The 144,179-nt window shown below is 44.3% G+C and overlaps 1 protein-coding gene across 3 annotated transcripts; it reads right to left on the reverse strand.

Moving 5' to 3' along the window:
• Positions 1–245: 245 nt before the first annotated feature.
• DAB2 (DAB adaptor protein 2) lies at positions 246–110,834 on the reverse strand. 3 transcript variants are annotated; one of them, XM_073681976.1, is made up of 16 exons: positions 110,541–110,834; positions 107,625–107,721; positions 57,890–58,086; positions 55,108–55,247; positions 53,714–53,812; positions 45,732–45,863; positions 45,366–45,449; positions 43,638–43,664; positions 38,911–38,964; positions 35,078–35,140; positions 27,470–28,147; positions 15,287–15,458; positions 13,448–14,080; positions 8,863–8,975; positions 6,941–7,031; positions 246–2,230 (listed from the first exon to the last, which is right to left on the reverse strand). In XM_073681976.1, the coding sequence occupies exons 3-15, from the start codon at positions 57,981–57,983 to the stop codon at positions 6,963–6,965; spliced, it is 2,358 nt and encodes a 785-aa protein (XP_073538077.1). In that variant the 5' UTR covers positions 57,984–58,086; positions 107,625–107,721; positions 110,541–110,834; the 3' UTR covers positions 246–2,230; positions 6,941–6,962. The 3 variants fall into 3 exon arrangements, with proteins under 3 accessions (XP_073538077.1, XP_073538067.1, XP_073538084.1); XM_073681966.1 differs by lacking the exon at positions 107,625–107,721 and having other exon boundaries at positions 110,541–110,833; XM_073681983.1 differs by lacking the exons at positions 27,470–28,147; positions 107,625–107,721 and having other exon boundaries at positions 110,541–110,826.
• Positions 110,835–144,179: the final 33,345 nt, after the last annotated feature.

A 144,179-nucleotide genomic window follows, 5' to 3' on the forward strand; every position in this document is an offset into this window, starting at 1 on the left:
CATTTGGCAAATATTAAAAATGATGGTAATTGACCTAAAACGGGAAAGGTTTATTCTGATTTCATGTCAGATACTGAGAAAAACATGGATATGTGACTTATATATATATATATATATATATATAGTGTATGGAAACTTCTGGTTTCACCTGTGTCATGCCGTGTGCAATATTTGTTTTTCCGAAAATTGAGCTATTTGCTCACAATGTTTTTGGATTCACAATGGATCACAATGCAGAACCAAAATAAATATATATCTCTCTTTTAATACATTATATAAGGCGCAACAATTTGAGTTTATACAGACAGGGAAAAGATTAAAGAAAGATTCAAAAAGTCTATAACATATCCAGAAATCATCGATCATTTTCTTTTGCAAAAAAAAAAAAGTGCATTGATAGGAAGAATATATGCGGAGGGTCACGAGACCCGGCTGGAAAAATCAACTCCTGCGATTCAATTCCAGTTTACAAAGTGTATAATGTATTTATTTATATCGAAATATTTGAGATTTATTGGTAATTTATCATTTCCAGTTCATCATGAAAGAGTTCAGGTGACGAAATTTTTCAAAAAGTTCTCCTCGGTTGTATCCCCGAGCTGATACCAGATCAACTACAAGACGAGAATAAAAATATTCCCTATGTGGAGTTTGGTTGTAGGAGAAGCCGAAGTCACTGCGGAAGAAGCCGAAGTCACTGCGGAAGAAATCCGGAACATTCCGCGCTTTTACAGTTAAACCCGTAGAATTTTTTTGTATCAAATATTTATTCCGCCGGATTACAAAAATTCCTTCCGCTGTTACAAAAAGAACGTCTGGAGGGATTTCAGACTAGTCCACGTTTCCAAAATCCAGACTTGTTGTCGGGTGGTGAGCAAAGGACTTCTTGGTGAAGATGCACCGGGTTGGAAAGCGAAATGAAACATTTGTTACGATGTGAATACAAAAAAAAAAAAATGGTAACAAAATGACCACAGAATTGTTTCGAAAACACCTTAAAAGTTATTTTCCACTTCGGACTATCCATTTTGTGAGAAGGCTGTCCAGTGATAAGTTGATGACAGAATGAACCACCAGCGATCAGCTGTTATCGATGACAGAATCTATGGTACATGTGATTCATTTCCCTGCAGTGCCTCCGGAGGACAAATGAAGTATTACATCATTCTCATTAAAATTAATGTTCTGTCTGTGCAATGTACATACGGGGGGGGTTCTCCAGCTCTTTGTAGAAGATTTTCACTTTGGCTTGATGACGGGTCTGAACAATGGAACCCCCTGTAATGTGCTATTTGGCAAAGGGATGGTCTATCAGGTACATGACTATATCTTACCCTGCTTTGGCACATTTTACTAACTTATAGAACTCCCCCGAGGGTTTTATTGGAATTAGACGAAAAGGTCAGGTTATTAAAAAAAAAACAACAACAGCGCCACCTTTTTTTTTTATGGCTATTCTTAGTATTGCAGCTCAGCATATTTCAGTATAGAATGCGAAGCTGCAATACCAGACACAACCATGAATTAAGGAGGCGCTGTTTCTGGAGTAAAAAGCAGAACTTTTTTTTTCCTAATTATTTTTTTCTAATCTCATTCTGACCCCGATGATGCTATTATTTTGGGTCCTTAGACTCCTCATTGGGTCAGAACCCGAGGCCGAATTATGGATATTAAAAAGTGTCCATCTGAATGAGCAGTAATGGTCATTTTGGGACTGGAGCAGTGCTAATGAAGGCTAAAATATCTATACGTATACGTGAAAGGCAGGAGCGTGATGTACCCATAGTCGCCAACAGAGTACATTAGAAATTTCAAAAAGGGAGAGGTTTATGTAAACTCTGCCTGAAATTTGGAGATCCAGGATAGATGCTGGGGTGGGGGAGGGGGACAGAGGACAGGAATGATATAGGGATTAATGCCCCTAGAAATGTCGGCTACTATAGAAAGGGGGTGAGTGCAAAAAGTAGAAAAAAAAAAGATGGATTCCGCAGAGATGTGTGATATGTTGGGACGGAAACCAAGAATTGGGGGTGCAAATCACTGCAAGCAATGAGGAGGAGGCTCTGACGTCGGCAGCACCGGGGATTTCATTTGGTTTCCAGTTCTTCTCTTTGTAAATAAAAAAAATAATAATAACAATCAGCTGTGGAGTGAGTGTGCCGATATCAGCTCGTGCCAGCGACAACGATGAGATGATCCCCCGCTCCTGTGCCGTCCGCTCTTTCCATAGCTGCAAAGTAAAGAGAGGGATAAAATATTACATCACCACGGTCCTCATCATAGTACGGGGGAAACTACAGTCATCGTCTGACACTTGGATTCTACTATATTGTCCTCCCTCGTTAACTGTTTTTGTAAATGCTAAAATTCTGATTCGACAGGTTAGGAGTGGACCTGATGCGCGTTCGGGCTTGATGAAGCTTGGGGCGAAACACGTCATAACGTCGTGATGTCCGAACGAAGAGGAAAGAGAAGACTGGTGTCGGAACAGAGCGGGAGAACAAAGAAATGACGAGGAGCTGTGGCAGTATGGACAGGCGAGAGGCTAGGCAGGTATTCATTTTCATTGTGTTTTTAATCCCTTCCTAAAACATATGATTTCAGCTAATGGCCTCATTGCCATTTTGCTGGATTTTTTGCAAATCAAATCCCTCCCATCCCGGCCAAAAAAAAAATTCAGATTTCCCTGAAACCGCAAATCTCGGGAACCTTCTGAACTAATTTGATGAGTTTACAATGGATTCCCTTTTTCAGAACACTTTTGCAACAGCTCTGAAAGCAGCAGCCCCCCAAAAAAATAATTGACATAGTGCCCTCTAGTGGTGGCTGGATATAGACAGAATTACATTGTTTTATTCTATTTATTGCAAAAAGTGGATTTATAAAACTCTAGTCGTTATAAAGTTGGATCACATAGTGAACCAGAAGCATAGAATGCATTTACAGCTGTCAACTAAATGGGTTTTCCACCTTTAACTTCCATCCAAAAAAGTGTTTGGTAGCTTAGAATTCTTCTCCATTGCCTTTTTGCTTTTACTTGTTGCATAATTTTGCTGCATTCTCAGAAAAATCCTGCGGTCACGTTTGCGCCCCTGTTTGTTGGCATGTGGCACTTCCAGTCACTGCAGTTTCCGGTTCCTAAAGCTTCATCTAGTGGCTCATGCACCATTGAAGCCAAGTTTCTCACTGATTGATTGCGGTTTGCCTCTCAGTGGACGTGACGCCACATATGATGTCCCGCACATTGCCCACGCTGGACGAGAAGGCTGAGAAAAGCAGTGCTATTTATATTTACTTTATAGCAGCATTATTCATGTGTACTACAGTGGGGGAAAAAAAGTATTTAGTCAGCCCCCAATTGTGCAAGTTCTCCCACTTAAAAAGATGAGCGAGGCCTGTAATTGACATCATAGGTCGACCTCAACTATGAGAGACAAAATGAGAAAACAAATCCTGAAAATCACATTGTCTGATTTGGAAAGAATTTTTTTCAAATTTTGGTGGGAAATAAGTATTTGGTCAATTACAAAAGTTCATCTCAATACTTTGTTATATATCCTTTGTTGGCAATGACAGAGGTCAAACGTTTTCTGTAAGTCTTCACAAGGTTGGCACACACTGTTGCTGGTATGTTGGCCCATTCCTCCATGCAGATCTCCTCTAGAGCAGTGATGTTTTGGGAATGTCGTTGGGAAACACGGACTTTCAACTCCCTCCAAAGGTTTTCTATAGGGTTTAGATCTGGAGACTGGCTAGGCCACTCCAGGACCTTAAAATGCTTCTTATGAAGCCACTCCTTCGTTGCCCTGGCGGTGTGCTTGTGATCATTGTCATGCTGAAAGACCCAGCCACGTTTCATCTTCAATGCCCTTGCTGATGGAAGGAGGTTTAACTCAAAATCTCACGATACATGGCCCCATTCATTCTTTCATGTACGCGGATCAGTCGTTCAGGTCCCTTGGCAGAGAAACAGCCCCAACGCATAATGTTGCCACCCCCATGCTTCACGGTAGGTATGGTGTTCTTTGGATGCAACTCAGCATTCTTTCTCCTCCAAACACGCCGAGTTGTGTTTCTACCAAACAGTTCTACTTTGGTTTCATCTGACCATATGACATTCTCCCAATACTCTTCTGGATCATCCAAATGCTTTCTAGCAAACTTCAGATGGGCCCGGATAAGTAATGGCTTAAGCAGGGGAACACATCTGGCACTTCAGGATCTGAGTCCCTGACGGCGTAGTGTGTTACTGATGGTAGCCTTTGTGACGTTGGTCCCAACTCTCTGCAGGTCATTTACTAGGTCCCCCCGTGTGGTTCTGGGATTTTTGCTCACCGTTCTTGAGATCATTTTGACCCCACGGGGTGAGATCTTGTGTGGAGCCCCAGATCGAGGGAGATTATCAGTAGTCTTGTATGTCTTCCATTTTCTAATTATTGCTCCCACAGTTGATTTCTTCACACCAAGCTGCTTGCCTATTGCAGATTCAGTCTTCCCAGCCTGGTGCAGGGCTACAATTTTGTTTCTGGTGTCCTTCGACAGCTCTTTGGTCTTCACCATAGTGGAGTTTGGAGTGTGACTGTTTGAGGTTTTGGACAGGTGTCTTTTATACTGATAACAAGTTCAGACAGGTGCCAGTACTACAGGTAATGAGTGGAGGACAGAGGAGCCAGCACTACAGGTAATGAGTGGAGGACAGAGGTGCCAGTACTACAGGTAATGAGTGGAGGACAGAGGTGCCAGTACTACAGGTAATGAGTGGAGGACAGAGGAGCCAGTACTACAGGTAATGAGTGGAGGACAGAGGTGCCAGTACTACAGGTAATGAGTGGAGGACAGAGGAGCCAGTACTACAGGTAATGAGTGGAGGACAGAGGAGCCAGCACTACAGGTAATGAGTGGAGGACAGAGGAGCCAGTACTACAGGTAATGAGTGGAGGACAGAGGTGCCAGTACTACAGGTAATGAGTGGAGGACAGAGGAGCCTCTTAAAGAAGAAGTTACAGGTCTGTGAGAGACAGAAATCTTGCTTGCTTGTAATTGACCAAATACTTATTTTCCACCAAAATTTGAAAAAAATTTCTTTCCAAATCAGACAATGTGATTTTCAGGATTTGTTTTCTTATTTTGTCTCTCATAGTTGAGGTCGACCTATGATGTCAATTACAGGCCGACCTCATCTTTTTAAGTGGGAGAACTTGCACAATTGGTGGCCGACTAAATACTTTTTTTCCCCACTGTATATGGCAGTGTTATTTATGGTATTTGTCAGGTGACATTATTTATGTGTACTTCATAATAGCATTATTTATAAGTACTGTGTTGGTATTTAAGAGTACTATAGGTAAGCATTATTTATATGTATTTTATTGCAGCATTATCTATGTTTATTGTATGGCAGCATTTTATATGTACTACATGACAGCATTATTTGTACAGTATTGCAGCAGTATTTATAAATTCTGCTTGGAAGCACTGTTCATGTGTACTTCATGGTTTTCTTATATGTGTATATAGTATGGCAATGTTATTTGTGTGTACTATATGATTTTATCTGATATATGTATATAGTATGGCAATGTTAAATAATGCTGCAATAAGAACACATAAACAATGTCACCACAAAATTCCCGTAAATAACAGTGCTATTATATTACACATAACTAATGCTGCTATAAGGTACACATAAATAATACCGCTATGTAGTACACATGAATCTTTCATCAAATTAATAGCCCTTTCAGAGCTACCAGTGAGTGAATAGGTGTACTGTATTGCAACATTATTTATGTGAATGGTATGTATTCAGTATGACAGTGTTATTTATTTGTACTGTATGGTCATATTATTTATGTATACAGTAAGAGTGTTCATTTGTGCTGTATGGTCATATTATTTATGTATACAGTATGACAGTATCATTTATTTGTACTGTATGACGGTGTTATTTATTTATACTGTATGGCCATATACAGTATGATAGTGCTATTTATTTGTAGTGTATGGTGATATTATTTATGTATACAGTATAAGTGTTATACTGTATATGGCTATACAGTACAAATAAATAACACTATTATTTATGTATACAGTATAACAGTGTTATTTATTTGTACTGTATGGTAATATTATTTATGTATACAGTATATTACCATACCATACAAATAAATAACACTGCTATACTGTATACATAAATAATATCACCATACACTACAAATAAATAGCACTATCATACTGTATATGACCATACAGTACAAATAAATAACACTGTTATACTGTATACATAAATATTACCATACACTACAAATAAATAACACTGTTATACTGTATACATAAATAATATTACCATACACTACAAATAAATAACACTGCTATACTGTATACATAAATAATATCACCATACACTACAAATAAACAGCACCATCATACTGTATATGGCCATACAGTACAAATAAACGATAGTGCTATTTATTTGTAGTGTATGGTCATATTATTTATGTATAGAGTATAGCAGTGTTATTTATTTGTAGTGTATGGTAATATTATTTATGTATACAGTATAACAGTGTTATTTATTTGTAGTGTGTGGCAGCATTCCAAATGTATACACCATGGCAGTATAATCTACATACATTGCATACATAATGTATTCGCTTTGCAAAGTCTCTGGCTTTGTCTGCTGATACGTGACAAATTCCAGCCTATGTGCAGAACGTCTGCTGATATCCCGTTTGGACATCTCGGTCACTGGGAATCCCTGACACAGTGAAGTCTCAGTGCAGCACTCCGTGGGGGCTCCAGTGCTCTGTCTGTAAATTGCCGTGACCCCTATCGAGCAGGTAGGTGGGGTCAGAGGATGACATTAGGAGGATTTCGCTCCATTTTGGGGATATTCTAATTTATATTGTAAGAATAAAAAGTAGATGAATGGATTACTTACAACAGACATTAGATATATATTCCTAAGCAAATGGATTTCCAAATGGGTCCCCAAATGGATCAGAAGCCTTTATCGGATGTGCTGTGAAGGTCTGTGGGAGAAAAGATCTCGCATGAAGCATAACTTAGAGACTCAGGAGAAGTCCAGTCACAATGGTCTCGATACTGACAGTAAAACTACGCAAGTGCGAAACGCACAGAAAACGCATGAAAACTTACAGAGTAAATTGACACGCTGTAAAGCATCCACTTGCTGACTGACGAACCGTGCACATGTTTTCTTGCACCGGAGAGTATATTTTTAATATTTCCAGCCCATCACTCTGTTCTAATAGGCTCTTACTTCTGCTGCACAGGAAAAGCTGTTCACATTGGTGCAAATTACTAATGAACAATCCTGTTGCTGTATTGGCAAGTACAGCCAGAATAGTGTAATATTGCAAAACCAGCAAAGTATTGTATTATACAGACAAATATATATATATATAAAAAAAAAAGTGCTCTAAAAGGCTTTAACAATGTGTCGCAGGCTCTGCGTTTCACCCTGTTGGCTTCTTCAGGAGCATGTATGTCACACGGAAATTTATACACGGTTTTCAGAGAAGAAAACATAGTTCTATGAGTACAACACTGTTCCTCTACCCTCGGTTTCTCCCGATCACATGGTCTAGCTGATTGGTGAAAACTGACCACGTGATCAAGAGAAACTGAGGACAAAGGAATGGTGCCTCCGCAATCACATAAATACTGTCTTTTTCCTAATTACTTGTATAAATTATTTAATACCAGGTTAGAATAGCAAAGTGTGAACTTTCAATTAGAAATGATTACGGGACATACAGTATCTTAATGCGATCTCTATAGTGATTCATAACGTTCTAGAATCTTATAAAGCGTTTTTTTATGGATTATAGTTTTGTTGATGTACCATTTTTCATTTTCTTACAGATGCCGGTGTTGTGCGATAAAAAAGAAGAACAATTGCTGCCATTTTTGGAGTGCATGCCTAGATGCCCCAGAAGAAGTTTGAAGGGCGAAACCCTGGGTTGGACAGGATGCAGGACACACATCACTTTAACTCCATGCTGTTTGGATTGCTATTTTTTTTAATACATTTGTGAGTATAATAAAATACTTTCCTGCACTGAGTTGCCTAGATGCCCCAGAAGAATCCAAAAGGGCGAAACTCTGGGTTGTGCAGGATGCAGGACACACATCACTTAAACTCCATGCTGTTTAGATTGCTATTTTTTATACATTTCTGAATATAATAAAATACTTTCCTGCACTGAGTTGCCTAGATGCCCCAGAAGAATCCAAAAGGGCGAAACTCTGGGTTGTGCAGGATGCAGGACACACATCACTTAAACTCCATGCTGTTTAGATTGCTATTTTTTATACATTTCTGAATATAATAAAATACTTTCCTGCATTCACTTGCTGGTATTCTTACAGAGAAGAAATTGTTAATTAATTTTGCATGGAGCCATAGTGGAGAATAGAGAATAGTGTGACGGGATGCCAATATTAAATATCTATTCCAGGTGGGAGAAAACACCATGATGTGCACAGTTCATCGGTCCGTAAGTGGATTGAAGTGGATGGCATTCAAGTTTAATCAATACTGAGCCATTTGGATTTTACTCTTGATATTGATTTGTCTTTGCCGGGGGACCTGAGGAAGACGTCCTGCTCTAAACCTCTAATCAGCTCCAGGAAATTAGATAGTTTTCCAATTTATTTCCTTATTATGGAATATCCCCATACTAGGGATAGCAGCTCATGGTAAAAAAAAGTGGACAACCCCTTTAAGGATGTCAGCAAAGGCTATTCTGCTATTCTTAGAGGGTTTGCCGTCTACAACTCATTAACTCCGCAGTGGAATAATTATTTTGTAGCGGTAGAACAAAGAAAGTTACTTACGGAGTTTTGCAGAGGAGCGCCAAATGAGCCCGATCCAAAAGGGGCTTCAAACAGCCCATCCGTGGGCTTGGATACCGGCGGAGAATGCATTCGCGGGGCTGGGTTTGGCGGCTCTAATAAGCAAGAACATTCAGCAATAAAATAATATCAATAACACAGAAAGGAAGAACAACAGAAATCATTACACAGACATAAGTCATTGTATCTTCAGAGTACAGGCAGCATCTGCAGAATACAGGCTACAATTATAGCAGAAATAGCAGCATTGAGGGTATGATAGCAGCGCAGAATACTGTAGTATCAGTTTAGTACACTGGGTGTACGGCAACATCAGCAGAATACAGTCTACACATACAGCAACAGAACACAGACAGTGTGCAAGGGAGAATCGGCAGAAGACAGGCTGCATGTATAACATGCAGCTATAAATGGTTGACATCAGCAGAATACAGGCTGCATGTATAGCATGCAGCTATAAATGGTTGACATCAGCAGAATACAGGCTGTGTCTACAGCAGCATTTAGCCGAATAACATTTGTGCATTTAATAGCATCAGCAAAATACAGACTAAAAAATATATATTGTAGCAGCAGAATACAGGCTGTGTGATCAGCAGCGTTAGCAGAAAACAGGTTGTACGTATGATGATATCAACAGAATGCAGTCTCCACATATACAGTGATGGCCGAAAAGTGTTAGCACCCTTGAAATTGTTCAAGAAAATGAAGTATTTCTCCCAGAAAATGATTGCAATTCCACATGTTTTGTTATACACAGGTTTATTTCCTTTGTGTGTATTGGAACAACACAAAAAAAGAGACAAAAGGCAAATTGGACAAAATTTCACACAAAATCCCCAAAATGGGCTGGGCAAAACTGTTGCACCCTCAAAGTAATATTTGGTTGCATAACCTTTGGAATAAATAACTGCAATCAGTCTCTTCCATCAGCTTCTTCCTCCTCTCAGCTGGAATCTTGGACTCTTCTTACAATCTGCTCCAGGTCTCTCATATCTGAAGACGTCTTCTCCTAACAGCAATTGTAAGATCTCTCCACAGGTGATCAATGGTATTTAGATCCGGACTCATTGCTGCCACTTCAGAACTCTCTAGCGCTTTGTTTCCATCCATTTCTGGGGGCTTCTTGAAGTTTGGGGTCACTGTCCTGCTGGAAGACCCATGACTTAGGATGCAAACCCAGCTTTCTGACACTGGACACTACACTGCCACCCAAAATTGTTTAGTAATCTTTAGATTTTTATTATGCCTTGTAAACACTCAGAGCATCCAGTGCCAGAGGCAGCAAAACAACCCCAAAACGTCTTTGATCCTCCACCATATTTGACTGTAGGTACTGTGCTCTTTTCTTTGTAGACCTCATTCCATTTTCGGTAAACAGCAGAATGATGTGCTTTACCTAAAAGCTCTGTCTTGGTCTCATCTGTCCACAAGACGCTTTACCAGAAGGATTTTGGCTTACTCACATTCATTTTGGCAAACTGTAGTCTAGCTTTTTTATGTCTGTGTCAGCAGTGGGGTCCTCCTGGGTCTCCTGCTGAAGCGTTTCATTTCATTCAAATGTCGACGGATAGTTCACGCTGACACTGATGCACCCTGAGCCTGCAGGACAGCTTGAATTTCGTTGGAACTTGATTGGAGCAGCTCCACCATCTGGACTATCCTGCGTTGCAATCTTTCATCAATTTTTCTCTGCCGTCCAGGTATAGGGAGATTAGCCACAGTGCCATGGGTTGTAAACTTCTTGATTATGTTGCGCACCCTGGACAAAGGAACATCAAGATCTCTGGAGATGGCTTTGTAACCTTGAGATTGTTGATATTGTTCAACAATTTTAGTTCTCAAGTCCTCAGACAGTTCTCTTCTCCTCTTTCTGTTCTCCATGCTTAGTGTGGCACACACAGACACACAATGCAAAGATTAAGTCACCTTCTCCCCTTTTATCTGGTTTCAGGTGTGATTTTCATATTGCCCACACCTGTTACTTGCCACACGTGAGTTTGAACGAGCATCACGTGTTTCAAACAAAGTTGTTTACCCACAATTTTGGAAAGGTGCCAACAATTGTGTTCCAGCCTATTTTTGAGGTTTTGTATGAAGTGATGTCCGATCTGCCTTTTTTTTCTCTGTTTTTTTGTGCTTTTCCGATACAGACAAAGGAAATAAACCCGTGTATAACAAAACATGTGGAATTGCAATAATTATCTGGGAGAAACATTTCAATTACTGGAACAATTTCAAGGGTGACAACATTTTCGGTCATGACTGTAGCAACAGAATACAAGCTGTGTGTATGGTGGAATCAACAGAATATAGATTGTACATTATAGCAACATAAGCAGAATACAGGCTACAATATAGCAGCAAAAGAAATGCTGAAAGTAAGAAAACAGAAAATACAGGCATCAGTAGAATACAGGTTGTGTGTATGACACATCAGCAGAATATAGGTTACTTGTAGAGCAGCAGAATACAGGCTGTATGTGTGCGACAGGTTACACATATACTGTAGCAGCAGAATACAGACTGTGTATAAAGCAGCAACAACAGAAAATAGGTTGTGTGCACAGCAGTATACAGGTAGCACATGCAGTATAGCAGCATCAGGAGGATGTAGCCTACAAATATAGCAGCAAAATACAGATTGTGTGTGCAGCAACATCAGTGGAACTCATATGAACGTTACAAATTGGGGAAAGCTACTGTTAGAAGAATCGACCAATCATTAGGAAATTTCAGTGTCCAAACGTCAGGCACTCTAGGTATTTAGAAAATTGCAAAAAAATGGCAGACGATTGCATCAGACACAGAAAGCTCACGTGACTTCATGCGAGGCTGTGCGGGCTTCCTTATAATACCTTGTAGCTATCTTATCACATGGTATAGAGCAGCCAATCAGGAGGGACTATCAGAGTCTGTATAAAAGCCAAGTCAGGGAATGTAGCAGCCATTTAGGGTGAATCAGGATAGTGAGAGCAAGTAAGACATCAGAGCTCAGCAATAGAGAAAGGAAGTGTAAGCCCTAAAACACTGGACAAATACTTCAGACAGTGCAACTGCAGCAATGAATAAGATGAGTGTAATAGTCTGTGAATAATACAGAGATTCAATTGGTTGGGAAAGACATAGGAGAGGTGCCAGCAGCAGCGAGACAAATCAGTGATATGGTGGAGCTGGCATTTCTCATGTTACATTTTAATTTACAGGTTTTATTTTCTTCATATTTAATGCACTAGAAAGGAGAAGCAAGACAGCGCATTATTTGCTACAGAAAAATCGGAAATTAAAGTCAGAGACAATGTGTTTGCATGTCTCAAGCGACAAGTTTTTGCATTGCTTGTGCAGTAATTTTTGTGATGGGGGAATAATTGTTTTTGTATATATGCAAAAGAAAATTCCCGAAAATCCAGACCTCTAACTGTGACTGTCTACTTCATAAAGTATGCACGTTGGAAGAATTTTTTTTTTTGTACATCTGTTGTAAAAGTCCAATTTGATAACTGTACACGCCACACTTATACTCTGGCCTTCTGCTGCATTTTTCTTTCTGGATGTGTACCTACCTACTTAGCATTTCATTTTTCAGTTATATCCTTTTTGGGGAAAGAGGGTGAAATTTGTTAAATCAAAATAGGAGAAAAAAGAAAAAAAATGTAGATATTTAACTGTGCATTAGGTTTTTCCACACCTGTTTCACTAGACCAATTTGACAACCATATACGCCACACCTATACTGTGGTCTGCTGCCACTTTTCGCCTTCTGTACCCAATATTTCTTGTTACATCCTTTTTGGCAAGGGTGGGGTTGAAAAGATTGTGAAATGTTAATTATAGTGTTGTAAAAAATGTATGGTACAAGTAAAAACGGCAATGGACGGGGGAGCTGTAAAAGAAAAAATATATATATATACGACTAAGAATTTGGAGCTGCTAACAGTAGCAGAAACACCACAACCACCACGACCACCGGCCACCCAGACAGTAGCACTCTTACAGACCACAACTGGCCTCTATTGCCTCTGGCAAGAGTACTAGTGAGGAGTAAGCAGAGAGTATCATGGAATATATGGCACATGATTCATCTCAGTAACAGCAGGATGATGTTACCTCTGACAACGACACTATCAGATTAATTAAGTGTTCTGCTCGGATCAGTTTGCCTGATCACAAATGACTAAGAGGGATAATTTTTGGACTGTTTTGTAAATTTAAAAAAAAAAAAAAAAGTAGAAAATTCTGGTCAGGTTACTATAACATTACTAAGACTGTAATTGTATTAAAGAGTTTGAAAGGGTTGTATACAGTCATAGGAGACCTCAGAGTGTTAGACACAGCAGGGCTATTGGAAGCTTTGCACTATTGTGATTCGCTGTAAATAAGTTAAACGCTAACCGAATAATTTTGGAAAAAAAATGTTGAACATGGAGAATTTGAATTTTAAAAGATCTGACCATCTCTTGTAATTCAAGCCAGAGGCTAGCTAAGAGACTGCAAGTGACACAGTGAGCTGCAGGGTAAGGGTAAAGTTCTAAGGTGCGTATAGCCTCAAAACAAAATATCAAGTTACCATTAACTTTAGAAGATAGTTGACCAATGTCAAAGTCATCATGGTCCGCACTTTCTTGGGGAATTCCAACTTTACTGTTAAAATAATTGGAAAAAGCTCCAGAGGTGCTTATAGAGTTATTCTGCTGTTCCCCGCGCCTCGCCGGCACGGCAGGTGGCTTAGCCAACTGGTAGTCTTTGAACATATCTTTTACATTCTTCCTTTCCTTCTCTCCCAATGGATCCAGAGCAGTAAAAGCATCACTTTCCTTCTTTGGCGACTCATTTATCGGTGCTGGTCTTGGTGGTAGTTGTGGAGGTAAACCAGGACCTGACTGGATTAGTCCCGGGGTTGAGTTGAGTAAGGTTGGCGGTCTAGTTGGAAACATGCTCATTTGGAAGGGGTTGGTCGTCTGTTGGTTCCATGTTGGTACTGGCTGATTCCACAATGGGGGATTTTGTACTGGTGGAGGAACTATAAATTGTGACGGCTGGCTCCAGGACGCCATCCCTGATGGAGCTGAGAAAACATTTGATTGGTTGTAACCATTTTGTGGCGCCAAAGCAGGGTTGGGAATTGTAACTGGGGTTTGGCCATAAATCAAAGGCTGCGGAATCCACTGCTGAGTCTGGGGTGAAGTCATGGGCAGAGAGCCTGAGAGAGAGAGAAAAAATCTAAATTAAAACCTTTTTTTTTAGATATCCTCATGGGCGGCCTCCTTTTGTCTGCCCTCCAGAACCCAAAAGATATAAAGAGTGTCTCTCACTCTATACACTACACAGACATTCCCTTCATTTAAATGAGAAAGGTGCAATACTTCATTTCTCCTGCGGTGGCACTGCAGGGAAATCCAACAGTTGCTTTCGGATTCGATCACAGTTGATCACTGGGTGCAGTAACAGATATCCTGGGATAAAATTATTTTTAAGGGGTCATTTCTAGAACTTAGGGTTGATATTGAAATATTAAGGATCGGTATGTTCTAAACTAAGATGCCAACTTCCTGAAAGCTTTTTTAAAAAAATTTAGTTGAATTGATCTACGTAGGTTAAGGGGACTAATGGCAAGTAGAGGTCCAACTTAGAGCTGTCAAAGTAGGTTTTTGTCCAACTAACTATAAAAATTCCTGTTCATTCTGGGCTTCAGTCCATTGGGTGGTCCTAATGTTCGACAGCTCTTTGTATGAATGTGCATATGGATCCAGCTGTCAATCATTGAAGAGGATCGCCCCACTGGATTCCTAAGTCCAGAATGAGCAGGAAGTTTTGAAAATGACTGGTCCTTCGTTAAGATCTTTGAAGAGTGATGTCAGCTGCTTGATGGTGTGACCTCACATGTCAATGACAGCCGATCATGTCATGGAATGGCAATGTCATATTGGGTCAAGCCAAGACTGGCTACTACCGTGCATTAGTGGACTATCATGATCATTGGTCATGTTATGTCCCTGTAGGTCCCCGGAAAATGAAAACAGAGGCGACAGGATGGTAGCCGCCTTGTTCATTTTTCTACACTGGCCAAAACAACAAAGTTTTCCAACACTCTTGAATCTTGGAAAATCCCCCCAATACTAAAATTGTAAAGTTTAGGCATATAAGAAAAAAATCAGATGGATACATCATACTAAAAAGTTTTTCCAAAAAGGCCATAAATGCAAGGTCTACCAGGTGTCCATGATAAGACCACACCCAGATCCTGCCACAAAGACCAGATCCAGCCACGACATGGACCACCAGGTCAAGTAGACCTCCTTAAGTGCATTGTATCAACTGGATTACATAAGGTTTTTTTAAGGTTCTCTCATATTTAACCTGACCCCCATCACAGATGATATCTGACCACCCAACGTTACCTACTCACCAGGACCTCCAATGGTCGGAACAGTGGACAGACCGGTTTTATTGAAAAGATCCAGAGGATTGGGCTGTACTGCGCTCGGAGGGGCTGGAATAGCTACCGATGAGGCCACTTCAGGATTTGCCCCTGAATTTGAAGAGAAAATGTCCGACCCAAATAGGTCATCAGAAGTTGGCTGTATAAAAGAAAAAATATATACAAGAGTTACTATAATAATAAAAAAGATATAATATTGCGATATATGAATTAGCCAATGTGGAAAAATTAACTAAAAAAAGGGGGGTGTTCAAGATTAGAAAAAACATGAGTGCTGTTTTTTTTTTCCAAAAACAGCACCATCCCTGCTCACAGGTTGTGTCTGGTATTGCAGCTTAATCCCATGCACTTCAGTTGAGCTGAGTTTTAATACCAGATTGTGGACAAGGTTCTAGGCAGGGGACACCAACAGAAGTATGGAGGGGTGACAGGAGACCAGTAGGAAAGTGTTTTTTTTATTAATTTTTTCCATTATGCGCCAATTTGTAAAATAATTCTAAGAAGTGGACAAACCCTTTAATGGATAAATTAACTTTTTAAAACTTTTTTTGATAAGTTGTAGCTACTGTTTTAATTGATGGGAGCTTAGATCATGACATTTCCCCTTTGAGATCAAATGAAGGGGAAGAAGTACATGTTGCCGTGTAGAGGCTCAATACAGGGGGAATACAGTGCTCTGCTGAGCTGCAATACCAGGCACAGCCACTACACAATGCAGGCGCTGTTACCAGTGAAGGGTAAGTGCTGCTTGATCGCCTCAATCAGTTGACAAGGAGACTTAAGCTAGAAACCAAAATGACAACCATATTTACTAATGAAGAGTTTACTTCTAATTAATGAAATCTTTTTACATTCTGCAATGATACAAGGAGTAAAATGCGGTACTTACCCGTGCTACATGGACGGGGCGGCACAAAGCAACAGATGGAACATAGTTTAGTATCAAATAATGGTTAGTGAAAAATCAGCAAAAATTGTTCTAAAATAAAAGTAAAAAACCTAAACTACTTGTCAAAACCCTGGTGGATCTGACGGGGGTCACTGGAGCGCAGGAGAATATTGGCTCTTTTAGAACAATTTCTGCTTTTGGAAAACTTTTTAAAATAGATTTCAAAAAATCTTAACAGGTCCACGGAGTTTAGAGTCGCGTATTACATCAAGAAAAATTCCCCATGAGTAAAAAAGAAAAAAAAATTAGCTGAAAATGTCATCATTTTATGTCATAATGCTGATAAAGTTTAGTGCAAAAAAAAAAAAAAAACAACAACAAAAAAACTGATTTAACTTCTTCACGTTCTGGCACGAAAAATGCAGCAAAACCTGATACCTGCGTTTTTTTCAGTGTTTTTTCAGCGTTTTTTTCCACTATCCATTGCTTTCAATGGGTAAAAAACGCTGCAAAAACGCTGAAAAAATGTTGAAAGAAGTGACATGTTGCATTTTGCAAAAACCAAGGTATTTCACAAACCAATGTGATTGCATGAGATTTCTGAAATCTCATAGACTTTCCTGGTACTGTAAAACGCAGGTGAACATTTGCATAAAAAAAAAACGCAACGTGTGAATATGCCCTTACAAGACCCAACAGATTTCTTGAGTAATGGCAATGTATCCATAAAAATCGGATTCTGCATGGTTGATAGGATTTTTTTTTGCGCACCCATAGACTTGGATAGTTGAGTCTCATCCAAAATATTGGAAGAGACTGCTGCACGCTGAGATTTTTTTAAGAGATTACTTGGTCCCTGAACTTCACTAACATCGTCAGCACTCGGACTAAAAATAAGGTGGTGTGAACATAGTGTAAGAAAAAGTTTTAAAGGTCTCACAACCGCACGTGCGACTTTTTTTTAAGTCACTTTTTCATTGCTGTTTTTGTGCCAAATTCTTCAAAAATGGAGGCATGCGGATCCGTGAATTTGGCTCAAAAATAAAAAAAATGCTCTTTATAGCAAAAACAAAAAAGAAAAAAAAAATTGCATGATTCATTAAAATGTCACACCCAGCTCTAACATCATCACAAAAAAAATTAGAGCAAACAAAAATAAAAAGGAAAGTGGGGACCGGAGAACAATGGCAAAAAATGACGAATCGGTTGTAAACATCTAAAAGGTAAAAAAACAAACACATTGTAGAACAAGGAAAAAAATGAGAGACGAGCAAGTAGAAAATGGACTTCAAATAAGAACAACTTTACAAAAAGAAACCCAGAAAAAAATAGAGAAAAAAGGGAATGTTGAATCCTTAAAGCATTTGCACCTTTTGTCTTGTTTTTGCCGTTTTTTTTCCTGTTTTTATCATTTGTGCCTTTTCATTGTTTTGTTTTTTTTGTGCCTTTTTATAAAGTCTATTGTACATGTTCTCACCTGTTTATTTATTTTTTGATGTTGGTCATTGTGGATTTGGGGTTTCCAGAGGTTTATGGTTGATTCGTCAATTGAAAAAAGTTGCAAAGTTTTTGCGACATATATTATAGGAGCAGGTGACTTTTTTTTTTTATGCTAAAAAGTTGCGAAAAAAAGTTTAAAGAAAAGAATAAAGATTTTGCATAAAATTCTTGAACCACGTGTCATCATTTTGAAAAATCATTTGAATTCCACGATACAAAAAAACAAATGAAAAAAAACAAAAAGGGACTTTAAAAAAAAAATGCAAATGTTAAATTGGATCAGAAGGCACAAAAGAAAAACAACCAAAACCAAAAAACACACACAAAAAAAAGGGGCAAATGCAATTATGTTCGGGCGCCATAGAGTGAGATATTTTTATCCATTGCTATGTATCCGGCTCTACTATTTGGCGCCCCCTTTAGGACTCTGTCGGCAGGATAGTCACTTTCCAGGACGAGCAAAGAGTAATAGGCTTTCAATGAGACAGAAACCTTGCGGACCCCATTATAACTGAATAGGGCCCGTCGGGGGTGATTAGGATCCAGCTTCCATCTTATTCTATCAGCCATGGTGATTATCAGTGTATTTGGGTAGTACATCCCCAAGTAGCAGACCTTACTGTCAAGCAGCAAACTCCTGCCGGTGTTACATGTGGATTTGCTGCAGATTTCACCCGGTTACCCTGAAAAGTGAAAATCTGCAACAAAAATGCAAATGCTGATTGCAGCTCAATATCTGTATGTAAAAAAACCCCAAAGCACGTGGATTAGGATTAGATTGGTAAAACGTCCTCCACATGCCCGCTAAGGTAATGTGCTGAAGATTTTACGTGCACAAATAAGTAGGCAAAAAAAACAAATCCATAGGATTAAGGTAATCAACATCAGATTGGAGGCATCTGAAACCCCCACCGATCAGCTGGTATCAGCTCCTGTGCAGAACCGAAACAGCACAGCGCCATACTCTGTGTAGTGGCAGTTCTCGGTACTGCAGGTCAGATCACTTTTACTTCATTAACAGCCAAACTGCACTACTGAGAACGGCCACTACATAGTGTATGGCGCTGTGCCATCCCCGCTGTGCCATCCCCGCTGTGTACAGTGTATACATCTGAGCACTGTGAACCCCTCCCCCCCGGTACCCACATATCAGATATTGATGAGCTATCATAAGGACGATGTTGCAGTACTGGTCGGGTCAGAAAACTCCTTTATGTTGGACCATTACCAGGTAATTTCTGCTTTGTATGATCTCCAGTTTTCTATAAAGTAAAAAAGTTTGATCATTAAATAAAAGGTTCTACAACTTTTTTCGGTTTTTCACCATCTCTTTTTGCTGTTAGTGAATGAGAACAGTCTATAGAGACAGTAACTCTGTACATAGCGGGTCCTGCTCTCAGCTGATACAATGTATCCAGTGCAGACAATTCTCTGTGAGCGAAACATCCTGGACTCCAGACAGATACATTGTAACAAACCAGCAGAGATCTGTGCATCTGCTGCTGATGTGTTTCGCTCACAGAGCATTGTCTACACTGGATACATTGTAATAATCCAGCAGAGATCTGTGCAGCTGCCGCTGATGTGTTTATTTCACAGAGCATTGTCTGCACTGGATACATTGTAGCAATCCAGCAGAGATCTGTGCAGCTGCTGCGTTTGGCTCACAGAGCATTGTCTACACTGGATACATTGTAACAATCCAGCAGAAATCTGTGCAGCTGCTGCTGATGTGTTTAGCTCACAGAGCATTGTCTGCACTGGATACATTGTAGCAATCCAGCAGAGATCTGTGCAGCTGCTGCTGATGTGTTTAGCTCACAGAGCATTGTCTGCACTGGATACATTGTAACAATCCAGCAGAGATCTGTGCAGCTGCTGCTGATGTGTTTAGCTCACAGAGCATTGTCTGCACTGGATACATTGTAACAATCCAGCAGAGATCTTTACAGCTGCTGCTGATGTGTTTCGCTCACAGAGCATTGTCTACACTGATACATTGTAACAATCCAGCAGAGATCTGTGCAGCTGCTGCTAATGTGTTTCGCTCACAGAGCATTGTCTACACTGATACATTGTAACAATCCAGCAGAGATCTGTACAGCTGCCGCTGATGTGTTTAGCTCACAGAGCATTGTCTGCACTGGATACATTGTAGCAATCCAGCAGAGATCTGTGCAGCTGCTGTGTTTGGCTCACAGAGCATTGTCTACACTGGATACATTGTAACAATCCAGCAGAAATCTGTGCAGCTGCTGCTGATGTGTTTAGCTCACAGAGCATTGTCTGCACTGGATACATTGTAACAATCCAGCAGAGATCTGTGCAGCTGCTGCTGATGTTTAGCTCATAGAGCATTGTCTGCACGGATACATTGTAACAATCCAGCAGAGATCTGTGCAGTTACTGCTGATGTGTTTGGCTCACAGAGCATTGTCTGCACTGGATAAATTGAAACAATCCAGCAGAGATCTGTGCGGCAGCTGCTGATGTGTTTAGCTCACAGAGCATTGTCTGCACTGGATACATTGTTACAATCCAGCAGAGATCTGTGCAGCTGCTGCGTTTGGCTCACAGAGCATTGTCTACACTGGATACATTGTAACAATCCAGCAGAAATCTGTGCAGCTGCTGCTGATGTGTTTAGCTCACAGAGCATTGTCTGCACTGGATACATTGTAACAATCCAGCAGAGATCTGTACAGCTGCTGCTGATGTGTTTCGCTCACAGAGCATTGTCTACACTGATACATTGTAACAATCCAGCAGAGATCTGTGCAGCTGCTGCTGATGTGTTTAGCTCACAGAGCATTGTCTGCACTGGATACATTGTAGCAATCCAGCAGAGATCTGTGCAGCTGCTGTGTTTGGCTCACAGAGCATTGTCTACACTGGATACATTGTAACAATCCAGCAGAAATCTGTGCAGCTGCTGCTGATGTGTTTAGCTCACAGAGCATTGTCTGCACTGGATACATTGTAACAATCCAGCAGAGATCTGTGCAGCTGCTGCTGATGTTTAGCTCATAGAGCATTGTCTGCACGGATACATTGTAACAATCCAGCAGAGATCTGTGCAGTTACTGCTGATGTGTTTGGCTCACAGAGCATTGTCTGCACTGGATAAATTGAAACAATCCAGCAGAGATCTGTGCGGCTGCTGCTGATGTGTTTCGCTCACAGAGCATTGTCTACACTGGATACATTGTAACAATCCAGCAGAGATCTGTGCAGCTGATGCTGATGTGTTTGGCTCACAGAGCATTGTCTGCACTGGATACATTGTAACAATCCAGCAGAGATCTATGCGGCTGCTGCTGATGTGTTTCGCTCACAGAGCATTGTCTGCACTGAATACATTGTAACAATCCAGCAGAGATCTATGCGGCTGCTGCTGATGTGTTTGGCTCACAGAGCATTGTCTGCACTGAATACATTGTAACAATCCAGCAGAGATCTATGCGGCTGCTGCTGATGTGTTTGGCTCACAGAGCATTGTCTGCACTGGATACATTGTAACAATCCAGCAGAGATCTGTGCAGCTGCTGCTGATGTTTAGCTCATAGAGCATTGTCTGCACGGATACATTGTAACAATCCAGCAGAGATCTGTGCAGCTGCTGCTGATGTGTTTGGCTCACAGAGCATTGTCTACACTGGATACATTGTAACAATCCAGCAGAGATCTGTGCGGCTGCTGCTGATGTGTTTGGCTCACAGAGCATTGTCTGCACTGGATACATTGTAACAATCCAGCAGAGATCTGTGCAGCTGCTGCTGATGTGTTTCGCTCACAGAGCATTGTCTGCACTGGATACATTGTAACAATCCAGCAGAGATCTGTGCAGCTACTGCTGATGTGTTTAGCTCACAGAGCATTGTCTGCACCGGACACATTGTAACAATCCAGCAGAGATCTGTGCAGCTACTGCTGATGTGTTTAGCTCACAGAGCATTGTCTGCACCGGATACATTGTAACAATCCAGCAGAGATCTGTGCAGCTGCCGCTGATGTGTTTATTTCACAGAGCATTGTCTGCACTGGATACATTGTAATAATCCAGCAGAGATCTGTGCAGCTGCCGCTGATGTGTTTATTTCACAGAGCATTGTCTGCACTAGATACATTGTAATAATCCAGCAGAGATCTGTGCAGCTGCTGCCGGTGTTTAGCACACAGAGCATTGTCTGCACTAGATACATTGTAATAATCCAGCAGAGATCTGTGCAGCTGCTGCTGATGTGTTTAGCACACAGAGCATTGTCTGCACCGGATACATTGTAATAATCCAGCAGAGATCTGTGCAGCTGCTGCTGATGTGTTTCGCTCACAGAGCATTGTCTGCACCGGATACATTGTAATAATCCAGCAGAGATCTGTGCAGCTGCCGCTGATGTGTTTAGCTCACAGAGCATTGTCTGCACTGGATATATTGTAACAATGCTGCAGAGATCTGTGCAGCTGCCGCTGAAGTGTTTAGCTGACAGAGCATTGTCTACACTGGATACATTGTAACAATCCAGCAGAGATCTGTGCAGCTGCTGCTGATGTGTTTGGCTCACAGAGCATTGTCTACACTGGATACATTGTAACAATCCAGCAGAGATCTGTGCAGTTGCTGCTGATGTGTTTGGCTCACAGAGCATTGTCTGCACTGGATACATTGTAACAATCCAGCAGAGATCTGTGCAGCTGCTGCTGATGTGTTTGGCTCACAGAGCATTGTCTGCACTGGATACATTGTAACAATCCAGCAGAGATCTGTGCAGCTGCTGCTGATGTGTTTGGCTCACAGAGCATTGCCTGCACTGGATACATTGTAACAATCCAGCAGAGATCTGTGCAGCTGCTGCTGATGTGTTTCGCTCACAGAGCATTGTCTGCACTGGATACATTGTAACAATCCAGCAGAGATCTGTGCAGCTGCTGCTGATGTGTTTAGCTCACAGAGCATTGTCTACACTGGATACATTGTAACAATCCAGCAGAGATCTGTGCGGTTGCTGCTGATGTGTTTGGCTCACAGAGCATTGTCTGCACTGGATACATTGTAACAATGCAGCAGAGATCTGTGCGGCTGCTGCTGATGTGTTTGGCTCACAGAGCATTGTCTACACTGGATACATTGTAACAATCCAGCAGAGATCTGTGCGGCTGCTGCTGATGTGTTTCGCTCACAGAGCATTGTCTGCACTGGATACATTGTAACAATCCAGCAGAGATCTGTGCGGCTGCTGCTGATGTGTTTCGCTCACAGAGCATTGTCTGCACTGGATACATTGTAACAATCCAGCAGAGATCTGTGCAGCTGCTGCTGATGTGTTTGGCTCACAGAGCATTGCCTGCACTGGATACATTGTAACAATCCAGCAGAGATCTGTGCAGCTGCTGCTGATGTGTTTCGCTCACAGAGCATTGTCTGCACTGGATACATTGTAACAATCCAGCAGAGATCTGTGCAGCTGCTGCTGATGTGTTTAGCTCACAGAGCATTGTCTACACTGGATACATTGTAACAATCCAGCAGAGATCTGTGCGGTTGCTGCTGATGTGTTTGGCTCACAGAGCATTGTCTGCACTGGATACATTGTAACAATGCAGCAGAGATCTGTGCGGCTGCTGCTGATGTGTTTGGCTCACAGAGCATTGTCTACACTGGATACATTGTAACAATCCAGCAGAGATCTGTGCGGCTGCTGCTGATGTGTTTCGCTCACAGAGCATTGTCTGCACTGGATACATTGTAACAATCCAGCAGAGATCTGTGCGGCTGCTGCTGATGTGTTTCGCTCACAGATCATTGTCTGCACTGGATACATTGTAACAATCCAGCAGAGATCTGTGCAGCTGCTGCTGATGTGTTTCGCTCACAGAGCATTGTCTGCACTGGATACATTGTAACAATCCAGCAGAGATCTCTGCGGCTGCTGCTGATGTGTTTCGCTCACAGAGCATAGTCTGCACTGGATACATTGTAACGATCCAGCAGAGATCTGTGCGGCTGCTGCTGATGTGTTTCGCTCACAGAGCATTGTCTGCACTGGATACATTGTAACAATCCAGCAGAGATCTGTGCGGCTGCTGCTGATGTGTTTCGCTCACAGAGCATTGTCTGCACTGGATACATTGTAACAATCCAGCAGAGATCTGTGCGGCTGCTGCTGATGTGTTTCGCTCACAGATCATTGTCTGCACTGGATACATTGTAACAATCCAGCAGAGATCTGTGCAGCTGCTGCTGATGTGTTTAGCTCACAGAGCATTGTCTGCACTGGATACATTGTAACAATCCAGCAGAGATCTGTGCAGCTGCTGCTGATGTGTTTAGCTCACAGAGCATTGTCTGCACTGGATACATTGCAACAATCCAGCAGAGATCTGTGCAGCTACCGCTGATGTGTTTAGCTCACAGAGCATTGTCTGCACTGGATACATTGTAACAATCCAGCAGAGGTCTGTGCAGCTGCCGCTGATGTGTTTATTTCACAGAGCATTGTCTGCACTGGATACATTGTAACAATCCAGCAGAGGTCTGTGCAGCTGCCGCTGATGTGTTTATTTCACAGAGCATTGTCTGCACTGGATACATTGTAACAATCCAGCAGAGATCTGTGCAGCTGCTGCTGATGTGTTTAGCTCACAGAGCATTGTCTGCACTGGATACATTGTAACAATCCAGCAGAGGTCTGTGCAGCTGCCGCTGATGTGTTTATTTCACAGAGCATTGTCTGCACTGGATACATTGTAACAATCCAGCAGAGGTCTGTGCAGCTGCCGCTGATGTGTTTATTTCACAGAGCATTGTCTGCACTGAATACATTGTAACAATCCAGCAGAGATCTGTGCAGCTGCTGCTGATGTGTTTAGCTCACAGAGCATTGTCTGCACTGGATACATTGTAACAATCCAGCAGAGATCTGTGCAGCTGCCGCTGATGGGTTTAGCTCACAGAGCATTGTCTACACTGGATACATTGTAACAATCCAGCAGAGATCTGTGCAGCTGCCGCTGATGTGTTTAGCTCACAGAGCATTGTCAACACTGGATACATTGTAACAATCCAGCAGAGATCTGTGCGGCTGCCGCTGATGTGTTTAGCTCACAGAGCATTGTCTACACTGGATACATTGTAACAATCCAGCAGAGATCTGTGCAGCTGCCGCTGATGTGTTTCGCTGACAGAGCATTGTCTACACTGGATACATTGTAACAATCCAGCAGAGATCTGTGCAGCTGCCGCTGATGTGTTTCGCTCACAGAGCATTGTCTGCACTGGATACATTGTAACAATCCAGCAGAGATCTGTGCAGCTGCCGCTGATGTGTTTCGCTCACAGAGCATTGTCTACACTGGATACATTGTAACAATCCAGCAGAGATCTGTGCAGCTGCCGCTGATGGGTTTAGCTCACAGAGCATTGTCTACACTGGATACATTGTAACAATCCAGCAGAGATCTGTGCAGCTGCCGCTGATGTGTTTCGCTCACAGAGCATTGTCTACACTGGATACATTGTAACAATCCAGCAGAGATCTGTGCAGCTGCCGCTGATGGGTTTAGCTCACAGAGCATTGTCTACACTGGATACATTGTAACAATCCAGCAGAGATCTGTGCAGCTGCCGCTGATGTGTTTAGCTCACAGAGCATTGTCAACACTGGATACATTGTAACAATCCAGCAGAGATCTGTGCGGCTGCCGCTGATGTGTTTAGCTCACAGAGCATTGTCTACACTGGATACATTGTAACAATCCAGCAGAGATCTGTGCAGCTGCCGCTGATGTGTTTCGCTGACAGAGCATTGTCTACACTGGATACATTGTAACAATCCAGCAGAGATCTGTGCAGCTGCCGCTGATGTGTTTCGCTCACAGAGCATTGTCTGCACTGGATACATTGTAACAATCCAGCAGAGATCTGTGCAGCTGCTGCTGATGTGTTTCGCTCACAGAGCATTGTCTACACTGGATACATTGTAACTATCCAGCAGAGATCTGTGCAGCTGCTGATGTGTTTAGCTCACAGAGCATTGTTTGCTCTGGATACATTGTAACAATCCAGCAGAGATCTGTGCAGCTGCTGCTGATGTGTTTCGCTCACAGAGCATTGTCTACACTGGATACATTGTAACAATCCAGCAGAGATCTGTGCAGCTGCCGCTGATGTGTTTCGCTCACAGAGCATTGTCTACACTGGATACATTGTAACTATCCAGCAGAGATCTGTGCAGCTGCTGCTGATGTGTTTAGCTCACAGAGCATTGTTTGCTCTGGATACATTGTAACAATCCAGCAGAGATCTGTGCAGCTGCTGCTGATGTGTTTCGCTCACAGAGCATTGTCTACACTGGATACATTGTAACAATCCAGCAGAGATCTGTGCAGCTGCCCCTGATGTGTTTCGCTCACAGAGCATTGTCTACACTGGATACATTGTAACTATCCAGCAGAGATCTGTGCAGCTGCTGCTGATGTGTTTCGCTCACAGAGCATTGTTTGCTCTGGATACATTGTAACAATCCAGCAGAGATCTGTGCATCTGCTGCTGATGTGTTTCGCTCACAGAGCATTGTCGGCACTGGATACATTATAACAATCCAGCAGAGATCTCTGCGGCTGCTGCTGATGTGTTTCGCTCACAGAGCATTGTCTGCACTGGATACATTGTAACAATCCAGCAGAGATCTGTGCAGCTGCTGCTGATGTGTTTAGCTCACAGAGCATTGTCTGCACTGGATACATTGCAACAATCCAGCAGAGATCTGTGCAGCTACCGCTGATGTGTTTAGCTCACAGAGCATTGTCTGCACTGGATACATTGTAACAATCCAGCAGAGGTCTGTGCAGCTGCCGCTGATGTGTTTATTTCACAGAGCATTGTCTGCACTGGATACATTGTAACTATCCAGCAGAGATCTGTGCAGCTGCTGCTGATGTGTTTAGCTCACAGAGCATTGTTTGCTCTGGATACATTGTAACAATCCAGCAGAGATCTGTGCAGCTGCTGCTGATGTGTTTCGCTCACAGAGCATTGTCTACACTGGATACATTGTAACAATCCAGCAGAGATCTGTGCAGCTGCCGCTGATGTGTTTCGCTCACAGAGCATTGTCTACACTGGATACATTGTAACTATCCAGCAGAGATCTGTGCAGCTGCTGCTGATGTGTTTAGCTCACAGAGCATTGTTTGCTCTGGATACATTGTAACAATCCAGCAGAGATCTGTGCATCTGCTGCTGATGTGTTTCGCTCACAGAGCATTGTCGGCACTGGATACATTGTAACAATCCAGCAGAGATCTGTGCATCTGCTGCTGATGTGTTTAGCTCACAGAGCATTGTCTACACTGGATACATTGTAACAATCCAGCAGAGATCTGTGCAGCTGCCGCTGATGTGTTTCGCTCACAGAGCATTGTCTACACTGGATACATTGTAACAATCCAGCAGAGATCTGTGCAGCTGCTGCTGATGTGTTTCGCTCACAGAGCATTGTCTGCACTGGATACATTGTATCAGCTGAGAGCAGGAACGGCTATATACAGGATTACTGCCTCTGTAGATTGTTCTCATTCACCGACAGCAAACAGAGATCTTGAATAAATGGTGAGAAATTGCAAAGTTAATTTGAAATTTGCAGAATTTTATACTGAGACTAGACTTCAAAACTGTAAACCTCCATTACATAACCTGCTCAGCTCTGCTACATTTGTCCATTATTCTTGCATTTCATAGTCTGGATGGACATTATTATAATCACCTTGACGCTTCTCCTTCCTCGTCCGGGCTTGGCGCTTTGTGGTGGGGGGCTAATAGTTATAGGGTCCGCAGGATGCGGACTGCCATTGTCCTTCTTGTGGCCGCTGCTCCCCTCCGAGTTCCTTCGTGATCCGTTTTGCACGTCCCCTCCTTGGGACGGGGATTCGGTGAAGGGGTCAGGCTGGGACCTGCCCGCAGAACTACATTGTCCTACCGCACCGTTGTGAGTCCTCGTCACCGGCCCTGACTGGCTAGCTTTAAAGGGCCACTGCTCTGACTTGGCTTCTTGTTTACCAGATTGGCCCGAAATTTGGTCAAACTGCTGTCCAAACTCAATGTCGTCAGCGAGGGCGCCGTTAGCGCCGGGGCCGTTCATGATACTTTCCGCCTTATGATTGACAGATTTGGAAGAATCAACTGAAGAAGAGACAGAGACTGATTGATTTTTAGCGGCAAATGGGTCATCGCAGAATGGATCTGGATTAGGCGCGGGGAAGAAGCTGAGGTTGGAAGCGAATGGGTTGTCAGGCGAGAAAGGTGATTGCGCTTTGGGATGAGGAATAGAAGAAGAGGAGGAGGAGTGGAGAATGCCATTGGAGGTGAAAGGATTTCCTTTGACACAGTTCTGATTGGTGTCGATTTCAGTGTTTAAATCCACTAACAGGATGTCATTACTTTCCTGGTGACACGAAGAGAAATGAGAGGTTAGGAAATCAAGCGTGCAAATCACAGAAATCATCACAATGGCGGCATGAAAGCGAAAAAGTGAGCGCAGCAGAGGCGGACGCCAACAATCCAAGCTTGCAAAAATTCTTACCATGTGAACAAGCCCTAAAGAAAGAAAAGCCTCTGGAAAGTTTATAGTTTAATCCTTGGAAATGTTTGTTTTTCAATTTTTGAATCTTCACCTGTCCATATTCAAAGTCAGAACTTTTTTATTTTTACGTAAACTTTTTTTTTTTTTTAATCATATTATATTAGACACCATTTACCCACACACAAAGCGTTAGTCACATTTGTATTCATTTTCATTAAGGGTTAAATGCAGAATTAAAAAAAAAAAAACAATTGCACTAATTATTATTTTTTTTTTTATTCGCAGCCGAAAATAACGGATTGGTTGTATTGTACGGACTGTCACGGTTGCTCAGACGACCAATATGTGAGAGTTGTTTACTGGTTTGTGAGGTTTGTTTACAAATATGTATTATCTTTAGTAACTTTAAAGAAAAAAAGAAACTTTCCGGAAAGTTAAAGGGGTCGTCCGACCTTGTAATAAAAGTCGCAAAGAGCGACTGCAGGTTTCTGAATCCTTGTACTGCGCACACCGCACACTGTCTGGATTCTCCAGTGATGGTGGCAAGAGAGAGAGAGTGGATACTTGACCGCAAGTATGAGGTTTGCAAACTTCTGGCACAATCGGACTAGATGGAGGTGAGTTGAGCGAAGCCAAGCACGTCTAGTCGGCAAGTGACCGAATGTGCGCAAATCACCGCCTGCTCTAGCCGACACCGGAGAATCCGGACAGCGTGTGGTGGACTCATTGTAAGGATTCAGAAGTGTGACTGCAGACTTTTAGCAGAAGACAGGACAACCCCTTTCATTTTACTTTTTTAGTGCTTTTTTATATATATGGATCTGTTTGTCTACATCATTACATTATAAAATAGAAATAAAATGTTTTTGACAAGACAAGGCAGCCTGTGGCTCAATGTTAGGGTATGTGCACACAATGAGTAGCACCATTTCGGCATCTCTTGGCAAGAAAACGCAGCAGCAAAAACGCGCTTTTTGCTGCATTTTTTATGCATTTTTGCATACGATTTTCACTTGCAATGACTGCAATAGAAATAGATAATAGAGACAGATAATAGATATGAAATAGACAGACAGGGAAAGTGTCAGGGAGTGTTTTTTTTTTTCAAATAAAGTATTTTTCTGTGTGTGGTTTTTAATTTTTCTTACCGGGTTAGTAATGGGGGTGTCTGATAGACGCCTCTCCATTACCAACTCCAGGGCTTGATGTCAGCTGTCATTTTTGACAATTCACAGACATAAACCCCAACTATCATTAGCGTTATTGCCACCGCACCAGGGCAATTAGGAAGAGCAGGGCAAAGCACCAGACTTGGCACATCTAATGGGATGCCCCACTTCTGGGACAGCTGAAAGCTGGTACTTTTAGGCTGGAAAGAGCCCAATAACTATGGACCTTCCCAACCTGATAAAATCAGCCCCCGGCTGTCTGCTTTACCTTTGCTGGTTATCAAAAATAGATGTTTTTCATTTATTTATTTAATCATAAAAATCTGTCCAATCTGTGCAATTTTATAAGATGTTGGGGGGGGGGGTTGTACAATTATATGTCTATCTATATATCTTTCTGTCTGTCTATATCATATCCATTATCGATCTGTATAGCGTTCATTGCTGTCCAAAAATGGTAGAAAACGCAGATGAAAAACACGACAAAAATGCATTGAACGCTGCAATGCGTTTTTCCTGCCATGAGATGCAGAAATGGTTCAGAAATTTCTGCATCCAAATACTCGTGTGCACATAGCCTAACTGAAAGGGGACAACCCCTTTAATCCTCGGGAAAGATAAAGATGGCATATGTTACTCAATGGCATCCCATGTGTTACTTCACACAGGCATGCAGAGAAGAAGTTGCTACAAAGTATCAGTTCTGGAGTCCGGGATGTCTGGCTCACAGAGCATTGTTTGCACTGGATACATTGTAACAATCCAGCAGAGATCTGTGCAGCTGCTGCTGATGTGTTTAGCTCACAGAGCATTGTCTACACTGGATACATTGTAACAATCCAGCAGAGATCTGTGCAGCTGCTGCTGATGTGTTTAGCTCACAGAGCATTGTCTGCACTGGATACATTGTAACAATCCAGCAGAGATCTGTGCAGCTGCTGCTGATGTGTTTAGCTCACAGAGCATTGTCTGCACTGGATACATTGTAACAATCCAGCAGAGATCTGTGCAGCTGCTGCTGATGTGTTTCGCTCACAGAGCATTGTCTACACTGGATACATTGTAACAATCCAGCAGAGATCTGTGCAGCTGCTGCTGATGTGTTTAGCTCACAGAGCATTGTCTGCACTGGATACATTGTAACAATCCAGCAGAGATCTGTGCAGCTGCTGCTGATGTGTTTAGCTCACAGAGCATTGTCTGCACTGGATACATTGTAACAATCCAGCAGAGATCTGTGCAGCTGCTGCTGATGTGTTTCGCTCACAGAGCATTGTCCGCACTGGATACATTGTAACAATCCAGCAGAGATCTGTGCAGCTGCAGCTGATGTGTTTCGCTCACAGAGCATTGTCTGCACTGGATACATTGTAACAATCCAGCAGAGATCTGTGCAGCTGCTGCTGATGTGTTTAGCTCACAGAGCATTGTCTACACTGGATACATTGTAACAATCCAGCAGAGATCTGTGCGGCTGCTGCTGATGTGTTTCGCTCACAGAGCATTGTCTCCACTGGATACATTGTAACAATCCAGCAGAGATCTGTGCAGCTGCAGCTGATGTGTTTCGCTCACAGAGCATTGTCTGCACTGGATACATTGTAACAATCCAGCAGAGATCTGTGCAGCTGCAGCTGATGTGCTTCGCTCACAGAGCATTGTCTTCACTGGATACATTGTAATAATCCAGCAGAGATCTGTGCAGCTGCTGCTGATGTGTTTAGCTCACAGAGCATTGTCTGCAGTGGATACATTGTAACAATCCAGCAGAGATCTGTGCAGCTGCTGCTGATGTGTTTAGCTCACAGAGCATCGTCTACACTGGATACATTGTAACAATCCAGCAGAGATCTGTGCAGCTGCTGCTGATGTGTTTAGCTCACAGAGCATCGTCTGCACTGGATACATTGTAACAATCCAGCAGAGATCTGTGCAGCTGCAGCTGATGTGTTTCGCTCACAGAGCATTGTCTTCACTGGATACATTGTAATAATCCAGCAGAGATCTGTGCAGCTGCTGCTGATGTGTTTAGCTCACAGAGCATTGTCTACACTGGATACATTGTAACAATCCAGCAGTGATCTGTGCGGCTGCTGCTGATGTGTTTCGCTCACAGAGCATTGTCTTCACTGGATACATTGTAATAATCCAGCAGAGATCTGTGCAGCTGCTGCTGATGTGTTTAGCTCACAGAGCATTGTCTGCACTGGATACATTGTAACAATCCAGCAGAGATCTGTGCAGCTGCTGCTGATGTGTTTAGCTCACAGAGCATTGTCTACACTGGATACATTGTAACAATCCAGCAGTGATCTGTGCGGCTGCTGCTGATGTGTTTCGCTCACAGAGCATTGTCTTCACTGGATACATTGTAATAATCCAGCAGAGATCTGTGCAGGTGCTGCTGATGTGTTTAGCTCACAGAGCATTGTCTGCACTGGATACATTGTAACAATCCAGCAGAGATCTGTGCAGCTGCTGCTGATGTGTTTAGCTCACAAAGCATTGTCTACACTGGATACATTGTAACAATCCAGCAGTGATCTGTGCGGCTGCTGCTGATGTGTTTCGCTCACAGAGCATTGTCTTCACTGGATACATTGTAATAATCCAGCAGAGATCTGTGCAGCTGCTGCTGATGTGTTTAGCTCACAGAGCATTGTCTGCACTGGATACATTGTAACAATCCAGCAGAGATCTGTGCAGCTGCTGCTGATGTGTTTAGCTCACAGAGCATTGTCTACACTGGATACATTGTAACAATCCAGCAGTGATCTGTGCAGCTGCTGCTGATGTGTTTCGCTCACAGAGCATTGTCTTCACTGGATACATTGTAATAATCCAGCAGAGATCTGTGCAGCTGCTGCTGATGTGTTTAGCTCACAGAGCATTGTCTGCACTGGATACATTGTAACAATCCAGCAGAGATCTGTGCAGTTGCTGCTGATGTGTTTAGCTCACAGAGCATTGTCTGCACTGGATACATTGTAACAATCCAGCAGAGATCTGTGCAGCTGCTGCTGATGTGTTTAGCTCACAGAGCATTGTCTACACTGGATACATTGTAACAATCCAGCAGTGATCTGTGCGGCTGCTGCTGATGTGTTTCGCTCACAGAGCATTGTCTTCACTGGATACATTGTAATAATCCAGCAGAGATCTGTGCAGCTGCTGCTGATGTGTTTAGCTCACAGAGCATTGTCTGCACTGGATACATTGTAACAATCCAGCAGAGATCTGTGCAGCTGCTGCTGATGTGTTTGGCTCACAGAGCATTGTCTGCACTGGATACATTGTAACAATCCAGCAGAGATCTGTGCAGCTGCTGCTGATGTGTTTAGCTCACAGAGCATTGTCTGCACTGGATACATTGTAACAATCCAGCAGAGATCTGTGCAGCTGCTGCTGATGTGTTTCGCTCACAGAGCATTGTCTGCACTGGATACATTGTAACAATCCAGCAGAGATCTGTGCAGCTGCTGCTGATGTGTTTCGCTCACAGAGCATTCTCTGCACTGGATACATTGTAACAATCCAGCAGAGATCTGTGCAGCTGCTGCTGATGTGTTTCGCTCACAGAGCATTCTCTGCACTGGATACATTGTAACAATCCAGCAGAGATCCAGCATTGTCTGCACTGGATAGAATGTATCCACCTCTCATCAGCTATGTGCAGGGTCACTGCCCCTGAATGGTAACAGGGGGGTCCTCATTCGCTGACAGCAAGCAGAGATATAATTGAAATACAAAGTCTATTAGTTGTAACGTTTCATCTATAGAACTGTTAACCTTTATTAACAATATGTCCACTGATCTCTGGACACGGGGATATGTGCTCGCTCCCTGCTCGCTTGTGCAATAAGTGGACTTTGGTTATTATTGCTGACTTTCCCATAAATGACACAGACAGCGGTTAATCAATAAAAACTCCTGGTTACATTTTAAAAGATAATTTGTGAACACTTTGGAGTAAACGTCTACCTCCGGGCTAAATCCGGCTAAAGATGAACCAGACAAGTCTTAGATTAACAAATGTGTGTGCAGGTCACCGGCCAAAGTACTACAAGAAAGGTTTACAAGTCACATCACCATTTTATCAATAGCCATGTATGAAGGTCTGCATTTCAGTGAATCCCCAACACTTTCCACCATTAGGTCCAAGATTCTGTGCCGATTAAATTCCTAATATATCTTTTTAGCAGTCGGTGCTCCGTTCTCCAGATATAAAGCTCCAATTTCCCTGCATAGACACAGATATTACAAAATACAGTTCTGCCCATCTGCAGCCACCACTAGGGGGAGCTCCCTGTATACAGAGATACATGATAATATTCTGTCTGCAGCCACCACTAGGGGGAGCTCACTGTATACAGAGATGCATGATAATATTCTGTCTGCAGCCACCACTAGGGGGAGCTCCCTGTATACAGAGATATATGATAAGATTCTGCCTGCAGCCACCACTAGGGGGAGCTCCGTGTATACAGAGATACATGATAAGAGTCTGTCTGCAGCTACCACTAGGGGGAGCTCCCTGTATACAGAGATACATAAGATTCTGTCTGCAGCCACCACTAGGGGGCTCTCCATGTATACAGATATACATGATATTCTGCCTGCAGCCACTACTAGGGGGAGCTCCCTGTATACAGAGATACATGATAAGATTCTGTCTACAGCCACCACTAGGGGGAGCTCCATGTATACAGATATACATGATATTCTGTCTGCAGCCACCACTAGGGGGCTCTCCATGTATACAGATATACATGATATTCTGTCTGCAGCCACCACTAGGGGGAGCTCCCTGTATACAGAGATACATGATAAGATTCTGTCTACAGCCACCACTAGGGGGAGCTCCCTGTAAACAGAGATACATGATAAGATCCTGTCTGAAGCCACCAGTAGGGGGAGCTCCCTGTATACAGAGATACAGGATAAGATTCTGTCTGCAGCCACCACTAGGGGGAGCTCCCTGTATTCAGAGATACATGATAAGGTCCTGTCTGCAGCCACCACTAGGGGGAGCTCCCTGTATACAGAGATACATGATAAGATCCTGTCTGCAGCCACCACTAGGGGGAGCTCCCTGTATACAGAGATACATGATAATATTCTATCTGCAGCCACCACTAGGGGGAGCTCTCTGTATACAGAGATACATGATAAGATTCTGCCAGCAGCCACCACCAGGGAGAGCTCCCTGTATACAGAGATACATGATAAGGTCCTGTCTGAAGCCACCACTAGGGGGAGCTCCCTGTATACAGAGATACATGATAAGGTCCTGTCTGAAGCGACCACTAGGGGGAGCTCCCTGTATACAGAGATACATGATAAGGTCCTGTCTGAAGCCACCACTAGGGGGAGATGTGTGAATGGATATGAGGTAAACACAGTCACCACTTCATTCTTAATCTCCGCATCGGTGGAGCCCGAGTAATCAGTAATTACCATCTTTTTTGTAGATTGCTGATCACTTGCTGTGATGACTATGGACTTTATATATATAACTATGTGACAATTTTTCACGGCTTTCTTGACCATTAGGTGGCAGAGTAAAAGAAATAAAGTTGCAGGCAATCATCTTCTACTTGTGTTAATGGCGCCCGGTACTCACTGTTGGATTGTTGAGATCTGGCGGCGTGGACATATCACCAAATAAATTCATCTGGTCAACACCCTTGAAAAAAGCAAGAGATTAAATCACTGACCACAAAAGACCAGTCGCTAATAAAATATGTGAGTGCTCTAGACCCACTGAGGAGCAGGAGTGCACGCAGCCTTATTCCAAAAACAGCGCCCCCCCTTGTCCACAGGTCGTGTGTGGTATTGCCATTCACTTGAATAGCGCTAAACTGTAATACCGCACATAACCTGTAGACAGGAGTGGCGCTATATTTGGAAGAAGGCAGCCATATTTTTCTAATCCTGGACAACCCTTTTAAGAAGAGTAGAAAAACACTTTAGGAAATTGCCTAAAATGAGGCAGGAAGGCCGTTGAGTCGTCCTACGAGTGTCGTTCAGGCCGGTGTGGTCCGTGGACGCAGCGTGAGCATGCACTGGATAAAGAAAAAGTGATGTGAACCACAAAACTGCAACGTTCCTGATGTAGCTGGAGCTGTATACCCATCGCCTACACACAAGGGGGCGGCCATGATTGGTATTCATGAGAACACAGCCTAAAAATCTCATATCAGTCACAATACAGGAAAGGTCCTCTGGACCTCACAGTCCCGCCCATGCTGAACCAATCACCTAATCTGCATAAAAATTTGAATATTTGCATTTACATGTAGACCAGGAATGGAATGTGCAATGGGTTAAATGGCTAAAGAAACAGCGCCACTCCTGAGAAAAAAGGTTGTGTCTAGTATTGCAACTTAACTCCTTGGAAATGAACTGAACCACACACAACCGGTGGCCAGATGGGGTGTTGTTGTTTGGAAGAAATCAGTCATGTTTTTCTAAAACTGGACAATCCCTTGAATTTTTGGCGATTTTTCGAGATGGTCGGGAAAAAAAAAAAAAATCGAATACATTTTTTTTCCCAATCGGATCAGCGGGAAAGTTAAAGGAACTCTCGATATTTTCATCAAATCCGAGTCTAAGTGAAGGTGGGATCCCCTTCTTTAAGCCGCCCAAAGTGTCGCCAATAATTCCACCTGGATTAATAAGCTCTATTCTAAAAAAAAAATAAAAAATAATACCAACTTAATAAATGGTTCCATCCCTTGTGTCGAGGCAAAGGGTTGACTTGGAATTAGGCCAGGGCTAGTCACACGACCAAAAACTGTAGAAAAGTAGCCAAGGACGCAAGCGACTCACACTCCATGATGGTAGAGTTCCAAGTGAAAAGTCCATCAGGCTTGGATTCTTTGTGATCGTGACCCCACTGACAGTCACTAGAAGTGACGTCGCTGTCTAGACCTGGCCTTAGACCCACTTGTCTTAAGGCTCTAAATGATGTCTGCGATGTAAGGCACCAAACAGATGAAGAAAACACTAAACATCCAAAAAAAGCCATCCATCCTCAATGAAGCAGAAAAACCATAAAAAATGGGAAATAAAATGGGAAACAAAGCTAGAAACGTGATCAGATCCATGATCCACTACAGTGTTGAGTGCAATAGTGACACAATATAGAGGAGAAGAGAAGCAGAACAATTTAGAGGAGAGATCTTTATATTGGAGGAACCGCACCACCGATATGAAGAAACAACGTAGTTGTCGGAATGTTGTCCTTCTATAGTTTGAATCCCACTCTTTACCACTTTGTGTTCTGCAATTGCCCTTTACTAAGATGGCAGTTTCTGAACCTGTGGGATCCATCTTGTTTCCTGTTAGGGCCTATTTAAAGCCGCATGGATCTCTCAGTCATTGCTTGAGTATTGTGTCTAGCTGTTAGCCTAGTTCCAGTCTCCAGCTCCTGAACATTCTTACCCAGTCTGTTCTCACCTGTCTATAGATTGTTTCCTACAACTCCTTTTGCTAACTCCAAGAACTTCTACTACCGCTTGCTGTTCCTGCTCGTGCTCTTTCGGCCATAGGTTTCCAGCAGTACTATGCCAGTATCGTAACAGTAGTCCTCAAAAGTGGTGGAAGATTCCACTCACCTACATTTCACTCTAGGTTGAAGTGGCCATAAATACTGGTCTCTAATTGAAATCGTATGCCCCATCTCTAAAAGGACTTGGACCATCTATGGTCAGATTTGTTTTTCCACTATTATGCCTTATCTCATTTGTGTAACGAATATTATGACATGGTCTCCTTCTTTGCTCTATGGGGATTTCCCACCTTCTTTACGGCTTCCATACTTTTTGGGATATCCATTGTCCGCTTTTGCAAACACCTCCAAGGTTCAGACTTAGAAGCTGGGGCATTTTCCTTTTTCTCTAAATCAATCACCTTCCATGATGTTGAGGTCTCGGCACTGGGGAGGGTTGTTAACCATCCACCAGCAGCATATTTGTATGATACTTCCTCCTCGATCTTCACTGTTCCTTGGAAAAATCGACAGTATTTGTTTCCCCAATTTCACAGGATGTTGCATCATGGACTAACACTTGAGGTGCTGCCATTCATCCCCAATCTTGCATTGATCCTCCACCATGCCAGACTGATGCTTGTAGAAATGGTTTGGTTTTTTCATGGCTTCGGGGATATATGTAATGTCTTCTGTCACTCCCAAAAACCTTCACAAATTACTACCAGAAAAGTAACTTCGGTTTTCTCCACCAGGGGCTAAGACAATGCTTGCAACAAGTTTTTTTAAGACATTCAAATACATTTGGGAAATGGTCCTTTTTTAGGAATTTTTGAAGATATTTTTCTTTTTTTCTGATGAGATTTTGAAAGTGTTTCTGCAGCCTTTTGATTGGACAATGCCTAGTTTGGAGCAGATTCCATCAGAATCCACTTCAAAGTACTGATATGCACTTTTTTCTCCAGTATTTTCAGAACCTTTTAGGCTGCTTTCCCATGATGAGCTTTTGATGAGTTTTTTTGATGCGGCAGATTTTCTGCACCTATTTTTTTTTAAAATATGCAGCGTAAAAAATCACCAAAAACTCATAGTGAGAAGTGCATTTCCCATAGAAATCAGTTTTTTTCCAGCATTTTAAATTTTGCTTTAATGCAGGATTCTAGTGCTGATCCTCTAAAAAAAAACTCATTAAAAATCTCTGTGTGAATATAGAATAAGATTTATTTTAGGGCCCTGGACGTGTAGCAAAATGCTCTTTTCAATGGAAATTTTTCATAGGGAGAATTTCCCTGCTTGTCACCCCCCCTCTATAAAAAACAGAGAAAAGTCGCACAGCATGAGGCTGAGCAACCTCTTGTATGGTGGACCCAGCCCCTACATTGTATTGCCAGCATGTAATACTACATTTCCCCACTAGCGGCCGCTGCAGGGAAATGCCTGATGTGGTGAAGCGGATTGTTGGGGGGTTTCGCGAGCCAAACACTAGATGATTGGCCGATTTTAACGAAGGGGTTACCTCAACCTTTAAACACATAGTGGCTTGGCTGTTTTAAAGTGGAGCCTATAAAACCCCAGGTCATTGATGTTATATTCCGTATTATGTACGCTCCTATCATGTCACTATTGCACTGTGTACTATTACACTTACCGACACATATTCAGCCTTAACAAGCTTTGTTTTTGGTCTGACAAGGGAAGGAGAGATTGAGATTTAGTGAAGAGGTGGAGGACACGGGCGCGCTCATATATATCAGACACGCCATGCACCTACAGCAATCCCTTATACGAGAGGAAGGCGGCTCCGACTAACAAACTCCATAGACGGAGTACAGGCTACTGCAGCCATGAATCTGATGATTCCTCTTATAGGAGCTGCTGTAAATGCATTTTCCTCATATATAAAGCCATCCAAGTTTACTATACTACATACAGGCGGAGGAAACAGTCAGCGGGGTGCAACTTACTAATTTGATTTTGTCAACGTCATTGTTAATGCTGAGCAGAGCATCGCTTCCATTCTATGGGAAAAAACGTAAAATGTTCAGTGGCAAAATCTACAAGATAGAAACATGTACATAGGTGATCAATAATGTTACCTACATGTTATACAAGATGTGCGGAGCCTCAGTATAGGCGGCAAACCTCCCCTCTCCTCCTCACTTACTACCAGGCGGCAAACCTCCCCTCTCCTCCTCACTTACTACCAGGCGACAAACCTCCCCTCTCCTCCTCACTTACTACCAGGCGACAAACCTCCCCACTCCTCCTCACTTACTACCAGGCGGCAAACCTCCCCTCTCCTCCTCACTTACTACCAGGCGACAAACCTCCCCTCTCCTCACTTACTACCAGGCGGCAAGCCTCCCCTCTCCTCACTTACTACCAGGCGACAAACCTCCCCTCTCCTCCTCACTTACTACCAGGTGACAAACCTCCCCTCTCCTCCTCACTTACTACCAGACTGCAAACCTCCCCTCTCTTCCTCACTTACTACCAGACTGCAAACCTCCCCTCTCCTCCTCACTTACTACCAGGTGGCAAACCTCCCCTCTCCTCCTCACTTACTTCCAGGCGACAAACCTCCCCACTCCTCCTCACTTACTACCAGGCGGCAAACCTCCCCTCTCTTCCTCACTTACTACCAGGCGACAAACCTCCCCACTCCTCCTCACTTACTACCAGGCGGCAAACCTCCCCTCTCCTCCTCACTTACTACCAGGCGGCAAACCTCCCCTCTCCTCCTCACTTACCACCAGGCGACAAACCTCCCCACTCCTCCTCACTTACTACCAGGCGGCAAACCTCCCCTCTCCTCCTCACTTACTACCAGGCGGCAATCCTCCCCTCTCCTCCTCACTTACTACCAGGCGACAAACCTCCCCTCTCCTCCTCACTTACTACCAGGTGACAAACCTCCGCTCTCCTCCTCACTTACTACCAGGCGACAAACCTCCCCTCTCCTCCTCACTTACTACCAGGCGACAAACCTCCCCTCTCCTCCTCACTTACTACCAGGCGACAAACCTCCCCTCTCCTCATTTACTACCAGGCGACAAACCTCCCCTCTCCTCCTCACTTACTACCAGGCGGCAAACCTCCTCTCTCCTCCTCACTTACTACCAGGCGACAAACCTCCCCTCTCCTCCTCACTTACTACCAGGCGACAAACCTCCCCTCTCCGCCTCACTTACTACCAGGTGGCAAACCTTCCCTCTCCGCCTCACTTTCTACCAGGTGACAAACCTCCCCTCTCGTCCCCACTTACTACCAGACTGCAAACTCCCCTCTCGTCCTCACTTACTACCAGACTGCAAACCTGCCCTCTCGTTCTCACTTACTACCAGACAGCAAACCTCTCCTCTCCTCCTCACTTACTACCAGGTGGCAATCCTCCCCTATCCTACTCACTTACTACTAGGCGGCAAACCTCCCCTATCCTCCTCACTTACTACTAGGCGGCAAACCTCCCCTCTCCTCCTCACTTACTATTAGGAGGCAAACCTCCCCTATGCTCCTCACTTGCTACCAGGCGAAAAACCTCCCCTATCCTCCTCACTTACTACCAGGCGGAAAACCTCCCCTCTCCTCCTCACTTACTACCAGGCGACAAACCTCTCCTCTCCTCCACACTTACTACCAGGTGGCAAATCTCCCCTCTCTTCCTCAGTTACTACCAGGCTGCAAACCTCCACTCTCCTCCTCACTTACCACCAGGTGGAAAAACCTCTCCTCTCCTCCACACTTACTACCAGGTGGCAAATCTCCCCTCTCCTCCTCAGTTACTTCCAGGCGGCAAACCTCCCCTCTCCTCCTCACTTACTACCAGACTGCAAACCTCCCCTCTCGTCCTCACTTACTTCCAGGCTGCAAACCTCCCCTCTCCTCCTCACTTACTACCAGGTGACAAACCTCCCCTCTCGTCCTCACTTACTACCAGGTGACAAACCTCCCCTCTCCTCCCCACTTACTACCACACGGCAAACCTCCCCTATCCTCCTCACTTACTACCAGGCGGCAATCCTCCCCTATCCTCCTCACTTACTACAAGGCGGCAATCCTCCCCTATCCTCCTCACTTACTACCAAGCAGCAAACCTCCCCTCTCCTCCTCACTTACTACCAGGCGGCAAACCTCTCCACTCCTCCTCACTTACTACCAGACTGCAAACCTCCCCTCTCCTCCTCACTTACTACCAGGCGGCAAACCTCCCCTCTCCTCCTCACTTACTACCAGGCGACAAACCTCCCCTCTCCTCCTCACATACTACCAGGCGACAAACCTCCCCTCTCCTCCTCACTTACTACCAGGCGACAAACCTCCCCTCTCCTCCTCACTTACTACCAGGCGACAAACCTCCCCTCTCCTCACTTACTACCAGGCGGAAAACCTCCCCTATCCTCCTCACTTACTACCAGGCGGAAAACCTCCCCTATCCTCCTCACTATCTTCCAGGCGGAAAACCTCCCCTATCCTCCTCACTTACTACCAGGCGGAAAACCTCCCCTATCCTCCTCACTATCTACCAGGCGGAAAACCTCCCCTATCCTCCTCACTTACTACCAGGCGGAAAACCTCCCCTATCCTCCTCACTTACTACCAGGCGGAAAATCTCCCCTATCCTCCTCACTTACTACCAGGCGGAAAACCTCTCCTCTCCTCCACACTTACTACCAGGCGACAAACCTCCCCTCTCCTCCTCACTTACTACCAGACTGTAAACCTCCCCTGTCCTCCTCACTTACTACTAGGCGGCAAACCTCCCCTCTCCTCCTCACTTACTACCAGACTGTAAACCTCCCCTGTCCTCCTCACTTACTACTAGGCGGCAAACCTCCCCTATCCTCCTCACTTACTACTAGGCGGCAAACCTCCCCTATCCTCCTCACTTACTACTAGGCGGCAAACCTCCCCTCTCCTCCTCACTTACTATTAGGAGGCAAACCTCCCCTATGCTCCTCACTTGCTACCAGGCGAAAAACCTCCCCTATCCTCCTCACTTACTACCAGGCGGAAAACCTCCCCTCTCCTCCTCACTTACTACCAGGCGACAAACCTCTCCTCTCCTCCACACTTACTACCAGGTGGCAAATCTCCCCTCTCTTCCTCAGTTACTACCAGGCTGCAAACCTCCACTCTCCTCCTCACTTACTACCAGGTGGAAAAACCTCTCCTCTCCTCCACACTTACTACCAGGTGGCAAATCTCCCCTCTCCTCCTCAGTTACTTCCAGGCGGCAAACCTCCCCTCTCCTCCTCACTTACTACCAGACTGCAAACCTCCCCTCTCGTCCTCACTTACTTCCAGGCTGCAAACCTCCCCTCTCCTCCTCACTTACTACCAGGTGACAAACCTCCCCTCTCGTCCTCACTTACTACCAGGTGACAAACCTCCCCTCTCCTCCTCACTTACTTCCAGGCTGCAAACCTCCCCTCTCCTCCTCACTTACTACCAGGTGACAAACCTCCCCTCTCGTCCTCACTTACTACCAGGTGACAAACCTCCCCTCTCCTCCCCACTTACTACCACACGGCAAACCTCCCCTATCCTCCTCACTTACTACCAGGCGGCAATCCTCCCCTATCCTCCTCACTTACTACAAGGCGGCAATCCTCCCCTATCCTCCTCACTTACTACCAAGCAGCAAACCTCCCCTCTCCTCCTCACTTACTACCAGGCGGCAAACCTCTCCACTCCTCCTCACTTACTACCAGACTGCAAACCTCCCCTCTCCTCCTCACTTACTACCAGGCGGCAAACCTCCCCTCTCCTCCTCACTTACTACCAGGCGACAAACCTCCCCTCTCCTCCTCACATACTACCAGGCGACAAACCTCCCCTCTCCTCCTCACTTACTACCAGGCGACAAACCTCCCCTCTCCTCCTCACTTACTACCAGGCGACAAACCTCCCCTCTCCTCACTTACTACCAGGCGGAAAACCTCCCCTATCCTCCTCACTTACTACCAGGCGGAAAACCTCCCCTATCCTCCTCACTATCTTCCAGGCGGAAAACCTCCCCTATCCTCCTCACTTACTACCAGGCGGAAAACCTCCCCTATCCTCCTCACTATCTTCCAGGCGGAAAACCTCCCCTATCCTCCTCACTTACTACCAGGCGGAAAACCTCCCCTATCCTCCTCACTTACTACCAGGCGGAAAATCTCCCCTATCCTCCTCACTTACTACCAGGCGGAAAACCTCCCCTCTCCTCCTCACTTACTACCAGGCGACAAACCTCCCCTCTCCTCCTCACTTACTACCAGACTGTAAACCTCCCCTCTCCTCCTCACTTACTACCAGACTGTAAACCTCCCCTGTCCTCCTCACTTACTACTAGGCGGCAAACCTCCCCTCTCCTCATCCGTTTTTGGTCTGTGTGAAAGATTTTACCAACTCATATGAAAAAAATAAATTAACTGAGGTTTTCCGTCAGTAAAAAATGGACAATACTCGGATACAATTCGCTGTTTTGTTTTTTTTTACAACTATTCACTTAGATGGTGAGTTAGATATCTGCAAATCAACCCAAAATCACAAAAAAAATAATAAAAAAATAAAATGAGCATGTAAAACGGCTCATGGAGTATAAAAGGGCATGTGTTTTATCCGGGAAAAAAATGGACGTGTGAATGGGGTCTGATAATGATATTCTAGTCGTTGCACCATACACGTGTTCTGGTCGGCCGCTTACCTCCACCGGCTCGTTGCCTTCTTCGTTCTAAAAAATAAAAAGCAGGAGAAAAAAAAAAAACACAATTTATGCACAAGATAATCTATAATAATATAATAAATCTATATAATTTCTGTAAATATGTAGAAATATTTCTATCATTACATCACTCAGAAATCCGGTAACACAGATTCCACCGGAACCTTCTAACAATGAGCGGCTACTTTACTATGTAACAAGACAATAAGTATCAACATAAATAACTGCTATTCCACCTGTGTCCATTAGGGGGAGCCAAGCTTCTATGGAAATAAAGAGAAAAAGGAGAACACAGGGGAAACCGTCTTCTATTCTATCACCCATAGAACATTTGTTTTCTAAATGGCTTTTAAGATGCTTAAATTAGAAAACAATGGCCTGGAATATTCCACATACACCAGATATCTGTAAAGTGCAGGAACTTCTAGCCGTGTAACCTGAATGTGTTGAGCTGTAATACCAGGTTCTGCCACACTCCTGGGTATGGCGCTGTGCATTGATAAACAATGAGGGGGTAACTATCTTTACTGACCCCATACACTGATTGCTATACCTCAGTGATCATCTATAATGTGTGGACGCTGAACGCTCAGTTTTCAGCAGGCGGATACATCCAGGGCAGTCCTGGAGCAAAAGGGGTGAGTGACCACTAGAACAACTAAGCGTGAAAAATTAACCACTTTCACCACCAAAGATGCTGAAATTAACCCTTTTAAGTGCTCTAGCCCACCAGGGATCCAAAATGTAACACCTTCCCTGCCTCCAAGCCCATCAGATTTCCTAAAATTTAACTACTTCATGTTCTAGCCCGCTAGTTCATGCCGATCTACATCTCCAAAGGTCCTGACGTTAGCCCCATCACTAACCTCAACCATTACTAGACATTAACTAATAGATCACTAGACCACCAAGTTTACTGACAAGAGATTCCGAGACTATCTCTCTCACAGCCCTAGCCCACCAGGGATCCTAGAAATTAACCCCTTAATGTCCAAGCCAACCAGAGATCCTAAAAATGAACCCCTTCATACCTTAGCCCACCAGGGATCCTAAAAATCAATCTCTTAATGCCCAAGCCAACCAAAGATCCTAAAAATGAACCCCCTTCATACCTTAGCCCACCAGGGATCCTAAAAATCAATCTCTTAATGCCCAAGCCAACAAGGGATCCTAAAAATGAACCCCTTCAAACCTTAGCCCAGCAAGGATCCTACAAATGAATCTCTTAATTCCCAAGCCAACCAGTGACATTACAAATGAACTTCTTCATACCTAGGCTCACCAGGGATCTTGGAATTTTCCTCTTCACACCCTAGCACACCAGGGATCCTATAAGAAAATCCCTTGAAGCCTAAGCCTACTATGGATCCCAAAAATTAACATCTTTATGTCCTAGCATTCCAGGGAACCCAAATCTTTTCCCTTCACTGTCCTAGCCCACAAGGGATCTTAAAAATGAACTCATTCGTGCCCTAAACCTCCATAGACCAATAGACCACCAGGGATAGTGACATTATCCGCTGTATACGGTAATATTATCTTGCTATAAGGTCCTGCATGTCCGGCCAGGATGTTATGCCCAAGTTCATAGCTGCCCCCTGGTACCTTCCAAGGCGGAGAGGGGAGATCGGTCAGCGGTTGATCACTTGGGGTAGGTATTTCTTACATACAGTCATATATATTTCTGGGGGGATTATGGGGGCACCGTACCTTCTTCTTGTCTTCATCCTCCTTTTTCTTTGTGTTATAGATAACTTGGAATAAATCCTTTAGATCCACAACGAGAGGTTCAGCCTGAGGAGACAGAGGAAAACCTATAAAACCCATGAAGATTAGCAACAACTTGGACACGAATTCAGATGTAGCAGAACGGAGTCAGTCATAAAGCTCCGCTATAAAGCAGTATTTCACTTTACAATTCAGGACAGGCTCCGGGCTGCCTTGGCATCCAGCAGCAGAAGTCCCAAGTCATTTCACCAATGGGAAAAAAAAAGTAACTTTTCCCAACTTTTAGTAACTTTCTCCAAAGTCCCTGCACATGGCACGGCTCCTAATATTACCGTCACGGCCCTGTACCTGCTGTGATGTCTTTATGGCGAAGAACTGATGCTGTCCTTCAGCTCCGCACACGTATCCGAACGCTCGGTTGTCAGTCACATCTCGTGCAATGAAAGAAATCTTATTAACGGGATGTTCGTGTTCGATTACCTGAAAAGCAATTAAAGAGAAGACGTCCCGATCATTAATCCTGCAAAAGGTACACAACAGCTGGAGTGATGGACGGCAGCGCCATGATGGATGGCACACAGGTAGCAGCCATTTCTGCAAGACTGGGCCAATGGTAAACTTTAAAGCGTTTCTCATGATGGTCTAGTTATGGGGGGGTGCAAAGCAATAATGATCCCCCCGGGGCCCTGGCACCAAATAATACAACAGTATTACAGAGAACATACAGTAATGTCCAATGTGCTGCAAGAACAAATCCATTGTGCCACGAAAATACAAATCATCTGATTGCCACCACTCCATCATCTGTCAGGTATTACAGCGGAATGGCATATGCCTGGCAGAACTGTGAATGTGCTGCCCCCTGCAGTAAGGGAAGGGCACTGCCTCATCTCACAGATGGGGACACCCAAGCCAGATTGCAAAGTAGAATAGCCAAGAGGTCAGACTGCCAAATTGCTCCTTTGTATATATGGCTTTATAACTGTGCATAAAGGTATATAGGTGGCTAAATTCTGGAAATCACAGGATGGAGACGATACTGATCTGCAAATTATGGAAATATGGAAACAAAATGTCAAATCATCTACAGTATGAGCTCCACCACGTCCAGTCTCGGCTGCTATCACTGACGTTATTAATGGTCGCCTGAGGAAGGTTCTGCTTCAAATCATCAAGATCCGCTGCTGCCAGCTCCTGCGGAGGCCAGTTTTCAACACAACACCAGGCAACATGTTGCTTGTGCTACTGTGAGTTGCCTGCGTGGCCTAAACCTGCCCTCATGGCTGCAGTGTCTCTGGTCTTGCCTCCCATCGAGCACATCTGGGACGTCATTGGTCGGTGATTACACAGGAGCTGCCAGCAGCGGATCTTGATGAACATTCCTCAGACAACAATTAATAACCTCAGCGATAGCAGCCGAGGCTGGAGGTGCCGGGATTTCTGCACGTGGAGCTTAGACTTGCAGACTGATTGATTTGAAATGTCTCACTCCTGTGATATCTCTTTCTGGGAAAGCCAAAAAAGTGGGAAAGACCCTTTAAAATGTAGCCTCTCCACCCTTGGGCCCCCGAGCACCTCCAAAGGCTTTAAAATATAGAACTAACACATGTAGAATAGATGTTTACTACTTGTCCACATACTTCAATTACAGGTTCTATATACTTTTGGTTTTGGTGTCTGGCTATGTCTCCATGGTAACAGACTACAAACAAACCCTGTGTAGTCAGATGCAGTGTTACTTTCTTCCCTCTGCCCTTCTTCTGTTTCTAGATTATGAAGAAAAGGCGGCAGATGGAGTGAAGTAACATATGACACTCAGTGATTGATTGTGTTCTGTTACCATGGAAACACAACGTTCTACATAGGTGCTGTGTACACACTATGATAAAATGCTTGAAATCAAGACTTTTTTTTGCCAAATTGCTTCATTTAAAATACAAAAGGAGCAATAGAAGAAAAGCCAGATACAAGGACGGCTGCTCTTCTTTCCTCAGAGACTTCTCCCGCGCTTCACCCCTCCTCTGGAATTCACTACTACAGGTCCCTGAGTGCAAGGTTTAAGGTTTTGTTTTTTTTACATGAAGCTGGAGGGATGTGACCGCTGCGAAGCTGATGGAAATGTTGTTATTTCTGTGTCCCGGGAAGAATATGAGGCTGTGACTGAATCAGAAATATCCAACGCTGGAGAGCGACGCCTCCTCACACCATCAATATTTAAACAGCTGGGGGTCATAAAACCTCGTCACCTTCCAGCAGCCAAAGCGTCCAGCGAAATTTACCGGAACGTCATGTTCCAGATGACCGAGGATCTGGTTGCGCAAGTGTTAGAATAGTTATGTTCAATTCTCACTTCATTTTTTTTTTTTTTTTTTTTTTGCAAATATCTGTGAAAAATATTCAGGGTGGAATTTTTTGGACGTCGTTCTGCAGGAATCTGAGCAGCTACGAATGGCCCTGGAACCCCCACAAGTCACAGTGTACATCTACATATATAGTGTATATCCAGCCGTCTTCACCGATACATATGGATCATGTACAGGAGCGTACTGCACAGTTCATAGACGTATACTGTACTGTGATATTACAAGGAGGCAGATAGACGTATACTGTGCTGTGATATTACAAGGAGGCACACAGACGTATACTGTACTGTGATATTACAAGGAGGCAGATAGACGTATACTGTGCTGTGATATTACAAGGAGGCACACAGACGTATACTGTACTGTGATATTACAAGGAGGCAGATAGACGTATACTGTGCTGTGATATTACAAGGAGGCACACAGACGTATACTGTACTGTGATATTACAAGGAGGCAGATAGACGTATACTGTGCTGTGATATTACAAGGAGGCACACAGACGTATACTGTACTGTGATATTACAAGGAGGCACACAGACGTATACTGTACTGTGATATTACAAGGAGGCACACAGACGTATACTGTACTGTGATATTACAAGGAGGCACACAGACGTATACTGTACTGTGATATTACAAGGAGGCACACAGACGTATACTGTACTGTGATATTACAAGGAGGCACACAGACGTATACTGTACTGTGATATTACAAGGAGGCACACAAACATACTGTCCTGTGATATTACAAGGAGGCACACAAACATACTGTCCTGTGATATTACAAGGAGGCACACAGACGTATACTGTACTGTGATATTACAAGGAGGCATACAGACGTATACTGTACTGTGATATTACAAGGAGGCACACAAACATATACTGTACTGTGATATTACAAGGAGGCACACAGACGTATACTGTACTGTGATACTACAAGGAGGCATACAGACGTATACTGTACTGTGATACTACAAGGAGGCACACAGACGTATACTGTACTGTGATATTACAAGGAGGCACACAAACATATACTGTACTGTGATATTACAAGGAGGCACACAGACGTATACTGTACTGTGATATTACAAGGAGGCATACAGACGTATACTGTACTGTGATATTACAAGGAGGCACACAGACGTATACTGTACTGTTATATTCCAAGGAGGCACACAGACATATACTTTACTGTGATATTACAAGGAGGCACACAGACGTATACTGTACTGTGATATTACAAGGAGGCATACAGACATATACTGTACTGTGATATTACAAGGAGGCACACAGACGTATGCTGTACTGTGATATTACAAGGAGGCATACAGACATATACTGTACTGTGATATTACAAGGAGGCACACAGACGTATACTGTACTGTTATATTACAAGGAGGCACACAGACATATACTGTACTGTGATATTACAAGGAGGCACACAGACATATACTGTACTGTGATATTACAAGGAGGCACACAGACGTATGCTGTACTGTGATATTACAAGGAGGCACACAGACGTATACTGTACTGTTATATTCCAAGGAGGCACACAGACATATACTGTACTGTGATATTACAAGGAGGCACACAGACGTATACTGTACTGTGATATTACAAGGAGGCATACAGACATATACTGTACTGTGATATTACAAGAAGGCACACAGACGTATACTGTACTGTGATATTACAAGGAGGCAGATAGACGTATACTGTGCTGTGATATTACAAGGAGGCACACAGACGTATACTGTACTGTGATATTACAAGGAGGCACACAGACGTATACTGTACTGTGATATTACAAGGAGGCACACAGACGTATACTGTACTGTGATATTACAAGGAGGCACACAAACATACTGTCCTGTGATATTACAAGGAGGCACACAGACGTATACTGTACTGTGATATTACAAGGAGGCATACAGACGTATACTGTACTGTGATATTACAAGGAGGCACACAAACATATACTGTACTGTGATATTACAAGGAGGCACACAGACGTATACTGTACTGTGATAATACAAGGAGGCATACAGACGTATACTGTACTGTGATACTACAAGGAGGCACACAGACGTATACTGTACTGTGATATTACAAGGAGGCACACAAACATATACTGTACTGTGATATTACAAGGAGGCACACAGACGTATACTGTACTGTGATATTACAAGGAGGCATACAGACGTATACTGTACTGTGATATTACAAGGAGGCACACAGACGTATACTGTACTGTTATATTCCAAGGAGGCACACAGACATATACTTTACTGTGATATTACAAGGAGGCACACAGACGTATACTGTACTGTGATATTACAAGGAGGCATACAGACATATACTGTACTGTGATATTACAAGGAGGCACACAGACGTATGCTGTACTGTGATATTACAAGGAGGCATACAGACATATACTGTACTGTGATATTACAAGGAGGCACACAGACGTATACTGTACTGTTATATTACAAGGAGGCACACAGACATATACTGTACTGTGATATTACAAGGAGGCACACAGACATATACTGTACTGTGATATTACAAGGAGGCACACAGACGTATGCTGTACTGTGATATTACAAGGAGGCACACAGACGTATACTGTACTGTTATATTCCAAGGAGGCACACAGACATATACTGTACTGTGATATTACAAGGAGGCACACAGACGTATACTGTACTGTGATATTACAAGGAGGCATACAGACATATACTGTACTGTGATATTACAAGAAGGCACACAGACGTATACTGTACTGTGATATTACAAGGAGGCAGATAGACGTATACTGTGCTGTGATATTACAAGGAGGCACACAGACGTATACTGTACTGTGATATTACAAGGAGGCACACAGACGTATACTGTACTGTGATATTACAAGGAGGCACACAGACGTATACTGTACTGTGATATTACAAGGAGGCACACAAACATACTGTCCTGTGATATTACAAGGAGGCACACAGACGTATACTGTACTGTGATATTACAAGGAGGCACACAGACGTATACTGTACTGTGATATTACAAGGAGGCACACAGACATATACTGTACTGTGATATTACAAGGAGGCACACAGACATATACTGTACTGTGATATTACAAGGAGGCACACAGACGTATACTGTACTGTGATATTACAAGGAGGCACACAAACATATACTGTACTGTGATATTACAAGGAGGCACACAGACGTATACTGTACTGTGATATTACAAGGAGGCATACAGACGTATACTGTACTGTGATACTACAAGGAGGCACACAGACGTATACTGTACTGTGATATTACAAGGAGGCACACAGACGTATACTGTACTGTGATATTACAAGGAGGCACACAGACGTATACTGTACTGTGATATTACAAGGAGGCACACAAACATACTGTACTGTGATATTACAAGGAGGCACACAGACGTATACTGTACTGTGATATTACAAGGAGGCACACAGACGTATACTGTACTGTGATATTACAAGGAGGCACACAGACATATACTGTACTGTGATATTACAAGGAGGCACACAGACATATACTGTACTGTGATATTACAAGGAGGCACACAGACGTATACTGTACTGTGATATTACAAGGAGGCACACAAACATATACTGTACTGTGATATTACAAGGAGGCACACAGACGTATACTGTACTGTGATATTACAAGGAGGCATACAGACGTATACTGTACTGTGATACTACAAGGAGGCACACAGACGTATACTGTACTGTGATATTACAAGGAGGCACACAGACGTATACTGTACTGTGATATTACAAGGAGGCACACAAACATATACTGTACTGTGATATTACAAGGAGGCACACAGACGTATACTGTACTGTGATATTACAAGGAGGCATACAGACGTATACTGTACTGTGATATTACAAGGAGGCACACAGACGTATACTGTACTGTTATATTCCAAGGAGGCACACAGACATATACTTTACTGTGATATTACAAGGAGGCACACAGACGTATACTGTACTGTGATATTACAAGGAGGCATACAGACATATACTGTACTGTGATATTACAAGGAGGCACACAGACGTATGCTGTACTGTGATATTACAAGGAGGCATACAGACATATACTGTACTGTGATATTACAAGGAGGCACACAGACGTATACTGTACTGTTATATTACAAGGAGGCACACAGACATATACTGTACTGTGATATTACAAGGAGGCACACAGACATATACTTTACTGTGATATTACAAGGAGGCACACGGACGTATGCTGTACTGTGATATTACAAGGAGGCACACAGACGTATACTGTACTGTTATATTCCAAGGAGGCACACAGACATATACTGTACTGTGATATTACAAGGAGGCACACAGACGTATACTGTACTGTGATATTACAAGGAGGCATACAGACATATACTGTACTGTGATATTACAAGGAGGCACACAGACGTATACTGTACTGTGATATTACAAGGAGGCATACAGACATATACTGTACTGTGATATTACAAGGAGGCATACAGACATATACTGTACTGTGATATTACAAGGAGGCACACAGACATATGCTGTACTGTGATATTACAAGGAGGCATACAGACATATACTGTACTGTGATATTACAAGGAGGCACACAGACGTATACTGTACTGTTATATTACAAGGAGGCACACAGACATATACTGTCCTGTGATATTACAAGGAGGCACACAGACGTATACTGTACTGTGATATTACAAGGAGGCATACAGACGTATACTGTACTGTTATATTCCAAGGAGGCACACAGACATATACTGTACTGTGATATTACAAGGAGGCACACAGACGTATACTGTACTGTGATATTACAAGGAGGCATACAGACATATACTGTACTGTGATATTACAAGGAGGCACACAGACGTATACTGTACTGTGATATTACAAGGAGGCATACAGACATATACTGTACTGTTATATTACAAGGAGGCACACAGACATATACTGTACTGTGATATTACAAGGAGGCACACAGACGTATACTGTACTGTGATATTACAAGGAGGCATACAGACGTATACTGTACTGTGATATTACAAGGAGGCACACAGACGTATACTGTACTGTTATATTCCAAGGAGGCACACAGACATATACTTTACTGTGATATTACAAGGAGGCACACAGACGTATACTGTACTGTGATATTACAAGGAGGCATACAGACATATACTGTACTGTGATATTACAAGGAGGCACACAGACGTATGCTGTACTGTGATATTACAAGGAGGCATACAGACATATACTGTACTGTGATATTACAAGGAGGCACACAGACGTATACTGTACTGTTATATTACAAGGAGGCACACAGACATATACTGTACTGTGATATTACAAGGAGGCACACAGACATATACTTTACTGTGATATTACAAGGAGGCACACGGACGTATGCTGTACTGTGATATTACAAGGAGGCACACAGACGTATACTGTACTGTTATATTCCAAGGAGGCACACAGACATATACTGTACTGTGATATTACAAGGAGGCACACAGACGTATACTGTACTGTGATATTACAAGGAGGCATACAGACATATAGTGTACTGTGATATTACAAGGAGGCACACAGACATATACTGTACTGTGATATTACAAGGAGGCACACAGACGTATCTCTCAGGAGTAGCGTTCACAGTGGCATCATATGGAAGCACATGTGGTGTCTTTGGCACTGTAGTAGGGAGGGTCACTCTGCCACATCCATGAGAATTGCCATTTACAACCCCCTATTATAGTGTCCAGAGGAAATAGTCAATCTCAAACCAATCAGAAAAAAATTTGACCCTTGAGATGAAAAAGCAATAAAACGATTTTTTTTTCACTTTATCCTTTGTCATATGTATTCACATAAAGGTAAAAAATGGACAAAACCTTACCCCAGTTTTCTCGTCAATTATTTTTATACCAGAAAGGGAAATGTTCACCCAGATTCGTTGCTTGTGTTGTCCCTGAGCCCGACCTGCAGCCGCCATACCCTATAAAAGACAACATGTAACGCAACATTAATATATAAAGCAGCTGAATACAGGGAGCTCCCCCTAGTGGTGGCTGCAGACAGAATCTTATCATGTATCTCAGTATACAGGGAGCTCCCCCTAGTGGTGGCTGCAGACAGATTCTTATTATGTATCTCTGTATACAGGGAGCTCCCCCTAGTGGTGACTGTAGACAGAATCTTATCCTGTATCTCTGTATTTAGGGAGCTTCCCCTAGTGGTGGCTGCAGAGAGATTCTTATCATGTATCTCTGTATACAGGGAGCTCCCCCTAGTGGTGGCTGCAAACAGAATCTTATCATGTATCTCTGTATACAGGGAGCTCCCCCTAGTGGCGGCTGCAGACAGATTCTTATCATGTATCTCTGTATACAGGGAGCTCCCCCTAGTGGTGGCTGCAGACAGAATCTTATCATGTATCTCTGTATACAGGGAGCTCCCCCTAGTGGTGGCTGCAGACAGAATCTTATCATGTATCTCTGTATACAGGGAGCTCCCCCTAGTGGTGGCTGCAGACAGAATCTTATCATGTATCTCATTATACAGGGAGCTCCCCCTAGTGGTGGCTGCAGACAGATTCTTATCATGTATCTCTATATACAGGGAGCTCCCCCTAGTGGTGGCTGCAGATAGATTCTTATCATGTATCTCTATATACAGGGAGCTCCCCCTAGTGGTGGCTGCAGACAGATTCTTATCATGTATCTCTATATACAGGGAGCTCCCCCTAGTGGTGGCTGCAGACAGAATCTTATCATGTATCTCTGTATACAGGGAGCTCCCCTAGTGGTGGCTGCAGACATGATCTTATCATATATCTCTGTATACAGGGAGCTCCCCCTAGTGGTGGCTGTAGACAGATTCTTATCATGTATCTCTGTATACAGGGAGCTCCCCCTAGTGGTGGCTGAAGACAGGATCTTATCATGTATCTCTGTATACAGGGAGCTCCCCCTAGTGGTGGCTGCAGACAGATTCTTATCATGTATCTCTGTATACAGGGAGCTCCCCCTAGTGGTGACTGCAGACAGGATCTTATCATGTATCTCTGTATACAGGGAGCTCCCCCTAGTGGTGGCTGCAGATAGATTCTTATCATGTATAGATAATGATTTATATCTGTGTCTAGACAAATCTCTAAGTACTCTAAAGATATGTTAAGAAATTAAAAAAAAATGTAAAGTTGGATTCCTTTTTCCTCTAAAAATAGAAACACAAACTACGTTACAGTATATGTCTTTTAATACATCGTGTATTACTGCACTGAGCGCTCACCTTCAGCTTCATCATGGAGTCCTGACTCATTTTATCTCCACGTGCTTCCGGTACGTCATCGATTCCAATTAATTTGGCTTTATATCGTACTCCATCCCCTTTAAATCTGGCCAAGAGGAATTCATCTGTTTTCTCCGGACCTGAAAGGAATCAGAGACAACTCGGTCCATAAGCAAAGCTCATCTTTCTTTTAATGTCTAAAGAACTACAATCCCCATCATGGCTGATCAGGAATCTCCGGAATCGTCAGCTCCTGCAATAACGACATTAATAATTGGGAAATCAGCAATGTTCCCCGCCGTGCGCCGAGGGGTAACACAATATTCTGCAGCGCTGTGTAATGACCCTCCGCTGACAGCACGGGGGGCCGTAAACCTGCCCAGAACAGCATGGCGATCACATTTCAGCGGTCTCGGCGGGTCCTTCATTCAGCACTTTACATGAAAGCCAGATGTTTGCGGCTCGGGGACACATGGCTCGGATTAGCCCTCCAGTCTCTTCCCTATGATGAAGATGCTGGAGGTCGGGAGGATCTTCACCTGTCAAAACATTGTCCACCGGCCTCCATATTTCTGCCAGATTCACAACCGCAAATATTTGCTATATTTTCCGATGTGAAAAAAAAAAAAGATTGAGACTCTGCTGCTAACATATTTATCACTCACTAGGGGGCGCCACATCAAAACCCCTACATTCTCAACCTATGGTATATGTAAACCACAGGGTACTCACCATGTGTCAAGAGGGTACTCATTGTGCTTTAAGGGAGATCTGTCACCAGATTTCACAATATAAACTGTATACATTGATAAATAGATCTCTTAAACCTGTTGAGGCTGGTGTACTTACCTGGAAATCCATATAATAATGAGTGTATGATTATGATATTAAAATGAGAACTTTATGAGTCCAGCTGAAGTGTGAGAGAGCTCATGTGTCCAATGTGTTTAGTCTCTGCCCACCCAGCCTGACTGACAGCTGCAGCTTATACTAAGGAGTGTGAGACTTTAGCAGTAGCAGAGAGAAGGGATTGTGAGGAGCGGTCAATCAGGTTAGGTGGGCAGAGAATCAGAAACAGCAGGGAGGAGGGACATTGAGAATTTATCAAAGAGAGAGGCGAAGATGTAGCAGCAGGGAAGAGGGACCCTGAGGAGCTGTGAATAAGGCTAGGTGGTTATGATTCAGCAGGAGGGAGGAAGAGTGCTGATGAGCTGTCAATCTGACTAGATGGGCACAGATTCAGCAGCAGGAACAGCAGGACACTGAGAAGCTGTTAATCAGGCTAGGTGGCTGAAATTCAGCAACAGGGAGGAAGGACGCTGGAGAGCTGTCAGCTAGGTTATGAGAGCGGAAATTCAACAGCAGCAGGGAGGAGAGACACTGAGGAGATGTAAATCAGGTTAGGTAGGTGAGATTCAACAGCAGGGAGGAGGGACACTGAGAAGCTGTCAGGCTATGTAGGCGGAAATTCAACAACAGGGAGGAGGAACACTGAGGAGCTCTAGATCAGGTTAGGTGGATAAGATCTAGCAGCAGGAAAGAGGGACACTGAGGAGCTGTCAGTCAGGCTATGTGGCTAAGATTCAGCAGCAGAGAGGAAGGACACTGAAGAGCTGTCAGTCAGGCTATGTAGGCGGAAATTCAACAGCAGAGAGGAGGGACACTGAGGAGCTGTAAATCAAATTAGATTGGCATAGATTCAGTGTCAAGAACAGCAGGAAAGAGGGACACTGAGGAGCTGTAAATCAGGTTAGGTGGGTAAGATTCAGCAGCAGAGAGGAGGGACACTGATAAACTGTCAATAAGGTTATGTGGCTAAGATTCAGATGAAGGAAGGAGGGACACTGAGGAGCTGTATATCAAATTAGATCTACATTCAGTGGTAGGAACAGCTGGGAGGAAGGACACTGAGGAGTTGTCAGTCAGGCTAGGTAGGCAGATATCAAGTTAAAACTTTCATAAAGGATTATACAGTCATTCTCACATGAATTTTCACAGTAAGTACAACAATTTCATCAGGTCTAAAAAAATCTATGTAATAATGTATGCAGTTTGTATTGTAAAATCTGGTTACAGATCTGCGTTATGTATGCAACACTGTGTATAGCTATAGTCTTGAGGAGGATATTGTCATGCAAGGAGTGGGAAAGACTTAGTGCAACACAAAGGGAAGAGGGAAAGGGAGCCCAGACTGTAGGGAAAGGGGGAGTGGAGACCTCCTAGGCTGATCTACTATCAACCTGTCTCCACTAACGACCCTATATTGGCTCTTCCCCAATAGCCGCACAGGAACCTCGCCCTATCTTTCCCTGGCGTTTGGCCCTAGCTAGGGAAGGGAGGGGAATGAGTGCTAGTCGATCCTCACTGACAACTATAGACAACTAGGGGGAATAAACAAGGGAAGCTAGCTTAGCTTTTAGTCAACTTCAGAGAGATGAACACCCATCCTCATAGCTCCAGAGAGGATGAAGTAATGCACTTGCTCTGAGCCTTCACAAAGGGTAATGTGAGTATCGCCGGCACCTTCCTCTAGCAAACAGCAGGTATTTATACACCCAGGCCAGGGTGTTAATTAGCCAGAGGAAGGAAGCCGCTGGGTCCTAGAGAGACAGCCTCTAAGAAGGTGTCTGTAATGCCAAACATAGAGATCTCCTGCAACAAACTGCAGGGCAACTGTCTGTCACTTCTGACACACCCGTGACAGATATTTAACTCATATGTAGTAGGAGGACCTTGTCTTGGGATCAAAATAATAGATGTATATTTTCAGACAGAATTTTACCTTTTTTCTTTTCCCTCCTCGTCACTGGTTTGGCGGCTGGAGCTGGAGTTACGTCAGTGGAAGTGCTTGTGCAGGATTCTACATCGGTCGACATGTTCGGAGGCCTGCCTCGCAACGTCAGTATCAGTAAAAACACAACGGACCAATTACAGGAGAACGTTCCAAAATCAGCTCCTAAAGCAAAGTCATAATTACACCTGAAAGACAAAAAATAGGACACAATCTAGTCCGTTTCGAGTATTTCCATTCCCTTCTTTTCACAATAGGTGCTAGAAAAGGAAGGAAAGAGAGTGGAGTAACACCTGACTACAGGGTCAGACTACACAGGGTTTGTTTGTAGTCTGTTACCATAGCGACACCTAGGTCTGTATAGGAGCTGTGTACAAAAAAAAAAAACTAGATTTTTTTAGCGAACACTTTGGGAAAATATGTGCTTTTCTTTGCAGACAGAATAGGCGGCATATCACTGTAGTATCTTAATATAACCTCTGCTTATTTTAGATTTATGACCGCCATTATAATTAAACGCTGTGTTATGGCGAGTGACATGATGTAATAAAACTGGGGCGCCAGTATTAAGTGTAATCACAGGCTGACATAGACTAAGCATTTGGGGAATGACTGGATTTATGTTTCTTGGTGGAATCCTATCTGGTTTGTATCAGTGCAATGCGGGGCATCATGATCCCATAGGAAGGGGCCATATTTCTTGTTATATAGATTAAGAAAGTCAAATTGAAATAGCTGCTATAAAATATGGATGATAGTGAACACACAGAATATAATCAATGCCCATAGGCTGCACATAGAGGGGGACCTAAAAAAAAGATCAAACCTGGCCCTTATTATAGCACCTGGGAATTTTTCATTTTTTGCTTTATCGTTTTTTTCCTCCCTTTCTTCCAAGAGCCAGAACTTTTTTTATTTTTATGTCCATATAGACATATGGGGCTTAGTTTTTTTTGCAAGACGAGTTGTAGTTTTTTTTTACCATAGAATGTACTGAAAAACGTGGAAAAAATTCCAAGTGCGGTGAAATTATGAAAAACATGTAATTTTATCATTGTATTTTGTTTTTATGGCGTTCATTGTGCGGTAAAAACGACTTATTTTTTGACAGATTGGGCTTGGCTTTTTTTTTGCGTGATGAGCTGTAATTTTGCTCAGTATCATTTTGGGATACATACAGTATGAGGTTTTGATTGCATTTCTATTGCATTTTTTAGTGGGAGAAAAAACGCTATTTTTGTGTTTCAATTTATACTTTAAGGCGTTTAAAGTACGGTTTAAATACAGTAATTTAGATAGATGAGGCTTTTGTCTGATTCGGACGCTTTTTTCAGTTTTGCGCTGTGTCGCTCCAGTGCAGAGATATTCACATTTGTTTCTTCTGAAGCGCAGCATATGAAATCTCTTCTTGCAGACCAACAGGATGTATATTCAGAGTTTTCTCTAGGGACATGTGCTATCATCCTTCCCTCCTAGTCTCAAACACTACCAAGATGTGATTAGCAGAGTTTCGGAGGGAGAGGTGAAAGCACACATCCCTAGAGAAGACTCTGAAAAAACATCCAGTTGGTCTGAAAGCAGAGATTTCACATGCTGCGATCCAGAAGAAACAAACGTGAATATCTCTGCACTGGAGCGACACAGCGCAAAAATGAAATAAGCGTCAGAATCAGGCAAAAGCCTGATCTATCTAAATTACTGTATTTAAACCATACCTTCGACACCTTAAAGTATAAATTGAAATATATCTTCAATAGAGCAACGCAGCTCAAAACGGCAAAAAGTAGCAGAATCAGGGAAGCTTGGGGATTTTTACATTTATTTTTTGAGGCTGTGACAGATTCTCCTTAAAACAAATCCTCTAATTTTTTTTCCAAGTCCCCCTTCCCCCTTGGTCCACTTAGGAAATATATACACTCTATATATAGCAGTATATAGGGAATTTAATAATTTCCTATAAAGCCTAGTCAGAGGTTGGGCTTCTTGGAAAGATGGCAACCTATTGGCACCCTGAAATCACTAAGCAGGGTGAGGGGTGCGATAGGTACCAGAATCGATGCTCAAGGGGAATTGCAACACTTAAATGCCGATATCAGTGATTGACAGTGGCAACTAAAGGGGTCACTGCTGTTAGACGAAGATGTTGCCTGTATAACACAGATGGGACCGAGAACGGACATGTGACGTACATGTACGGCAGATGTCAGGAAGGGGTTCCGTTAATATGACTAAGCAGCAGTACCAGGGAAATCCACTACCAAATGTGTGGCGCTGTGCATGGTAAACAGTGAAGAGGACATGGAAACCACAACATTCAGTCACTTGATTTGACCAATTAGTATGGGACCTGGAACTCCGATGACTAGCGATCAAATATAAAGATTTCCCAAATGTGGAATTTGGGAAAACAGTTGCCAAAACATGGCTGTTTTTGTCTTGTTGTTTATGAAAAGTGAGTAAATGACAAATATTTCTATTTTTTTAATGTTGTCGGGAAATGAGCCGGAAATTTCCTGGAGTAGAGCTTTACATGATGCCAGCACACGGCATCGGGGCTGTAAACAATCCTCAGTCCAAACCGAATTCCAGGAAGATGAACCCCGAGGACAGAACCTTCAGAGCAGCTGTCAGCCTTACGTAACATCTCCTCCGAAACGTGCTGTGCCCCCCTCCGGCAATACAAAACAGGTCCCATCTGTGAAACGCCGCAAGTTCCCAGCAAATAGAAAGGATAACTACAATCAACCTTCAGGAAAAGCAGAAAGTGAAGACGACAATGACTCCGAGGGTCCGGGAAATGACTCTGATGCCACTTTCCAACTCAGTACTTAATGGGATTGTCTATACGATAGGTGAAAATTTCCAATTCAGTGAAGTCCAACAAAAAAAGGATTCTTTTTTCTCCCCCATGTTGTACTCCGGCCATCTCCGAAAGTGCCATAGAGAATGAGCAGAGCGGTGGAGGTCTTTGGACTAAAGTGGGTGATTCTGGTGATTATTGGTGTTCTTAGCGGTCATACCCTTTTCTCAAACGTACGACACATCATACGAAGAGGGCAATCACTGGAGAAGGACATCATGGTCGGAAAAATAGAAGGAACAAGGCGAAGAGGAAGACCAGCAACCCGATGGCGGAGAAGACCCTGGTGGACCTATCTACAGTAGATTTGTACAAGTTCAATCATCCATCAAGTCTCCATGGCTCGAGATCGAGCTGAAGGCCGTTAAAACAAAAAAGGGTTACAGCTTCCCTTAATGTTGTCTGGGTCATACAGGTTACTAGGACTAGGGTTAGGGTTATTATTACCTGTCCAATGTCTACAGATTCGTTGCTAGGATCATATTTCTGATGTTCAAAGCATTTTTGCTAGGGTTACATGTCTAATACCTAAAACCTGGATGCTACAGTTACATGTCTAATGTGCGCAACCTTGTTGCTAGACTTCCATGTCAATTATATTCAGCCTCGTTGCTGGGTTTACTTGTCAAATATACACAGACTGGTAACTAGGATTTCATGATGTCTAATATCTGCAGTCTGGTTGGTAGGGTTACATGACTAATGTCCACAGTCTTGCTACTAGGGTTATGTCTAACAGCCACAGCTTAGTTGCTAGGGACACAAGAGTAATATCTACAGCTTGGTTGCTAGGGACACAAGTAATATCTACAGCCTGGTAACTAGGGACACGAGTAATATCTACAGCCTGGTTGCTAGGTATCTAAGTAATATCTACAGCCTGGTTGCTAGGGACACGAGTAATATCTACAGGCTGGTTGCTAGAGACACAAAAGTAATACCTACAGCCTGGTTACTAGGGACACAAGTAATATCTACAGCCTGGTAACTAGGGACACGAGTAATATCTACAGCCTGGTTGCTAGGTATCCAAGTAATATCTACAGCCTGGTTGCTAGGGACACAAGTAATATCTACAGGCTGGTTGCTAGGTACCCAAGTAATATCTACAGCCTGGTTGCTAGGGACACGAGTAATATTTACAGCCTGGTTGCTAGGTACCCAAGTAATATCTACAGCCTGGTTGCTAGGGACACGAGTAATATTTGCAGCCTGGTTACAAGGGACACAAGGATGATAGCTACAGCTTGGTTGCTAGGGTTACATGCCTAATGTCAATAGTTTGGTTGCTGGGGTAAATAGTTGCCAGTTGCTAAGGTCATATGTGTAATACCTACTCCCCGGTTACAGTCCGTTTGAAAGGATTACATTGGAGGAGAACCGACATGGCTCCATCTCTACTCGTCCCCCCTCTCACCCGCCTACTACTCTTGTTTTTTTTCCATGGCTTCCTCACTGAGGACCATCAGGGATATTAATGATAAACCTCTCTAGACCACCAGGGACACTACAAGAATACTGACCCCTATAGACCCGCACTGAAAGATCTAAAACCAGCCTGCCACCTGCCAGGTTGGGACCCCCCAATGGTTTCCCATGTTTCTCTTCGCAGTCCCTGGCATTGTAATTAGCATGGAGAGGACAGAAGAGGCCATTGTTCTTGGTTTATGGCCATTTTTTGATGTTTGCGCTGGCAGTGACGGACAATCTGCTGCTTTCCTATGTGACATTTTGCTTACATCCCGCTTTATATTGGCTGCAGGGCGACTTTTTATTATGGCTTTTAATTCAGGTTTTACTGCCAAAATCCCAAAATGATTCAAAGTGAATTTACACATTTTATGCTGCTTTTTGATTCAAAATCTTGGGGTGGTTAATTTCTTACTGTCTCCTTACGTAGCTCCGCATCCCGCACATAAGCATGAAAAGTTATCAGGTTTATTCTCACTGGGTTATTTAAATAATTTGAGGGATTTTATTTTTATGGTTTTTCCTTTTTTTTTTGTGCCATCAGACAAAATAAATAAATAAACAGTAAGTAAGTGTCTGTTTTTCACTTTTTTTTTCCAATTTTATTTTAATAGCGAGTCAAAAACTTTTGAATTACGTTCCTTTCCCCTTTACTATTCTTTTATATAAGGGATGTATAGCTTCTGTTCATCAAAGGGAAGTGTAGAAGCGATGGTTTGAGATATTGGTGGCTTTTTTTTTTATACTTTATTTTACTATTTCGTTTTTTCTTTATTTATATTTTTTTTAAATTATTGATATTTATTTATTTTTTTTTAGAATATTTTTCATTTTTACCCATTGTGATTCCACAAAAGATCATAAAAGTCATTGAGACTTTTGAAGTCACTTTAACATTACAATATTTTAATATTGCAGATTATTTTTTCCTGTTCCCCTATATTCTGAGATACATTGTATGGGTCTGTTATGCAAATGCTGCTGCTTCCTGGCATTAGGCAGTTTCGCCAAAAACATTCAGGATCATCTATTCATAATCATATGTGGTTGGACCTAGAGAGGTAAAAGTCCTTCAGCCTGGGCCACCACTAGAAGGAGCTCAAGAGTTTTCTGTAGACTGTGTTGTTCAATATATAAATAACAGCAGTGAGCTCCCTCTAGTGGTCATTTTTTTTTTAAATTCCCATAGAGTTTAATGGAGACATGGAGCAACAGGAGTAAAGGGACCCTCATTTTTCTGATAGGCGAGTGTCCTACAGAAAGAAGCCCACTGATTAGACATTTGTGGTATATCCTGTGCAGTCATAGGGGAATAAAGGTGACGCACACAATAAATAACAGGTATTTCTTCTATAAAAAGGTTACAACTCCGTTTGGAACTTGGTTGAGTCACTTTTCCCGTCCTCCATTAAAACTTTTGGGTGACAGGAGGCAGCACAATGTTTTTGTTGCACAGAAGTTGCTCCAACTGCGCAGACAAAGGTCTTTGTAACAGAGGAGAAAAAAGCAACAACGCGGACTAAAAGAGTGGCAAAAACTTGGAGATTAAAAGGTGGGAATAATAATGTATCTTGTTCCCAATGGCGAAAAACTGTTTTATTAGATTCCTGCAGCGCGTTTCAAAATCGAACTGCTTTCTTCCTCAGGCCATACAAAACATAGCGGTAAGCAAACATTTAAAGGGAAACTTTAACTCACTGAAAATCATATATATGACTGTGCAACCCTTTAAAAGACAAGCCAATTCCTTTATTAAAGCATTGCTCCAGGAATGAGAAATCACATGCACTTACAGCTTCTCATGATGCACTTACAGCTTCTCAGCCTTCGCTGTACTCCTTATCTAGCAGCACACTCCCATGGCAGATTGACAGGTCAGTGGCTGTGTACCAGAGCAAACAACCTGTCAATGAGCCAGTGGAGGGCGTTTCTAGGTAGGAAGAACAGCGAAGGCTAAGAAGCTGTAAGTGCATCGTCACTCCTCAATGCATATCTAGACACAATTTCAAAATGCGATTTCTTGCTTCTAAAGCAATTCTTAGCAGTCAGACACAGAAAGACTCCCCACAGAGAAGGCACACATGATTTATTACTATTTTTATCTTCTTGATCACTTTATACACAAGCTGAACCTACACCTGCAGAAAACAGATTATGAAACGCTGACAGTGCTTCCATCTCCGGACCCAGTAAACATGCGATTGCTGAGTGTATGGAGGGAACAGGAGCTTCTGGGTCCTAGGAGATCCAGCCAGCTCTACAATACAGGCAGGCAGCTGAATTTCCACTGTAACTGGGGCTAATATACCAGCCACAGAATTTGGAACCTAAAACAAACAGATTTTATATTAAGGCATTAAACCTGGTAATGCACAAACATCATTTATTCCAGTCCCTGATTGATATACTGTATATACATAGTTATTACAAAAATCTGCCTCTATCGCCACGAGATGTGCAGAATGACCAACTCAGCTCTGCTACATCCCTAAAATATAATGAAGTCAGCAATCTAGACTGGCAGGTGAAGGAATGTCCTTGTGCTTATGGCTGAGAATAGGCCATGATAAGTTTACGGGGGTCAGGCCGAGGTCCATGTCCGCTCCATCCCGGACACACATTTCCTGCAGTTATTTCCTCTCGAGAAAAAGGAAAAGCTTTCAGCACCGGAGGAAAACATGTTTCCTAAGTGAATGGAAAATGCCGGGAGTCCTGGGCCATTGTAATCAGTCGCAGGAATGAAAGATGTGATTCGCTATTGATGTGATGAAATGTGGGTCATTTATAACAATCTGTTTACAATGGGACATAAGATAAAAGAGCCGGTGATGACGTCCAGATTCTGCAGAAGACTAAAATATTATAAATTCAGCCGTATCTAAGACACTAGAGCGGATCCGGTCCATGCAATGAAAATGTCCAGAATCAGCGCCCAAATAACTCCAGGAACAGGCTGAAAAGACAACAGAACTTTTTTTTTTTGCTTTTTTGTTTGGGCTGTGTTATCATTCAGTTCATTAAAAAAAACAAATGGAGCAGACCTCAGTGTAATAGGTAACTCACTTCAGTCACTAGAGGAGCTGTACAGATGCCAGGATCTGGGGACGACTGCCACCTCTGCACCCCAGACGTCTAGCTTTGCACCAAATAGATAGATTGACACACCCCTGACTGCTACCTCTTCACCCCCTATACCTGCACCCCTGACTGCTACCTCTGCACTCCCTATACCTACACCTCTGACTGCTACCTCTGCACCCCCTATACCTGCACCCCTGACTGCTACCTCTGCACTCCCTATACCTACACCTCTGACTGCTACCTCTGCACCCCCTATACCTGCACCCCTGACTGCTACCTCTGCACTCCCTATACCTACACCTCTGACTGCTAACTCTGCACCCTTATACCTGCACCCCTAACTGCTACTTCTGCATCCCCTATACCTGCACCCCTGACTGCTACCTCTGCATCCCCTATACCTACACCTCTGACTGCTACCTCTGCTCCCCTATACAGTTATATGAAAAAGTTTGGGCACCCCTTTTAATCTTAAGCTTAATGTTTTATAAAAATTGGTGTTTTTGCAACAGCTGTTTCAGTTTGATATATGTAATAACTGTTGGACACAGTAATGTTTCTGCCTTGAAATGAGGTTTATTGTACTAACAGAAAATGTGCAATCTGCAGTCAAACAAAATTTGACAGGTGCATAAGTATGGGCACCTCACCAGAAAAGTGACATTAATATTTAGAAGATCCTCCTATTGCAAAAATAACAGCCTCTAGTCGCTTCCTGTAGCTTTTAATGATTTCCTGGATCCTGGATGAAGGTATTTTTGACCATTCCTCTTTACAAAACAATTCCAGTTCAGTTAAGTTTGATGGTCGCCGAGCATGGACAGCCCTCTTCAAATGATCCCACAGATGTTCAATGATATTCAGGTCTGGGGACTGGGATGGCCATTCCAGAACATTGTAATTGTTCCTCTGCATGAATGCCTGAGTAGATTTGGAGCGGTGTCTTGCTGAAAGATCCATCCCCTGCGTAACTTCAACTTTGTCTCTGATTCTTGAACATTATTGTCAAGAATCTGCTGATACTGAGTGGAATCCATGCGTCCCTCAACTTTAACAAGATTCCCGGTGCCGGCATTGGCCACACAGCCCCAAAGCATGATGGAACCTCCACCAAATTTTACTGTGGGTAGCATGTGTTTTTCTTGGAATGCTGTGTTTTTTTGCCGCCATGCATAACGCCATTTTGTATGACCAAACAACTCAATCTTGGTTTCATCAGTCCACAGGACCTTCTTCCAAAAAGAAATTGGCTTCTCCAAATGTGCTTTTGCATACCTCAGCCGACTCTGTTTGTGGCGTGCTTGCAGAAACGGCTTCTTTCGCATCACTCTCCCATACAGCTTCTCCTTGTGCAAAGTGCGTTGTATAGTTGACCGATGCACAGTGACACCATCTGCAGCAAGTTGATGCTGCAGCTCTCTGGGGATGGTCTGAGGATTGTCCTTGATTGATCTCACCATTCTTCTTCTCTGCCTTTCTGATGTTTTTCTTGGCCTGCCACTTCTGGCCTTAACAAGAACTGTCCCTGTGTTCTTCCATTTCCTTACTATGTTCCTCACAGTGGAAACTGACAGGTTAAATCTCTGAGACAGCTTTTTGTATCCTTCCCCTGAACAACTATGTTGAATAATCTTTGTTTTCATGTCATTTGACAGTTGTTTTGAGGAGCCCATGATGCCACTCTTCAGAGGAGATTCAAACAGGAGAACAACTTGCAAGTGGCCACTTTAAGTAGCTTTTCTCATGATTGCATACACCTGGCTCTGAAGTTCAAAGCTCAATGAGGTGACAAAACCAAAAAAAGTGCTTTAGTAAGTCAGTAAAAAGTAGGTAGGCGTATTTAAAACAAGAAAATGATAAGGGTGCCCATACTTATGCACCTGTCAAATTTTGTTTGAATGCAGATTGCACATTTTCTGTTAGTACAATAAACCTCATTTCAAGGCAGAAACATTACTGTGTCCAACAGTTATTACATATATCAAACTGAAATAGCTGTTGCAAAAACACCAATTTTTATAAAACATTAAGCTTAAGATTAATAGGGGTGCCCAAACTTTTTCATATAACTGTACCTGCACCCCTAACTGTTACCTCTGCACATCCTATACCTGCACCCCAGACTGCTACCTCTGCACCCCCTATACCTGCACCCCAGACTGCTAACTCTGTCCCGCCAAACCTGCACCCCAGACTGCTACCTCTGTCCCCCTATATCTTCACCCCTGACTGCTACCTCTGCACCCCCTATACCTGCAGCCCTGACTGCTACCTCTGTCCCTCCATACCTGCACCCCTGACTGCTACCTCTGCACCCCTATACCTGCACCCCTAACTGCTACCTCTGCACCGCCTATGGCTGCACCCCTGCTTTCCCTATACTTTCACCCCTGTTACCTCAGCACATCCTATAGCTGCACTCCTTACTGCTACCTCTGCACCCCTATATCTTCACTCCTGACTGCTACCTCTGTCCCCCTATACCTGCACCCTTGACTGCTACCTCTGCACCACCTATACCTGCAGCCCTGACTGTTACCTGTACACCCCTATACCTGCACCCCTAACTGTTACCTTTGTCCCCTTATACCTGCACCCGTTACCTCTGTCCCCCTATACCTACACCCCTGACTGCTACTTCTGCACCACCTATACCTGCAGCCCTGACTGCTACCTCTGTCAACCTATACCTGCACCCCTGACTGCTACCTCTGTCCCCCTATACCTGCACCCCTGACTGCTACCTCTGCACCACCTATACCTGCACCCCTGACTGCTACCTCTGTACCCCTTATACCTGCACCCGACTGTTACCTCTGCACCCCTATACCTGCACCCCAGACTGCTACCCCTGCACGCTCTATACCTGCACCTGACTGTTACCTCTGCACCCCTATACCTGCACCCCAGACTGCTACCCCTGCACACTCTATACCTGCACCCGACTGCTAGCTCTGTCCCTCTATACCTACACCCCTGACTGCTACCTCTGCACCCCTATACCTGCACCTGACTGTTACCTCTGCACCCCTATACCTGCACCCCAGACTGCTACCCCTGCACGCTCTATACCTGCACCTGACTGTTACCTCTGCACCCCCTATACCTGCACCCGACTGCTACCTCTGTCCCTCTATACCTGCACCCCAGACTGCTATTTCTGCACCGTCCTATACCTGCAACCCTGACTGCTACCTCTGCACTCCCTATACCTACACCTCTGACTGCTACCTCTGCACCCTTATACCTGCACCCCTAACTGCTACCCCTGCATCTCCTATACCTACACCTCTGACTGCTACCTCTGCTCCCCTATACCTGCACCCCTAACTGTTACCTCTGCACATCCTATACCTGCACCCCAGACTGCTACCTCTGCACCCCCTATACCTGCACCCCTGACTGCTAACTCTATCCCGCCAAACCTGCACCCCAGACTGCTACCTCTGTCCCCCTATATCTTCACCCCTGACTGCTACCTCTGCACCCCCTATACCTGCAGCCCTGACTGCTACCTTTGTCCCTCCATACCTGCACCCCTGACTGCTACCTCTGCACCCCTATACCTGCACCCCTAACTGCTACCTCTGCACCCCCTATGGCTGCACCCCTGCTTTCCCTATACTTTCACCCCTGTTACCTCTGCACATCCTATAGCTGCACTCCTGACTGCTACCTCTGTCCCCCTATACCTGCACCCTTAACTGCTACCTCTGCACCCCTATACCTGCACCCCTGACTGTTACCTCTGTCCCCTTATACCTACACACCTGACTGCTACCTCTGCACCACCTATACCTGCAGCCCTGACTGCTACCTCTGCACCCCCTATACCTGCACCCCTGACTGCTACCTCTGTCCCCCTATACCTGCACCCCTGACTGCTACCTCTGTCCCCCTATACCTACACCCCTGACTGCTACCTCTGTCCCCCTATACCTACACCCCTGACTGCTACCTCTGTCCCCCTATACCTACACCCCTGACTGCTACCTCTGTCCCCCTATACCTACACCCCTGACTGCTACCTCTGCACCCCTATACCTGCACCCCTAACTGCTACCTCTGCATCCCCTATACCTACACCTCTGACTGCTACCTCTGCTCCCCTATACCTGCACCCCAGACTGCTACCTCTGTCCCCCTATACCTGCACCCCAGACTGCTACCTCTGTCCCCCTATATCTTCACCCTTGACTGCTACCTCTGCACCCCTATACCTGCAGCCCTGACTGTTACCTCTGTCCCCCTATACCTGCACCCCTGACTGTTACCTCTGTCCCCCTATACCTGCAGCCCTGACTGCTACCTCTGTCCCCCTATACCTGCACCCCAGACTGCTACCTCTGTCCCCCTATATCTTCACCCTTGACTGCTACCTCTGCACCCCTATACCTGCAGCCCTGACTGTTACCTCTGTCCCCCTATACCTGCACCCCTGACTGTTACCTCTGTCCCCCTATACCTGCACCCCAGACTGCTACCTCTGTCCCCCTATACCTGCAGCCCTGACTGCTACCTCTGTCCCTCCATACCTGCACCCCTGACTGCTACCTCTGCACCCCTATACCTGCACCCCTAACTGCTACCTCTGCACCCCCTATGGCTGCACCCCTGCTTTCCCTATACTTTCACCCCTGTTACCTCTGCACATCCTATAGCTGCACTCCTGACTGCTACCTCTGTCCCCCTATACCTGCACCCTTAACTGCTACCTCTACACCACCTATACCTGCAGCCCTGACTGTTACCTGTACACCCCTATACCTGCACCCCTGACTTTTACCTCTGTCCCCTTATACCTGCACCCCTGTTACCTCTGTCCCCCTATACCTACACACCTGACTGCTACCTCTGCACCACCTATACCTGCAGCCCTGACTGCTACCTCTGTCCCTCCATACCTGCAGCCCTGACTGCTACCTCTGTCCCTCCATACCTACACCCCTGACTGCTACCTCTGCACCCCTATACCTGCACCCCTGACTGCTACCTCTGTCCCCCTATACCTGCACCCCTGACTGTTACCTCTGTCCCCCTATACCTGCACCCCTGACTGCTACCTCTGCACCCCTATACCTGCACCCCTGACTGTTACCTCTGTCCCCCTATACCTGCACCCCTGACTGTTACCTCTGTCCCCCTATACCTGCACCCCTGACTGCTACCTCTGCACCCCTATACCTGCACCCCTGACTGCTACCTCTGCACCACCTATACCTGCAGCCCTGACTGCTACCTCTGCACCCCTATACCTGCACCCCTGACTGCTACCTCTGCACCACCTATACCTGCAGCCCTAACTGCTACCTCTGCAACCCGGACTGCTACCTCTGCACCCCTGACTGCTACCTCTGCACCACTATAGTTGCACCCCTGACTGGTTGCTTCAATACCAGTTGTCGCTGGCAGACCACAGTACACACTGCGCACTGAGCGATCTATACTAGATCTATACTCCATCGCTCGGTGCAGATAGGCTGCCATGGGTGTCGGCAGCACAAGTCCTGTTTACACTGGACGATGCACCGCAGATCATTTCACCTTCGCCTGTTTACACAGTAGATAGTGGTGAAAAGAGCATTTTTAGCGCGGCTTGTCCACGATTCTCTGGCAGTGTACTGCAGCTTCCTTTCCATGTTGCACGGTGAGGGAACACGTTTCATCCATGATTCACATCTGCTTCCCCCATCACCGACCCGGATTGGAGAAAACTTTGCAATTCAGAATATAGAACGTCTTCTCCGCCGTATGAATTCCCAAGAGGAAGGTGAAAGTTTTTGGCATTAGATAGATCCACTGGGATCTATTGCAAGGATCCATGACTGGATCCTATCCCGGTGTCCGGGAGAGAACAGTCCCGGTCTGGCGGCCGCTCACTGCACACTACTAACAGGAGGAGAGGAGGGATGAGATTATTGGCACTGTTCGGAGCCAGGAGCCGGCAGTGCTGATGACCACAGAATCCGCTCCGGCCTCGATGGCCGATAACATCAGCATTTCCCACATTTGCGCAGAATATCTGTCATTTCTAACCCTCCGTTATCAGTGGTGGAAGATCCAGAACATTCGGACTTCCTTCTGCAAACACGGCTAGGAAAGCAGCGAGGAGACGGCAGCCGGGGAGATAGCGGCGCCCTCCTGACTCTGTGCTGACGAGATCCAGGAACCAGCAGAGTCTTCTCCATGTCCTCGATCCCCTCGCCGTCAGCAGAAATGTCACGTATTAACCCAAGGAGTCAATCAATGGCCAAGACCAAGTCACAAACATCTCCAGGAGGTGAATGTGGGATTTAGAGGGCACCACCATAGCTGGGAGCTCTGCAAGGTCACTCATGGGTGCAGTCACGTAGGGGGTCCTTGGCCGTAAACCCGTAATATGGCATCCATAACTCATGGTAGGCCGAATTAGGCAGTGAGCTCATTTGCATACTTTTCCCATGAAGCATTGCCTGTAGGTCTTCATTTAAATCGCCTAAAAGGGGTTTTCAACCCAAATCATAATTCTTCCAGAGCAGAGCCGGACGGTAGAAGAAGAAAACAAGACAAACTCACCCTCGGATGGCGCTCTGCGCTACAGCATCGATGCACCAGCTCCCAAAACTATGATTTGAGCAGAGAACCCCTTTAATGATAATCAATACCTGCCAGAGATAGGAAATTACAGAGGTATCAAACACCCGGCTTCCGTGGTGCCATTGTACGGGGCCATATACTGTGCCAATGGGTCCATATACGCACAGCAGCGTCCCTGCACTCGCGTCAGGGCTCAGGTCAGATACTCGTCCAGGCTGATTAGTAAGTGCAGTCCTCACTATTGTGGGATAGAAGCCTTAAAGGGGTTGTCCAGGATTTGAGCCGGTCCATACACATTAAATAATTGTCAGCTGAAAAAGTGTTCAGCTAATAGCTGGGGGATATAGCCCCACTCACCCACACACAAGAACACTTAACTCAGCCGAGCACTTCTATGCTCTCTAAGAGAGTGCTGCTGCAGGACCCCTCTGTCCTCCTCCCTCCAGACCCCTTTGTCCCCTTCTCTCCAGACTCCTCTGTCCCCTTCCCTCCAGACTCCTCAGTCCCCTTCCCTCCAGACTCCTCAGTCCCCTTCCCTCCAGACTCCTCAGTCCTCCTCCCTCCAGACTCCTCAGTCCTCCTCCCTCCAGACTCCTCTGTCCACTTCCCTCCAGACTCCTCTGTCCAGTTCCCTCCAGACCCCTCTGTCCCCTTCCCTCCAGACCCCTCTGTCCCCTTCCCTCCAGACCCTTCTATTCTCCGCCTTTCATGCCCCTCTGTCCACCGCCCTCCAGACCCTTCTATCCTCCGCCCTCCAGACCCCTCTGTCCCCTTCCCTCCAGACCCCTCTGTCCCCTTCCCTCCAGACCCTTCTATTCTCCGCCTTTCATGCCCCTCTGTCCTCCTCCCTCCAGACTCCTGTCCTCCTCCCTCCAGACTCCTCTGTCCTCCTCCCTCCAGACTCCTCTGTCCTCCTCCCTCCAGACCCCTCTGTGCTCCTCCCTCCAGACCCTTCTGTCCCCTTCCCTCCATACCCCTCTGCCCCATTCCCTCCAGACCCTTCTATTCTCCGCCTTTCAGACCCCCTGTCCTCCTCTCTCCAGACCCCTCTGGCCTCCTCCCTCCAGACCCCTCTGGCCTCCTCCCTCCAGGCCCCTCTGGCCTCCTCCCTCCAGAACCCTCTGGCCTCCTTCCCCAGAACCCTCTGGCCTCCTCCCTCCAGCCTCCTCCCTTGAGACTCATCCGGCCTCCTCTCTCCAGACTCCTCTATCCTCCGCCCTCCAGACCCCTCTGTCCCCTTCCCTCCAGACCCTTCTATTCTCCGCCTTTCATGCCCCTCTGTCCACCGCCCTCCAGACCCTTCTATCCTCCGCCTTCCAGACCCCTCTGTCCTCCTCCCTCCAGACTCCTCTGTCCTCCTCCCTCCAGATCTCTCTGTCCTCTCTCCAGACCCCTCTGTCCTCCTCTCTAGAGACCTCTCTGTCCTCCTCCCTCCAGACTCCTGTCCTCCTCCCTCCAGACTCCTGTCCTCCTCCCTCCAGACTCCTCTGTCCTCCTCCCTCCAGACCCCTCTGTCCTCCTCCCTCCAGACCCCTCTGTGCTCCTCCCTCCAGACCCCTCTGTGCTCCTCCCTCCAGACCCCTCTGTCCCCTTCCCTCCAGACCCCTCTGCCCCATTCCCTCCAGACCCTTCTATTCTCCGCCTTTCAGATCCCCTGTCCTCCTCTCTCCAGACCCCTCTGGCCTCCTCCCTCCAGAACCCTCTGGCCTCCTCCCTCCAGACCCCTCTGGCCTCCTCCCTCCAGAACCCTCTGGCCTCCTCTCTCCAGAACCCTCTGGCCTCCTCTCTCCAGAACCCTCTGGCCTCCTCTCTCCAGAACCCTCTGGCCTCCTCTCTCCAGACTCCTCTGGTCTCCTCTCTCCAGACTCCTCTGGCCTCCTCTCTCCAGATTCCTCTGGCCTCCTCCCTCCAGAAACCTCTGGCCTCCTCCCTCCAGAACCCTCTGGCCTCCTCCCTCCAGACTCCTCTATTCTCCGCCCTCCAGACTCCTCTATCTTCCGCCCTCCAGACTCCTCTATCCTCCGCCCTCCAGACTCCTCTATCCTCCGCCCTCCAGACTCCTCTATCCTCCGCCCTCCAGACTCCTCTATCCTCCGCCCTCCAGACTCCTCTATCCTCCGCCCTCCAGACTCCTCTATCCTCCGCCCTCCAGACTCCTCTATCCTCCGCCCTCCAGACTCCTCTATCCTCCGCCCTCCAGACTCCTCTGTCCCCTTCCTCCAGAGTCCGCTGCCACAGTTTATCTCCAAGAAAACAAAAAGCATTGGGAGATTGAATTCTAACCGCTAAATCCTTATGTCCTCTGACATGATTTGTTGGGGGAGAGTCGGGAAGCCCCCATAACATTAGGTGGTGGGCTGATCTCACTGAAATCAGTGGGTTCAGACGGCTTTTATTTGGGGTGTATGGGGACCTGAGAACAGCGGCCGGGGAGAATATGATCACTGTCTGTATCCTCCGTCTATTCTCTACATTCCCAGTGTTGAATTTTCCTTCTCTTAAAAAAAAAAAGCCGAAACAGCAAAAACTAAGGAAGGTTCAATGAGAAAGGAAACGTGAGATGAGCCGACGTCAGCACCAGGGGCCAAAAAAAGAACAAATCAAGATGTTTATACATTTTTTTCAGTTCTTGGTGCATTTTTAACGTTAGAAGTCATGAGATTCACCGTCTGATCGTGTGATTGCAAGATTCCTCCTAGAATTTTACATAGGACTGCTGATAAACCCTCACAATGTGGCAGTAACGACAATCTCAGCTCTGCTACATCTGTAAGTGATCCCCCATGAATCATTAGATATAATCATTGGGATCCAGCAGAGGGTAATGACCCATATCCGCCATGTTTCACCAGCCCAGAGGTGAGGGGCGCGGGGGAGGGGACATATTTGGGATTGTTCAATGCTATGACTTACACTGTAATACAATGCTCCGCGAAGTATGCAGCCGTCCTGTATAAACGGGGGCTCTGTCCGTGAGACGAGCAAGTGGAAAGTAAGGTGCAGCCTAACACCTACACGACTGTGCGCAGCCTGACACCTACACGACTGTGAGCAGCCTGTCACATACACGACTGTGCGCAGCCTAACACCTACACGACTGTGCGCAGCCTGACACCTACACGACTGTGCGCAGCCTGACACCTACACGACTGTGAGCAGCCTGTCACCTACACGACTGAGAGCAGCCTGACACATATACGACTGTGCGCAGCCTGACACCTACACGACTGTGCGCAGCCTGACACCTACACGACTGTAAGCAGCCTGACACATACACGACTGTGCGCAGCCTGACACCTACACGACTGTGAGCAGCCTGTCACATACACGACTGTGCGCAGCCTAACACCTACACGACTGTGCGCAGCCTGACACCTACACGACTGTGCGCAGCCTGACACCTACACGACTGTGCGCAGCCTGACACCTACACGACTGTGCGCAGCCTGACACCTACACGACTGTGCGCAGCCTGACACCTACACGACTGTGCGCAGCCTGACACCTACACGACTGTGCGCAGCCTGACACCTACACGACTGTGCGCAGCCTGACACCTACACGACTGTGAGCAGCCTGACACATACACGACTGTGCGCAGCCTGACACCTACACGACTGTGCGCAGCCTGACACCTACACGACTGTGCGCAGCCTGACACCTACACGACTGTGCGCAGCCTGACACCTACACGACTGTGCGCAGCCTAACACCTACACGACTGTGCGCAGCCTGACACCTACACGACTGTGCGCAGCCTGACACCTACACGACTGTGCGCAGCCTGACACCTACACGACTGTGCGCAGCCTGACACCTACACGACTGTGCGCAGCCTGACACCTACACGACTGTGAGCAGCCTGTCACCTACACGACTGTGCGCAGCCTGACACCTACACGACTGTGCGCAGCTTGACACCTACACGACTGTGCGCAGCCTGACACCTACACGACTGTGTGCAGCCTGACACCTACACGACTGTGAGCAGCCTGTCACATACACGACTGTGCGCAGCCTGACACCTACACGACTGTGAGCAGCCTGACACCTACACGACTGTGCGCAGCCTGACACCTACACGACTGTGCGCAGCCTGACACCTACACAACTGTGCGCAGCCTGACACCTACACGACTGTGAGCAGCCTGTCACATACACGACTGTGCGCAGCCTGACACCTACACGACTGTGCGCAGCCTGACACCTACACGACTGTGCGCAGCCTGACACCTACACGACTGTGAGCAGCCTGACACATACACGACTGTGCGCAGCCTGACACCTACACGACTGTGCGCAGCCTGACACCTACACGACTGTGCGCAGCCTGACACCTACACGACTGTGAGCAGCCTGACACATACACGACTGTGCGCAGCCTGACACCTACACGACTGTGCGCAGCCTGACACCTACACGACTGTGTGCAGCCTGACACCTACACGACTGTGAGCAGCCTGTCACATACACGACTGTGAGCAGCCTGACACCTACACGACTGTGCGCAGCCTGACACCTACACGACTGTGCGCAGCCTGACACCTACACGACTGTGAGCAGCCTGACACCTACACGACTGTGAGCAGCCTGACAGATACACGACTGTGAGCAGCCTGACACATACACGACTGTGAGCAGCCTGACACATACACGACTGTGAGCAGCCTGACACATACACGACTGTGAGCAGCCTGTCACCTACATGACTGTGTGCAGCCTGACACATATACGACTGTGTGCAGCCTGACATATACACGACTGTGAGCAGCCTGACACCTACACGACTGTGCGCAGCCTGTCACCTACATGACTGTGTGCAGCCTGATACATATACGACTGTGCGCAGCCTGACACCTACACGACTGTGAGCAGCCTGACATATATACGACTGTGAGCAGCCTGACACCTACACGACTGTAAGCAGCCTGACACATACACGACTGTGTGCAGCCTGACATATACATGACTGTGCGCAGCCTGACACATACACGACTGTGTGCAGCCTGACATATACACGACTGTGAGCAGCCTGACACCTACACGACTGTGTGCAGCCTGACACCTACACGACTGTGAGCAGCCTGACACATACACGACTGTGAGCAGCCTGACACATACACGACTGTGAGCAGCCTGACACATACACGACTGTGCGCAGCTTGACATATACACGACTGTGAGCAGCCTGTCGCATACACGACTGTGCGCAGCCTGACACCTACACGACTGTGCGCAGCCTGACACCTACACGACTGTGCGCAGCCTGACACCTACACGACTGTGCGCAGCCTGACATATACACGACTGTGAGCAGCCTGTCGCATAGACGACTGTGTGCAGCCTGACACATACACGACTGTGCGCAGCCTGACACCTACACGACTGTGCGCAGCCTGACACCTACACGACTGTGAGCAGCCTGTCGCATACACGACTGTGCGCAGCCTGACACCTACACGACTGTGCGCAGCCTGACACCTACACGACTGTGCGCAGCCTGACATCTACACGACTGTGAGTAGCCTGACACATACACGACTGTGAGCAGCCTGACACATACACGTACACGACTGTGTGCAGCCTGACACCTACACGACTGTGAGCAGCCTGACACCTACACGACTGTGAGCAGCCTGACACCTACACGACTGTGAGCAGCCTGACACCTACACGACTGTGAGCAGCCTGACACATACACGACTGTGAGCAGCCTGACACATACACGTACACGACTGTGTGCAGCCTGACACATACACGTACACGACTGTGTGCAGCCTGACACCTACACGACTGTGAGCAGCCTGACACATACACGTACACGACTGTGTGCAGCCTAACACCTACACGACTGTGAGCAGCCTGACACCTACACGACTGTGAGCAGCCTGACACATACACGACTGTGAGCAGCCTGACACATACACGACTGTGAGCAGCCTGACACATACACGTACACGACTGTGTGCAGCCTGACACATACACGTACACGACTGTGTGCAGCCTGACACATACACGACTGTGTGCAGCCTGACACCTACACGACTGTGAGCCGCCTGACACATACACGATTGTGCGCAGCCTGACACATACACGACTGTGTGCAGCCTGACACATACACGTACACGACTGTGTGCAGCCTGACACCTACACGACTGTGAGCAGCCTGACACCTACATGACTGAGCGCAGCCTGACACATATACGACTGTGTGCAGCCTGACACATACACGACTGTGCGCAGCCTGACATATACGTGACTGTGCGCAGCCTGACATGTACACGACTATGCGCAGCCTGACACATATACACGACAGTGTGCAGCCTGACATATACACATACACAACTGTGCGCAGCCTGACACATACACGACTGTGTGCAGCCTGACACATATACGACTGAGCGCAGCCTGACACATATACGACTGTGCGCAGCCTGACACATACACGACTGTGCGCAGCCTGACACATACACAACTGTGCGCAGCCTGACACCTACACGACTGAGAGCAGCCTGACACATATACGACTGTGCGCAGCCTGACACATACACGACTGTGCGCAGCCTGACATAGGAAATAGCGGCGTATAGACATCATTATTATTATATCAGGAGAGGTCGCATTGGATTATAGGAAAACGGGGCTGCTCACATGGATCATTGTAAAAAGACCCCTGTACAGTGTAACACCAGGACTATAGTATTATTTGGATCATTACATTATCGGGATTATCATATTATCGAGACTATTATATCTGAGTGACGTTATTACATTGTTCCCTGCCTGTCCATCTGTGTGACATCATTACATCGCTCCCTGCCTGTCCATCTGACTGACATCATTACATCGCTCCCTGACTGTCCTGAGTGACGTGATTACATTGCTCCCTGCCTGTCCTTTTGAGTGACGTCATTACATCGCTCCCTGCCTGTCCATCTGTGTGACATCATTACATCGCTCCCTGCCTGTCCATCTGTGTGACATCATTACATCGCTCCCTGACTGTCCTGAGTGACATGATTACATTGCTCCCTGCCTGTCCTTCTGAGTGACATCATTACATCGCTCCCTGCCTGTCCTTCTGAGTGACATCATTACATCGCTCCTTGCCTGTCCATCTGTGTGACATCATTACATCGCTCCCTGACTGTCCTTCTGAGTGACGTCATTACATCGCTCCCTGACTGTCCTGAGTGACGTCATTACATCACTTCCTGACTGTCCTGAGTGACATCATTACATCGCTCCCTGACTGTCCAGAGTGACGTCATTATATCGCGCTCCACCTGTCTTTTTGAGTTACGTCATTACATCGCTCCCTGCCTTTCCTTCTGAGTGACGTCATTACATCACGCCTTGCCTGTCCTTCTGAGTGACGTCATTACATCGCTCCCTGCCTGTCCTTCTGAGTGACGTAATTACATCGCTCCCTGTTTGTCCTTCTGAGTGACGTCATTAAGTCGCTCCCTGCCTGTCCTTCTGAGTGATGTCATTACATCGCTCCCTGTCTGTCCTTCTGAGTGACGTCATTACATCGCTCCCTGCCTGTCCTTCTGAGTGACGTCATTACATCGCTCCCTGCCTGTCCTTCTGAGTGACGTCATTACATCGCTCCCTAACTATTCTGAGTGACGTCATTATATTGCGCTCTGCCTGTCTTTTTGAGTTACGTCATTACATCGCGCCCTGCCTGTCCTTTTGAGTGACGTCATTATATTACGCCTCCTGTGCAGATGGAGCCTCAGGTGGCACAGTGCTCCCTGCCTGTCCTTCTGAGTGACATCATTACATCGCTCCCTGCCTGTCCTTCTGAGTGACGTCATTACGTCGCTCCCTGCCTGTCCTTCTGAGTGACGTCATTACATCGCACCCTGCCTGTCCTTCTGAGTGACGTCATTACATCGCTCCCTGACTATTCTGAGTGACGTCATTATATCGCGCTCCGCCTGTCTTTTTGAGTTACGTCATTACATCGCGCCCTGCCTATCCTTCTGAGTGACGTCATTATATCACGCCTCCTGTGCAGACGGAGCCTCAGGTGGCACAGTGCAATGACTGGAGCAGATATTGGGGGAACAGCTGAAGGTGAGTAGTTTGTATTTTGTTATTGTCAATACTTGTGGAGGACATGATACCTTGTGCGGGCATCATAATGTATGTGTGTGGGGGGCTGTAGGGCTATAAAAATGTGTGTGGGCCCTTATACCGAGTGGCGGGCTGCATGGGCCTTCATGTTGTATGTGAGGGTCCTCAAACTGCATGTTGGGGCTGTGGAGATCACATCAGATTGTGTGGGGCAGTGGAAGCTCTCATACTCTGTGGGGGCTGTGGGTTACATTATAGTGTGTGGGGGCCCTAACCCTGACTGTGGGTTCTGTGGGGAACATCATATTGTGTGTAGGGGCCCTCACACTTTGTGGTGGGATGTGGGTGACATTATACTGTGTGGGGGCCCTCACACTGACAGTGCGATCTATGGGGACAGAATATTGTGTGTGAGGGCCTTCATACTGTGTGTGAGGGGCTGTGCACACCATCATACACCCTATATATATAGGGAGCTGTGGGCCCTCCATGCTATATATAGGGGAGTTGAGGGGCCATCATACTGTGAGAGGAATTATACTGTGCTGGAGATACTGTGGGGGCAGAATACTTTGCAGGAGGCACTGGGGTGCCATCATAATGTGTGTGAGGGGGGACTGTGAAGAGAATTCATTGTGGGGGAATCATGCAGTAATGGGGGCATTTTTAGGGCACTAAACTCTATAAGGGCCATGAAAGTGGTATAGTAGTGGGTGAGAACACTAAGGGGCTTAATTACATAATTTCTGTGTCCCTGCCATAATATGTGTCCCTCTCCCAGATTTTAAAAGTTTGGAGGTAAGACCCAACAAATCCGGCAAATTTTTGGGGGGAGGGAGTGTAGAGGTACATTTTCTATGTACGCCACTGCTCAGACCCCAAAAATTCAAATCCCTCACAAGACCTCAATATACTGTCCCAGATAAGATGTCATAAATCAGAGCCCAGACGAGACCCCATAATCTAGACCCTAAAGTTCAATCACCAGACCCCGTACTTCAGAACGAAGACGAGAATTCAAAAATTTAGAACCCAAAATAGACCAAAAACTGAGATAATTCATAATTCAGATCCTAAATTTCAAACCCAAGACCAGAACCCAAAATTCAGATCTCAGATAAAACCCTATTATCCAGACCCCTCTAATTTCTCACCATTCCTGACTTTGGGTGGGGTTGTGATGTCGGCCAGGGTCACCTCTTTACAATACTTAACATTAACCCTTCATATCCATAAGTCATTGCTTTGACTTTTTTTTTTTTTTCATTCCATATGGAGCCTCTTCCAGCAAAACAGATCCTCATTGAAGCCGGAGGAACATCTAGAAAGAAATGTCTGTTTTGGAAAGGAAATGCAGTAATGGGTGTGGAATCTGTAAAATCTCCGCACCTCAATCCGCTCATTCATGGAAAGCAGCAATGACTGCTCCTAGGCAATGGCCGGACTACACGTAACGGGGTCTCCAGTCTCCTGTATAAATAGCTGATCTGCCGGACCAGGAAATCTTCTGTAAGGTTCAGATTAAACACATGGCTGAAAACCTCTTGAAGGCCATGGCTCTGGCAGCTAAGAAGTGGATACAATTGTATCCAGTGTAGACAATGCTCTGTGAGCGAAACACATCAGAAGCAGCTGCACAGATCTTTGCTGGATTGTTACAATGTATCCAGTGCAGACAATGCTCTGTGAGCGAAACACATCAGCAGCAGCTGCACAGATCTCTGCTGGATTGTTACAATGTATCCAGTGCAGACAATGCTCTGTGAGCGAAACACATCAGAAGCAGCTGCACAGATCTTTGCTGGATTGTTACAATGTATCCAGTGCAGACAATGCTCTGTGAGCTAAACACATCAGCGGCAGCTGCACAGATCTCTGCTGGATTGTTACAATGTATCCAGTGCAGACAATGCTCTGTGAGCGAAACACATCAGCAGCAGCTGCACAGATCTCTGCTGGATTGTTACAATGTATCCAGTGTAGACAATGCTCTGTGAGCGAAACACATCAGCGGCAGCTGCACAGATCTCTGCTGGATTGTTACAATGTATCCAGTGTAGACAATGCTCTGTGAACCAAACACATCAGCAGCAGCTGCACAGATCTCTGCTGGATGGTTACAATGTATCCAGTGCAGACAATGCTCTGTGAGCGAAACACATCAGCAGCAGCTGCACAGATCTCTGCTGGATTGTTACAATGTATCCAGTGTAGACAATGCTCTGTGAGCGAAACACATCAGCGGCAGCTGCACAGATCTCTGCTGGATTGTTACAATGTATCCAGTGTAGACAATGCTCTGTGAGCGAAACACATCAGCGGCAGCTGCACAGATCTCTGCTGGATTGTTACAATGTATCCAGTGTAGACAATGCTCTGTGAACCAAACACATCAGCAGCAGCTGCACAGATCTCTGCTGGATTGTTACAATGTATCCAGCGCAGACAATGCTCTGTGAGCTAAACACATCAGCAGCAGCTGCACAGATCTCTGCTGGATTGTTACAATGTATCCAGTGTAGACAATGCTCTGTGAGCTAAACACATCAGCAGCAGCTGCACAGATCTCTGCTGGATTGTTACAATGTATCCAGCGCAGACAATGCTCTGTGAGCTAAACACATCATCAGCAGCTGCACAGATCTCTGCTGGATTGTTACAATGTATCCAGCGCAGACAATGCTCTGTGAGCGAAACACATCAGCAGCAGCTGCACAGATCTCTGCTGGATTGTTACAATGTATCCAGCGTAGACAATGCTCTGTGAGCTAAACACATCAGCAGCAGCTGCACAGATCTCTGCTGGATTGTTACAATGTATCCAGCGCAGACAATGCTCTGTGAGCGAAACACATCAGCAGCAGCTGCACAGATCTCTGCTGGATTGTTACAATATATCCAGCGTAGACAATGCTCTGTGAGCTAAACACATCAGCAGCAGCTGCACAGATCTCTGCTGGATTGTTACAATGTATCCAGCGCAGACAATGCTCTGTGAGCTAAACACATCAGCAGCAGCTGCACAGATCTCTGCTGGATTGTTACAATGTATCCAGTGTAGACAATGCTCCGTGAGCGAAAGACATCAGCAGCAGCTGCACAGATCTCTGCTGGATTGTTACAATGTATCCAGTGCAGACAACGCTCTGTGAGCTAAACACATCAGCAGCAGCTGCACAGATCTCTGCTGGATTGTTACAATGTATCCAGCGCAGACAATGCTCTGTGAGCGAAACACATCAGCAGCAGCTGCACAGATCTCTGCTGGATTGTTACAATGTATCCAGCGTAGACAATGCTCTGTGAGCTAAACACATCAGCAGCAGCTGCACAGATCTCTGCTGGATTGTTACAATGTATCCAGCGCAGACAATGCTCTGTGACCTAAACACAGCAGCAGCAGCTGCACAGATCTCTGCTGGATTGTTACAATGTATCCAGTGTAGACAATGCTCTGTGAGCGAAACACATCAGCAGCAGCTGCACAGATCTCTGCTGGATTGTTACAATGTATCCAGTGTAGACAATGCTCTGTGAACCAAACACATCAGCAGCAGCTGCACAGAGCTCTGCTGGATTGTTACTATGTATCCAGCGCAGACAATGCTCTGTGAGCCAAAACACATCATCAGCAGCTGCACAGATCTCTGCTGGATTGTTACAATGTATCCAGCGCAGACAATGCTCTGTGAGCGAAACACATCAGCAGCAGCTGCACAGATCTCTGCTGGATTGTTACAATGTATCCAGCGTAGACAATGCTCTGTGAGCTAAACACATCAGCAGCAGCTGCACAGATCTCTGCTGGATTGTTACAATGTATCCAGTGCAGACAATGCTCTGTGAGCTAAACACATCAGCAGCAGCTGCACAGATCTCTGCTGGATTGTTACAATGTATCCAGTGTAGACAATGCTCTGTGAGCGAAACACATCAGCAGCAGCTGCACAGATCTCTGCTGGATTGTTACAATGTATCCAGTGCAGACAATGCTCTGTGAGCGAAACACATCAGCAGCAGCTGCACAGATTTCTGCTGGATTGTTACAATGTATCCAGTGCAGACAATGCTCTGTCAGACAAACACATCAGCAGCAGCTGCACAGATCTCTGCTGGATTGTTACAATGTATCCAGTGCAGACAATGCTCTGTGAGCGAAACACATCAGCAGCAGCTGCACAGATCTCTGCTGGATTGTTACAATGTATCCAGCGTAGACAATGCTCTGTGAGCTAAACACATCAGGAGCAGCTGCACAGATCTCTGCTGGATTGTTACAATGTATCCAGTGCAGACAATGCTCTGTGACCTAAACACAGCAGCAGCAGCTGCACAGATCTCTGCTGGATTGTTACAATGTATCCAGTGTAGACAATGCTCTGTGAGCGAAACACATCAGCAGCAGCTGCACAGATCTCTGCTGGATTGTTACAATGTATCCAGTGTAGACAATGCTCTGTGAACCAAACACATCAGCAGCAGCTGCACAGATCTCTGCTGGATTGTTACAATGTATCCAGCGTAGACAATGCTCTGTGAGCTAAACACATCAGCAGCAGCTGCACAGATCTCTGCTGGATTGTTACAATGTATCCAGCGCAGACAATGCTCTGTGAGCTAAACACATCAGCAGCAGCTGCACAGATCTCTGCTGGATTGTTACAATGTATCCAGTGTAGACAATGCTCTGTGAGCGAAACACATCAGCAGCAGCTGCACAGATCTCTGCTGGATTGTTACAATGTATCCAGTGCAGACAACGCTCTGTGAGCTAAAGACATCAGCAGCAGCTGCACGGATCTCTGCTGGATTGTTACAATGTATCCAGTGCAGACAATGCTCTGTGAGCTAAACACATCAGCAGCAGCTGCACGGATCTCTGCTGGATTGTTACAATGTATCCAGTGCAGACAATGCTCTGTGAGCGAAACACATCAGCAGCAGCTGCACAGATCTCTACTGGATTGTTACAATGTATCCAGTGCAGACAATGCTCTGTGAGCGAAACACATCAGCAGCAGCTGCACGGATCTCTGCTGGATTGTTACAATGTATCCAGTGCAGACAATGCTCTGTGAGCGAAACACATCAGCAGCAGCTGCACGGATCTCTGCTGGATTGTTACAATGTATCCAGTGCAGACAATGCTCTGTGAGCGAAACACAGCAGCAGCTGCATAGATCTCTGCTGGATTGTTACAATGTATCCAGCGCAGACAATGCTCTGTGAGCGAAACACATCAGCAGCAGCTGCACAGATCTCTGCTGGATTGTTACAATGTATCCAGCGTAGACAATGCTCTGTGAGCTAAACACATCAGCAGCAGCTGCACAGATCTCTGCTGGATTGTTACAATGTATCCAGCGCAGACAATGCTCTGTGAGCTAAACACATCAGCAGCAGCTGCACAGATCTCTGCTGGATTGTTACAATGTATCCAGTGTAGACAATGCTCTGTGAGCGAAACACATCAGCAGCAGCTGCACAGATCTCTGCTGGATTGTTACAATGTATCCAGTGCAGACAACGCTCTGTGAGCTAAAGACATCAGCAGCAGCTGCACGGATCTCTGCTGGATTGTTACAATGTATCCAGTGCAGACAATGCTCTGTGAGCTAAACACATCAGCAGCAGCTGCACGGATCTCTGCTGGATTGTTACAATGTATCCAGTGCAGACAATGCTCTGTGAGCGAAACACATCAGCAGAAGCTGCACGGATCTCTACTGGATTGTTACAATGTATCCAGTGCAGACAATGCTCTGTGAGCGAAACACATCAGCAGCAGCTGCACGGATCTCTGCTGGATTGTTACAATGTATCCAGTGCAGACAATGCTCTGTGAGCGAAACACATCAGCAGCAGCTGCACGGATCTCTGCTGGATTGTTACAATGTATCCAGTGCAGACAATGCTCTGTGAGCGAAACACATCAGCAGCAGCTGCATAGATCTCTGCTGGATTGTTACAATGTATCCAGTGCAGACAATGCTCTGTGAGCGAAACACATCAGCAGCTGCTGCACGGATCTCTGCTGGATTGTTACAATGTATCCAGTGCAGACAATGCTCTGTGAGCGAAACACATCAGCAGCAGCTGCACAGATCTCTGCTGGATTGTTACAATGTATCCAGTGCAGACAATGCTCTGTGAGTGAAACACATCAGCAGCTGCTGCACAGATCTCTGCTGGATTGTTACAATGTATCCAGTGTAGACAATGCTCTGTGAGCTAAACACATCAGCAGCAGCTGCACGGATCTCTGCTGGATTGTTACAATGTATCCAGTGCAGACAATTCTCTGTGAGTCAAACACATCAGCAGTAGCTGCACGGATCTCTGCTGGATTGTTACAATGTATCCAGTGAAGACAATGCTCTGTGAGCGAAACACATCAGCAGCAGCTGCACGGATCTCTGCTGGATTGTTACAATGTATCCAGTGCAGACAATGCTCTGTGAGCGAAACACATCAGCAGCAGCTGCACAGATCTCTGCTGGATTGTTACAATGTATCCAGTGCAGACAATGCTCTGTGAGCGAAACACATCAGCAGCAGCTGCACAGATCTCTGCTGGATTGTTACAATGTATCCAGTGCAGACAATGCTCTGTGAGCGAAACACATCAGCAGCTGCTGCACAGATCTCTGCTGGATTGTTACAATGTATCCAGTGCAGACAATGCTCTGTGAGCAAAACACATCAACAGCTGCTGCACGGATCTCTGCTGGATTGTTACAATGTATCCAGTGCAGACAATGCTCTGTGAGCAAAACACATCAGCAGCTGCTGCACAGATCTCTGCTGGATTGTTACAATGTATCCAGTGCAGACAATGCTCTGTGAGCGAAACACATCAGCAGCAGCTGCACAGATCTCTGCTGGATTGTTACAATGTATCCAGTGCAGACTATGCTCTGTGAGCGAAACACATCAGCAGCAGCTGCACAGATCTCTGCTGGATTGTTACAATGTATCCAGTGTAGACAATGCTCTGTGAGCGAAACACATCAGCAGCTGCTGCACTGATCTCTGCTGGATTGTTACAATGTATCCAGTGCAGACAATGCTCTGTGAGCGAAACACATCAGCAGCAGCTGCACAGATCTCTGCTGCATTGTTACAATGTATCCAGTGTAGACAATGCTCTGTGAGCGAAACACATCAGCAGCTGCTGCACTGATCTCTGCTGGATTGTTACAATGTATCCAGTGCAGACAATGCTCTGTGAGCGAAACACATCAGCAGCTGCTGCACGGATCTCTGCTGGATTGTTACAATGTATCCAGTGTAGACAATGCTCTGTGAGCGAAACACATCAGCAGCAGCTGCACAGATCTCTGCTGGATTGTTACAATGTATCCAGTGCAGACAATGCTCTGTGAGCTAAACACATTAGCAGCTGCTGCACGGATCTCTGCATGATTGTTATAATGTATCCAGTGCAGACAATGCTCTGTGAGCGAAACACATCAGCAGCAGCGCGCAGATCTCTGCTGGATTGTTACAATGTATCCAGTGCAGACAATGCTCTGTGAGCGAAACACATCAGCAGCAGCTGCACGGATCTCTGCTGGATTGTTACAATGTATCCAGTGCGGACGATGCTCTGTGAGCCAAACACATCAGCAGCAGCTGCACAGATCTCTCTGCTGGATTGTTACAATGTATCCAGTGTAGACAATGCTCTGTGAGCTAAACACATCAGCAGCAGCTGCACAGATCTCTGCTGGATTGTTACAATGTATCCAGTGCAGACAATGCTCTGTGAGCGAAACACATCAGCAGCAGCTGCACAGATCTCTGCTGGATTGTTACAATGTATCCAGTGCAGACAATGCTCTGTGAGCGAAACACATCAGCAGCTGCTGCACAGATCTCTGCTGGATTGTTACAATGTATCCAGTGCAGACAATGCTCTGTGAGCAAAACACATCAACAGCTGCTGCACGGATCTCTGCTGGATTGTTACAATGTATCCAGTGCAGACAATGCTCTGTGAGCAAAACACATCAGCAGCTGCTGCACAGATCTCTGCTGGATTGTTACAATGTATCCAGTGCAGACAATGCTCTGTGAGCGAAACACATCAGCAGCAGCTGCACAGATCTCTGCTGGATTGTTACAATGTATCCAGTGCAGACTATGCTCTGTGAGCGAAACACATCAGCAGCAGCTGCACAGATCTCTGCTGGATTGTTACAATGTATCCAGTGTAGACAATGCTCTGTGAGCGAAACACATCAGCAGCAGCTGCACAGATCTCTGCTGGATTGTTACAATGTATCCAGTGCAGTCAATGCTCTGTGAGCTAAACACATTAGCAGCTGCTGCACGGATCTCTGCATGATTGTTATAATGTATCCAGTGCAGACAATGCTCTGTGAGCGAAACACATCAGCAGCAGCGCGCAGATCTCTGCTGGATTGTTACAATGTATCCAGTGCAGACAATGCTCTGTGAGCGAAACACATCAGCAGCAGCTGCACGGATCTCTGCTGGATTGTTACAATGTATCCAGTGCGGACGATGCTCTGTGAGCCAAACACATCAGCAGCAGCTGCACAGATCTCTCTGCTGGATTGTTACAATGTATCCAGTGTAGACAATGCTCTGTGAGCTAAACACATCAGCAGCAGCTGCACAGATCTCTGCTGGATTGTTACAATGTATCCAGTGCAGACAATGCTCTGTGAGCTAAACACACGATCCGTCCTGATGATTTGTTACAATGTATCAGTACAATTAAAGGGGTCGTCCAAGAAGGTGAAAAAAATATTTAAAAAATATAAATTCATGTACTGCTTCTCCGTGCTCAGCGCTGTGTCCTCCATCACTCTCCTTGCAACAACGTCCATCGCAGACGTCACGTAAGCACTGCAGCCAATCAGTGACAGCTAATTCACTGCAGCATTCTTATTTTGTCCAAGTCAATAGAAACAGTGTTTGCTCGCAGGTTCAAGTGTTTTTAGGATGTAGGGGTGTGGGGTGGGCTAAAACTATGTGGAAAAAAAAAGTTAAAAGTTTTTTAAAAAATGACTTAAAAATGTAATAGATTGAAGCATCCCCATTTCCTTTTTCCCATTCCAAAATTGTAAATAAAAAAATATATATTTGGTATCTCCTCCCTGTTTCTAAAAGTCTAATTTTCTGAAATATAAAGCTATTCAGCAGTTGTGAGAAAATAAAAACTTCAGAACTTATTTCTTCCCGGTCATCCCGCCTCTCCCAAATAATAAAATTAAAAACAAAAAAAACTCCAATGAACCCTAAAATGGTACCAATAAAAGCTACATCTCAGCACGCATCTAACAAGCCCCTGCACAGCTCCATCGACGGAAAAATCAAAAAGTTATGAGTTTCAGAAAAAGTTCTCAAACTTTTGTTTTTACTAACTTTTGAAATTTCTATTAGCAGCAAAATATAAAAAATATACATGTTTGATATCGCTGCAATCGTACTGACCCTGAGAATCATGTTTCCAGCTCATTTGTACAACTCAATGAACGATGTAAAAATAAAACCCAAGAAATGATGATTTTAATGATAATTAATCTTCACCATTTTGCTGCACTTGGAATTTTTTTTGTTTTTCTCCATTTTCTAGTAGTATATATGAGTGAATGGAGTCATTCAAAATTACAACTCGCCCTGCAAAAAACGAGGCATCGTACAACCGTGGGGAAGGAGAAATAGAATAGTTATGGCTCTTGGAAGAAGGGGAGGAAAAAACAAAAAGGTCACAAAGGGGTTAACTTAACATAAAACGTATGGGCTTCTCTGCTTTCTACAATGCCTTTTTATTAATATTACCCTTCAAAAATAATCTATGGTTTAGGTTTCTTGCTTTTGGAACCCCAGTGATCAGCTGTAATCTGTAGAAGAACCTGGCAGAAAGTATTCAATTTATCCACAGCGCCCCCACTGGACAAAAGGAGTATTACATGGTGCTCATGGAAATCAATAGGTTGACTGTGTAATATAAAAATGTGTCCATTCTCAGCACCCTGAGCAGCGGAGCACCCTATAAGTTGTCTGTACGCCCTAATAAGACATATGGACAAGTGGTTGGAAAAACATGATTTCTTTCTACCAAACACAGCTCCACTCCCCCCTACAGGTTGTGTACGGTATTGCAATTCAACCCTATTCACGTCAATGGAGCCAATCTGCAATACCAAATATAACCCGTAAATAGGTGTGGCGCTGTTTGGACATCATAAGCCATGTTTTTCTTATCCCCCCTCGAAAAAAAATAATTGAAATGCAGATTTTTGCAATGTGGCAAATATCTCTGCTGACTACATCAGCTCCAAGTTCTGTTATATCAGTAATTAAAAGGATCTTGGAAGAAAACAGACGGATGTGACAAAGGTTTCGCTGTCTCATTAATGGGCTAATTGCTGCAGTTCTGCGCCCGTTTCCAGTCCTGCCGTCGCCCACAGCGGGTTGGAATGAAGGTTTATTTGGCTCTTGGTTTTGGCCAAGCACAGACTTTCCTCCCCCGCCACCATGTAAAGGAGCGCAGCGCGGGGCTGGGGGCGATGCACACACCCGGTTCTGCTACGCTTATCCCATCCCGGCTGGCAGCCGCTCGCTCTTATTATGTCCCAGCGTAAAGGTGATTGTGCAAATGTTCTGCAAAGAAAAAGGAACGATTCCTCTCCGGGATCCCATGAGATAAAAAATATCATCCAAAACATGTGCAGAAAATACAAAAGAAAAGCTTCTGCTTCTTCTGTGTATTACAGGGCGAGTTGATGGTCAGATACCGGCCGAATCTCTTAAAGGGGAAGTCTCACTAATGTCACTATCAAATCCTTGTCTATCCGCTATTAGGAAAAATGAATGTAATAGAGGAGAGAATCTTCCTACTTCTTTTTGAATGGCCACAATGTAATACCACGTATCTCCTGTAGTGGACGCTGTACTGGAAAGTCATGGTTGGTTGCATCCTATCCCAGTTATGACTTGAGAATGGAGCGGCTGTCATACGATGACATCACTGAGAATGGAGCGGCTGTCATACGATGACACCACTGAGAATGGAGCGGGTGTCATATGATGACATCACTGAGAATGGAGCGGCTGTCATACGATGACACCACTGAGAATGGAGCGGCTGTCAGATAATGACATCACTGAGAATGGAGCGGGTGTCATATGATGACATCACTGAGAATGGAGCGGCTGTCATACGATGACATCACTGAGAATGGAGCGGCTGTCATACGATGACACCACTGAGAATGGAGCGGCTGTCAGATAATGACATCACTGAGAATGGAGCGGGTGTCATATGATGACATCACTGAGAATGGAGCAGCTGTCAGATAATGACATCACTGAGAATGGAGCAGGTGTCAGATGATGACATCACTGAGAATGGAGCGGCTGTCAGATGATGACATCACTGAGAATGGAGCAGCTGTCATATGATGACATCACTGAGAATGGAGCGGCTGTCAGATGATGACATCACTGAGAATGGAGCGGGCATCAGATGATGATGACATCACTGAGAATGGAGCGGCTGTCAAATGATGACATCACTGAGAATGGAGCGGGTGTCAGATGATGACACCACTGAGAATGGAGCGGCTGTCAGATGATGACATCACTGAGAATGGAGCGGGTGTCAGATGATGACATCACTGAGAATGGAGCAGCTGTCATATGATGACATCACTGAGAATGGAGCGGGCGTCAGATGATAATGACATCACTGAGAATGGAGCGGCTGTCAAATGATGACATCACTGAGAATGGAGCGGGTGTCACATGATGACATCGCTGAGAATGGAGCAGCTGTCACATGATGACATCACTGAGAATGGAGCGGCTGTCACATGATAACATCACTGAGAATGGAGCAGCTGTCACATGATGACATCGCTGAGAATGGAGCAGCTGTCACATAATGACATCACTGAGAATGGAGCGGCTGTCACATGATGACATCACTGAGAATGGAGCGGCTGTCATACGATGACATCACTGAGAATGGAGCGGCTGTCATACGATGACATCACTGAGAATGGAGCGGCTGTCATACGATGACATCACTGAGAATGGAGCAGCTGTCACATGATGACATCACTGAGAATGGAGCAGCTGTCACATGATGACATCACTGAGAATGGAGCGGCTGTCATACGATGACATCACTGAGAATGGAGCGGCTGTCATACGATGACATCACTGAAAATGGAGCAGGTGCCAGATGATGATGACATCACTGAGAATGGAGCGGCTGTCAGATGATGTTGACATCACTGAGAATGGAGCAGCTGTCAGATGATGGCATCACTGAGAATGGAGCGGGCATCAGATGATGACATCACTGAGAATGGAGCGGGTGTCAGATGATGATGACATCACTGAGAATGGAGCGGGCAATCAGATGATGACATCACTGAGAATGGAGCGGGTGTCAGATGATGATGACATCACTGAGAATGGAGCGGCTTTCAGATGATGGCATCACTGAGAATGGAGCGGGCATCAGATGATGACATCACTGGGAATGGAGCGGCTGTCAGATGATGACATCACTGAGAATGGAGCGGCTGTCATACGATGACATCACTGAGAATGGAGCGGCTGTCATACGATGACATCACTGAAAATGGAGCAGGTGCCAGATGATGATGACATCACTGAGAATGGAGCGGCTGTCAGATGATGTTGACATCACTGAGAATGGAGCAGCTGTCAGATGATGGCATCACTGAGAATGGAGCGGGCATCAGATGATGACATCACTGAGAATGGAGCGGGTGTCAGATGATGATGACGTCACTGAGAATGGAGCGGGCAATCAGATGATGACATCACTGAGAATGGAGCGGGTGTCAGATGATGATGACATCACTGAGAATGGAGCGGCTGTCAAATACTGACATCACTGAGAAAGGAGCGGCTGTCAAATGATGACATCACTGAGAATGGAGCAGGTGTCAGATGATGATGACATCACTGAGAATGGAGCGGCTGTCATACGATGACATCACTGAGAATGGAGCGGCTGTTATACGATGACATCACTGAGAATGGAGCAGCTGTTATACGATGACATCACTGAGAATGGAGCAGCTGTTATACGATGACATCACTGAGAATGGAGCGGCTGTCAGATGATGACATCACTGAGAATGGAGCGGCTGTTATACGATGACATCACTGAGAATGGAGCAGCTGTTATACGATGACATCACTGAGAATGGAGCAGCTGTCAGATGATGACATCACTGAGAATGGAGCAGCTGTCAGATGATGACATCACTGAGAATGGAGCAGCTGTCAGATGATGACATCACTGAGAATGGAGCGGCTGTCATACGATGACATCACTGAGAATGGAGCAGCTGTCAGATGATGACATCACTGAGAATGGAGCGGCTGTCAGATGATGACATCACTGAGAATGGAGCGGCTGTCATATGATGACATCACTGAGAATGGAGCAGCTGTCAGATGATGACATCACTGAGAATGGAGCGGCTGTCATACGATGACATCACTGAGAATGGAGGTGATGTCACATGATGACATCACTGAGAATGGAGCTGATGTCACATGATGACATCACTGTGAATGGAGCGGCTGTCAGATGATGACATCACTGAGAATGGAGCGGCTGTCAGATGATGACATCACTGAGAATGGAGCGGCTGTCAGATGATGACATCACTGAGAATGGAGCGGCTGTCAGCTGATGACATCACTGGGAATGGAGCGGCTGTCAAATGATGACATCACTGAGAATGGAGCGGCTGTCAGCTGATGACATCACTGGGAATGGAGCGGCTGTCAGATGATGACATCACTGAGAATGGAGCGGCTGTCAGCTGATGACATCACTGAGAATGGAGCGGCTGTCAGATGATGACATCACTGAGAATGGAGCGGCTGTCAGCTGATGACATCACTGGGAATGGAGCGGCTGTCAGATGATGACATCACTGAGAATGGAGCGGCTGTCAGATGATGACATCACTGAGAATGGAGCGGCTGTCAGATGATGACATCACTGGGAATGGAGCGGCTGTCAGATGATGACATCACTGAGAATGGAGCGGCTGTCAGATGATGACATCACTGAGAATGGAGCGGCTGTCAGATGATGACATCACTGGGAATGGAGCGGCTGTCAGCTGATGACATCACTGAGAATGGAGCGGCTGTCAGCTGATGACATCACTGAGAATGGAGCGGCTGTCAGCTGATGACATCACTGGGAATGGAGCGGCTGTCAGCTGATGACATCACTGGGAATGGAGCGGCTGTCAAATGATGACATCACTGAGAATGGAGCGGCTGTCAGCTGATGACATCACTGGGAATGGAGCGGCTGTCAGATGATGACATCACTGAGAATGGAGCGGCTGTCAGCTGATGACATCACTGAGAATGGAGCGGCTGTCAGATGATGACATCACTGAGAATGGAGCGGCTGTCAGCTGATGACATCACTGGGAATGGAGCGGCTGTCAGATGATGACATCACTGAGAATGGAGCGGCTGTCAGATGATGACATCACTGAGAATGGAGCGGCTGTCAGATGATGACATCACTGGGAATGGAGCGGCTGTCAGATGATGACATCACTGAGAATGGAGCGGCTGTCAGATGATGACATCACTGAGAATGGAGCGGCTGTCAGATGATGACATCACTGGGAATGGAGCGGCTGTCAGCTGATGACATCACTGAGAATGGAGCGGCTGTCAGCTGATGACATCACTGAGAATGGAGCGGCTGTCAGCTGATGACATCACTGAGAATGGAGCGGCTGTCAGCTGACAATCAGGCTGTTGTTTCTTCTGAATCTAATGGCTGACACATTGATCCTCGGATTTCCGCCGTGTTTCTTCTGCTGCTTCTGTTCCTTTGTGATTTCTTTCTAAGTTTCCTATAAAATATGTCGCAATAAACACAATCTTCTCACAGACGATCATTTCGCAGGAATCTGTCCTTTCATCAGGAGGTGAGAATAAATATGTCACAAAAAATTTCTTCCCACTGCAATTTCTTGTAGACAAACTTACACTGCGCCTTTAATCAGCTGCTTAACCCCTTCCTAGCCAGTCATATTCCTTATTGTAAGGTTTCATAGGAAAATAAATTGGAGCTGAATTGCAGTACCAGACACAACCATTAGCTGGGGTGGCACTGCTTCTACAAACATGCAGAAAGTGTTTTCTGTGCACCGTCTATCCCTTCCCTATAAAGGACAGAAAACTACAATTCAGGCTCTCGTTTATTAAAAATGGTGTAAGCTGCTAATACCGCCATATACTGCAGGAATAATATACTATACAGTGCTAATACCGCCATATACTGCAGGAATAATATACTATACAGTGCTAATACCGCCATATACTGCAGGAATAATATACTATACAGTGCTAATACCACCATATACTGCAGGAATAATATACTATACAGTGCTAATACCGCCATATACTGCAGGAATAATATACTATACAGTGCTAATACCGCCATATACTGCAGGAGTAATATACTATACAGTGCTAATACCGCCATATACTGCAGGAATAATATACTATACAGTGTTAATACCGCCATATACTGCAGGAATATTATACTATACAGTGCTAATACTGCCATATACTGCAGGAATAATATACTATACAGTGCTAATACCGCCATATACTGCAGGAATAATATACTATACAGTGCTAATAACGCCATATACTGCAGGAATAATATACTATACAGTGCTAATAACGCCATATACTGCAGGAATAATATACTATACAGTGCTAATACCGCCATATACTGCAGGAATAATATACTATACAGTGCTAATACCGCCATATACTGCAGGAATAATATACTATACAGTGCTAATACCGCCATATACTGCAGGAATAATATACTATACAGTGCTAATACCGCCATATACTGCAGGAATAATATACTATACAGTGCTAATAACGCCATATACTGCAGGAATAATATACTATACAGTGCTAATACCGCCATATACTGCAGAAATAGTATACTATACAGTGCTAATACCGCCATATACTGCAGGAATAATATACTATACAGTGCTAATAGAGCCATATACTGCAGGAATAATATACTATACAGTGCTAATACCGCCATATACTGCAGGAATAATATACTATACAGTGCTAATACCGCCATATACTGCAGGAATAATATACTATACAGTGCTAATACCGCCATATACTGCAGGAATAATATACAGTCATGGCCAAAAGTATTGAGAATGAGACAAATAGTAATTTTTCCAAAGTTTACTGCTTCATTTTTTGTAATGGCAATTTGCATATACTCCTGAATGTCAAAGAGTGATCAGCTTAACAGCAATTACTGTACTTGCAAAGTCAATATTTGCCCAGAAAATGAACTTTAACCCCCAAAACACATTTCAACATCATTGCAGTCCTGCCTTAAAAGGAGCAGCTAACATCGTTTTAGTGATTGATCCATTAACACAGGTGTGGGTGTTGATGAGGACAGGGCTGGCGATCAATCAGTCATGATTAAGTAAGAATGACATCACTGGACACTTTAAAAGGAGGCTGGTTCTTGGTATCATTGTTTCTCTTCAGTTAACCATGGTTATCTCTAAAGAAACACGTGCAGCCATCATTGCACTGCACAAAAATGGCCTAACAGGGAAGAGTATCGCAGCTACAAAGATTGCACCTCAGTCAACAATCTATCGCATCATCAAGAACTTCAAGGAGAGAGCTTCCATTGTTGTCAAAAAGGCTCCAGGGCGCCCAAGAAAGACCAGCAAGCGCCAGGACCGTATCTTAAAACTGTTTCAGCTGCGGAATCGGACTACCAGCAGTGCCGAGCTTGCTCAGGAATGGCAGCAGGCTGGTGTGAGTGCTTCTGCACGCACTGTGAGGCGGAGACTCTTTGAGCAAGGGCTGGTTTCAAGGAGGGCAGCAAAGAAGCCACTTCTCTCCAGAAAAAACATCAGGGACCGACTGATATTCTGCAAAAGGTACAGGGAGTGGACTGCTGAGGACTGGGGCAAAGTCATTTTCTCTGATGAATCCCCTTTTCGATTGTTTGGGACATCTGGAAAACAGCTTATTCGGAGAAAAAGAGGTGAGCGCTACCACCAGTCTTGTCTCATGCCAACTGTAAAGCATCCTGAAACCATTCATGTGTGGGGTTGCTTCTCAGCCAAGGGAATCGGCTCACTCACAGTCTTGCCTAAAAACACAGCCATGAATAAAGAATGGTACCAGAATGTCATAGAATCATAGAATCATAGAATGGTAGAGTTGGAAGGGACCTCCTGGGTCATCTGGTCCAACCCCCTGCTCAAAGCAGGATTCACTAGATCATCTCAGACAGATGTCTGTCCAGCCTCTGTTTGAAGACATCCATTGAAGGAGAACTCACCACCTCTCGTGGCAGCCTGTTCCACTCATTAATCACCCTAACTGTCAAAAAGTTTTTTCTAATATCTAATCTGTGTCTCCTCCCATTCAGTTTCATCCCATTGCTTCTAGTCTTTCCTTGCTTCTAGTCTTTCCCTGTGCAAATGAGAATAAAGATGATCCTTCTACAATGTGACAGCCCTTGACATATTTGTAGACAGCTATTAAGTCTCCTCTCAGTCTTCTTTTTTGCAAGCTAAACATTCCCAAATCCTGCAACCGTTCCTCATAGGACATGGTTTGCAGACCAGTCACCATTCTGGTCGCTCTTCTCTGAACTTGCTCCAGTTTGTCTATGTCTTTTTTAAAATGTGGTGCCCAAAACTGTACACAGTATTCCAGATGAGGTCTGACCAAAGAGGAGTAAAGACCGATAATGACTTCACGTGATCTAGACTGTATGCTTCTGTTAATACATCCCAGAATTGTATTTGCCTTTATTGCTGCTGCATCACACTGTTGACTCATGTTCAGTCTTTGATCTATTAGTATACCTAAGTCTTTTTCACATGTACTGTTGCTTAGCTCTATTCCTCCCATTCTGTATATGCTTTTTTCATTTTTATTGCCCAGATGTAGTACTTTGCATTTTTCCCTGTTAAAAACCATTCTGTTGGTTGCTGCCCACTGCTCCAGTTTATTTAGGTCTTTTTGAATCCTCTCTCTCTCTTCTCTAGTATTAGCTATCCCTCCTAGCTTTGTGTCATCAGCAAATTTAATCAGTTTACCCTCAATTCCTTCATCTAAATCATTGATGAAGATGTTGAACAATACAGGTCCCAGGACAGAGCCCTGTGGTATCCCACTTGAGACATTCATCCAGCTGGATGTGAAGCCATTTACAACCACCCTTTGAGTCCGATCACTAAGCCAGTTATGAATCCACCTAACAGTTGCCTGGTCCATTGCATACTTGGTCATTTTTTCAATAAGGATGGTGTGAGATACTTTGTCAAATGCTTTGCTGAAGTCAAGATATACTATATCTACAGCATTTCCCTGATCCACCCAGTCAGTGATTCTGTCATAGAAGGAAATTAAGTTAGTCTGACATGACTTGTTAGTTACAAACCCATGCTGACTCTGGTTAATCACTTCATTCTTATCCAGGTACTTACATACATGATGTTTAATAATTTGTTCAAAGATCTTTCCTGGTATAGAAGTCAGACTCACCGGCCTATAGTTCCCTGGGTCCACCTTCTTCCCCTTTTTGAAGATAGGAACAACATTTGCTCTTCTCCAGTCTTCTGGGACTTCTCCTGTTCTCCAAGAATTTTCAAAGATTATGGAGAGTGGTTCTAAAATTTCTTCTACGATCTCCTTCAGTACTCTGGGGTGTAATTCATCTGGACCTGGAGACTTGAACTCATTTATGTTAGCTAAATATTCCCTCACAATCTTTCTGTTTACAGATAACTTGGATTCTTCTATTCCTTTAAAAGGACAGTGAAAATCAGTTGATGTTACATTTTCTTTCTGAGAGAAAACAGATGCAAAATAGGAATTAAAAAGTTCGGCCTTCTCAACATCCTTTCTTACCATTTCTCCATTTTCATCCTGTAAAAATCCTATAGCATCTTTGGCTTTTCTTTTACTTTTGACATACCCCCAAAATCCTTTTTTATTGCTTTTGACATCTCTTGCAAGCCTTAATTCATTGTCAGCTTTAGCTAACCTGATACGTGCCCTACAGGATCTGCAGACTGCATTATAATCTTCTTTAGATATGCCTCCCTCTTTCCATTTAATAAACATTTCTTTCTTTCTTTTTAGCATGTGTTTAAGTTCTGTGTTCATCCATCCTGGTTTCCTTAAATACTTCCCATTCTTCCTACTTTTCGGGATTGTTAACGATTGTGCTTTGAGAATCTCATTTTTAAAAATTTCCCATCCTTCCTGGACATTTTTGTCCTTAAGGACATCCAGCCATTGGATCCCTCCTATTCTCTTTCTGAGTCTCTTAAAATCTGCCTTTCTAAAATCTAACCTTGAAGTTTGAGTCTTCACATGTCTTCCTCCTCTAGTTATCCAAAATTCTATAATAGCATGATCGCTGCCTCCTAGGGTCCCAGCCACCTTTACCTCCTCAACCATTTCCTCCCTGTTTATAAGGATTAGATCCAAAGTAGCAGATCCCCTTGTTTTCTCCCCTACCTTTTGGAAGATAAAGTTGTCAGCAAGAGAGGATAAGAATTTGCTTGACCTGTTAGTTTTACTTGAGAGAGATTCCCAACAAATGTCTGGATAGTTGAAATCTCCCATGACCACTACGTCATATTTTTTGGAGAACTTGGTCATTTGATACATAAAGAGTTCATCCATATCTTCAGCTTGCCCAGGTGGCCTGTAGTAAATGCCTACAATGGTGTCCTTTCCGTTGTTCTCTCCTTGTATTCTTACCCAAACAGTTTCCACAGAACTCCCAGTCTCTGAAGCTTCAATCTCTGTGCAGATATACGCTTTTCTAACATACAATGCGACACCTCCTCCTCGTTTATCAAGTCTGTTTCTTGCAGATAAGTTGTATCCTTTTGGCCTTTTATTCCAATCATGTGTATCGTCCCACCAAGTTTCAGTGATTCCAATGACATCATATTCCTTTTCCTGCATTAGTAGTTCCAATTCTCCTTGTTTGTTGCCCATGCTTTGTGCATTTGTATAAAAACATTTTAGTTTGTGATTGGTTTCTCTTCCTCCCATATTTTTATTTAGATATTTTTGCCTTTGTTCTTTCTTTCCACTTCCAGTAGCAGAGATCTCAATAGTATTTGTCAGCTGTATGGCTTTTCCTGGCCTTTTGCTTCCCTTCCCACATTGTTCTGGTATAAAGCTCTTCTGATGAGTGTAGCAAGGCGACTTCCAAATACATGTTTTCCAGTCTTCGTAAGGTGCACCCCATCTCTAGCAAGTAGTCCATCGTATAGGTAATTCATCCCGTGATCCAGAAATCCAAATCCTTGTTGACGGCACCATCGACGTAGCCAGTTGTTCACCTGTAGAATCTTAGTCCACCTCATTGTTCCATGGCCATCCACTGGGAGGATGGATGAGAAGACCACCTGCGCTCCCAATTCTTTCACTTTCTTGCCTAAGTCTTCAAAGTCACTGCAGATGGTTTCCAGGTCCTTTCTTGCGGTGTCATTTGTCCCCACATGTATTAGCAGGAATGGGTAGTGATCTGTAGGTCTGAAGAGTCTTGATATCCTGTTAGACACATCTTTAATTTTTGCTCCAGGAAGACAGCACATTTCTCTTGAGGTTATGTCTGGTCTGCAGATAGCGGCCTCTGTTCCTCTTAACAGGGAATCCCCCATGTCCTCCAAGAGCAACTTCTCCCAACCATCCAAGAGCAGTTTGGCGCCCAACAATGCCTTTTCCAGCATGATGGAGCACCTTGCCATAAAGCAAAGGTGATAACTAAATGGCTTATGGAACAAAACAGAGATTTTAGGTCCATGGCCTGGAAACTCCCCAGATCTTAATCCCATTGAGAACTTGTGGTCAATCATCAAGAGACGGGTGGACAAACAAAAACCAACAAATTCTGGCAAAATGCAAGCATTGATTATGCAAGAATGGACTGCTATCAGTCAGGATTTGGTCCAAAAGTTGATTGAGAGCATGCCAGGGAGAATTACAGAGGTCTTGAAGAAGAAGGAGCAACACTGCAAATATTGACTTGCTGCATTAACTCATTCTAACTGTCAATATAACCTATTGGTACTCATAATATGATTGCAATTATATTTCTGTATGTGATATAAACATCAGACAAACACTAATAAAAACCAGAGGCCAGCAGATCATGTGAAAATATAATTTTGGTGTCATTCTCAAAACTTTTGGCCATGACTGTACTCTACAGAGCTAATACCGCCATATACTGCAGGAATAATATACTATACAGTGCTAATACCACCATATACTGCAGGAATAATATACTAAACAGTGCTAATACCGCCATATACTGCAGGAATAATATACTATACAGTGCTAATACCGCCAAATACTGCAGGAATAATATACTATACAGTGCTAATAACGCCATATACTGCAGGAATAATATACTATACAGTGCTAATACCGCCATATACTGCAGGAATAATATACTATACAGTGCTAATACCGCCATATACTGCAGGAATAATATACTATACAGTGCTAATAACGCCATATACTGCAGGAATAATATACTATACAGTGCTAATACCGCCATATACTGCAGGAATAATATACTATACAGTGCTAATATCGCCATATACTGCAGGAATAATATACTATACAGTGCCACTACCACAATATACTGCAGGAATAATATACTATACAGTGCTAATACCGCCATATACTGCAGGAATAATATACTATACAGGGCTAATAATGCCATATACTGCAGGAATAATATACTATACAGTACTAATAGAGCCATATACTGCAGGAATAATATACTATACAGGGCTAATACTGCCATATACTGCAGGAATAATATACTATACAGTGCTAATACCACCATATACTGCAGGAATAGTATACTATACAGTGCTAATACCACCATATACTGCAGGAATAATATACTAAACAGTGCTAATACCGCCATATACTGCAGGAATAATATACTATACAGTGCTAATACCGCCAAATACTGCAGGAATAATATACTATACAGTGCTAATAACGCCATATACTGCAGGAATAATATACTATACAGTGCTAATACCGCCATATACTGCAGGAATAATATACTATACAGTGCTAATACCGCCATATACTGCAGGAATAATATACTATACAGTGCTAATAACGCCATATACTGCAGGAATAATATACTATACAGTGCTAATACCGCCATATACTGCAGGAATAATATACTATACAGTGCTAATATCGCCATATACTGCAGGAATAATATACTATACAGTGCCACTACCACAATATACTGCAGGAATAATATACTATACAGTGCTAATACCGCCATATACTGCAGGAATAATATACTATACAGGGCTAATAATGCCATATACTGCAGGAATAATATACTATACAGTACTAATAGAGCCATATACTGCAGGAATAATATACTATACAGGGCTAATACTGCCATATACTGCAGGAATAATATACTATACAGTGCTAATAACGCCATATACTGCAGGAATAATATACTATACAGTGCTAATACCGCCATATACTGCAGGAATAATATACTATACAGTGCTAATACCGCCATATACTGCAGGAATAATATACTATACAGTGCTAATACCGCCATATACTGCAGGAATAATATACTATACAGTGCTAATACCGCCATATACTGCAGGAATATTATACTATACAGTGCCACTACCGCCATATACTGCAGGAATAATATACTATACAGTGCTAATACCGCCATATACTGCAGGAATAATATACTATACAGTGCTAATACCGCCATATACTGCAGGAATAATATACTATACAGTGCTAATACCGCCAAATACTGCAGGAATAATATACTATACAGTGCTAATACCGCCATATACTGCAGGAATAATATAATATACAGTGCTAATACCGCCATAGGAATAATATACTATACAGTGTTAATAACGCCATAGGAATAATATACTATACAGTGCTAATACCGCCATATACTGCAGGAATAATATACTACACAGTGCTAATACCGCCATATACTGCAGGAATAATATACTATACAGTGCCACTACCGCAATATACTGCAGGAATAATATACTATACAGTGCTAATACCGCCATATACTGCAAGAATAATATACTATACAGTGCCACTACCACAATATACTGCAGGAATAATATACTATACAGTGCTAATACCGCCATATACTGCAAGAATAATATACTATACAGTGCCACTACCACAATATACTGCAGGAATAAATACTATACAGTGTTAATACCGCCATATACTGCAGGAATAATATACTATACAGTGCCACTACCGCAATATACTGCAGGAATAATATACTATACAGTGCTAATACCGCCATATACTGCAAGAATAATATACTATACAGTGCCACTACCGCCATATACTGCAGGAATAATATACTATACAGTGCTAATACCGCCATATACTGCAGGAATAATATACTATACAGTGCTAATACCGCCATATACTGCAGGAATAATATACTATACAGTGCCACTACCGCAATATACTGCAGGAATAATATACTATACAGTGCTAATACCGCCATATACTGCAGGAATAATATACTATACAGTGCCACTACCGCCATATACTGCAGGAATAATATACCATACAGTGCTAATACCGCCATATACTGCAGGAATAATATACTATACAGTGCTAATACCGCCATATACTGCAGGAATAATATACTATACAGTGCCACTACCGCAATATACTGCAGGAATAATATACTATACAGTGCTAATACCGCCATATACTGCAGGAATAATATACTATACAGTGCCACTACCACAATATACTGCAGGAATAATATACTATACAGTGCTAATACCGCCATATACTGCAGGAATAATATACTATACAGGGCTAATACTGCCATATACTGCAGGAATAATATACTATACAGTACTAATAGAGCCATATACTGCAGGAATAATATACTATACAGGGCTAATACTGCCATATACTGCAGGAATAATATACTATACAGTGCTAATACCGCCATATACTGCAGGAATATTATACTATACAGTGCCACTACCGCAATATACTGCAGGAATAATATACTATACAGTTCTAATACCGCCATATACTGCAGGAATAATATACTATACAGTGCTAATAACGCCATATACTGCAGGAATAATATACTATACAGTTCTAATACCGCCATATACTGCAGGAATAATATACTATACAGTGCCACTACCGCAATATACTGCAGGAATAATATACTATACAGTGCTAATACCGCCATATACTGCAGGAATAATATACTATACAGTGCCACTACCGCCATATACTGCAGGAATAATATACCATACAGTGCTAATACCGCCATATACTGCAGGAATAATATACTATACAGTGCTAATACCGCCATATACTGCAGGAATAATATACTATACAGTGCCACTACCGCAATATACTGCAGGAATAATATACTATACAGTGCTAATACCGCCATATACTGCAGGAATAATATACTATACAGTGCTAATATCGCCATATACTGCAGGAATAATATACTATACAGTGCCACTACCACAATATACTGCAGGAATAATATACTATACAGTGCTAATACCGCCATATACTGCAGGAATAATATACTATACAGGGCTAATACTGCCATATACTGCAGGAATAATATACTATACAGTACTAATAGAGCCATATACTGCAGGAATAATATACTATACAGGGCTAATACTGCCATATACTGCAGGAATAATATACTATACAGTGCCACTACCGCCATATACTGCAGGAATAATATACTATACAGTGCTAATACCGCCATATACTGCAGGAATAATATACTATACAGTGCTAATACCGCCATATACTGCAGGAATAATATACTATACAGTGCTAATACCGCCAAATACTGCAGGAATAATATACTATACAGTGCTAATACCGCCATATACTGCAGGAATAATATACTATACAGTGCTAATACCGCCATATACTGCAGGAATAATATACTATACAGTGCTAATACCGCCATAGGAATAATATACTATACAGTGTTAATAACGCCATAGGAATAATATACTATACAGTGCTAATACCGCCATATACTGCAGGAATAATATACTACACAGTGCTAATACCGCCATATACTGCAGGAATACTATACTATACAGTGTTAATACCGCCATATACTGCAGGAATAATATACTATACAGTGCCACTACCGCAATATACTGCAGGAATAATATACTATACAGTGCTAATACCGCCATATACTGCAAGAATAATATACTATACAGTGCCACTACCGCCATATACTGCAGGAATAATATACTATACAGTGCTAATACCGCCATATACTGCAGGAATAATATACTATACAGTGCTAATACCGCCATATACTGCAGGAATAATATACTATACAGTGCCACTACCGCAATATACTGCAGGAATAATATACTATACAGTGCTAATACTGCCATATACTGCAGGAATAATATACTATACAGTGCCACTACCGCCATATACTGCAGGAATAATATACCATACAGTGCTAATACCGCCATATACTGCAGGAATAATATACTATACAGGGCTAATACCACCATATACTGCAGGAATAATATACTATACAGTGCCACTACCGCAATATACTGCAGGAATAATATACTATACAGTGCTAATACCGCCATATACTGCAGGAATAATATACTATACAGTGTTAATACCGCCATATACTGCAGGAATAATATACTATACAGTGCTAATACCGCCATATACTGCAGGAATAATATACTATACAGTGTTAATACCGCCATATACTGCAGGAATAATATACTATACAGTGCTAATACCGCCATATACTGCAGGAATAATATACTATACAGTGTTAATACCGCCATATACTGCAGGAATAATATACTATACAGTGTTAATACCGCCATATACTGCAGGAATAATATACTATACAGTGCTAATACCGCCATATACTGCAGGAATAATATACTACACAGTGTTAATACATCCATATACTGTAGGAATAATATACTATACAGTGCTAATACCGCCATATACTGCAGGAATAATATACTATACAGTGCTAATACCGCCAAATACTGCAGGAATAATATACTATGCAGTGCTAATACCGCCGTATACTGCAGGAATAATATACTATACAGTGCTAATACCGCCATATACTGCAGGAATAATATACTATACAGTGCTAATACTGCCATTTACTGCAGTAATAATATACTATACAGTGCTAATACCGCCAAATACTGCAGGAATAATATACTATACAGTGCTAATACCGCCATATACTGCAGGAATAATATACTATACAGTGCTATTACTGCCATATACTGCAGGAATAATATACTACAGTGTTAATACATCCATATACTGCAGGAATAATTTACTATACAGTGCTATTACTGCCATATACTGCAGGAATATACTATACAGTGCTAATACCGCCATATACTGCAGGAATAATTTACTATACAGTGCTAATACCGCCATATACTGCAGGAATAATATATTATACAGTGCTAATACCGCCATATACTGCAGGAATAATTTACTATACAGTGCCCATGTAGGAGGGCCAGACAATACTTATTTACACACCGCCATTACAGTGTTACCAAACACCAGTGACTCAACACAACCAGAAACAGAAGTAATATAATACCAGTGCTACCAACGTATAAATAATACCGCTATATCATCAATAATCAATACACAATCAGTGTTTTCCTGTGGTCGGTTTCTGGAACATGGGATCAGGAGAGATTCCGCCATTCAGGCCCCAACAGTTCTGATATTAATGGCCAACAATATCAACTCTCTGGGGGGCACGAGTTTGGGGGGCAGCCATGGGTCTGTGTGTGACCCCAGATACACAACCCTGGGGACCCATATGATCCACTTGTAAGGGGGCATAGACCCCAGGAGTCGGCTCCACTGCAGTCCCCACATTTATAGGATTTGTCGGAGCCGCTTCCTTCGCTGGTCTGTTCCTAAGTGATTGCCGCCAGGAATCAATGAGGTTCCTATTTCTGTGGCTTCCTCCATTATCAGTGCCTGCATGGTGTCCTGCTGTTTGCAGACAGCTAGAGAAGAGAGCGCCTATTGCTGAAGCTCTTGGCCGGACCCGTTACTGAAATATGGCACCCAGGAGGTAATGAATGGAGGACCAACTGGTACAGGAACCTTCTCCAGTCCCACCAGCAGGACCATCGCTACTACGCAGGAATGCAAAATGTAGTGTAGAGCGAACACCCACCACCCGGAGCTCTGGATGGAGGGCACTGGTGGCGTGTGCCACATGTGCTCTTGATCCGTCCACTCCACCCTTTCATCCATGGCAGCTTGCACTGTTCTGCATCACTTCTACCTCTAAGATCTTTGCAACATGTCCCCAAGCAAGTTTCACGGGGTATTTACAAGTCAATGAACCCAGAGCTAAAATCATGATGGAGTGGGTGACCGGATCATGGAGGTCCAACCAGGATCAGTGGTGGCACATACCTGGCGCCCGTCTGTCCCTGCAGCCATGGCTTTAGTTGGATCTATCTCCAGACACTATTGAAGACTTCACCTTGGTTCAAGGCCCCCCGATACCATCCTTGAATAAAAATTCACAGCTTCAGACGTCATGAATTCTGTACAGAGGGACACAGAGTCCTAGTGGCTCCATATTTAGGGCTTTAGGTACTTTGCTGTATCAATAATGCACCGTCCGATGGAACGTGCCACCATATAAAGCCAAGAGAAGACCCCTGACATCACTTAGCTTGGACTTGGGTTCTCTTGGACTAAAACATTGAAAGGATATCCAAATATATTTTACTGTTGGGGTCAGACCTCCTCCGGTAGCTGAAGTACCAAGCACAGGCACCCATAATCTATGAAGAGGACTCCTTATTGTGGTGACAGTCAGAAGGTGTACCACCACAACCAAGCACTGATGGCCTATTCTTCTCCATGTTACTGTTGGGCTGGACCTCCTCCAGGACTTAGCTGCAGTACCGGGAACAGTCACCCATAATCAATGAAGAGAATGCCTTATAGTGCTGACTATCAGAAGTCGGACCCCCACTAATCAAGCATTGTTGCTATATCATTCTGGACTGACCCACCAGAGAACTGGAGAATCCTCCGGTGGGCCCTGGCTTCTTTTTCAGGAGAGCTCATAGTGCAAACCTTGCAGCCGCAATGGGGCTCTTGAGCGGGGGAGAAAGGTGGGCCCTCAGAATCAAATCCTCTGGTGGGCCCAATGTTCTTCAGTCTGACACTGCTTCTATATGTTACTTTTGGGGTCGGACCTCCTCCAGGACTGAGCTGCGCGGTACCGGGCACGGTCACCCGTACAGCCTGTGTACAGTAAGAAGGAGGCGCTTTGTTGTGCTGACCCTCAGGAGCTGGACTCCAAATGATGAAACTCTGATGGCCTCTACCTTCTATTTCTGACTGTTGGGGGTCGGACCTCCTCTGGCACGGACCTGCAGTACAAGGCACAGTCACCTATACAGCCATAATCTATGATAGAGGACTCTTATTGTGCTAACCTTCAGAAGTCGGACCCCCATTAATCAAGCATTGATGGCCTATTGTTCTACATGTTACAGTTGGATCAGACCTCCTCTAGGACGGACCTGCAGTACCAGGCACAGTCACCCATAATCTATGAAGAGAATGCTTACTATCAGAAGTCGGACACCCACTAATCAAGCATTGATGGCCTATTCTTCGCCATGTTACTGTTGGGTCGGACCTCATCTCGCACGGACCTACAGTACCGGGCACAGTCACCCATAATCTATGACAGAGGACTCCTTATTGTGCTGACCAGCTGAAGGCGGACCCCCACTAATCAAGCATTGATGGCCTATTCTTCGCCATGTTACTGTTTGTCGGACCTCCTCCAGCACAGACCTGCAGTATCGGGCACAGTCACCCATAATCTATGACAGAGGACTCCTTATTGTGCTGACCATTAGAAGTTGGACCCCCACTAATCAAGCATTGATTGTCTATTCTTCATCATGTTACTGTTGGGTCGGACCTCCTCCAGCACAGACCTGCAGTATCGGGCACAGACCTGCAGTATCGGGCACAGTCACCCATAATCTATGATAGAGGACTCCTTATTGTGCTGACCATTAGAAGTTGGACCCCCACTAATCAAGCATTGATTGTCTATTCTTCACCATGTTACTGTTGGGTCGGACCTCCTCCAGGACTGACCTGCGGTACCGGGCACAGTCACCCATAATCTATGACAGAGGACTCCTTTTTGTGCTGACCAGCTGAAGGCGGACCCCCACTAATCAAGCATTGATGGCCTATTCTTCGCCATGTTACTGTTGGGTCGGACCTCCTCCAGGACTGACCTGCGGTACCGGGAAATGTCACCTATTAGGCCGGTGTAGACTATGAAGACGATGATTTGTTGTGCTGGAGGTCAAACTTCACCAATCGATCACTAATGGCCGAGGTCCTCCACGTTGTAGTCCTCCAGAACCCCCTTCAGGTAATAGAGCAAGGCAGCTGCAGGGTTTTCATAGTCCCCACGGCTGCCGGGTCAGAAGGAGCAGATGTCTTTACATTGTGATAGAATATAGGAGGGAAATGTGCAGGTACCATCAGAACAGCAGCTGAAGGGAATCAGATCTGCAGAAGTCTATGATGGAAGCATCTCCAGAATTAATATTCTGCAGGATTTTGTGCAGATCATCGCTGCTGCCAGGGACGAGGACAGCATAAAGCTATTGTCACACTACACTGCACTGCTACTGCGGAGCCACAGCAGAGCGGATTTACACCCCAACAAATCCCATGCACACAAGCACTACACCTAGATGTAGCAGAGCCGAGCAGGTCATCTAGTGTAATTTACCTGTAAATAACGAGCAGCACCAAACACTGACAATCTCAGCTCTGCTACATCTGCTGTTTTCTGTTTTTTGCTTTTTTTTTTCTTTCAGAAATTGCACCAGAGCTGAAACAAAAGGCAGCATTGCCGAGCCGTGATGTAGTGCTGGTGCGGATCTGCCATAGCGTGCGCCAAATCTGCTGCCGCTGCCCTGCAGAGCATAATCCCCTGAATTTACCTCCTAGACCTTGAACTATTGAGGAATGCCTTGGACGGCCCGGATTAGCATGCGGAAAAAAAAAAAAAAAGGGGCTTTGTGCAGGGGGCGAATATTTTAGACCCAATTTTGGAATTTACTATTGGTATTTTGGTGTGATGGAATGATAAAAAAGGGGGGGGTGCAATCACGAACAGCCAGAATATGAATTATTTATATGGCACCAACATATTCGGCAGAGGGGGACGGATGCAAATTAATGGACACTGGAGGGCAGATCCAGGTCCCAGTGGCAGGTCCCAGCCATGGTGCCATTTGGTAGCCAGACGACTAGTAGTAGCCGTGTACTCACCAGTGGAAGCTCCTTTGCTGCTGTCGGTGCTGTCAGTGGTGTGCAGCCTTCCTCCTGTGCCTGCCCAGCTCACACCAGCTCAGTCCTCCTCCTCCTCCTCCTGCTTAGAGCAGCTCAGCCACTCACAGCCCCTGGATACTGTATGCTTCTAATCAGATGCTGGCAGCCACTGAGCCCAGGAATGTGCTGTGATGTTACTGCCCGGCTACTCCTCCACATTAACCATTGCTAGGCTGCAGCCCTATGGAAAGTGCACACATCCCCTGCATGTGTCTGGCTGGAAGCAGGGCTGCATCCTGTGCAGGGAAGGGTTTGGGGAGGTGCTGCTTTTGCATTGGGATGTGTCACTATGTATCAAATTTTGGGAGGGTTCCTGATAATCACAATGTTGCTCTTGTTTTGCCTGCTCAGCAGTAACAGCATCACACGTTGGATACATGTTGTAACATTTTCACAAGAAGCAACATCATCATCATCAATTCTGCTTAAAGTGCCTAGAAAAGCTCCCTTTAGTCTATGTTCACACATTGCGTTTTTGATGCATCTCTTGGCAGTAAAGAAGCTGAACACAGGTCACCAATGCAAGACATATGTTCATGAAAAAAATACACAATTACAAATGTAACAGCAGGGGAAGGTGAATTGGTCGGGAATAGTTTACCGAAGACATTGGCAGTGTATTGAGTTTGTAGGACACTGTTTACTTTCCACAATTTGGTCTGCTATTGAGTTGCTCAGATATTGTTCAATCTCACATCTTGGTCGGCCAATGTTTACTTTGTAAACATCACTAATATAATTAAACTGTACTAATCCTAATTGCCATCTCAGGGGAGGAGACCAAGACATTATAGTTTAACCTTGGGAAAATCACAAAAATAAATGGGTTTCACATCCTGCCGTATGTGCTTTTTCTCACTATGTATCACATTTTGGGAGGGTTTCTGATAATCACAATGTTGCTCTTGTTTTGCCTGCTCAGGAGTAACATCATATGTTGGATACATGTTGTAACATTTTCACAAGAAGCATCATCATCATCATCAATTCTGCCTAAAGTGCCTAGAAAATGTCCCCCTTAGGCTATGTTCACACGTTGCGCTTTTGATGCGTTTTTTTTCGCAGTCAAAACCCACTCTCTTGGCAGTAAAGAAGCTGCTTACAAAAAGCAAGTTTTGTTGCGTTTTTCAGGATTCAAGTTCAGCTTTGCTTCCACCACAGAAGCATGAACACAGACACATGAATGCAAGACATATGTTCATGAAAAAATACACAATTACAAATGTACCAGCAGGGGGAGGGGAATTTGGTTGGGAATAGTTTACCTAAGACATTGTTAGAGCAATGAGATTGTAGAACACTGTTTATTTTCACACTTTGGTCTGCCCTTGAGTTGGTCAGGTATTGTTCAATTTCACACCTTGATCGGCCAATGTTTACTTTACACACATCACTAATTTAATTAAACTGTATTAATCCTAACTGCCATCTCAGGTCTGGAGACCAAGACATTATGGTTTAAACTTGGGAAAATCACAAAAATAAATGTGTTTCTCATCCTGCTGTACCTGTTTTTTTTTCACTAAAAATGCAGCAAAACCTGATACCTGCGCTTTCTGCTGTGTTTTTGCACTTACTCATTGTTTTCTATGAGTGAAAAAACGCTGCAAAAACGCAGAAAAAAACACTGAAAGAAGAGACTTGCTGCAGTTCAGTCAGGAAAAAAAAGTCATGTGATTGCATGAGATTTCTGAAATCTCATAGCTTTTGCTGGTACTGTAAAATGCAGCTTTAAATTTGTATAAAAAAGCAGCAAAAACGCAATGTGTGAACGTAGCCTAAGTCCCTCTTTGCTGCTTCTTTTTCACCTGGTAGTGACCTTGCATTAATGCATTTATTATCTCTCTAGTTCCTAAAATGCAATTTTATTCAATGATTTGCTGCAATTTGGACCAGATAAAAAAATTTGATATTCAGATTATTAGGATGTTATTTGTATCGCTATGCATGAAAAAATATATATATATTCCATGGTTAACGTGCAATGTTAACTCCTGGCCGAATCAGGGGAGAAGAAGTCAAGGGGCGGACGTATCATTAGTGCACCCTCCTCGGCCGCCCCAAGAGGTAAGGGGCCCATGTCCACATCCAAAACAGCAAGGAGCTTCTGTCTTGTACCCGTAGAAGGGAGGACAATATCACTGGTGGACGCAGACACAAGAGGGTCCCTGTGCAGGAACAGTATAGGGACCCTTTCCAGTCCAATAATAACTCAATGTATAATTTCACCTGCTTTGGAGCTGGATGTGGCCCCCTGTACTTCTTGGACCCCTGCGCGGGTGCACCAATTATATGTCTCCCCCTGGCTATGATTATTAGACTGCACTGGGCTCATATACTGTTTTTTGCAAAAGGGGTCCTCTACAATCTGTGCCCACCCCAGAGGATACAATGAGTTCCCCATTCTCTGGTTCTCAGTAGAAGCTTCACAACGATCTGACAATCGTGATTATTTTTGCATACTGGAGTGCCCCTTTAAGCTAATCTGTCCAAGCTGGGCATGCAAATTAGCTCTTCTTCAGGAGGAAGAAAGCTGGATCTATGTACTGAGGAGCAGCTGTCTGTAGATGGAGGTTCTTCTCCTTTTGGAGGAGACTAATATCCTTGGTCTTGTTGAAAGGTTCGTTAATGATGTATTTGGGAGCTACCGCCAGTAGGTGGCGCTGGAGAGGCAACTATAAGCCTCATGGAGGAGAGTTAATTTGCATATTGCTTTCCCAGGGAGCATTTCTTTGCAGTCACACGGAGCAAAGTCGTCTGGTCTGGAGACACTCAGGGACTTCTATGGGAGTCACTTTTTTTTTTCTTCTTGTAGCTGCTCTTTGACAGGACTAAAACGTAGAACTTGTAGTGTGGAAGGCAGAAACTCAAACAGTGAGCCATGGGCTTCACTCTTGTGTATGACATCATTTTTTCTGCCTAAAGATCTAAATATTCTTTTTCTTCTTTATTGGTAACTTTTTTTGTAAGCACTTTGATTGACAGCCTGCTCTACAGCATATGTGTGCGCAGAGTTTGTGTGCAGAGCAGGCTGTCAATCAAGGTGATACTGTGTAGTGAGCGGTGACTGTGACTGATCCCTGCACCTCCCCGATGGCTGGAAGCAGCTACAGGAGGATACAAGTTCATTTTCTCCCTGCAGCCGTGCTTGTAGGAAGGCTGGAAAGAGTGTAACGCTTGACCTACAGGACAACCTTATATCTACAGGTTACTAACATTTCTGGCAGGTCAGGTTATAGCAGTCATGGCTATGAATGTGGGAAAGTCAAAAACAAATCCACATATATGTGTGTGTGTTATATGTATATATATATATATATATATATATATATATATATAAATATATATATATATATATATATAAATATACACTACCGTTCAAAAGTTTGGGGTCACCCAGACAATTTTGTGTTTTCCATGAAAACTCATACTTTTATTTATCAAATGAGTTGCAAAATGATTAGATAATATCATCCAGACATTGAGAAGGTTAGAAATAATGATTTTTATTAGAAAAAATAATTTTCTCCTTCAATTCCAGCATTGCAGACCTTTGGCTTCTAGCTGTTAATTTGCTGAGGTCATCTTGAGACATTTCCCCCCATGCTTCCTGAAGACCCTCCACAAGTTGGATTGGCTTGATGAGCACTTTTTGCCTTCCATACGGTGAAGCTGCTCCACAACAGCTCAATGGGGTTGAGATCTGGTGACTGCGCTGGCCGCTCCATTACAGATAGAATACCAGCTGCCTGCTTCTTCCCTAAATAGTTCATGTATAATTTGGAGGTGTGCTTTGGGTCATTGTCCTGTTGTAGAATGAAATTGGCTCCAATCAAGCGCTATCCACAGGGTATGGCATGGCGTTGCAAAATGGAGTGATAGCCTTCCTTATTCAAAATCCCATTTACCTTGTACAAATCTCCCACTTTACCAGCACCAAAGCAACCCACCCCAGACCATCACATTACCTCCACCATGCTTGACAGATGGCGTCAGGCACTCTTCCAGCATCTTTGAGTTGTTCTGTGTCTCACAAATGTTCTTCTGTGTGATCCAAACACCTCAAACTTTGATTCGTCTGTCCATAAAACTTTTTTCCAATCTTCCTCTGTCCAATGTCTGTGTTCTTTTGTCCATATTAATCTTTTCCTTTTATTAGCCAGTCTCAGATATGGCTTTTTCTTTGCCACTTTGCCCTGAAGGCCAGCATCCAGGAGTCGCCTCTCACTGTAGACGTTGACACTGGCGTTTTGCGTGTACTATTTAATGAAGCTGCCAGTTGAGGAGCTGTGAGGCGTCGATTTCTCACACTAGAGACTCTAATGTCCTTGTCTTGTTGCTCAGTTGTGCAGCGGGGCGCCCACTGCTCTTTCTTCTCTGGTTAGAGCCTGTTTGTGCTCTCCTCTGAAGGGAGTAGTACACACCGCTGTAGGAAATCTTCAGTTTCTTGGCAATTTCTCGCATGGAATAGCCTTCATTTCTAAGAACAAGAATAGACTATCGAGTTTCACATGAAAGTTCTCTTTTTCTGGCCATTTTGAGCGTTTCATAGAACAAACAAATGTAATGCTCCAGATTCTCAACAAGCTCAAAGGAAGGTCAATTTTACAGCTTCTCAAATCAGCCAAACCGTTTTCAGCTGGGCTAACATACTTGTGCAAGGGTTTTCTAGGATTTTGTAAACATCCATTAGCTTCTTACACAGTTAGCAAACACAATGTACCATTAAAACACTGGAGTGGTGGTTGTTGGAAATGGGCCTCTATACACCTATGTAGATATTGCAATAAAAACAAGGCGTTTGCAGCTAGAATAGTCATTTACCACATTAACAATGTATAGAGTGTATTTCTGATTCATTTAATGTTAGCTTCATTGAAAAGAAATGTGCCTTTCTTTCAAAAATAATGAAATTTCTAAATGACCCCAAACTTTTGAACTTTAGTGTAATATATATATGTAAAGCGTATATTTATGTATTGTGTGTGTGTGTGTATATAGTACAGACCAAAAGTTTGGACACACCTTCTCATTTAAAGATTTTTCTGTATTTTCATGACTATGAAAATTGTACATTCACACTGAAGGCATCAAAACTATGAATTACCACATGTGGAATTATATACTTAACAAAAAAGTGTGAAACAACTGAAAATATGTCTTATATTCTAGATTCTTCAAAGTAGCCACCTTTTGCTTTGATGACTGCTTTGCACACTCTTGGCATTCTCTTCCAACCATCTTGAAGGAGTTCCCAGAGATGCTTAGCACTTGTTGGCCCTTTTGCCTTCACTCTGCGGTCCAGCTCAGCCCAAACCATCTCGATTGGGTTCAGGTCTGGTGACTGTGCAGGCCAGGTCATCTGGCGTAGCACCCCATCGCTCTCCTCCTTGGTCAAATAGCCCTTACACAGCCTGGAGGTGTGTTTGGGGTCATTGTCCTGTTGAAAAATAAATGATGGTCCAACTAAACGCAAACCGGATGGAATAGCATGCCACTGCAAGATGCTGTGGTAGCCATGCTGGTTCAGTATGCCTTCAATTTTGAATAAATCCCCAACAGTGTCACCAGCAAAGCACCCCCACACCATCACACCTCCTCCTCCATGCTTCACGGTGGGAACCAGGCATGTAGAGTCCATCCGTTCACCTTTTCTGCGTCGCACAAAGACACGGTGGTTGGAACCAAAGATCGCAAATTTGGACTCATCACACCAAAGCACAGATTTCCACTGGTCTAATGTCCATTCCTTGTGTTCTTTAGCCCAAACAAGTCTCTTCTGCTTGTTGCCTGTCCTGAGCAGTGGTTTCCTAGCAGCTATTTTACCATGAAGGCCTGCTGCACAAAGTCTCCTCTTAACAGTTGTTGTAGAGATGTGTCTGCTGCTAGAACTCTGTGTGGCATTGACCTGGTCTCTAATCTGAGATGCTGTTAACCTGCGATTTCTGAGGCAGGTGACTCGGATAAACTTATCCTCAGAAGCAGAGGTGACTCTTGGTCTTCCTTTCCTCGGGCGGTCTTCATGTGAGCCAGTTTCTTTGTAGCGCTTGCTGGTTTTTGCAACTGCACTGGGGGACACTTTCAAAGTTTTCCCAATTTTTCGCACTGGCTGACCTTCATTTCTTAAAGTAATGATGGCCACTCGTTTTTCTTTACTTAGCTGCTTTTTTCTTGCCATAATACAAATTCTAACAGTCTATTCAGTAGGACTATCAGCTGTGTATCCACCAGACTTCAGCACAACACAACTGATGGTCCCAACCCCATTTATAAGGCAAGAAATCCCACTTATTAAACCTGACAGGGCACACCTGTGAAGTGAAAACCATTTCCGGTGACTACCTCTTGAAGCTCATCAAGAGAATGCCAAGAGTGTGCAAAGCAGTCATCAAAGCAAAAGGTGGCTACTTTGAAGAACCTAGAATATAAGACATATTTTCAGTTGTTTCACACTTTTTTGTTAAGTATATAATTCCACATGTGTTAATTCATAGTTTTGATGCCTTCAGTGTGAATGTACAATTTTCATAGTCATGAAAATACAGAAAAATCTTTAAATGAGAAGGTGTGTCCAAACTTTTGGTCTGTACTGTATATAATGTGTTTATATGTGTAATGTGTATATGTGTGTGTATTGTGTACTGTGTCTCTGTGTATATATATCTGTATATGTCTGTAGCGTGTATATGTATGGGTAATGTGTACATACAGTACAGACCAAAAGTTTGGACACACCTTCTCATTTAAAGATTTTTCTGTATTTTCATGACTATGAAAATTGTACATTCACACTGAAGGCATCAAAACTATGAATTAACACATGTGGAATTATATACTTAACAAAAAAGTGTGAAACAACTGAAAATATGTCTTATATTCTAGGTTCTTCAAAGTAGCCACCTTTTGCTTTGATGACTGCTTTGCACACTCTTGGAATTCTCTTGATGAGCTTCAAGAGGTAGTCACCGGAAATGGTCTTCCAACAATCTTGAAGGAGTTCCCAGTGATGCTTAGCACTTGTTGGCCCTTTTGCCTTCACTCTGCGGTTCAGCTCACCCCAAACCATCTCGATTGGGTTCAGGTCTGGTGACTGTGGAGGCCAGGTAATCTGGCGTAGCACCCCATCACTCTCCTCCTTGGTCAAATAGCCCTTACACAGCCTGGAGGTGTGTTTGGGGTCATTGTCCTGTTGAAAAATAAATGATGGTCCAACTAAATGCAAACCGGATGGAGTAGCATGCCGCTGCAAGATGCTGTGGTAGCCATGCTTGTTCAGTATGCCTTCAATTTTGAATAAATCCCCAACAGTGTCACCAGCAAAGCACCCCCACACCATCACACCTCCTCCTCCATGCTTCACGGTGGGAACCAGGCATGTAGAGTCCATCCGTTCACCTTTTCTGCGACGCACAAAGACACGGTGGTTGGAAGCAAAGATCTCAAATTTGGACTCATCAGACCAAAGCACAGATTTCCACTGGTCTAATGTCCATTCCTTGTATTCTTTAGCCCAAACAAGTCTCTTCTGCTTGTTGCCTGTCCTTAGCAGTGGTTTCCTAGCAGCTATTTTACCATGAAGGCCTGCTGCACAAAGTCTCCTCTTAACAGTTGTTGTAGAGATATGTCTGCTGCTAGAACTCTGTGTGGCATTGACCTGGTCTCTAATTTGAGCTGCTGTTAACATGCGATTTCTGAGGCTGGTGTCTCGGATAAACTTATTCTCAGAAGCAGAGGTGACTCTTGGTCTTCCTTTCCTGGGGCGGTCCTCCTTTCCTGGGGCGGTCCTCATGTGAGCCAGTTTCTTTGTAGCGCTTGATGGTTTTTGCAACTGCACTTGGGGACACTTTCAAAGTTTTCCCAATTTTTCGCACTGAGTGACCTTCATTTCTTAAAGTAATGATGGCCACTTGTTTTTCTTTACTTAGCTGCTTTTTTCTTGCCATAATACAAATTCTAACAGTCTATTCAGTAGGACTATCAGCTGTGTATCCACCAGACTTCTGCACAACACAACTGATGGTCCCAACCCCATTTATAAGGCAAGAAATCCCACTTATTAACCCCGACAGGGCACACCTGTGAAGTGAAAACCATTTCCGGTGACTACCACTTGAAGCTCATCAAGAGAATGCCAAGAGTGTGCAAAGCAGTCATCAAAGCAAAAGGTGGCTACTTTGAAGAACCTAGAATATAAGACATATTTTCAGTTGTTTCACACTTTTTTGTTAAGTATATAATTCCACATGTGGTAATTCATAGTTTTGATGCCTTCAGTGTGAATGTACAATTTTCATAGTCATGAAAATACAGAAAAATCTTTAAATGAGAAGGTGTGTCCAAACTTTGGTCTGTACTGTATGTGTATACAGTATGTGTGTATACAGTATACATATGCAGTTATGGCCGAAATTGTTGTCGCCCTTGAAATTGTTACAGAAAATGAAGTATTTCTCCCAGAAAATTATTGCAATTCCACATGTTTTGTTATACACATGTTTATTTCCTTTGTGTGAATTGGAACCACAACCAAAAAAACAAGAAAATAAGGCAAATTGGACATAATTTCACACAAAACCCCAAAATGGGCCAGACAAAATTGTTGTCCCCCTCAACTTAATATTTGGTTGCACAGCCTTTCGAATAAATAACGGCAATAAATCACTTCCTATAACCATTAACAAGGTTCTTACACCTCTCAACTGGAATCTTGGACTCTTCTTTTGCAAACTTCTCCAGATCTCTTATATATGAAGTCGTCTTCTCCCAACAGCAATTGTAAGATCTCTCCACAGGTGTTCAATGGAACTCATTGCTGCCACTTCAGAACTCTCCAGCACTTGGTTTCCATACATTTCTGGGTGCTTCTTGAGCCATGACCTTTGACATAAACCCAGCTTTCTGACACTGTGCACTACATTGTGGCCCAAAATTCTTTAGTAATCTTCAGATTTCATGATGCCTTGCACACAGTCAATGCCCCCAGTGCCAGAGGAAGCAAATCACCCCAAAACATCTTTGACCCTCCACCATATTTGACTGTAGGTAATGTGTTCTTTTCTTTGTAGGCCTCATTCCATTTTCGGTAAACAGTAGAATGATGTGCTTTGCCACAAAGCTCTATCTTAGTCTCATCTGTCCACAATATGCTTTCCCAGAAGGATTTTGTCTTACTCACATACAAACTGCCAAACTGCAGTTTAGCCTTTTTTATGTCTCTGTGTCAGCAGTGGGGTCCTCCTGCGTCTCCTGCCATAGCGTTTCATTTCATTCAGATGTGGACAGATAGTTCGCGTTGACACTGATGCACCCTGATTCTGCAGGACAGCTTGAATTTCTTTGGAACTTGATTGGTGCTGCTTATCCACCATCCGGACTATCCTGCATTGCAACCTTTCATCAGTTTTTCTCTGCCGTCCTCATCCAGGGAGATTAGCTACAGTGCCATGAGTTGTAAACTTCTTGATTATGTTGCACATCATGGACAAAGGAACATCAAAATCTCTGGCGATGGACTTGTAACCTTGAGATTGTTGATAATTGCTCAAAAATTTGAGTTCTCAAGTCCTCAGACAGTTCTCTTCTCCTCTTTCTGTTCTCCATGCTTAGTGCGGCACACACAGACACACAATACAAAGACTGAGTCAACTTCTCCCCTTTTTATCTGGTTTCAGGTGTGATTTTCATATTGACCACACTTGTTACTTGCCACAGGTGAGTTTGAATGAGCATCACATGCTTGAAACAAAGTTATTTGTTCCAATGCCCCTTGGAAGTTTGGCCCAATCCAGCCCTTGTTCATTATTATAAGAGTCAGCCTGTCAGCATTTTCAGTTGACAGGCGGATGCGCTTATCAGTTATAATTCCACCAGTAGCACAAAAATCCCGCTGTGATAAAATGCTGGCGGCAGGGCAGGCCAGGACCTCCAAGGCATAGAGAGCCAGTTCATTCCACGTATCCAGCTTGGATACCCAATAATTATAAGGCACAGAGGAATCTCGGAGGATGTTGGTACGGTCGGCAAGGTGCTCCCTCAGCATCTTCCCAAACTTTGCACTCCTTGTGAGAGTACCCCGTGCCTCAGGGCCTGTGCGATGGGAGGGGCTGAGAAAATTCTCTCAGAACTTTGACAGAGTTCCCCTGCCTCTGATGGATTGGAATTGTGTCTCTCTTGCCTGTACTCCTTGGTTGTCCAACAAACTGTGACCTCTGCCACCAGCATTTTCAGATGGGAATTTTTTTAATAGTTCCGCAACAAGGGCCTTCTGGTACTGCCCCATTTTTGTAGACCTGTCCGACTCAGGAATAAGAGATATAAAGTTTTCCTTGTAGCGTGGGTCTAGAAGTATCACCAACCAGTAATGACTGTCACCAAAAATTTTGAGAATTTGAGAACGCGAGGCTCATGGGAAAGGCAGCATAAAATAAACTCAGCCACGCATGCCAGACTGCTAACAGGCAAGACTGTTGTGTCCTCACCAAGAGGACGACTGACCATGCTCTACTCCTCCTCCTCTCTGTCCTCAGGCCATCCACACTAAACAGACGGTATGACAGTTGTGCAGGTAGTACCGGCTATAGGGCATGAAACTAGCTCCTCTTCTTCCTCCTCCTCCTCATTGTCACCCAATCCACATTAGGATGAGATGAGGCTGGGCTGTGTGTAATCATCCTGTATGGTTCCTTGCTCCATCTCATCGTGCTTCGCCTGCAAAGCATCCTCTTTGATTGTGAGCAGAGAGCGTTTCAGAAACAGAGAAGCAGGATGGTGATGCTAATTATGGCATCATCGCCGCTCACCATCTTGGTGGGGTCCTCAAAGTTTTGGAGGATGGTACATATGTCTGACATCCATGTCCACTCCTGAGGTCTTATGTGTGGAGTCTGAACTGAATACCGACAGCCTTGTTGATGCCCTCTTCTGATCACAAATCCTTCCCAACATCTGCAATGTAGAGTTTCAACGTGTGGGGACATCACACACCAGTCGGTGAGCTGGAAGCTGCAAACGCTGCTGAAACACGGCAAGGGCGGCGGAAGCTGTAGCTGACTTTCTAAAATGGGCACACAGGAGGCATACTTTAACAAGCAGATCCGGCAGCTCAGGGTAGGATTTGAGAAACTGCTGAACCATGAGGTTAAGCACATGGGCCAGGAACGGTACGTGTGTGAGTTCGCTTCGCCACAGAGCCGCCACCAGGTTCCGGCCATTGTCACACACGACCATGCCTTGCTGTAGGTTCAGCGGTGTGAACCACAGATCTGACTGCTCTTTCAGAGCTGTCCACAACTCTTCAGCATTGTGCGGTTTGTCACCTAAGGATATTAGCTTCAGCACAGCCTGTTGCCACTTGGCCGAGGCAGTGTTGCAGTGCTTCCAGCTTGTGACTGATGTGGCTATTTCGGAGATGGAGGCTGAAGAGGAGGAGGAGGCTGAGGAGGAGGAGGAGGTGCCGGAGCTGTAGACTGTGGGGGGAACCCTGATTGACCCAGGGCCCGCAATCCTTGGTGTCGGGAGGACGTGTTCCGTCTCAAGGTCCGACTGGGTCCCGGCTTCCACTATGTTAACCCAGTGTGCCGTCAGCGAGACGTACCGTCTCTGCCCATAAGCACTTGTCCACGTGTCTATGGTTGGATGGACTTTCCCGGTAACTGCATTGTTGAGGTCACGGCTAATGTTTTGGGATCACATGCTAGTGGCGGCTGGGGACCGAGTACCGAGGGATGGCCGCCGTCATCAGGTTGCGGAATGCTTCCGTCTCCACGAGCCTAAAAGGCAGTCGTGAAATGTGGGAATTTAGTAATGTGGCCTGTGGGGTGTTGGCTGCGTATTTGCACTTGCGTTCCAAGGTCTGGTGTATGGACAACTGAACGCTGCCCTGGGACAAGGATATGGACGTGCTTCCCGATGCTGCTACTTGAGAGTGTGCAATGACAGGTGCAGGGCAGGAGGCATCTTCGCATGCACCATGGACAGGGGACTGACTTGCATGCACAACAGCGGAAGAAGCAGTGGTACCACCCTCAGACATTGTTCCTGGACCCTGGGGTTCGGCCCACAAAGTCGGGTGCTTTGCTGCCACGTGCCTGATTATGCTGGTGGTGGTCAGGCTGGTCCTTTTGCCACCCTTGCTGATGATGGCCTGGCAGGTGGTGCAAATGGCCTATTTGGGATAATCGGCAGAGTCTTTAAAAAACAACCAGACTCGGGAAGACCTAACAGTTGTACTGGCAACTTCCGTCGTATTGGTGTTACGGGGAACGGTTGCCTGCCTTCTGTCTGTGGCCACCACACTGCTTCTTCCTGCCTGTTGGGGTGCTCTGTCTCCCTCCCCATATGTGCTGCTGTCCTCGCTCTGCATGTCCTCCTGCCAGGTTGGGTCAGTTACTATATCATCCACCACCTCGTCTTCCACTTCCGCACCCTGGTCCTCCTCCTGACTTTCTGGCAATTGTGTCTCATCATCGTCCACCTCTTGTGACACTTTCCCACCATCGCTTTCGTGTGACCGTGGCTGGTCAAATATTTGGGCATCGCTACATGCGATTTCCTCTTGCTCCGCTTCAAGTGGACCGGGCGAGAGGCCCGAATCTATAAATGGAAAAGTGAACAGCTCTTCAGAGTGTCCAAGTGTGGGATCAGTTGTCTCCGGGCACTCGAAATGGTGGGAGGAAGGAGGATCAGGGTGAGGAATATGCGGTCCAGACTCACGTCTACTGAGACTTGACCGTGTGGAAGACAGGGTGGTGGTGGTGGCTAAGTGACTGGAAGCATTATCCGCTATCCAACCAACAACCCTTTGACACTGCTCTGGGTACAATAGTGGTGTGCTGCGGTCCCCTAGGAATTGGGACAGGAAGGTCAGGAGAGAAGATGTGGGTGCAAAGCGCCTTGCCCATTTTAAATGGAGGACAGTATCTTCCACGCTCACTACAAATGACTGAATTTGGAGCGAAGTTATATGTGATCCGTGTGATGGGCTGGGCAAACCACAGTTTTAAATACCTGGCCTCTAGGTAACTATTTTGAACAGAAAACCGGTGTCATAAACTTTGCTGACACACTGAAACAAATTTTTAATGTAGGTTAGAAATGGCAGTATTTTCAGCGCAATTATATGTGATCAGTGTGATGAAGAAACCACAGTTTTAAATAGCTGGATTTTTAGCGCTGTAATATGGAAAGGACCTGGCTGTATTCTGCAGTGTCAACAAGCAAATGGCGCAGAAAAACGGTGTTCTCTGGATTGCTTGTTAAGCAAATAATGAGGATTAAGATCCAAAAAAAATGATTCCTGGCCCCTGAGACCTGGGCCTATTTCTAGAAATATAACAGCGTAGCAGACAGAACTGGAATGAAGCCTCTTGTGCTATATGCACTGCAGTCTGATATCTCTGCAGATGGATTAGTCCTCAGAAGGACTGTTTGTTAAGATGGATATGTGTTATGAACTTGTTTTCTCCCTACACTACCTAATACACAAGCAAATCTCTCCCTGACGCAGCAGCAGCTCTCCCTACACTGTCTGATCCGGAGTGACTGTGACGAGCATGGCGGCGCCAGGTCTGATATACACCTGATGACGCTGTGCGGCCAGCCAATCACTGTAATGCCACAAACAACATGGCTACAGCATTGCAGTGAGTGGCAGGCAATCCCTGCATGTTGATTGGCTCTCTAAAGAGCACCAAACATGCAGGGAGGAGACCCGAGCATCTGCCGAGCAACCTGGAAATACTGGGCGAGCTCCGAGCATCTTGAGTACTGAGATGCTCAGGCGAGTACCGAGTACTTGCGAGTATCCTCGCTCATCACTAGTGCCAATACTTTCACCAATGACTGTGTCTATACTCAGCTCAGTCCTACGCTTTGAGAAGCAGGCAAATGTCCTGTATGGAAAACTTTTTGCACTTGGGAAAATAGTCAAGGCACCATGGTGCACAAATTGTACAAAGTTTAAGCCAAAACAACCTTTCTGAGATTCAAATTTACCAGATTTGTTGAATTTTGAGGAATTTGATATGCCGCGAATTGCAAGAAATGCAAAGATTCCAATTGCCCCAAAAAGACGTGTGTAACACTCGGAAGTCTCCTAGAACTGTATCCAATCTCTTTCAAGCTTTTTAATGTAAATACAGCCTAGTAATGTCAAAATGTCCACAACATACAGTCTATCGCAAAGGGTAAAAAGATGGTAACCGTTCTCTGCTGCTATCACACACTATCTGTACAGTTTATTCATTGGTTAACGGCAAAGCTGTGAGCTGTGATGTCCTCTCACTATGCAGATTCAATACAGAATGGCAGCTGCATTCCCTGCCTCGGCTTTTATACAGGCTACGATAGTCTCTCCTGATTAACTGTGCTATACCATGCGATGTAATAGCTGCCAGGCATTATGGAGAAACCCAAGCTTCAGTGACTGTGATCTTGTGAGCCTTCTCTGCATGCTACGATCTTCTACTTTGTGGAATTGGCAGCCAAATTATCCAGAAAATTTCCCAAAATTGAACAATTCAATTTGCATCTAATCAAATTGCTCATCTCTAAAAAGTATCAAATGTCACCCCCACAGTGCAGCATGAGATACACTGTACATACGGTATGGATATACTGTGACCCCCTGTATATAAGGTCCCGGATGGTCAGGAAGCGCAGAGCAGAAATACTGAATCACTCTGCAAATTCCTCTTTCTCCGCGTCTCTTCCTTCCTGTCAGCATTCTGCAGTTTACTCAGGAGGTGAAAAAGAAAGATGGCAGCATTGTCAGAGATAAGAACAATAGTATATACTGACTGGTGGATCCCGTTAAGTTGCTTCCACCAATGAGATGACTGCTGGACTTGCCGCCATTGTGAATGAATCTCTGCTGCCTGTATCGCCCTTCTCTGATGCTTTATTGTTATTGCTACAATGTTTCAAAATGTATCTAATGTTCGTTCTTCAGGAGCTCACGGCTCCCCTGCCTCCTGGCTCTCTGTTTGCCGGGGGGGCTAGTGTGCTACTGATGATTGACAGTTTGGATCAGAAGCATTGCTGACCCGAACTTTGCAGTCTTGGATGCAGCTTTGCCTCTGCAGAATTAGAGGTGCGCAAGGTCATTGAAGCTGGCTGAATCCTGCTTCAGAGCAGTGCTTGCAAGCTCTAAACTAAAGTGCATGTAAACGCTGCACTCCTTGACTAGGGGTCCGGACACCTCTAATACACTGCAATGGTGGCTGGTAACCTAGCCAATGATCCTGGGAATAAAGGAGCTGCAGTGCTGGTTTGGGTCTAGTGGGCATCGAGCAACCATGCAGGAAAAATAGTAAGAAGGTGCAGTGCTAAATGTAAGTAAAGATGGTTGGACTCTCATATCAGAGAGTGAGCAGCGTGCCATCCCCGTGTAAGATGGGAATACCCCTTTAATGCTGCTAGAATAGTGGGTCAATGAGGAAGCAGCGGAGTATCCTTAAGAACAGCGCCTTTACTTGCATCTAAGCATAAACCAGAAGTTTACATACATAAAGTATATGTGTACTTTTTATATAGTGCATGTAAACTTCTGGTTTCAACTGTACATGAGTAGTAAAGTCCGATCGTCCCTATTCTTCACTGTGGACTCTTATAGAGACACCCGGACTCCACACTGATACATTACAGTTTGCGCCGTCCATCTAAGGTGCATGCCCCAAATATCAAACAAAGGGTGACACTATAATACTTGGGATCCAATTTATTGTTTATACCTTTTTTGTCTATATTTTTCTTTTTTTCATTTGCGCCTTATGCTTCTTGTAATTTGCATCTTTTTTTATATGTGCTCATCAATTTTATATATATATATATATATATATATATATATATATATATATATATATATATATATATACACACTGTATATATTGATCATTGTGGGCAGGGTTTAAGATATCCACATGTTTTTGGCCAATTTATTAAAAATTTACACTGACTAAAAAGTCTCCAAGTTTTTGCACAAATGTATTCAGTGGCCCAGCCCCACAGCTCCCCCCATGGAGCAATTTTATGCATGAAAATGGGAAATTTTTCCGCAAACTTTGCGACATTTAAGGGGAGCATAAAACTTTTTATGCTGAAAAAGCAGTTTATAGACAAAAAAGGAGTCTTTTTGGTTTTAGCAAATTAAGTCAAGGAATAAGAAAAAACAAACGAAAAAAAGGAAAAGTGACTTTAAAGAAAAGTAAAATTCAAACGATGAACCGGGCCCATGGTCTCCTGAGTTATGTTTTATATACTCTATATATACAGTACAGACGAAAAGTTTGGACACACCTTCTCATTTAAAGATTTTTCTGTATTTTCATGACTATGAAAATTGTACATTCACACTGAAGGCATCAAAACTATGAATTACCACATGTGGAATTATATACTTAACAAAAAAGTGTGAAACAACTGAAAATATGTCTTATATTCTAGGTTCTTCAAAGTAGCCACCTTTTGCTTAGATGACTGCTTTGCACACTCTTGGCATTCTCTTGGGTCTGGCTGACTTATTATTTTTTTCAATCATTATAAATAAATTATCTGAATTTCATGATTTTTGAGTGCCGGACTTAGTACTGATCACCGAATCAGTGAGCACTCGATATCCTATAATATCTCAGCAATATGATATAACTTTCTAAACTTTTCAATCTTTTGTTGGCTTTTTTCTTTTTGATGTTTGTTTCCATCCAGAAGCTAAAAAACCTGTTGCATTTGTGTCCGGCAGAGGTGAATACACTGTATCCAGTTTAGACAAAATGAGCTGATACATTACGGTTTGTGCCGTCTTTGGATTTGGTTCACAAAGGATTGGCTTGACTGAATACGTCCAGATGGCACAGCTGGCGGCAGCACGCCCGAAGCTCTGCCCGCCCATGGATCGTGTGGCAATTGGCCATGGCAGTGGGCAGAGGAATGCGGCCAGCCGTATCCTTAAGGTCCCAAAAAAGGATGATGATGTCACAGGTGTGATAGGTGGTGGGTGATGACATCACAACAGGTGCCAGACCTATGATTTGAGCTGTGAAATCTTTTGCTGGACAGTAATGTTGGGCATTGAAGGGGCTGATGATGATGTCATGGAGGAAGATCACATAGATCCATGTATCCCTTCCTCCAGCATCTAAGGGCCCTTTCGACAACATGTAACCTGATTGACATTTTTTTTTATTTCCTTTTGCACAGGCCAATGAACACAGAACAATTTATTACTGATCGCTCGGAATAATTTGTCATTTTCCTCGGCAGCATGTTTACAGCAGATGATGTGCTGCCGAGAATGATCATTTCTAAACAAGCTCATAAATCATTTCTGGAAGCTCGTGCTTGATTATCAGCCTGTCCAAAGGGAATTAAGAAAGCGCAGATCTGGCTGGTCTTATATTTTATCATCATTCTACTATTAGGGTATGTGCACACGATGCAGAAATGCTCTGGATTTGTCCTGAGCGTTTCTGCATCTCTCTGGCAGGAAAAAACGCATGCGGATTGTACATGCGGTTTCCTGCCAGGGACATGCGGATGTGAAGCGTTCTTCACTTTCATTTCCGCATGCGGGTTGACAAGCGCTTCCCAGGCGATTTTAGCATCACTTGGAAAGTGCTTGTCAACTTCACACTATATAAATCCATGCAACCAGCATGGATTTATATAGTGTGTGAATGTCAAAAAATAAAAAATAAATATATACTTTACCCTCTGATGGCCCCCGGTGTCCTGCTTCGCTCGGTCCCGGCTGCCGGCAGTGAAGACTTTAGGACCTTCCGACGTCAGCGTCACGTGACCCGTCACATGACTCTGACATCAGCGAAGGTCCTTCTTCATTCAACCGCGAAGTGCGGGGAATCAAGCAGGAGCGCTGCGCGGGCCGTCAGAAGGTGAGAATATATATATTTTTTATTTTATTCTTTTTTTTTTAATGGTACCTGGGTCTGGATGAGAGTCCTCTCCTCCACACCCGGGTACCATCCGCACATTAGACCGCATGAAAAGCGCATCAACATATACAGTGATGCGGATTCCATGCGGTCTAATGCAAGTCAATGGCGGCAAAAGAGCAGCGTTTCCGCAAAATTAATTGACATGCTGCGGATTTTTGAGCGCAGCGTTTACGCTGCGGAAAAATCCGCATCATGGGCACAGCACATGCGGATTTCAATTGGGGAACATTGCTGCCCTTCTACCATGCGTTTTTCATGCGTTTCCGCGGCGTTTCCGCAACTGCAAAAACGCCGCGGAAACGCATGAAAAACGCATCGTGTGAACTCAGCCTTAAGCCAGTTTCATAAGAGCACAAAGTGCCGTACGACCACATTACAAATGTGAGTCCCGGACCAACTGTGGAACCGTGGACCTAAGAGGGGAAAAGAAGGGTCAAAAATGGTCACGATCATTGCCAATCAAATAGAACAGAAGGTTGTGTTCACACGTTCCAACTGTGTTGCATTATTTTGCTGTAATTGTAGTAGAACAGCGTGGAAAATTGGAGCAAAATGATTCTTTTTCTGCAAAAAAAAAATTACAATGTGACCACAAAGTGCGAATCATCTCTAAGGGAGAGAGTCAAATGTTATCTTCTTGCATCTCAATATATCTGATGCGCACAAATACAGTCTAAAAAATAGACAGAAATAGAAAAAAAAATCTGGAGATGGGGGCACATACTTTTATTTTATAGCAATATACAGTGGTGTGAAAAAGTGTTTGCCCCCTTCCTGATTTCTTATTCTTTTCCATGTAACTGGTTTATCACATCTTTGGGAAGCTGAGTTCAATTTCCCTAGCCACACACAGGCCTCATTATTGCCACACCTGTTCTCAATTAATAAATCACTTAAATAGCACTTGTCTGACAAAGTCAAGTAGACCAAAAGATCCTCAAAAGCTAGACATCATGCTGCGATCCAAAGAAATTCAGGAACAAATGAGAAACAAATTAATTGAGATCTATCAGTCTAGAAAAGGTTATAAAGCCATTTCTAAAGCTTTGGGACTTCAGTGAACCACAATGAGAGCCATTATCCACAAATGGCGAAAACATGTAATAGTGGTGAACCTTACCTGGAGTGGCCGACCGACCAAAATTACCCCAAGAGCGCAGCGACGACTCATCCAAGAGGTCACAAAAGACCCCACAACAACATCCAAAGAACTGCAGGCCTCACTTGCCTCAGTTAAGGTCAGTGTTCATGACTCCACCATAAGAAAGAGACTGGGCAAAAATGGCATGCATGGCAGAGTTCCAAGATGAAAACTGCTGCTGAGCAATAAGAACATAAAGGCTAACCTCAGTTTTGCCAGAAAACATCTTGATGATCGCCAAGACTTTTGGGAGAATACTCTGTGGACTGATGAGAGAACAGTTGAACTTTTGGAAGGTGTATGTCCCATTACATCTGGCGTAGAAGTAACACAGCATTTCAGAAAAGGAACATCATACCAACAGTAAAATATGGTGGTGGTAGTGTGATGGTCTGGGGTTGTTTTGCTGCTTCAGGGCCTGGAAGACTTGCTGTGGTAAATGGAACCATGAATTCTGCTGTCTACCAAAAAAATCCTGAAGGAGAATGTCCGGCCATCTGTTCGTGATCTCAAGCTGAATCGCACTTGGGTTATGCAGCAGGACAATGATCCAAAACACGCCAGCAAGTCCACCTCTAAATGGCTTAAGGAAAACAAAATTAAGACTTTGGAGTGACCATGTCAAAGTCCTGATGTTAATCCGAGATGCTGTGGCCAGACCTTAATAAGGCTGTTCATGCACGGAAACCTCCAATGTGGCTGAATTACAACAATTTTGTAAAGATGAGCGGCCAAAATTCCCCAGAGCATTGTAAAAGACTCACTGCTAGTTATTGCAAACTGCAACATTACAGTTGTTGCTGCTAAGGGCCCAACCAGTTATTATGTTTAGGGGGCAATCACTTTTTTCACACAGGGCCCTGTAGGTTTGGATTTCTTTTTCCCTAAATAATAAAGACCTTCATTTATAAAACTGCATTTTGTGGTTACTTGTGTTATCTTTGTCTAATATTGACATTTGTTTTGTGATCAGAAACATTTAAGTGACAAACATGCAAAAGAATAAGAAATCAGGAAGGGGGCAAACACTTTTTCACACCACTGTATATAGATAAGCACTGGACACCTGCTGATATAACTGAAATGCCTCCGGCGGAGAATCGCTTTCTTTATGCATCAGATTTCATGGAAAGGAAAAAAAAAGCTAAAATAAGTGCCAGCGTCTCCCGTATGGCGATTGTATTCTGTGGTCCATTGTGCTATAATCCTCGTCTGACCCAGTTTACGATGGTTTATTTCAGACCTTATAAGATGTAAAGAAGAAACGAGACATGAATGCAGTAAATAAAGGTAGGAAATCAGAAAAAAATTAAAACCGTGAGAAAAAAAACCCGGCTGCACCAAAAAGTTTTGTTTTACTGTTCTGGATACTTTATTATATGTATCATGGAGTAGAATCACTGGACTGTGCTCTGCTTTCCCTGGCTTTGACTTCTTAGTTCCTCTATCATGGCTCCTCATCATTGGGGGTCTTTGCAGCAGGACACCCTGTGATCGCCTTCTCTGCGTTGTCCAATTGCTTTTCCACAAATGATCAGATGCGGAGACCTGGTGGTCTAGGGTAATGGAGGGTTTATTGCCCATTTCCCTGGTGGTCTAGGGTAATGGAGGGGTTAATGTGCATTTCCCTGATGCTCTAAGGTAGTGATAGATGTCATTGCCCATTTCCCTGGTGGTCTAGGGTAATGAAGGGGTTTATTGCCCATTTCTCTGGTGGTCTAGGGTAATGGAGGGGTTAATGTGCATTCCCAATGCCCATTTCCCTGGTGGTCTAGGGTAATGGAGGGGTTTATTGCCCATTTCCCTGGTGGTCTTGGGTAATGGAGGAGTTTATTGCCCATTTCCCTTGTGGGCTTGGGTAATGGAGGCGTTTATTGCCCATTTCCCTTGTGGGCTTGGGTAATGGAGGGGTTTATTGCCCATTTCCCTGGTGGTCTTGGGTAATGGAGGGGTTTATTGCCCATTTCCCTGGTGGTCTTGGGTAATGGAGGGGTTTATTTCCCATTTCCCTGGTGGGCTTGGGTAATGGAGGGGTTTATTGCCCATTTCCCTGGTGGTCTGGGGTAATGGAGGGGTTTATTGCCCATTTCCCTGGTGGTCTAGGGTAGTGGTAAAAAGTAATTTCCCATTTACCTAGTGGTCTAGAGTAGTGGTAGAAGTCATTTCCCATTTCCCTGGTGGTCTAGTGAAGTGGAAGGGGTTAAAAAAAACTGGTGACCTAGATTTATTTTATTTGGGAAATTTAATAAAAAAGAAAAACTGAAATATCACATGATCATAAGTTTTCAGACCCTTTGCTCAGTATTGAGTAGAAACCCCCTTTTGAGCTAGTACAGCCATGAGTCTTCTTGGGAATGATGCAACAAGTTTCTCACCCCTGGATTTGGGGATCCTCTGCCATTCTTCCTTGCAGATCCTCTGCAGTTCCGTCAGGTTGGATGGTGAACGTTGGTGGACAGCCATTTTCAGGTCTCTCCAGAGATGCTCAATTGGGTTTAGGTCAGGGCTCTGGCTGGGCCAGTCAAGAATGGTCACAGAGTTGTTCTGAAGCCGCTCCTTTGTTATTTTAGCTGTGTGCTTAGGGTCATTGTCTTGTTGGAAGGTGAACCTTCAGCCAAGTCTGAGGTCCAGAGCACTCTGGAAGAGGTTTTCATCCAGGATATCTCTGTACTTTGCCGCATTCATGTTTCCTTCACTTGCAACCAGTCATCCTGTCCCTGCAGCTGAACAACACCCCCATAGCATGATGCGGCCACCACCATGTTTCACTGTTGGGATTGTATTGAGCAGGTGATGAGCAGTGCCTGGTTTTCTCCACACATACCGCTTAGGATTATCACCAAAAAGTTCTATCTTCGTCTCATCAGACCAGAGAATCTTATTTCTCATAGTCTGGTAGTCCTTCATGTGTTTTTGAGCAAACTCTATGCAGGCTTTCATATGTCTTGCACTGAGGAGATGCTTCCGTCGGTCCACTCTGCCATAAAGGCCCGACTGGTGGAGGGCTGCAGTGATAGTTGACTTTGTGGAACTTTCCCATTTCCCTACTGCATCTCTGGAGCTCAGCCACAGTGATCTTGGGGTTCTTCTTTACCTCTCTCACCAAGGCTCTTCTCCCACGATTGCTCAGTTTGGCTGGACGGCCAGGTCTTGGAAGACTCCTGGTGGTCCCAAACTTCTTCCATTTAAGGATTATGGAGGCCACTGTGCTCTTAGGAATCTTGAGTAATGCAAAAATTCTTTTGTAACCTTGGCCAGATCTGTGCCTTGCCACAATTCTGTCTCTGAGCTCCTTGGGCAGTTCCTTTGAGCTCATGATTCTCATTTGGTCTGACATGCACTGTGAGCTGTGAGGTCTTATATAGACAGGTGTGTGCCTTTCCAAATCAAGTCCTATCAGTTTAATTAAACACAGCTGGACTCCAATGAAGGAGTAGAACCATCTCAAGGAGGATCACAAGGAAATGGACAGCATGTGACTTAAATATGAGTGTCTGAGCAAAGGGTCTGAATACTTATGACCATGTGATATTTCAGTTTTTCATTTTAATAAATTTGCAAATATTCCTACATTTCTGGTTTTTTTTTCAGTCAAGATGGGGTGCAGAGTGTACTTTAATGAGAAAAAAAAATGTTTTAGAATTTACCAAATGGCTGCAATGAAACAAAGAGTGAAAAATGTAAAGGGGTCTGAATACTTTCCGTACCCACTGTATATTTGTTTATATGTATTTTTATGTCTTTCTTTATGTCTCTTTATATATCATAATGTGTCTTTATGTACAGTATTTTATGTATTTCTACATATTTTTATGACCATATATCATTATGTATATTTATGTATCTTAATGTTACGTATCTTTATGTATCCCTATAATAATAATCTTTATAAAGCGCCAACATATTCCGCAGCGCTTTACATACATTATCATTGCTGTCCCCATCGGGGCTCACAATCTACATTCCCTATCAGTATGTCTTTGGAGTGTGGGAGGAAACCCACGCAAACATGGGGAGAACATACAAACTCCTTGCAGATGTTGTCCTTGGTGGGATATGAACCCAGGACCCCAGTGCTACAAGGCTGCAGTGCTAACCACTGAGCCACCTTTTTGTATCTTTATGTCTCTTTGTGTATCACTATGTATATTTATGTGTCTTTATGTACAGTATATTCATGTATTTCTACATATGTTTATGTCTTTATATATCTTTATGTCTCATTTGTCAATAGATATTATGTACGGTATCTATTTCTATATATATTTCCACATATCCTTATGTATCTTTATGTCTTTTTTTGTCTTTATGTATCTTCTATGTATCTTAGTGTCTCTATGTATTTTTATGTATGTATGTGCCTTTATGTATCATTATGTATATTTATGTGTCTTTATGTATAGTAACTTTATGTATTTTATGTATCTTTGTGTCTGTATATTTATGTATCTTAATAGACTTTATCTTTATGTATGTCTTCACATCTTTATGTCTCTTTATGTAGAATTATATGTATTTATGTGTCTTTATGTACGGTATATTTATGCATTTTTTGTATCTTTATGTATTTCTTCGTATCTTTGTGTCTTCTTATGCATTTTTATGTCTTTATGTGTCCTTATATATCTTTGTCTCTGTACGTATATTTATGTATCTTTTATGTATTTTTCTGTGTCTTTATGTCATCAGAATGTATAAATTCCGCCCGGCCGCTTGATATAGTCGTCTTCTATCATCAGCATAAAGCACGTTGCCAAAATAAATCATCTGTTTCCCTTGAAAATAGAGTAAGAGACGTCCTGTGGAGCCTGAATATCAATGACCCGCGGAGCAGACGCAGCGAGATTTACTAGATCGGATCATTTATCCTGAAAAACGTGGAGCAAATAAAAAGTCGCAGATGAACGGCCGGGTCTGATAGTGACAACGAACCTCAAGAATCCCGGAGAACATGAAACATTATATTTATCTATAAACAATTCGTGTAACATGAAGTGAGGGCTTAAAGGGATTGTGACTTTTTTGATTGTTTGTTACAGCCTTTTTTGTGGTATTGCAGTGACCAAAAAAACTTAATTTTGGTGTTTATTGATTTTTATATTTTGATAGATCGAACTTTTCTGAATCCGGCGATACCACGTGTATTTTCTTAATTTGTTATTATCTTTATTTTTTATTGGGGGAAAAGAGGGGGGGAGAGGGTGATTTGAACTTTTATGTTTTCTTTTTTCTTTTTTTCATAGTTTTATAACTTTTTTTCACCTTTCACTGCATTTATTAGTCCCCTTAGGGGACCTGAAGCTGCGATTGTCTGATCGCTTGTGCCATACTGTGGCATCGCTGTATAAAGCAGAAATCACGGTCTCCTTTGTAGACCGGTCCAAACCGTTTTAAGGGAACGCATGCCGTGAAAGAGTTAAAGATCCCAGCAATGTTCTAGGTGATTGACAGGTCTGACGCCAGGCTCTTGTTCCCTGCTGCCCGTGGTTCGGACAGGTGGCAGGATACCTTTTTTAGGGAGCAGCGTGCACCGTCTCTTCCTCATTTTCGGGACATTTCTGGTATTTAATTACAACATTTTGCAAATGTCCCAGACCTTCGTATTATTGTGGCCCTTGGAATTGAGTCATTCTGACATTGTGGCCCCTGGATCAGACAGGGCTGTGCTCCGTACAGTGGGTCCGGCTCATACAGCTGACGGGTCGTTTCCAGTCTTGTAGCACGGTTGTATCGGGGGCCACGATCCTCTATCTAAATATATTGTCTTTTTTACAAGGTCACTTGAAACTTGTCCAACATAAAGTATCTCCTAAATAGATCACACTTGCAAAAATCAGTAACACGAAGAAACATTGTAACTCTTTACCCCGGGCCTTTCAGAGTTCAGGGTTTTTTTTTGCATATATTGCTCTAATGGCTATCATTTTTTGGGGGGCTTATTAAAGTGATTTTTTTGCATCAGAAAATTATTATTTTTTATTTATGTTATTGGTATTAATTATGTTTTTTTTTGTGTGAATATTTGTTTTACTGTAGTTTTTTTTATTTTACTATTGCTTATATATATGCTTATAATTTTTAAAATATTTCCTATATAACTGGAGCTGCCATAGGATACCCAATCAGGATGAATCATAGTCTGATCATGGACCACCATGCAAGGATCGGCCGTGGATGTAAGGCCAGTCCGTACTTTGCGGTCCAATCTCGGACCATGATTCACGGTCACCTAAATTTGGACTTACAGGGTAAAATAGCCCTGGGAAAGGGATAACTGTCACTGTTACTTAGACCCAGCAGCGTAGTCATGTAACTGGTCATCTGCCACTCAGTAGATTATTGGGACCAATAGGAGTAACAGCAGCAGGATCGCGAGGAGTGGTAAATGGTAAAGTACCGATTCTGCCTTCTCCCTTTGGTCCAGAGCTACATCTCTGAAGAAGTCCCACATCTATCCCACGATGGCACGATCTATTTTAGAACCATTCTCTAGGACACTACTAAAACACAGTTCTCTGGAATAATTGCCATAAAAATGTGTATCAGGGTTTTTTAAGGGGTTAATATACAAAGAAATGCCACCCCTCTTTCCTACTGTTCTCATCGATGGGTAACTTGTAGTTTCGGGACCCCAAAGCCTATCTATAACAGGGCTTCTACCTAATACAGGTGTCTTCTCGCCTTCAGGTCCCTTCCTACACCAGGACCCTGGGGTAACTGTTCTCTCGGCACCCCCAATAGCTAAACACTAGATCTGTGTCTATAGCGATGTTGTGTCTTTTCGTCTTCCCAGATACAATGTTACCGGGTTTGTGTCTGCACAATACCAGAAGGGAGGCAAAAGTATGGGGCATATATATATATATATATATATATATATATATATATATATATATATACCAAGCTGGGGGTCATATATACCAGGATGGGGGATAAATATACCTGGATGGGGGACATATATACCAGGATGGGGCAAATATATACCAAGATGGGGGATATATATAACAGGATGGGTGATATATATACCAGGATGGGGGGTATATATATACCAGGATGGGGGATATATATGCCAGGATAGGGGTCATATATACCAGGATGGGGGACATATATACTAGGATGGGGGACATATATACCAGGATGGAGAACATATATACCAGGATGGGGGACATATATACTAAGCTGGGGGTCATATATACTAGGATGGGGGATAAATATACCAGGATAGGGGGTTATATGTACCAAGCTGGGGGTCATATATACCAGGATGGGGGACATATATACCAAGATGGGGGGCATATATACCAAGATGGGGAACATATATACCAGGATGGGTGACATATATACCAGGATGGGGGACATATATACCAGGATGAGCGACATATATACCAGGATGGGGGTCATATACACCAAGATGGGGGATATACATACCAGGATGGGTGACATATATACCAGGATGGGGGACATATATACCAGGATGAGCGACATATATACCAGGATGGGGGTCATATACACCAAGATGGGGGATATACATACCAGGATGGGGGATATATATACCAGGATGGGTGACATATATACCAGAATGGAGACATATATACCAGGATGGGGGACATATATACCAGGAGGGGGATATACATACCAGGAAGGGGGTCATATATTTCAAGATGGGGGGCATATGTACGAGGATAGGGAACATATATACCAGGAAGGCAAAAGCAGCTAACTGTAGAAGAAGCAAAAAAGGGTTTTCTTTTTAATTTTTCTAATTTTTAACAGTCCGACTTTTATATTATGAATCAAAGCAGCTTCTAGAAGTTACCATGGAGGTTGGGTACTGTGACTAAGGGTCCTAAAAGCAGAATGAGGTACTTTAGTCTTGAGAAGCCCTGGTCCTCAGTGATGGCTGGGGTGAGTGATGTCAGCACTGGCAGGATAGACTATTCCCTACAGCTGTGAATCAACCGGCCATGAAGACCCATAGATTGAAGGTAAAGGTTAGTATCAGTTAAATATGAATAATCCCTAATGTCAGCAGGAGGGGAAGAGAGAATTGTAAAAAATATAGGGTAGGGGTCATTTACAGGGGTCATTTACAGGGGTCATTTACCTGCATTACAGCCACATCCAGAGCACAGGAGTTATGATGAGTGTCACCGAGGGTTCAGCTACTAAGGGGTCTCAATAGCCAGACAGGGGTCTCAAAGTCCCAAGTGTGAATGGAGAGGTTATGAGCATGTGCAGTGAAGAGAGTAGTAGTTGCACATGCTCATTACCGCTCCATCCAGAGATGGTGTTTTGAGACCCCCTGTTCTCGTGAAGGGTTCAGACCCCCAGCAATTGTTTTTTTTTTACCTATCCTGTGTTTTATGAAAGAAGTCTTTTAATAGAAAAGCTCCAACAATAGCCATGTAAGTTCTTTTTCCCCCAGAATTCTATCCTCACTATAGACCTCCATCCACTCACTGGGGAGGGGGGCAGAGGGTCTTCCTTTCTGGTCTATGCATTGCTTAGATCTTTAGGCAGCATGTAATACTTCATTTCTCCTCTGGAGGCGCTGCAGGGAAAGGCAACATTCGGTGTCAGGCTCCTCTTCGGGATCGCTGGAGCTCCTTATCTGCTTATATTTAGCAAACTTTTGTAACAAGAAGTAATCGCCCGGAGCGGAGAACCCCTTTATCTCTGCACTTTTTTGATAGCTTTGATTTTTGTTTTCGCCGCCCCCAAACAATGTGTTCACCTCAGCAGACACCGCGGGTTAATTTATCACTGTGAGCCAAGGAGCTTTATTATAGGTTACCTGTTATTTAATCTGTAAGCTTTCTCTATCTGTAATGATTACGCGCGTGTTAACGAGGCAGCGGCGCTCGTTACATTGTCTAATTATCTGCTTCATCCAAAGCGCTCCAATGTTACAGATTTACAGGAATAACTCACAACTTGTGGAAAACAAAAGTCCGTCTGCTCTAAGGTTAAACAATTTATCAGCTTCATCATCATCATCATCCTCATCATCACATGATTAGGAAGGTTACACAGGTTTGATGGGACATAGACTTTACTGGAGTCAGATATGCAGCTGCAACGTATTCAGCCGTCAGCAGTTTCTGCTGATGACGGAGCTTTAATGCAAAACTGCCAGAATAAGCCATCCTGCGTCTGCACATGAGGAATATCGCTTTTTCTGGTCATTATTATATGTCTTGTAATCTACATTTTTCTCCTCTACAGGATCTATCTCTTATTTTCAGTTGTCTCTGAGCTGGTGGGTGGAAACTATCTGCTATGATGTCTCCCGTACACAGCACACACAGACATAAGGGATTCCCGCAATCCTGCCCTTATTTAGCTCATGTTCAGAAGCAGCAGCAGCAGCAAAAGCAGCATAGAGGGCATAATACAACAATCCTGAGCAGTGTAGATGTGAATCCAGCACTGGGGGTGACATAAAACACTTACTAGAAAGCAGCAGTTGCGTGAAGCACATTATAAAACAGCACTGGGCTGTGCAGCTGTGAATCCACCACTGGGGTGACATAAAACACTTACTACATAGCAGCAGCGGCACATTATACAACAGCACTGGGCTGTGCAGCTGTGAATCCAGCACTGGGGTGACATAAAACACTTACTAGAAAGCAGCAGTTGCATGAAGCACATTATAAAACAGCACTGGGCTGTGCAGCTGTGAATCCAGCACTGGGTTGACATAAAACACTTACTACATAGCAGCAGCGGCACATTATACAACAGCACTGGGCTGTGCAGCTGTGAATCCAGCACTGGGGTGACATAAAACACTTACTAGAAAGCAGCAGTTGCATGAAGCACATTATAAAACAGCACTGGGCTGTGCAGCTGTGAATCCAGCACTGGGGTGACATAAAACACTTACTACATAGCAGCAGTGGCACATTATACAACAGCACTGGGCTGTGCAGATGTGAATCCAGCACTGGGGTGACATAAAGCACTTACTAGAAAGCAGCAGTTGCATGAAGCACATTATAAAACAGCACTGGGCTGTGCAGCTGTGAATCCAGCCCTGGTGTGACATAAAACACTTACTACATAGCAGCAACGGCACATTATATAACAGCACTGGCCTGTGCAGATGTGAATCCAGCACTGGGGTGACATAAACCACTTACTACATAGCAGCAGTGGCACAAAGCGCATTATACAGCAGCACTGGGCTCTGCAGCTGTGCATCCAGATCTAGAGTGAGAATGAGCTTTTACCAATAAGCAGCAGCACATTCTCTGTACATGTGTGCATTTCTCTCTTACTCTGATCCTCCCTATAGGCTATAACAGGCAGCTTTAATCTAATCCCAGCACTAGGGTGAGATAAAACACTTACTAGAAAGCAGTAGAAAGGTCAGTTTGTTTCTCCACTTTCTCTCTTCTTCTTCTTCCTCCTCCTTGCCTCTCCACAGACCGTAATAGGCAGCTGTAACATGATCCTCCAGTGAGCAGGAAGTCCGTCTAGTCTCGAGCAGGACAGATTTTAGCAGTTTTCTAAGTAAATGATCAGTTCAGGAGGTAGGATAGGAAGGGAAGTGGCTCATAAGTGGAGAAAGATACAGATTTATCTGATGAGATACACTGCAAAGTTCCTTATATTCACCTGTACTATTGATTTATGCAAAGTTTGTTGAAAGGACCTATTGTTTAAAGCAATATTTTGCATTACATGTATTTTTCAAACATTTTTTTTCATTTTTTTATTCGTTTAAATATAACAGCCTTCATTAAAAAATTAAATTAGTAGTCTTGCAATATTCACACTGATCACTAGAGGTTTTTTTTTTATAGACTCAAACTTCTTGTACTTTCAGGAAGAGTTTTCAGCAAGTTATTTATTAGCAGAGACAGGATCACAATGACGGATAACATAGGATCCATGAATCAGACAATGTCACAGCTCACCTCCTCCTCTTCCTGTAGAATGACCTTTCCACAAGGCTCATGAGATGCTTCAGCACAGATATTGGCTCAGAATCTGATCATTGCTGCTAATGTGCATGTACATTTCCTGAAACAACAGGAAGCAACAGTCTCAAAAAGCCCCCTGGTGGCCGGTATCAGAATGGCAAGATTTCTAATTTTTTTTTTTTATATATATATTTATACGATACCTCCCAACTTTTGAAGAACAGAAAGAAGGACAAATTATGCGCAGCAAATTTTGGCCATGCCCCTTGTCACTCCCCAATCCAAGCCCATTTACCATTATCAGTCAGTGCCACCTGGTGGGTGGATGAGAGGCCGTGGTTCTCTTATCTTCCGGGGCGGTGCGACATCATCTGTGTGTCCTGCAGATGTCTGCACCAAGCTACACAAGAACAATTTTCTTCCCCTTATTTGATGCGTTTTGGTGCAGATGAAAAAAAAAACGCATGAAGCAAAAAAAACGCCGTTGCATTTTTAAGTGCAGAATCAACGCTTTTCTGTACTATTAATAAGAGGTAAAAACTCTGCGTCATATCTGCCCCAAAATTACATCAGATAAGGGGGAAAATGCATAAAAGAAACGCAGCAAACACCAGTAGTCAGAGAAGGTTGTTACTGCGTCGTGTGGTGCAGACACCTGCAGAAAAAAAGCAGCATTTACACTACATGTGAACACGGCCTCAGCATTACAGTTTTATTAATTTTTTTATGGGTTTAATAAAGAAAAAATATCAATTACGCCATTTTTTTTACGCCATTTACCGATCCCCATAAATAATCTGTGTTCTGCGGGTCGTTATGATTACAGGGACACCAAATATGTCCGTGTTATTTGTTGATTTGTGATGTTCATTATTTTTTACAAAACGCAAATGACAATATTTTTTTAATTCTGAAATATTTTTCTTTATTATTTTTTTTTTTAGCAATTTTATAGGCCGAAAAAAATCTCTTATTATCCCTGTAAAAATAAAATTACATATATAGTACCCAGCAGTGTATTTAGATCAGTACAATAAGCCTATAGGCAGACCCTGCAGTACAGGTCAAGTAGACAAAATTCTAGCAATGCTTTCATTGGAGCTGGTGGCTCAGCAGGATAAGAGTCTGCTGTGACCAGGGATTCACAGAAAAAATAAATTATTTTATAATTGTTCACAAATTTACTACTTTTATTTATAGGATTAAAAAAAATCATTTTCTTCAGCTCAGTCATGGTTGGGAGCTATGATTTATATTGAAAAATTATTGACAAAAATACATTTAAGATGAAAACCAGAACAATAGGTTATTTTCTGATTACACATTTCCTTGGGCCATTTCCATTTAAATAATAACGACCCTAGACCAAATTAAGCTCCCCCCACCTAATATTTGCCCCTGCTAGGTCATCAAGATCAGTTGCAATCAGCAATAACGTGGAGTTTAGCTGAGGACTGACATCCCCGTTATCAGTAACTTCCTTCATATGATTGTATTACCTAGTATATCAGGGGGGAGAGGGGTGTTTGGCATGGGGGGGAAAAAACAGATATTTTTATCTTCTTGGTAGACTGAAACACCGAACTTATGGATGTGCTGCAATCATAAACAAAAATTGCTCAAAGAGAAGCAAAAAAGACTAGGGTGAGACCTGACCAGTGGGACTAAGGAACGGTGGAGGATCAAAAAGTGAGTAGGTTGCCCACATTCGAGCCACACCTAAAATAATAGAGGGGTGGAGAAGTGAAAAAGTTACTCTTGCAGTTTTACTATTGATGCGATTTATGTTGAATTGTCCTTTTAAGAAGATGGTGCTCTCTCGTAAAAGGACTTGGACTTTAACTATACTGGCGTCCATGAGCACTTTTGGAGGTTTGGAGCTTACAAGATGAATGGCATATAGACAGGACCATTCAGAAGACCGTGGTACTGGCCAAAACACTATGTCTTCATCAGCAAAGTCTTGTCTGTTTGGGGAGCTTTTAATTTAATATTGTCCTCAAATGACCCCCTGCTACAAGAGAAGACATGTTGCAGGGTTTGCTGCCTGAGTATTCAGGTAGTTGGCATCCATGCCACTACTTTACGCGCTGGCTCTGCTACAACTTAATATAGAGTCTCCTGACCAACCAAGTTCTGCTCCACTAGCTGGGCTATGCTATCTCCTCTTTGTGAGTGTCCTGTACAAGTCAGCTCTGCTTCGTAGGCTGGGCTGTACTACATCCCCATTGTGTGTCTCCTGACCAACTCGGATCTCTTCTACAGGCTGGGCTTGACTAAATCCCAATTGTGAGGCTCTGGGCTGAATCAGCTCTGCTGCATCACTGTCCTCTGCTACGTTGCAAGTCTACTATGCTGTGCCGCTATCTCCACTCCCTGGATTTTCCTCTATTTGCTGTCCAGTCTTGTTGGCCTCCATTTTCCCAACCGGACCTCCCTTTTGCACCAACATATGTCCATGCTGCACTAAATTTGGACCAAAGGCTTAGAGGACGCACCTCACCGGGTGAGATCTTATACGGGTCAAAAAACTTCATGTTACGACTAGTGATGAGCGAGCATGACTAGTGATGAGCTAGCATGCTCGTTACTCGAGATTTACCAGCATGCTCGGGTGTTTCCCGAGTATCTTCAGCGTGCTCGGGTGTTATGATTGAGTCGCACCATGAGCATGATTTGCGACTGTTTGACAGCTCGCTGAAAGGGTTAACAGAGCACACTCACTCACTAGTTAGGATTAGACAAACTGGCGATGGTGCAGGTCGTTGGTTGCCCCCAGATTTTCTACAAGCGGGTATTTATATGGCCTCCTGGCCAGAGAAGGTGACCCCAGGACTTGTCATTGCTGGTGGTGATGTTATTTTCGGGAGCCTTTTCTGTGCTTTGCTGTGCACAGCCGAGCATTGTATGAGGATTGGATGTGTCGCTGCCTGACAAATGTTTTCCATCACACCCCCGGAGCAGTAAGTGTGAAGTCTGCCATGTACTTCGTGTACTCGCTGCAGTTTGGCTTGGTTGCTGAATTCATGACTCCTCGTATAAAATACACAAATCCCTTCGAGTCTACACAAAATTATTCAAGGTTGTCTAATAATGGGCACCCCCTTTCATCTAAGCAGCAGCTATCGAGACCCCTGATTTTGCACAGGGGGGTGATGCAACTATTTATATGAAATGTCCATGATTTTATGGAAGTCTGCTGTCCCTCACTGGATCGTAAAGGGGTCCCAAACTGGAGACTTGCCCCCCACTATGATATCTGATTACCCTGATGAGCTAACTTTGAAATAGATTTGATTTTTGTATTAGTTGACATCCACTTGTGTATCCAGCTCCCCATTCATTAGCCACATACAGCCCCACAGCCTACACTATGTGTGACATATAGGACTGTGATGTCCACATTAAAGGGGTCACCTGTTTTGGAAAAAAAACTTTTTTGTTAATGGAGTCCAAAGCAATGAGTTGATCACAACTTATCCATCTGTTGGGACGGGACTACAGCAATCAGCAACCTAACAGCAAGCATTCAATTTCATTGCAGCGCCTCCAGAGGTGA

The sequence above is a fragment of the Phyllobates terribilis genome, unplaced genomic scaffold (assembly GCF_046119375.1).
Source record: "Phyllobates terribilis strain yellow unplaced genomic scaffold, ASM4611937v1 Scaffold_1__5_contigs__length_1240528914, whole genome shotgun sequence".
In the NCBI taxonomy this organism is placed as follows: domain Eukaryota; kingdom Metazoa; phylum Chordata; class Amphibia; order Anura; family Dendrobatidae; genus Phyllobates; species Phyllobates terribilis.

Excerpts from the sequence above, each read along its gene's own strand:
- DAB2 (XM_073681976.1), bottom strand. The coding sequence starts at position 57,983 with ATGTCGACCGATGTAGAATCCTGCACAAGCACTTCCACTGACGTAACT. Across the intron at positions 45,864-53,713 it reads TAATTGACGAGAAAACTGGG|GTAATCGAACACGAACATCC; the intron begins GTAAGGTTTTGT and ends ATTGCTTTTCAG. Across the intron at positions 15,459-27,469 it reads GAGGAAGGAGAAGCGTCAAG|CCAACTTCTGATGACCTATT; the intron begins GTGATTATAATA and ends TCTTTTATACAG.